Source organism: Mus musculus, chromosome 9 (genome assembly GCF_000001635.26).
Source record: "Mus musculus strain C57BL/6J chromosome 9, GRCm38.p6 C57BL/6J".
Taxonomy (NCBI): Eukaryota; Metazoa; Chordata; class Mammalia; order Rodentia; family Muridae; genus Mus; species Mus musculus.
The window spans coordinates 3,393,521-3,532,500 of NC_000075.6; the positions used below are offsets into that span (position 1 = coordinate 3,393,521).

General features: G+C 38.6%; 2 protein-coding genes, 1 non-coding gene and 1 pseudogene across 4 annotated transcripts in view; 3 read left to right on the forward strand and 1 right to left on the reverse strand.

The window, feature by feature from the left end:
• The first annotated feature begins 1,918 nt into the window (after positions 1–1,918).
• Positions 1,919–2,022, forward strand: Gm23275. Its single transcript, XR_003948433.1, has one exon. It is a non-coding gene; the product is annotated as a U6 spliceosomal RNA (small nuclear RNA).
• Positions 2,023–10,071: 8,049 nt separating this feature from the next.
• Cwf19l2 (CWF19-like 2, cell cycle control (S. pombe)) lies at positions 10,072–85,716 on the forward strand. 2 transcript variants are annotated; one of them, NM_027545.2, is made up of 18 exons: positions 10,565–10,670; positions 16,446–16,556; positions 17,809–17,931; positions 24,349–24,462; positions 25,136–25,255; positions 27,766–27,856; positions 35,148–35,263; positions 36,918–37,567; positions 47,535–47,625; positions 49,441–49,527; positions 53,717–53,833; positions 56,494–56,631; positions 61,020–61,232; positions 63,213–63,329; positions 65,214–65,369; positions 66,531–66,611; positions 81,963–82,064; positions 84,297–85,716. In NM_027545.2, the coding sequence occupies exons 1-18, from the start codon at positions 10,578–10,580 to the stop codon at positions 84,438–84,440; spliced, it is 2,664 nt and encodes an 887-aa protein (NP_081821.1). In that variant the 5' UTR covers positions 10,565–10,577; the 3' UTR covers positions 84,441–85,716. The 2 variants fall into 2 exon arrangements, with proteins under 2 accessions (XP_006509928.1, NP_081821.1); XM_006509865.2 differs by lacking the exons at positions 81,963–82,064; positions 84,297–85,716 and adding an exon at positions 72,356–73,606 and having other exon boundaries at positions 10,072–10,670.
• On the reverse strand, positions 100,859–103,951 carry Gm5362 (predicted gene 5362; annotated as a pseudogene).
• The window catches only part of Gucy1a2 (guanylate cyclase 1, soluble, alpha 2), a 373,443-nt gene continuing 373,291 nt past the window's right edge, over positions 138,829–138,980 (forward strand). Inside the window, exon 1 of the mRNA NM_001033322.2 lies at positions 138,829–138,980. This exon is cut by the window's right edge and continues 599 nt beyond it. The gene's annotated coding sequence lies outside the window, so the exon portion shown is untranslated.

The window sequence follows — 138,980 nt, forward strand, 5'->3', positions numbered from 1 at the left end:
CACTGACAAGTGGATGTTAGCCAAAAAGTACAGAATACTAGTGATACACCGCACAGGCCATAAGAAGTGAAACAAAAAGGAAGGCCAAAGTGAGGATGTTTGAATCTCACTTAGAAGGGGAAAAAAATAATGATGGGAGACAGGGAAAGAGGGAGGAACCTGGGTCGGAGAGGGAAGAGGGAGGGGAAAGGGAACAGGACCATGTATGGGGAGAGACAGAAGAGAAACCCAGGAGAATGAATGGAAATATGCAGCTCCTGGAGGTGAGTGGTGGTGGAGAATCTCTAGCAAGTTCCAGAGTCCTGGGATGTAAGAGACTTCTAGGACTCAATGTGGGTAACCTTAGCCCAAATGCCCAATAATGGAGAGATGGAACTTGACTAGTCCACCTCCAGTAGTTAGATAGGGCCTCCAGTGGACAGATGGGCAACCCACCCTCAAAATATTTGACCAAGAATTGTTCCTGTCTAAAAGAAATGCAGAGACAAAAAATGGACCAGAGACTGAAGGAATGGCTAACTAGTGACTGGCCCAACTTGGGATCCATCCCATAGGCAACAAACCCTGACACTATTTATTACTGAAACTGTTGTGCTTGCAGGAGCCTATAATGGTTTCTTCTGAAAGGCTCTACCAGCAGCTGACTGAGATACATGGAAATACTTAGAACCAACCATTGGACTGAGGCCCGGTACCCCTATGGAAGAGTTGGGGGAGTGATTGAAATAACTGAAGAGGATGATAGCCCCGTGGGAAGACCAACAGTGTCAACTAACATGAACTACTGAGAGCTTCTAGAGATTCTGAGGTAGTTCTGAAGGCTCCAACGCATACGTAGCAGAGAACTGACTGCCTTGTCTGGCTCCAGTGGGAGAGGATGTGCTTAATCCTGTAGAGACTTGGTGCTCCAGAGAAGGGGAATACCGGACCCTCCCAGAGATGGAGAGGGGGCATGGAGTGAAGGACTCTGGGAGGGGGAACCAGGAGGCAGGCAACATTTGGCATGTAAATAAATAATTGATTAAAAAAGGAACCAAGAAAAAAAATGAGTGTTTATTCTTCCTTTCAGTCTCCAGAAAGGAAATTGGATCTTTTTAGCAAATAAAACTGGACTTGGCACTACTCAGCTATTAAAAAGAATGAATTTATGAAATTCCTAGGCAAATGGATGGACCTGGAGGGTATCATCCTGAGTGAGGTAACCCAATCACAAAAGAACTCACATGATATGTACTCACTGATAAGTGGATATTAGTCCAGAAACTTAGAATACCCAAGTTACAATTTGCAAAACACATGAAATTCAAGAAGAACGAAGACCAAAGTGTGATCACTTTGCCCCTTCTTAGAATTGGAAACAAAACACCCGCAGAAGGCGTGACAGAGACAAAGTTTGGAGCTAAGACAAAAGGATGGACCATCTAGAGACTGCTGCACCCGGGGATACGTCCTATAATCAGCCTCCAAACGCAGACACCACCGCATATGCCAGCAAGATTTTGCTGAAAGGACCCTGATATAGCTGTCTCTTGTGAGGCTATGCCAGTGCCTGGCAAACACAGAAGTGGATGCTCACAGTCAGCTACTGGATGGAACACAGGGCCCCCAAAAGAGGAGCTAGAGAAAGTACCCAAGGAGCTAAAGGGGTCTGCAACCCTATAGGTGGAACAACAATATGAACTAACCAGTACCCCCAGAGCTCGTGTCTCTAGCTGCATATGTAGCAGAAGATGGCCTAGTCGGTCATCATTGGGAAGAGAGGCCCCTTGGTCTTGCAAACTTTATATGCCTCAGTACAGGGGAACACCAGGGCCAAGAAGTAGGAGTGGGTGGGTCCGGGGGTGGTGTAATGGGGAACTTTTGGGATATCATTTGAAATGTAAATGAAGAAAATACCTAATAAAAATATTTTTAAAAACTGAACTTGGTAGCACACATACTAAAAATGAAACAATACAGTGAAGATTAGTATAGCCCCTGCACAAGGATGATGCTTAAATTTATGAAGCATTCCATAAAACAAAAGAAAGCACGTAAAATACTCTAAAATGATAATGTGAGGGGAGAGAATTATGTTTGAGAAGGAAAGTTCTCTTCACCTGTGGTCCATAAATAAGTTATAGAGGGCTTGTGAATATGTAACACTTTTGAAGCAAACAAGTGTGTGAAATTTCCATTTATTAGCTTCCACAAAGTTAACATGTGACCTTCCTATGCTTATGTTTACAATATTACATGTAGCAACAATTAGCATCAGAAACACCAGTATCTTTGAATACTAGTTTATATTCTCTACATGATAATGGTGCCTGTAGAATATAATTAGATGAGAATATGCTAAATTTATACTTGATTTCTATGAAGCAGGATTCTAATCAAGATTAACTCAAATCACCAAAAGAGGAGACATAGCTCCTTGAGTTGAATCAGACCCAAGATGCTTTGAATGAAGTCAAGGCTGGGTTTTTTTTAGGAAGGAGTCGACTACTCTGTCTAAAACCTACCCTCTTAATCTTTGCCTCATATTCTGGAAAAGAACTATGACTTTCAAGCAGGGTAACTGGATTAGGGAAAGAAATATAATCAGACATTTGGGCATAACTAGTCATCTTAAAAAACTCAAAATGTCACCATCTCTAATTAGAGGTTTGAGAAGGGTAGATTATCAATGGAATTTAGCTCAGTTCCATCTTACAGTAGGTGTAGTGGATTCCTCAATCCATATTGTAGTTATGTCTTCAGTTCTAAGATACATAACTGGAATGGAAATTCTTAAAAGCTTGGACAGATTCTCTGATCTATGGAGTGTCCAGGATTGCTATTTAAGTAAGGACATCCGGAAGTCACTAATGGAAGTAGTAAGGCTTGAAAATTTTTGCAGAGATTACTGAGTTTTGTGCTGCAGCGGTGAGTTTTCTTAGAGATTGGAATGGTGGTTTTTTATTATGCCCCGTTTCAGTTCATCTTTTCATACAATATAGAAAAAAATGGATCTTGAAGAATTATTAAGAAATCCAGCCATAGTTGGGCATGGTGGCACACACCTTTAATCCCAGCACTGAGGAGGCAGAGGCAGGTGGATTTCTGAGTTCGAGGCCAGCCTGGTTTACAAAGTGAGTTCTAGGACAGCCAGGGGCTATACAGAGAAACTCTGTCTCGAAGAAAAGAAAAAGAAATGAAAAAGAAAATCATGACTTGTCAACCTACTTTGCCTATGGACAAAAATGTATACTAATTGGCAGATTCTACTGTAGGAACACAGAAATCTTCAGATCTTTGGGCTTCCCAAATTGTAAAATTGAATCTTATTTTTAAAACCTAAGTTTTTTTCATGTGGAAGCAAGTGGTTCTTTTCTAACCTAGGTATAGAATTCTGTCTTTCAGGTGGCTTTAGAATATTGCACTTTGCAACAAAATCTCAATCTAGCCTCAGGGGAAAAAAAGGTGTTAAATATCTCAAATAAATGAGTTCCTTCAAAGCCCATCTGAAGTGAGAAATGCTACAAGTGATGTTGGTGCTTACTGGATGAGAAATATAAAGATAGCACACTAGTTTCATCAGAGAAGGCAGAGCTTTGCATTAACACATCAGGTCAACCAATAGCTGGGGTTTTTTATTTGTGTGTGTGTGTGTGTGTTTTTTTTTTTTTAACAGAACAACAGATGTAACTTTGAAGAATTAACTTTCAGCATTAGAGAGAAAATGTTCTTGTCCACAAGAGCTATGATCTCTACTGGCCAAAAAGATAAGTTCCCTCTGTTTGTTTGTTTGTTTGTTTATTCATTCATTCATTCATTCATTTTTTAATTGGATATTTTCTTTATTTACATTTCAAATGTTATCCCTTTTCCTGGCCCCCCACCCACCCCCAAAAACCTCCTATCCCACCCTCCTTCCTGTTGATTCTATGACAGTGTTCCCCCACCTTACCACCCAATTGTGCTGCTCCGCCCTCGAATTCCCCTACAGTGGAACATCAAGCCTTCAACGGACCAAGGGCCTCTCCTCCCACTGATGCCCAACAAGGCCATCTTCTGCTACATATGTGACTGGAGCCATGGGTCTCTCTATGTGTACTCCTTGGTTGGTGATTTAGTCCCTGGGAGCTCTGGGGGGGGGGGGTCTGGTTGATTGATATTGTTGTTGTTCCTATGGGGTTGCAAACCTTTCTGCTCCTTCAGTCCTTTCTCTAGCTCCTCCATTGGGTACCCTGTCCTCAGTCCAATGGTTGGCTGCAAGCATCAACCTCTATGTTTATCAGGCTCTGGCAGAGCCTCTCAGAAGACAGCTATATCAGCTATTGCTCCTATCAGCAAGCATTTCTTGACATCCACAATAGGTTCTGGGTTTGGTGACTGTATATGGGATGGATCCCCAGGTGGGGCAGTTTTTGATTGGTCTATTCTTCAGTCTCTGCTCCACACTTTTTCTCCATACTTTCTCCCATGAGTATTTTGATTCCCCTTCTAAGCAGGACTGAAATTTCCACACTTTGTTCTTCCTTTTTCTTGAGCTTCATGCGGTGTGGGAATTGTGTCTTTGGTATTCGTATTCTGAACTTGTGGGCTAATATCCAGATAGTGAGTGAATACCATGTGTGTTCTTTTGTGATTGGTTACCTCACTCAGGATACTATTTTCTAGTTCCATTCATCTGCCTAAGAATTTCATGAATTCATAGTTTTTAATAGTTAAGTGGTACTCTATTGTGTTAATATACCACATTTTCTGTATCCATTCCTGTGTTGAAGGGCATCTGGGTTCTTTCCAGATCCTGGCTATTATAAATAAGGACAAAACAGCAACCAACATATTGAGAAAAGATCTTTACCAATCGTACATCCGATAGAGGGCTAATATCCAGTATATAAAAAGAACTCAAGAAGTTAGATTCCAGAGAATCAAATAACCCTATTAAAAATGGAATACAGGGATAAACAAAGAATTTTTAACTAAGGAATATTGAATGGCCGAGAATCACCTAAAGAAATGTTCAACATCCTTAGTCATCAGGGAAATGCAAATCAGAACAACCCTGAGATTGCACCTCACACCAGTCAGAATGGCTAAGATGAAAAACTCAGGTGACAGCAGATGCTGGCAAGGATGTGGAGAAAGAGGAACACTCCTCCATTCCTGGTGAGATTGCAAGCTGTTACAACTACTCTGGGAATCAGTCTGGTGGTTCCTCAGAAAATTGGACATAGTATTACCTGAGGACCCAACTATACCACTCCTGGGCATATACTCAGAAGATGCTCTAACTTGTAATAAGGGCACATGCTCCACTATGTTAGTAGGACCCTTATTTATAATACCTGCTAATTATTTTAATTCTTATGTTTAAATTACCATTTTGTTTGGATAAAATGGCTCTTTGGAGTTTTCCCTACAATTTCCATGTAGGGTGTCATCACCTAGAATGATGTTTCTCACAATGTGGTGGCTCAGTACCTGAATGTTCACCTGGCCCTTTCCAATTGAGGACCAATTTTTAGGTCTGTCTAGGTACAGGAGCTTCACTGTTTTGGGCTGGAATTCAGGTGTTTGCATTTGACAGCCATCTGAGGTGATTTTATGTACTCTAATGGAGAACTAGGATTTGGTTCTGTTCTCTTTTTAAACCCACACCAAACACCATTATAGGAGTAGTAAGAAAGTCCAAGCTTAGGAAACAAAAAACAAACAAACAAACAAACAACAAAAAAGTTAGTAACAGTGTGATGTTAGGGAAAGACACTTTCATACATTGTCTGATCCATCATTTTTTCAACTTGGTAATGACAAAGTCTTTTTTATACAGTGAATAAGAAAGTAAGAGATGAAGCCGGGCATAGTGGAGCATGCCTTTAATCCCAGCAATCGGGAGGCAGAGGTAGGTGGATTTCTGAGTTCGAGGCCAGTCTGGTCTACAAAGTGAGTTCCAAGACAGCCAGGGCTATACAGAGAGAAACCCTTTCTCAAAAAAACCCCCACAACAACAACAACAACAAAAAACAAAAACAAAAAAAAGAGATGAGATTTATAGAATACTTTAACTTTAAGTGAATACATAATTGTTGTGATGATTAGAAATTATGCATGTGAAACAAAGTGGTATAGGAATTATAAACTTTGGATTACATATTGGATATATGTGAACTCAGTGATGATCAGTGTTTACAAGAGTCAGAAGGGAAGAGAATATTTCCCATGATTTTACTCATAAATGATAATGAAAATGTTTACCATGGTGACATCTCTACCTTAACCTTTTATTTTTAAAATTCATCTGGACACTGATCTAATGGGGACCACAAATGGTGGTGGTTATTTGTAGGCAAAACAGCATCTGAATACAAACTACTTTGGTGCTCCACTAAAGAGAATTCATGATATGTTCTGTCTTAGTTAGGGTTTTACTGCTGTGAACAGACACCATGACCAAGGCAAGTCTTATAAAAAACATTTAATTGGGGCTGGCTTACAGGTTCAGAGGTTCAGTCCATTATCATCAAGGTGGGAGCATGGCAGCATCCAGGCTGTCATGTCTCAGGCAGAGCTGAGAGTTCTATGTCTTCATCCAAAAGCTGCTAGTGGAAGACTGACTTCCAGGCAACTGGGGTGAGAGTTTTAAGCCCACACCCACAGTGACACACCTATTCCAACCAGGTCACACCTATTCCATCAAGGCCACACCTCCAGATGGTGCCACTCCCTGGTCCAAGAATATACAAACCATCACGTGTTCTAATGCTTAAAAACCCACTGATAAATACTTTCCTTATTTCTTACATGATTTTTAACGAAAATGCAATGATTGTAGAAGGCTTTTATACCATAAAGATTGGAGAGAAAAGGAGTATTTTAGCATGGTGTTTTTCTTAGTCAGGGTTTCTATTCCTGGACAAAACATCATGACCAAGAAGCAAGTTGGGGAGGAAAGGGTTTATTCAGCTTACACTTCCATACTGCTCTTCATCACCAAGGAAGTCAGGACTGGAACTCAAGCAGGTCATGAAGCAGGAGCTGATGCAGAGGCCATGGAGGGATATTCTTTACTGGCTTGCTTCTCCTGGCTTGCTCAGCCTGCTTTCTTATAAATCCAAGACTACCAGCCCAGAGATGGCACCACCCAAAAGGGGCCCTCCCCACTTGATCACTAATTGAGAAAATGCCTTACAGTTGGATCTCATGGAGGTGTTTCCCCAACTGAAGCTCCTTTCTCTGTGATAACTCCAGCCTGTGTGTGTCAAGTTGATACACAAACCCAGCCAGTACAGTGTTCTATTTCCTTTCTAGTGCTGTGACAAAGACAATGGCCAAAAGCAACTAATAGGAGGAAAGGATTCATCTGCTTTACACTTTCAGGTCATAGTCCATCACTGAAGAAAGTAGGGCATGACCTTAAAGCAGAAAACATAGAGGGATGTTGCTTGTTTGCTTAATGGCTCACTTGCTCATACTTGTTATATAATGTGAGACCACCTGGATAAAGAATGGTGACACTCAAAGTGGACTGCTTTTTCCTACATCAAATAACAGCCAATGTAGCTCTCCCCAACTCATGCCCACAGGTCAAAGTGATCTGGACAATCTCTCAATCAAGGCCTAAGATGACTCTAGGCTATATTAATTTGACAAAGGTGAATAGGATATACAATTAAGTCATTGACTTGGAGATAATACCAGTGTCTCATAATTGTTGCCCTTGATTTACACTTAGCATATAGTTTCAAACCCCCACATGCTTTGGCTCATTGTATTCTCACAGAAGTTGGAACATACAGTGTTAACCACATTACAGTTAAAAAACCAAATGCAGCAGATAATTTAAAGTGGCATGACTAAATAAATGGCAGAGTTATTTAGTCTGGCAAATCTTGATTTTGAACCTGTGCACTTAATGCCTCACTAATATTTCTGAAATCATCACAGATTCAGGGGCTGGGAACAGAATTTCAAATCTCTGTTACTGGGTACAGCTTATTGTCAGAAAAGACTCTTGGTCTTTTTTGGTTCTTATCTTACCCTTAAAGGCAGCCAACTACATATTGAAGAGGAGTTGAAATAGGATTACTCTTAGAGTGGTTATGTGATTACTGATCTAAACTGTGACTCTTTCTGAAGCTAAATAAGGGACAGTCGATAATCACCAGGGAAACTGATATAAATATATAAAATGATTGTCTTATGTGAACTAGAACATATAGTTGGGATGACATAGGTCATCCTCATAGGGTATGTTTCAGTCTCAAAGAAAGACACTGTGTCTGTGTCTGTCTGTCTGTCTGCCTGACTCTTCTTTCTCTGGTGAAATAATTGCATGTTCTATATACATTGCATGTTGATTTATGCATTTTACCATGCATTATTGTTTTCACACACTATATGCCTTTATTTTATGGTCAGTTTTGTGGATAATCTTTATTGATCTTGACAGTTGCCTTATACATGATGATGAAATTTAACCTAATCTCTTCAAAATGTTTTTTCATGTGAATAATTATTTTCAAACAAGATGTCTAATTTGGTAAGGATTATGAATCTATTAAAAACGTTTTGATTAATTGATTTTTCTTTCATGTAGATGAGTGTTTTGTCTCTATGTAAGTACACCATATGCAAACAGTACCCACAGAGACCAGAAGAGTACATCTCACCCACTGGAACTGAAGTTACACATGACAGGGGCCTGTCATGTAGGTGCCAGAAACCCAAAGTGGGACCTCCACATGAGTAGTACTTTTACTGAGCCATCTCTTCATCCTCAGACAATTTTTAAAAGCACAGTGAAAGGCTAACTGATATGCATGACACATTCCTAGACTCACTAGAAGGCCAGATTTCAGCATGTCTGCACCTAGACTGTCCTCACAGAGGACATTTTAGTGTCTAGCAGGGCTTAGGCCTTACCTGTGGTTTTCTTTACACAGATGGAGCAGAGCAGGCCCTGTAGAATGAATGTGGATACAGTCTGCTCCTCACTATTAGCCAGGGTATGACTGTCTACTCTACCTTAGATATAACAATATCAGTCCGTCCTCTCATCACCATTGTATCTTTGGATGAGAAGATAAGAGAGAAAGAAACAAAATCTGGTTATTAGTTTCTTGATATTTTTATTTCTTTTGACTCTTTTTGGTACAAGGACTCATGAGTATTGCTTCTCAACAACAACAACAACAACAACAACAACAACAACAACAAAAGAAATTTCAAAGCTCTCCCTACGGAGAAGCAAGGTTTTCGAAAATCATCAGTGCGTTTAGCCTTCAATATTTCATGGCAAGTCTTTTTGAGTGCCTTTGGTAATGCGTGGGCAGGTATATTAGCCCTTCCTATCAACTCTGAATTGGCTGGTTATCCTTGCTTCAGATGCACAAACTGGAGTGCTGCCTCACAAACATAATGAATCAAATAAAGGGGTTGTAACCATTCAAGTTTGTCATCTTAAATTTGCTGAGTTGATATGGGCAAAAGGAGATAGAAATGGCTTATTTCAACTTTCCTGTTTCTATCCTAGTGGGCGAATCAAATGAAGCACAGATGGGGCTAGTCTTTTGATACAGAGACTTAATTATGCAAGATGCAATAAATACAACAGAGGTCACTGTTTTTTCTTTATGAGAGATAACCACACAACCAAGGCATCTTTCTTCTGGGTGATGAGGACTCTTCCTGCACCCAGGCTTGTGCAACACCAAGTCTTGACCTCCAAATAATTAAGAATTATTTATTTATTTATTTATTTATTTATTTAATGAGTGTTATGTCATCATGTAGTTGCAATGCCTGTGGAGGCCAGAAGAGGGAGATCTCCTGGAAATGGAGCTAGAGATGGTTTTGATGATCCCTGTGAGTTCCTGGATGTGGCCTTAGGTCCTTTGCAAGAACAGTTAGCACCTAAATCACTGACCCATCTCTCTACCCCAGTTTTAAATATATTTCAAGACACCCATCAAAGAAAAATACTGAACTTTTTTTTTTAATTACTTATTTTACTTATATGAGTACATTGTCACTGTTTTCAGACACACCAGAAGAGGGCGTTCAATCCCATTACAGAGGGTTGTGAGCCACCACGTGGTTCCTGGGAATTGAACTCAGGACATCTGGAAGAGCAGTCAGTGCTCTTAACCACTGAGTCATCTCTCCAGCCCCTATACTGATTCTTAAGAGCAATTTTTGTTTTTCCCTTTTCCCCCCACGTTCTGACTTTCTGATCAGGTTCCCTTCAGGTTGATGCACAGTCACAGGAAGTCAGGCAAGAAGGGGGAAGTAAGTAACTTCTAGCTTACTGGAGTGTTTTAAGAGTCCTATTGAGAAATGAGTTAATATATCGCAGGGCTCATAATAACGCATGTTTATATTAACTCAGCGCTTAGCGAACCTAGTACATCTGAAAGATCAACTCTCCAGCAGGCTACAAGTTTCCGCTGAACCTTTCACAGGCGAAACATTCGGAACTGCGCCTGCTCTGTTGGCATAGTAACGCCCCTTCCCTACTATTTTGAAATGCAGATTCGGTTTCTAAATTACGACAGTCGTAAACCGAGGTTTCCCGACGGCGTCCTTGCTTTTCGACGGCAACAACTATGGAGGCGTTTAGTGTAAGATTTGAAAGTGCTAGCAGTATCGAAGAGCGAAAAGAACAGACCCGTAATGCCAGGGCCGAGGTGTTACGCCAGGTATCCCGGCTTTGGAGAATTTTCTTTCTTCCTTTTTAAAACTGGGGTTGTACTAAGGGCTTCTGCATGCTAGGTAATCGCTTTCCGAGATTTAGTTCTTGAAATACTTTCGTTTTATAAATCTTACGGTTTCGGAATGTTATTTAAAAGTTGTAGGACTTGAGAATCCTGGGAGATAGTCCACTCACTTCTCTCGTTACTTCGGTATCTCACCTTGTCTGATTTTGGTCTTTTTCCAATGCAGTTGTCTTCTAAACGCTCGGACCGGCTCCATTTGCTATTTCTCTCCGCAAAAAGATTGATTGGTTTCCTTCCAGTTTCCTTAGTTTTTAAGCACTCTTGATATTTCAGCCGCCTGGATTGCTCAGTTTCTGTGTCCAGTGTCACATCCGAGGACTCTTCTTACCAGTTAATTCGAAGCATGAGTCATTGCCCCGGCTTATTGGAAGTAGGACACATTTGAATACGTTGGTGTTTCCTCCACGTTTTCCTTTCAACTCCAGGCTTAGGCCAGCCTTTACTGATTGAAACACTGTTTTAGCATAAGAGACTCAGAATATGTGCTCCCCGACCCCAGGTTTTGGAAACAGAATTCTCATTAACATTGAAATGTATGGAGTTTATAAAAACGGAAGAAGTAAATTATTGAACAGTTATTGACAGTTATTCCTGATTAATTGTGACAGTGAAAAAGATGAATTTGTAGTTGAACAACGGAATGTTCCGTGACTATGTTTTGGGTTTTTTGTTTTATGATAAAAGAATTTTAAATAAGTTTAAATGCATATAGAGAGTAGAAAATAAATAGGAAGAATGAGTAATGCCTTCCTTCAGTCACATTTTAAGGGGATGGGTGGGCAGTTAGTCTTGGTCAGATAAAGCATCATGAATATTGGCTGATTTCAAAATAGATATAATGAATAATCATAATGACTGTCTGTTTGATATTTCAAACAGTTTTTGGAAGAAACTCTTTGTCAGCTGTGAAGAATTTTAGACAAATCTACATACAGTTTGATAAGGACCAAAGTCAGCTTAGGAATTTTGACAGATGGATGAGAAAGCAGAAGAAACTTCTTGCATTGTATTACTATTGTTGACTGCTGACTAGAAATTAGCCATATGGTTCTTTCTTTTTAAGAGGATAACTTTTCTGAGTCAATTGTATTGGCACTGTCTATTTTGAAGGCATGGAAAAAGGTCAGATTTATAACTTTTGGGAAAGTCTAAAGAACTAGCCACAGTGACAATGAAGGTTAAAGTGATTCCAAATCCTATTTGAGACAGAGAGAAAAGAGGATATATGTTAGTCTTGTACTGAATACTGTGTGTGATTTGTACCCAAATTTAGTGAAGATTGGTAGTCCCAAAGGAAAGCTATTAATAACTTCCTTTTATTAATCATTTTGTTTATCTTTCAAATGTTATTCCCCTTCCCAGTCTCCTCTTCACAAATCCTTCCACCCTTCCTCCTCCCTTTTGCCTCTAAGAGGGTACTTCCCCTTCCACCACCCACTCCTGTCTCAGTCCTCTAGCATCCACTTTCTCTAGGGTATCAAGCCTCCACAGCACCAAGCACCTCCCCTCCCATTGATGCCAGATGAGGCAATAATCCTCTGCTACATATGTAGGGGGAGCCATGGACTCTTTGGTTGGTAGTTTAGTTCCTGGGAACTCTGGTTAAATTGATACTGTTATTCTTTCTATGGGGTTGCAATCCTCTTCAGCTCCTTTACCCCTAACTCTTCCATTAGGATCCCCAGGCTCAGTTCAATGGTTAGCTGTGAGTATCTGCATCTCTCTTAGTCAGGTGCTGGCAAAGCCCCTCAGAGCTATACCAGGCTCCTGTCTGCAAACACATCTTGGCTTCAGCAATAGTAAGGGGGGTGGGGAGTGTGTTGGTGTCTGTGGATGGAATGGATCCCACAGTGGGGAGGTCTCTGGATGGCCTTTTCTTCAGCCTCTGCTCCATTTTTGTCCTGGCATTTCCTTTAGATAGGGACAATTATGAGTTAAATTTTTTTAGATGGGGTAGGGGTTGGCCCCATCCCTCCCATGGGGGCCATGTCTATCTACTGGAGATGATCTCTTCAGGTTCTATCTTCCTACTGTTGGCTATTTTGGCAAATGTCATCCCCATTGGGTCCTGGGAGTCTCTCGAATTCCTGGTGTTGAGGACTTTCTAGTACTTCCCCAAGTTCCCCACCCCCACTGGTACTTATTTCTATTCCTTCTCCTGGGCCTATGGACTTCTCTCCTATCTCCTGTCTCTTCCAATACCTGGTACTGCCTCCGCTGGCCCCTCCTTTCCTTCCCCGCCCCTTTCCCACCCAGAACCCTCCTTTCCTCTGCCTCCCGTGATTATTTTGTTCCTCCTTCTAAGTGGGTTTGATGCATACACGCTATGCCCTTCCTTCTTGTTAAGCTTAATATGATCTGTGGGTTGTATCATGGGTATTCTGAGTATTTCAGTTAGTATCCACTTACCAATGAGTACATACCATGTATGTTCTTTTGGGTCTGGTTACCTCACTCAGGATTATATTTTCTAGTTCCATCCATTTGCCTACAAAGTTCGTAGTTGTCATTTTAATAGCTGGGCAGTATTCCATTGTGTTAATGTACCTTATTTTCTGTATCTATTCTTCCGTTGAGGGACATCTGGGTTGTTTCCAGCTTCTGGCTATTATAAATAAGGCTGCTGTGAACATAGTGGAACATATGTCCTTGTTATAGTGTTGGAGCATCTTTTGGGTATATGCCCAGGATTGGTGTAGCTGGGTCTTCAGGTAGAGCTATTTCCAATTTTCTGAGGAACCATCAGATTAATTTCTAAAGTGGTACTAGCTTGCAATCTCACCAGCAATGGAGGAGTGTTTGTTCCTCTTTCTCCACATCCTTGCCAGCATCTGCTGTCACCTTCATTTTTTATCTTGGCTATGCTGATTTGTGTCAGGTGGAATCTCAGGGTCATTTTGATTTTCATTTTCCTGATGACTAAGGAAGTTGAACATTCCTTTAGGTACTTCTCAGCCATTTCTTTAGTTGAAAAATCTATTTAGCTTTTTACCCCATTTTTAAAAATATTTTTATTAGGTTTTTTCCTCATTTACATTTCCAATGCTATCCCAAAAGTCCCCCATACCCTCCCCCCCAATCCCCTACCCACCCACTCCCACTTTTTGGCCCTGGCATTCCCCTGTACTAGGGCATATAAAGTTTGCAAGTCCAATGGGCCTCTCTTTCCAGTGATGGCTGACTACGCCATCTTTTGATACATATGCAGCTAGAGTCAAGAGCTCAGGGGTACTGGTTAGTTCATAATGTTGTTCCACCTATAGGGTTGCAGATCCCTTTAGCTCCTTGGGTATTTTCTCTAGCTCCTCCATTGGGGGCCCTGTGATCCATCCAATAGCTGACTGTGAGCATCCACTTCTGTGTTTGCTAGGCCCCGGCATAGTCTCACAAGAGAGAGCTCTATCTGAGTCCTTTCAGCAAAATCTCGCTAGTGTGTGCAATGGTGTCAGCGTTTGGAAGCTGATTATGGGATGGATCCCCAGATATGGCAGTCTCTAGATGGTCCATCCTTTCGTCACAGCTCCAAACTTTTTCTCTGTAACTCCTTTTTTTTTTTACCCCATTTTTAAATTGGGTTACTTGGTTTTCTGGAGTCTAACTTCTAGAGTTCTTTGGATATTAACCCCCTATCGAATGTTGGGTTGGTAAAGATCTTTTCCCAATCTGTAGATTGCCATTTTGTACTATTGACAGTATCCTTTTCCTTACAGAAGCTCTTCAGTTTCATGAGGTCCCATTTGTCAATTGTTGCTCTCAGAACCTGAGCCATTTGTGTTTTGGTTAGGAAAACTTCCCCTGTGTTGATGTGTTCAAGGCTCTTTACCACATTCTCTTCTATTAGACTCAGCATATCTGGTTTTATTTGGAGGTCCTTGATCCATTTGGAATTGAGCTTTGTACAAGGAGATAAAAATAGATCAATTTGCATTCTTGTACATGTACACTGACCAGCACCATTTGTTGAAGATGCTGTCCTTTTTTCACTTTTATGGCTTTGGCTTCTTTGTCAAAGATCAAGTGACCATAGGTGTGTGGGTTTATTTCTGGGTCTTCAATTCTATTCCATCAATCTACTTTGTCTCTATACCAATACCATGCATTTTTTTTTTTAATCAGTATTGCTCAGTAGTACAGCTTGAGGTTAGGGGTGGTGATTTCCTTAGAAGTTCTTTTACTGTTGAGTTCTTTTAATGTTTTCGCTATCTGGGGTTTTTTATTTTCCCATATGAAATTGAGAATTACTCTTTTCATATCTTTGAAGAATTGTGTTGGAATTTTGATAGGGAATGCATTAAATCTATAGATTGCTTTTGGTGAGATGCCCATTTTTACTATGTTAATTCTACTGATCCATGAGCATGGGAGATCTTTCTTCTGAGGTCTTTGATTTCTTTCTTTAGACACTTGAAGTTCTTGTCATACAGATCTTTCACTTGCTTGGTTTGAGTTACTAGAAGATAGTTTATATTATTTGTGACTATTGTGAAGGGTGTTGTTTCTTAATTTCTTTCTCAGCCCATTTATTCATTGTGTAGAGAAAGGCTACTGATTTGTTTGAGTTAATTTTATATCCGGCCACTTTGCTGAATTTGTTTATCAGGTTTATCTGTAGAATTTTTGGGGTCCCTTATGTGTATTATTGTATCATCTGCAAATAGTGAAACTTTGATTTCTTCCTTTCTGATTTGTATCCTTTTGACCTCCTTTTGTTATCTAATTGTTCTAGTTAGAACTTCAAGTACTATGTTGAATAAATAGGGAGAGAATGGGCAGCCATGCCTTGTCCCTAATTTTAATGGGATTACTTCAAATTTCTCTCCATTTAATTTGATATTGACTGTTAGTTTGTTATATATTGCTTTTGTTATGTTTAGGTATGTGTCTTGAATTCCTGTTCTTCCAAAGACTTTTAACATGAAGTGGTGCTTTATTTTGTCAGATGTTTTCTAAGTATCTAATGAGATGATCAAGTGATTTCTTATTTCCTTTGAGTTTGTTTCTATTAGTAGATTATGTTGATAGATTTTCTTATATTGAATCATCCCTGCATCTCTGGGATGAAGCCTACTTGATTGTGGTGAGTGATCATTTTGATGTGTTCTTGGATTTTGTTTGCAATAATTTTATTGAGTATTTTTGCCTCAATATTTATAAGCGAAATTGATCTGAAGTTCTCTTTGTTGGATTTTTGTGTGGCTTAGGTATCAGAGTAACTGTGGCTTCATAGAGTGAATCAGGTAGTAGTCTTTCTGTTTCTATTTTGTGGAAGACTTTGAGAAGTATTGGTATTAGGTCTTCTTGAAGGTTTGTTTAGATTGTTTATCTGGTCCTGACTTGACTTTGGTACTTGGTATCTGTCTAGAAAATCATCCATTTCATTTACATTTTCTAGTTTTGTTGAGAGTAGGCTTTTGTAGACTCTGATGATTTTATTTGAATTTCTTCAGTTTTAGTTGTTATGTCTCCCTTTTCATTTCTGATTTTGTTAATTTGGACACTGACTTTCTGCCCTTTAATTATTTTACTTTTTTTTTTTTTTTCAAGTTGTTTCTATAGTAGTAGAAGCAAACTTTTTGGTAACAATAGGCCATTTACTGACTTAGGAATCATACATGAAAGTGCTACCAGTTTTGTTTTTATAGTTGAAAAGCAGTTGTATCAATTGTCAGTTTGTCTTTTTGCATTTTATTGTTGTAGGCCAAACATAATTTTGAGAAAGAACAAAGGGGTGAAGAACGTAAGCGACTTCGGGATGAGGACACATGGATGCTTCCTGATGTGCATGAGCGAATTGAACAGTTCTCACAGGTGAATGTTAAAGGATGTGCCGAAATGTAAAGATAGGATTGATTTTGTTCATTTTGGTAGTTTGAGGAAGGGTATCTATGTAGCCCTAGCTGGTCTGGCACTTGTTATGTAGAGGAGACAGGCTGCAAACACACAAAGATCTGCCTGTCTCTCTACCTTCCAAGTGCTGGGATTAAAGGCATGGCTTATGTCTTGAAAAAAAAAAAAAAAAAAAAAACCAAAATACTATTCAAGTAATATTTGGAACAATTTTTTTCTTTAGTTTTCGTGTGTGTGTGTGTGTGTGTGTGTGTGTGTGTGTGTGTGAGAGAGAGAGAGAGTGTGTGTGATAATGCGCGCACATGCACGTCTGTCTGTCTATGTGACTGTATGCATGATGTTATATATGTTAAGGTCAGAGGACAAGTTGCCTAAGTTCTTTTCTACCTTATGCATTCTGGGGATTGAACTCAAATTGTCAGTAACATCTTTACTATAAGATCGTTGTCATTATTGAAGTTTATCTCTTCTATCAACAAAATGTGTATCTTGACCAGAGAGGTTCACCATAATATGAAAAGCTTTTGTTATTTGTGTTGCCTTGTAGATTTAGTTATAAATCTGTGGTCTATTTTTCGGACACTTCTAAATCTGAAAGGACAATGTTTTACAATTTATATCTTTTTTTCCCCATCAAGCCTTCTTTTCTATTTTTATAATTTTTGAGCAGCTTGCCTTCTGGCATGTGCCTCACACTGGTACAGTTTTTTTTTTTTTTAATTAACAAATGTTAATTTACATTTATAGAGTACACTATGTTTTGGTCTGTGTACACTTACAAAGATTTAGTTGAGGTTATGTGCCCATCATCTACTCACTATTTGTTGATATTAAATTGAGAATATTAAAACTCTGTTACTTAGGAATTTCTAAATGCTTAATATGTATTAATAACTGGTTTTATGTATATAACTGTATTTATTTGATAATATTGGACATATACAAATAATGTAATTAAAACTTTCCTCATATATTTTCCTTGTAAGAAATCTGAGCTACTTCATTAATTAGTAGTGCTTATTTTATAGAAAGTATATTAAGGTTTCTTGGAGAATTTTATATTTTTCTAAGTATATGTAGAGTCACAATTTTCATATTTTTCCATGGAAGATGTAAAGTCTCTTGGAACATAGATTTTTCTTCCTATTCAAAGTATCTTCCTGTTAAAATTAGGTAAGGTTAAATTCCCTTTACACTTGTTCAAAATTATTAGGAACATTCTGAGAAGAAAAAGAAGAAAAAGGACAAGCATTCAAAAAAAGTGAAGAAAGAGAAGAAGAAGAAGAGGAAGAAACAGAAATGTCAGAAACAGAGTGAGTCGACTGACAGCTCCGCAGTAAGTGGGCACCAGGATGGGACTCTGAGGCTGGGGACCATGACTTTAGGGGCAAGTGTGTAGGAATTGATGGGGCAAGAGACCTTAAAGTATTACTACTTATAGAAAGATGTCAACAAGACACACACTTGGAATTCCATGGGGAATACTGGCTATGTAGATAGTTGGTTCCAGAAAATTGGATATCATTTAGTCATCATTGTTGGTGGAGATGTGATGATTATAAAATTCTCAGGAGAACTGAAAGGTGAATGCCTGCACTGAAAAACTGCATGGGAAGGAGAAGAAACCATTTGTAATCAAGTGGCTGAACAATTATAAGGAACTGTATTAAAAAATAAGGGAAAAGAGTTTTAAAACACTGGGGTCTTTTTCTTTTGTATTTCTGTTTTCTTCGTAGAAATTAATATCTAAGTCTTCAAAGTAGAATTTGTTTATTTGTTTATCTTTTGGGCCAAAAAGAAGACAGTTTTGGGTACCAGTTCTAGTCTGTGGGGACTCAAAATAAATGAAAGCATGCCATATCTTTTATACTTATTTTCAAGAAGAAAGGGGCTATGTGTAGACAGCGGTAGCCTAGAAATGTTTAGGATTGATTACTTCTCCAAACAAAACTGGGTTCTTACAGCAGGAAGGAAGCAAGATTTTGAAGCCAAGCAAGATAGGTTTCTCTGTAGCACTCCAAATGTGTGGTGGATAGAGACTGGGAAAGGGAAAGGAGCAGGAAAGATGGGGCTCCTAGAGCATTACTTGGTTATTCAGTTGTGAAGGTCACAATTAGATCTGATTTAAGACTCCTGGAGGAGGAGGAGGAGAAAATAACAACAAAAACCATTCTTTTAGTTTTATTTATTTTGCTTTATTTGTTGTTTTCAAATTCTGTTTTTTTTTTTTTTTCATTAGAAATGTGGACACTGACAATGCCTCTTCAGTTCTCCTTAGTTTTACATCAGCCCCTTTGATTTGACTTGTAATTCCTGCAGAGTAACTTAATTTGAAATGAAATTTGGTCGATATGTGCCTCAGAATGAGTTTGTTATAGCTAGGACTGGAGCTGGGGGCTTGGGGTTCAGGTGGGCTCCCAGGGCGGTGATGTGGTGATTGCTACATCGTATATTTGACTAGTGTTTTGGAATTAAATATCAGCTTGACTGGATGAGTAAGATGATCCTCTGATTTCTGATTTGATGATGCCAGGTAACTCACTTTAGACATTCAGCAGAAGAAACAGGCTTTGTGGAAGATGATAGGATTATGTGTTCTTGAATTTAGCATAATATTCAAGATGGTGATTCAGTCACTGAAGCTTTAGTTGGACCAGGAAAAAAAACCTACTCAAAAGCATAACGATGAATATAATGGTCCCAAAGGAGGATGTAGCAAATATAACATGCAATAATGAGAAGAGTTTCCTCTGCATGAGTATTTTAAAATGGAGCAAAGATGGCAGAGTACATGAAGGAAATGTAGAATAAACATTGAGGGTTAGAATGGAGGATATTTTGAAAACGCTGAACATGAGTCATCAACAGAAGTGAGGTTCTGGAGACAAAAACTGGAATGCCTTCCTGAGGTTGATGAATTTTGAAGAGTTGTTGCTAGATTAGTGTGGATGATAATTAAAAGTTTAGATAAATGTTTGGGCTTTTACTTTTCTAGTAATTTTTGTCTTAGAAAAAGGAGTAGGAAGATGAATTGCTACTACAGGGATACATAAGGCCAGGAACTGTTGCCCGCCCCCCCGCCTCAAAAAAAAAAAAAAAGGTTTGGATATGAAATCCTTCAGCATATGAATCTCTAGGCCTCAAGGGCCCTTTCTTTGAAGCAAATCAGAAGGAGAGTGAGATCAGATGCTTGTAGAAGGACCTGCCTTCAGCAGGAGGAGTTGATAGGAGGTTAGACCAAGCACAACTATAAATAATTTTGCCAGGAAGTGTGTGTGTGGGGAATAAGTAGGAAGCCAAAGTTACCTTACATTTCCTAAGGTAAGAGAAGAGAGAATTTGTTTAGAGTATACGAAATGTTAACTCCTATGAAACTCCAGGAGGGTGCAAAGAGAAATAATGGGAGGTACAATTATGGTTTGTATATGCTCGCCACTATTAGAAGGTGTGACCCTGTTGGAATAGGTGTGTCACAGTGGGTGTGGGCTTTAAGACCCTCGTCCTAGCTGCCTGGAAATGAGTATTCTGCTAGCATCCTTCAGATGAAGATGTAGAACTCTCAGCTCCTCCTGTACCATGATTGCCTGGATACTACCATGTTCACACCTTGATGAGAATGGACTGAACCTCTGAACCTGTAAGCCAGCCCCAAATAAATGTAGTCCTTATAAAAGTTTGTCATGATGTCTGTTCACAGCAGTAAAACCCTAACTAATACAGAAATTGGTACTAGGGACTGGGGTATTCCTGTGATAGGCCTGACCATACTTTTGTTTGGAAGAATGTGCATTTTGGGACTATGGATTTGGAAAGCAGTGGAATTCTTTAAATGGGGCTTAATGGACTATATTAGTAGGAATATGGAAGACTTTGTTGTTCAGAGTAACTTGAACTGTGCAGACCTGGTTCAAGATGTTTCAGGGGAGAATTTCAGTATGTGGCATAGAGACTGTTTTTGTGATATTTTGGTGAAGAATGTGGCTGCTTTTTGCCCTTGTCTGAAGAGTCTACTTGAAGCTAAGGTAAAGAGATTTATATTAATTGCATTGACAAGGGAAGTCTCAAAAATACGAGCAGACTGTTCTCTGGTTGAGTCTCATGAAGAGAGCATTTTGAACAAGCATAGTAAGCTTAGGGAGGAAAAATATAAAATACATGGTTTCAGTATTAAATGGAGTTGAATCCTGTGTTCTAGGAGAAAGCAGATTAGGGGAATGGAACTTTGGAGCAAAATCCTACCCAGCTAAATTTAGATCCAGGCATGATGATACACACCTATAATCCCAGGAGACAGTTTTGCAGATCTCCCAGTTCAAGGTCACTCTACAGTCCAAGATCCAGGACAGCCAAGCTTAGGCCGTGAAGCAGTTGGAAAACAGGAAGCCAATGATAATATCATAGAACAAGGGGCCCATTTTCCAGCTCCTGCAAGCAGCAGAACATGGCAACTTCAGCCATGTTGCTCTGGCTTTAGAGTGAATAATAGACAGGACTACTGGGACAATTGATGCTGGTTACCTGGAGCTAAGAAATTAGCAGTGATTAAGAAGAGACCAGCAAGCCGGGCAGTGGTGGCACATGCCTTTAATCCCAGCACTTGGGAGGCAGAGGCAGGCGCATTTCTGAGATCAAGGCCAGCCTGGTCTACAGAGTTAGTTCTAGGACAGCCAGGCTACACAGAGAAACCCTGTCTCGAAAAACAACAACAACAACAAAGAAGAGACCAGCATCACTGAGTTGAAATCTGGGAAGTATTTTCTGAGAGCACAAAGAAACTGTGTTGCAGAGATAGCCGAGGTTGTACCTTGTGCTGTAGCTGTACTTGATAATCTGTAAGAGTTACCCAAGTGGTACAGGTTTTGAAGGCACGAAGGGGTCATGAAGAACAGCTGAGACTTGGTACTATGAGAGGCCATGGAAGACCATTGGTGAAGGTGCAGCCCCAGTTGTAGCTGGCAGCTAAGGAATGAAGGGGCCATGCAAAGGAATTGAGGCTTGGGACCTTGAAGAGAGCCTATGAGAAACTATTGGTGAAGCCTAGTTGCAGCAGAAGACCCCAGTGTATTGGAGATGCCAGTACTATGGAATGATCACCAAGAACAGCTGTGGTAGTGGAGTGGATCAACGTGAGCTTAAGAGTGCTACAGAGGGCAGAGCTGGAGAAGTGATGTCAGCCCTTTGGAGGAGCCCAGAAGATCATATGTGGATCCCAGACACTGGAACAAGAAGCTGTAACACTAAAGTTGACTTAGAGACCCCAAGATGTTCAAGATGCCAGAGCTGTAAGATACCTGCTGAGGAAAGCTGTTTACAGGGGCTGGAACCAACCTGGGAGAAATAAGTTTGTTGTAGTCAACAAAGATGTAAAAAGGAATTATAGATCTGAAGTCTTCTTTGACATTAGCCATAGAGATGCAGTGTTTGGTGTTTACCCAGTTGTTTTCTTGTCTTGCTTTGGAGATTACTGTTAAGTGATTGGATGAATGTTAGAAGAGACTTCGAACTTTGGGCTTTTAACATTGTTGAGACTGCTATAGACTATGGGGATTTTGGAAGTTGTACTAAATGCATTTTGCATTATGCTATGTTTCGGTATGGCTCCCATAGACTCATGTGTTTGAACAAGCCTATGGGGGTCGGGGGTATAATGTTATGGTTTGTATATGCGTGGCCCAAATGAATGGCACTCTTAGGTGTGGCCCTGTTAGAATAGGTGTGTCACAGTAGGTGTGAGCTTTAAGACCCTCATCCTAGCTGCCTAGAAGTGAGTATTCTGCTAGCAGCCTTCAGATGAAGATGTTGAACTCTCAGTTACTCCTGTACCATGCTTGCCTGGATGCTGTCATATTCATGCCTTGATGATAATGAACTGAATCTCTGAACTTGTAAGCCAGCACCAAATAAATGTTGCCCTTATAAGTATTGCCTTCGGGCCTGGAAAGGTGGCTCAGGCTCATTGGTTAAGAACACTGACTGTTCTTCCAGAGGTCCTGAGTTCAATTCCCAGCAACCACATGGTGGCTCATAACCATCTGTAATGGGATCTGATGCCCTCATCTGGTGTGTATGAAGAGAGCAATGTCTCATATACATAAAATAAATGAATAAATCTTTTAAAAAAAAAAAAAAGAAAAAAGAATTGCCTTGGTCATGATGTCTGTTCACCTCAGTAAAACCCTAACTAAGACAGGTACAAAGTAGGCAAAAGTGACTGTGGCTTCTACAGTAATTGAACTTACTACCTAAACCAACTAAGGATCAGTAATGTTAATTCTGGTTTCATTAGTGGCATGAAGTTGCCGGTGGTTTTTGCATTTGTCTGGGTTGGAATGTTAGTGATGGGGTGCCAAGTGGCTCAGACTAATGAGTTCAAGTGATTGGTCAGCATATGGTAAGACAGAAAAAAAAAAAAAACCACCAACAAAAAACCTCACTGTAGAACTGCTATGACAAGAACATCTAGAACTCCAACTTCTTTATTATTTTACTTTATTTTAGCAAATTGGTAATCTTCTAAAGAATGTACTAATAGTTTCAGTCTATAAATTCCCAGTTTAGTGCATGACATCAAGAATTTTGATAGAAGCACTAAATTGCCTTGACATTGTAAACTTGAGTTAAGCTAGAAATACATATATAATGATTATTTGTAAAAAAAAAGAAAAAAAAAAGAAAAAAAAAGGTATGTGAGTATAAATGAGTTTTGTTGTTTAAATCCAAATTATGAATGAATGAATCAGTAGCATCTATGTTGCCTTGGGAAACAGTTGACAGTTGATATGGCAGAACATACTTGTATCTTAAAGGAGTAAATAGGTAGCTCAGGAGTGACAAACATTCCCTGCTCTTTCAGAGGCCTGGGGCCCACTGGTTCTTAGCTCACAAATTGGATTGCTCACAGCAGCTAACCATAACTCCAGCTCCAGGAAATCTAAACAATGTATTCTACATACACACACACATACACACACACACACACACACAGCACACCATATACACCCCCCCCACATACACACACCTCCACACCACACATACACACACACACACACACACACACACACAAACATTATACAACACCATATACACCCACACACACACACCATATACACACCACACACACATCACACCACATCATATACACACCACACACACACACATCACACCACACCATATACACACCACACACACACATCACACCACACCATATACACACCATCCACACACATACATTATATACACACACACACAAACACAAGTAAATCTTAAAAAAATATTTAGAATATTTGAATAGTAGAACATACAACAAGCCTGAGAGCCTGAGTCTCTACCACTTGCACCTATGTAAACAGCTGGGCCTGGGTGCGCAAACCAATAACCCAAGAACAATGTGAAAGCAGAGGTTTTCTGCAGCTTGCTGGCTGTCAAGCCCAAGTTTAATTAGAGACTCTTACAAGGGAATAAAGTGAGGAATAGTAGAGCAGAGTGATTGAATGTCTTCTACTGGCCTCTAAATACATGATTATGGGCATGTGCATTCTCACACACATACACATTCACCATTCACAAGCACCACACACATAACATGCACATATACATGTGCAATATTTTTTTTCTCACTGGGTTTCGTTTTGTGTTTGCTCATATGATCTCATTAGCCTCCAAGTTTCCTAACTGTATACTAGAAAGTATTTTGTAGGTCTTTTGCATAAGTATGAGAATTTGTGAAGGTCACATATATGCTAAATGTTGTTAGAGCTCTGAAGATGAGTGGGTTGAGGCTGCTCCCTCCCAGATATCTGACAAAGAAAAGACCTGGAAAGTGAAAGACAAAAGGACAGAAGAAGAATGTGACAGCCACGATATTCAGGTGAGCACCAGCCTGATTTCAGAGACAAATGACAGCTTCTAAGAACAGATGGATGTTAAACTGATGATTGCAACTTCTTCAAGAGAAGAGTTACACTTTAGCAGTAGTTTATGAATCCTTTCCACAGATATGCTAATTGCTGATGTTCAGACTGGCCTCCTGCTACCGAAAATGGATCTCATTTTTGCTGCAGCCATTCAGAATTCTCCCAGCTATGGTTGTTGGCATTTTCCTGGTTTACCTAACACTATTCTGAACCTCCTATGTGTGCCTAGTTCAGTTCTTTTCTTTCTCTTCCCCTTATGTAATAATTTGCTTATCAGTGCTTGCAATTGAATAGTAAGTACATTTTGAGTTCTGGTTCATATACTTAAGAAAGAATATAATTTACCCACTTAGCCACAGATGAAGGGAGAGAGGTAAATGTTAGATTGTGTGCACTAGAATCTATGTTGGCTGCTTTTTATACTTTTTATTTTGTTTACTCCTTAAAACAAACTTGGAAGGTGAGTACTTTGTCACACTTTTGTAAGGGAGAGACTAAGGTGCAGCAAAAATGAGAAACTTGTTGTGAGTGGCTAGCCATGTAGTATTTACTCCTGACGGTATATGCAGTCTCTAATCTTATAAAACTCTTAAGTGATGATTGCAATGGCTTCTTTCTTTTAAACAGCGTGATGAGTGGATGACTATTGATTTTATGTCCATTAAAACTGTGTCCTCATCATCACTCAAAGCTGAAAAGGAAACTCTAAGACAAATAGAGCGGGAGAAAACCCAAGTGTTAGAGCAGGTAAGAAAATAGTTTCATTGTTTTACTTTTTGAATTTACCTTAAATAAACTAGTAAGTTGTTTTATGTATTTTATTTATGTAAATACATTATTTGTAATGCCAGTTTATTTGTAAAACAGTATTTTTAGTGGTGTTTGACAACAATCAGAACTAAGAATTGTGAAACAATTTTTTATTTATTTATTTTTTTAAGATTTATTTATTTATTATATGTAAGTACACTGTAGCTGACTTCAGACACACCAGGAGAGGGCATCAGATCTCATTACAGATGGTTGTGAGCCACCATGTGGTTGCTGGGATTTGAACTCAGGACCTCCAGAAGAGCAGTCAGTGCTCTTAACCTCTGAGCCCTCTCCAGTCCAAAACAAATTTTTAAAAATAAATTTCTTGTGGGAAACTGTTTAATAGAATACTAGGGGTTATAACGGAAATGTGGTACATTTACACAATGGAGTATTACTCAACTATTGAAAACAATGAATTTATGAAATTCTTAGGCATCTGGAGGATATCATTCTGAGTGAGGTAACCCAGTCACAAAAGAACACACATGATATGCACTCACTGATAAGTGGATATTAGCCCAAGAAACTTAAGAATACCAAGATATAATTTGCGAAACACACGAAATTCAAGAACAAGGAAGACCAAAACACACGAAACTCAAGAAGAAGGTAGACCAAAGTGGGGATACTTCGTTTCTTCTTAGAGTGAGGAACAAAATACCCATGGAGGGTGTTACAGAGACAAAGTTTAGAGCTGAGACAGAAGGAAGGACTATCCAGAGACTGCCCCATCCAGGGATCCATCCCATTAACAACCACCAAACCCAGACACTATTGCAGTTGCCAGCAAGATTTTGCTGACAGGACCCTGATATAACTATCTCTTGTGAGGCTATGCCAGTGCCTGGCAAATACAGAAGTGGATGCTCACAGTCATCTATTGGATGGAACACAGGGCTCCCAATGAAGGAGCTAGAGAAAGTACCCAAGGAGCTAAAGGGGTCTGCAACCCTATAGGCAGAACAACAATATGAACTAACCAGTACCTCCCAGAGCTTGTCTCTAGTTGCATATGTAGCAGAGCATGGCCTAGTTTGCCATTAATGGTAGAAGAGGCCCTTAGTCTTGCGAAGATTATATGCCCCAGTACAGGGGAATGCCAGGGCCAGGAAGCAGGAGTGGGTGGGTTGGGGAGCAGGGCAGAGAGTGGGTATAGGGGACTTATGGAGAGGAAACTAGGAAAGGGGATAGCATTTGAAATGTAAATGAAGAAAATATGTAATAAAAACAATTAACATAAAAAAAATAGTATACTAGGGGTTAAGAGACAGTTTAGCAGTCAAGAATACTGTTGTTCCCAGAGGACCCAAATTGAGCTTTCAGCACTAGGCAAGTGGCAGCTGGCTGCATCTATAACTTCAGTTCCAAGGGTTTTGATGTCTTCCTTTGGCCACTGTGGGAACTACATACATGTGGCACTCAGATAGGCATGCAGGCAGATGATACTTACAAAATATAAATAAAATAAAAATAAGTTTGTAATTTGTATAAAAGTATATTCAGATTCAGGCTATAGAGATGGCTCAGTGGTTCAGAGTACCCAGATTCAATTCAGTATGTGTGGTTTATGGCTACCTGTTACTCAACTTCAGGAAAGCCAATACTTCTGGTTTGGGCAGGCACCTGCACACATATTCACATATTCATACCTGGGCACAGGCATATAAAATACACTTTTCATAAGACGTATAATAGATGTGTAAATTTAGGTGAACGTAGTTGAACAATTGTGTGCTGTGTGACTGTCATGTATTGAACAATCAACTGAGCGTTCTGTGTGTTTTCAAAGTAGTTATCATAGGAGTGCTTTCAAGACACATAGAGCTCTATAGGAAATATGGAACAAGTGTGTTGATGTTATTGTTTCTCTTTAATGGCAAGAAAACAGTGTAAAATCCTTAAAAGACAAAAACAGGTTGGATTTAAATCAAAGATGTGAAAACGGGAACCCATAAAGTATAGAAGTATTATAGCTTGTGGCTTTTTAGATTGTCTTTATAATATACTTTCAAAGTAATATAGTTTAGCAAGTGGAAAATATGGCCAAGTGGTTTTGAGGATCATGTCATCAGTATTGTTCTTTATCTCTCTTTTTTCCCTCCCAATCTAATTGTAAATGTAAATATGGTAGTTATCTTGGTTTGTAATAAAGCTGCTGGCCATATAGAGCATCAGAGGACATGAGTTTGAGACTGTCTTGTCTAGGTTTTGTAAAATACTCTCCTGATTTAGACTTGAGAGTTGTGAGACATGGGAGGTATTTGATAAAAACACGTGAACATAAACTCGACATTATTACTGCAACTTATGTAACATGGCTTAAGAAAGAATTGTCACTGCTTTGTCTAAGCTTGTATATCTGACAGCCACTTCAAATTTAGTGATTATTTTTATGCTGGGTTGACTTCTACACTCTAACCTTTCAAAATGTTTTGTTATAGTCCAAACTGCTCGAAAGAGAATTGAATCCATACTGGAAGGACGGGGGGACAGGTCTCCCATCAAAAACCTGTATACTTCCAGTTACTAAAGGTATCTCTATATTTTTTTGTAGACTCATAGGCATTTCTGAATTTCTAGTAATGAACCGGATAAATAAGATTAAAATATGTTATATACATCACAGAAAATGTCATAATAAAACCCATTAATTTGTATAGTTAATATACAGTAATAAAATCATACAATTCTTGTATTTCAGAGTTTCTAATAGAATGACTTGAATTTATATATAGCAAGCTATTTATAAAACATATGCAATCTTTGAATTCTTTTTTTCTTTTTTTATTAGATATTTTCTTTATTTACATTTAAATGTTATCCCCTGTACTGGCTTGTTTTCTGTCAACTTGACACAGGCTGGAGTTATCACAGAGAAAGGAGCTTCAGTTGGGGAAATGCCTCCACGAGATCCAGCTGTAAGGCATTTTCTCAATTAGTAATCAAGTGGGGAGGTCTCCTTGTGGGTCCTGCCATCTCTGGACTGGTAGTCTTGGGTTTATAAGAGAGCAGGCTGAGCAAGCCAGGGGAAGCAAGCCAGTAAAGAACATCCCTCCATGGCCTCTGCATCAGCTACTGCTTTCTGACTTGCTTGAGTTCCAGTCCTGACTTCCTTTGGTGATGAACAGCAGTATGGAAGTGTAAGCTGAATAAACCCTTTCCTCCCCAACTGCTTCTTGGTCATGATGTTTGTGCTGGAATAGAAACCCTGACTAAGACATCCCCCTTTCTTCTTTCCCCTATGAAAACCCCCTATCCCATCCCTCCTCAACCTGCTCACCAACCCAGCCACTCCCACTTTTCTGTCCTAGTATTTCCCTACACTGGGGCGTCCAGCCTTCACAGGACCAAGGGCCGCTCCTCCCATTGACGTCCAACAAGTCCATCCTCTGCTACATATGCAGCTGGAGCCATGGATCCCTCCATGTTTTACTTTGATTGGTGATTTAGTCCCTGGGAGCTCTGGGAGTACTAGTTGGTTCATATTGTTGTTCCTCTATGGGGCTGCAAACACCTTCAACCCCTTCAGTCCTTTCTCTAGCTCCTCCATTCAGGGATGGGGACCTTGTGCTCAGTCTAATGGTTGGCTGAGAGCATCCATCTTTCTCTTTGTCAGGCACTGGCAGACCCTCTCAGGAGACACCTGTATCACTGTATCCTGCCAGCAAGCACTTGTTTGCATCCACAATAGGTTCTGGGTTTGGTAGCTGTATATGGGGTGGGTTCTAGGTGTGGCAGTCTCTAGATGGTCTTCCCTTCAGTCTCTGCTCCACACTTGGTTTCTGTATCTCCTGCCATGGGTATGTTGTTTCCTCTTCGAAGAAGGTGTGAAGTATCCACACTTTGGCCTTCCTTCTTAAGCTTCATGGGGTCTGTGAATTTTATCTTGAATATTCTGAGCTTCTAGGCTAATATCCACTTATCAGTGAGTGTATACCTTGAGGGTATACTTTTGTGATTGGGTTGCCTCAGGATGTATTTTCTAGTTATATCCATTTGCCTAAGAATTTCATGAATTCATTGTTTTAAATTGCTGAGTAGTACTCCATTGTGTAAATGTACTATATATTCTGTATCCATTCCTCTGTTGAATGACATATGGGTTCCTTCCAGCTTTTGGCTATTATTAATAAGGCTGCTATGAATATTGTGGAGCATGTATACTTGTTATACAGTGGACCATCTTTTGGGTATATGCCCAGGAGTGTTATAGCTGGGTCCTCAGGTAGTACTGTGTCCAATTTTCTGAGGAATCTCCAAACTGATTTCCAGAGTGGTTGTACTAGCTTGCAATCCCACCAGCAATGAAGGAGTGTTCCTCTTTCTCCACATCCTCGCCTGCATCTGCTGTCAGCCGAGTTTTTGGTCTTAGCCATTCTGGCTGGTGTGAGGTAGAGATGTTGGAGTTCTTCAAAAGACCCTTACTCCCAGAGAGGCCTCCATCGCTGTAAAATACATGAGTATTTTTATTATTCCAATGTGTTGGGGACTCCCCTCTCAGCACTCAGGCTAGAGGAGAGACTCAGAACAAAGAAAGAACATGCTTTCTGTATCTTTGTAAGGGGCAGATTTGAGCCACAGGGTTTTCATTGGTGTAGCAAGTAACCCTTTCAGGCATTGGTTGGTATGTATAGTGACTAAGTAACCCTTTGGCCTCGTTCCTCACTTTGCTTGCCCCCATGATGGGTTATTATGATTTGGTCAGCAAAGTAATAGTACAGTTTGAACTTATGGGTCAGCTATTAATGTCACAGCTATCAATATCAGGGGGATTCTCGAAACAAGGTCAGGGTGGTTTGTGGTCTTTGTCAGAATTCAGTGTTGGGTGGTGGGCAGGAGAATTGCTAATCTTGTTATGGTTATTTCTCTGAGAACAGCTAATATTGTTTTGGCAGCTCAGCCATTTTGACCGTTAAAACTTATGTTTTTACATTTGTTTAGTCAGCCAGCTTCCTTATCTGGCTCTCCACTTGGCCTGCTAGTACAGTTTGGAAAGTCCTTTTCAAAGGGGGAAGGTACTGGGTGGTCTTGAATTCATTTTTGGATATTACAGTTTCATTTTCATTACATTTGAAAACTTCTTAATTTCATTATTTTTTCCTTGACCAAGTTATCATTGAGTAGGGTGTTGTTCAGCTTCTATGTGTATGTGGGCTTCTGTTGTTTTTTGTTGTTATTGAAGTGCAGCCTTAGTCCATGGTGATCTGATAGAATGCATGGAATGCTTTCAGTCTTGTATATGTTGAGGCCTGTTTTGTGACCAGCTATATGGTCAATTTTGGAGACGGTACCATGAAGTGCTGAGAAGAATGTATATTCTTTTGCTTTAAAATGAAATGTTCTATAGATATCTGTTAGATCCATTTGTTTCATAACTTCTGTTTAGTTTGTTTCCATGATCTTTCCATTTGCTGAGAATGGGATGTTGATGTCTCCCACCATTCTGTGGGGTGAGATATGAGTAAAGTTTCTTTTATGAGTGTGGGTGCCCTTGCATTTGGACCATAGATATTCAGAATTGAGAGTTCATCTTGGTGGATTTTTCCTTTGACCAGTATGAAGTGTCCTTCCTTATGTTTTTTTGATAACTTTTGGTTGAATGTTCATTTTATTCGATATTAGAATGGCTACTCCAGCCCGTTTCTTGGGATCATTTGCTTGTAAAATTGTTTTCCAGCCTTTTACTCTGAAGTAGTGTCTATCTCTGTCACTGAGGTGTGTTTCCTGTATGCAGCAAAATGCTGGGTCCTGTTTATGTAGTCTCTTAGTGTATGTCTTTTTATTGGAGAATTGAGTCCATTAACATTAAGAGATATTATGGAAAAGTGATTGTTACGTCCTGTTATTTTTGTTGTTAGAGATGCAATTATGTTTGTTTGGCTATCTTCTTTTGGGTTTGTTGAGAGATTACTTTCTTGCTTTTTCTAGGGTGTAGTTTCCCTCTGTGTGTTGGTGTTTTCCAGCTATTATCCTTTGTAGGGCTGTGTTTTTGGAAAAATACTGTATAAATTTCGTTTTGTCATGGAATACCTTGGTTTCTCCGTTGGTAATTGAAAGTTTTGCTGGGTGTAGCCTGGGATGGCATTTCTGTTCTCTTTGGGTCTGTATGCCATCTGCCCAGGATTTTCTGGCTTTCATAATCTCTGGTGAGAAGTGTGGTGTAATTCTGATAGGCCTGCCTTTATATGTCACTTGACCTTTTTTCCTTATTGCTTTTAATATTCTTTCTTTGTTTAGTGCATTTGGTGTTTTGATTATTATGTGACGGGAGACATTTCTTTTTTGTTCCAGTCTATTTGGAGTTCTGTATGGTTCTTGTATGTTTATGGACATCTCTTTCTTTAGGTTAGGGAAGTTTTCTTCTATAATTTTTTGAAGATATTTACTGGCCCTTTAAGTTGGGAATCTTCTCTCTCTTATACCTATTATCCTTAGGTCTTCTCATTGTGTCCTGGATTTCCTGGATGTTTTGGGTTAGGAGCTTTTTGCATTTTCTTTGACTTTGCATTTGCATTCCTTTTGTCAATGTTTTCTATGGTATCTTCTGCACCTGAGGTTCTCTTTTCTGTCTCTTGTATTTTGTTGTTGATGCTTGCATCTATGACTCTTGATCTCTTTCCTAGGTTTTCTAATTCCAGGGCTGTCTTTCTTTGTGATTTCTTTATTGTTTCTATTTCAATTTTTAGATCCTGGGTAATTTTGTTTCTTTTTTTTCACCTGTTTAATTGTATTTTCCACTAATTCTTTATGTGATTTTTGTGTTTCCTCTTTAACAGCTTCTAGCTGTTTACCTGTGTTCTCCTGTATTTCTCTAAGGGAGTTATTTATGTCCTTCTTAAAGCCCTCTATCATCATCTTGAAAAGTGATTTTAGATTTGTATCTTGCTTTTCTGATGTGATGGTGTATTCAGGACTTTCTTTGGTCGGAGACTTGGGTTCTGGTGATGTCAAGTAACCTTGGTTTCTATTGTTTATGTTCTTGCTCTTGCCTCAGGCCATCTGGTTATCTCTAGTGCTACCTGCCCATGCTACATCTGACTGGAGCCTGCCCTTCCTGTGATCCTTGTCTTGTCAGAGCGCCTCAGAATCCAACTCTTTCTGTGATTCTGTGATCCTGTGATCCTACGATCCTGGGCATGTTAGAGTGCCTGGGAGTTGATCTTCCTATGGGTGTTATGGTGCGAGCTGTGGGGTTCTTGTCCAAACTCTGTTCAGAGAACCTGCTCAGACCTGAAGGAACCCTTGCCAGTGTGGGCGTAGTCCTGCTGGTCCCAGTTACTCCTGGTGTTGGGAGATATGTTGTGTCCTCCTTACCTCTGATTCTGGGTGTATTAGAACCCCGGGAGTGGAGCTTCCTCTGGGTGTTGTGGGACTGGATGTGAGTTTACGCCCAAGGTCTGCTCCCTGTTTTACAAGTTATTGTGAAGATTGAAAAAAGCTTCCAGGACTGTGTCTGGAATCTAGTAACACGTCCATATTGATAATGGCCAATATTTTACTCTGTGATGAAATATGACAGTTTTTGTTAACAATTAGTATAGCATATTTTTAGAAATGATTAATCTTAGCTTTCTTCTTAGAATACTAAATGCAAACTATTTTGTAGGCTATGCAATGTTCTTTTGTATTTTATTTGAAACCTGGTCTTCCCAGGCCAGTGTTCATTATTGTAGGTCCTTGAGAAGACTGCTTCATTTTTTTTTATTGTCTCCTTTTTCATTTTTTGTTTTTAGGCTTTTTCAGTGAACACTTGTTGATTCTTCTTCCTCCTCTTTCTTGCATTTTCAGTAAGATTCTTTGAATTTAAAGGACCTTTAAAGGTGCTGTTAATTAGCTGCATTATTTAACAGGAAGACACAACGGTTCAAATAAATGAATGACTTGCTTTTTGATGTTAAAACAATTTAGTAGTAGCAGGAGACTGAAGTCTAGGATTTCTGATGCGCGCTCTCTCTCTCTTGTTTTCTCTCTCTTTCTTTTTTTTTTTTTTTTCTTTTTTGGTATTTCTGTACTGATTTGTCTTCTGAAAGAAATAGGAGAAATTTCTGGGGTTCATTTGGTGGTTTTTTGTTTATTACAGCATAACTTGTTAGAACTAGGAAATTAAAATGTAATTTTAGACTTATTAAAAAAAAAGGTTTGGGATATAGTTATATATTAAGTGTGTTATACCACTGAGTTTATGGGTTAGAACCATGCTTATTCATGTTTTTTGATCATACTACATTTTACAGTTTTCGTGAATGATAAATATTCATTAAAAACATGTTAGTTGAATCTGAGGATGCTGCTGTAAATTGTTTTGTTTTCTTTACAGTATTAAATTTGATTCCTAAAGTTAGATTGAATTTGTTGGAATTCCTGTTAGGTTCCCTTCACACACACCACAGATTATTTTTGTTTTTCTGTATTTCTTTTGGGACTGGACCTTAGTGGCAGTTGAGGGCATTTTCATGAGGCTCAGTTGTTATTTTATTAATCTCATTCATGCTTCTCTGGATTCATTGATCTAATTATGTAGCTGTACATTAATGAAGACATTAATTGCTGGGACATCTTCACTTATCATCATGCTAACTGAAGATCTGGGCTAAGTTCCTTGAGTGCTTATTCTATATAATGTACATATATAATTAGAAAAAAATAAAAAAAGAACAGAAATGAAATAAACCTTTTGAATGAAAAGTAGCATCATTAGATCTGAGCTTGAATCACAAAGTGTTTAATATCTGTGAAGAAAGGCCACATTATATTAGAAGGGATTGCTTAGTAAAGGCTGAATGTGAATAAAACAGATCAATAAATTTGAATATAATTTAATAGTCTGTCTTGCTATTAGTTTTGTCTTTAAACTTTAAAAAAAATTTTTTTAAAGCTATATCACCAGCCCCTCCATTTGTTCCCTTTTTCTTTTTTAAAGATTTATTTATTTATTTATTTATTTATTTATTTTATGTGAGTACACTGTAGCTGTCTTCAGACACACACCAGAAGAGAGCATTAGACCCCATTACAGATGGTTGTGAGCCACCATGTAGTTGCTAGGAATTGAACTCAGAACCTCTGGAAGAGCAGACAGTGCTCCTAATCACTAAGCCATCTATCCAGCCCTCGATTAAATTTCTTTGTTTAGATTAAAAATATGAAACTAATACCTGAGAGAGTGTGTGTATGTTCATTAAAAGTATTCATATTTTCACAACTAAGGTTCATCTTAATGGCATTATCTTCTATAACTGATTTATACTTTGTGTTGCTTCTCAGATACATTTCTCTGTGCACATTGATTCTATATTTCTGGGAATGCCAATCCCACAAAATATTTTAAAATAAATCTGACTCATTGTCTTGAGCTCATTCTATGGAATTTTCCATGATCTTCCAGTTAAAAATAATAGTTCAATTGAGCATGGTAACACATCCTTTTAATACTCGGATGTAGAGGCAGGCATACCTCTGAGTGCAAGGACAACCTGGTACACATGAGTGCAGTGTGCAAGGTTGCATAGTAAGGTCCTATTTCACTAAATAAACAATCCTTCACTTCTTTGATTTCTCCATACCTTTCTTGTATTGTATAATTCTTTGCTTGTTCTTTTAAGTGGTATTTGCTTACAGTTAGTTTTGTTTCTCATTTCATCATGACAAGCCTTTATACCTTGTAAAAGTAGGCATATACATATATAGTGAATTTTGATTGTGGTTATAACTTCTAAATATTCAAGAAAAGTAATTTTTTACTTTAAAAATGATAAAAATTGTAAATATTTATTGTACAGTAACTACCCATTAAATATAACTAATACTTATTATTGGAATTTAGCTAAAGGAGTGGAGGATGGCGGATTAAGCTGGCTAAGAAAGTCTTGTCAAAGAATGAAGGAACAAGCTCAAAAAGAAAACAGAAATTTTGAAGATATTGTAGCTGAAAAATACGGGGTAAGTATTTATGTTTTAAGGATATATATATTGCTTTCATAGTTACTTAAAAGCTAAGTATCTTTGTTTGGAGTCTTGAAACATTTTAAACTGATATTCTTTTAATAACTTCCTGCTTGTGATTATGTAAGGATATTGCTTAGAAATGTTTTTACATTTATTTATTTATTTATTTAGTGTGTGTGTGTGTGTGTGTGTGTGTGTGTGTGTGTGTGTGTATAGAGAAATGTGCATATGCAAAAGGACCAAGTGGAATTTAAGGGGACAATACATGGGAGTCAGTTTTATTTTTCCCTCATGTTGTTGTCTTTTAACATTTGCATCCCAAGAATTGAACTCAAGTTATCAGGCTTGGTGACAAGTATGTTTAGCAATTTATCTACCTTGTCAGCCCAGCCTACAGTATCTTAAGATTAACATAATGAATTTAAAACCCAAATGTGTAAAATGTAAAATATGCATATGTTTAATATAAAAGCATTTTCCTCATTGGAAGGAAATATAAATAATACAGGGGAGTCTTTATAGTATACCTTTAGGGATAAGAATTGTTGACATCTTGGTAGACTGGACAGTTTCATATATTTTAGCATATTGGCAGTGTGACTGTGCTTCGACATATTTTTTTATTTTTTAAGCCATTTTAATGTCCTTTCACTTCAGATCATGTTATACCTGGATATCCTAGCTGTAAATACACTCCCAATTACATACTCCTTTCCCTATAGAGTTTTTGCAAATATTTTTTTGAGTCTAATTATGTATCTTTTTTTTTTTTTTTTTTTTTTTTTTTTTTGGTTTTTTGAGACAGGGTTTCTCTGTATAGCCCTGGCTGTCCTGGAGCTCACTTTGTAGACCAGACTGGCCTCGAACTCAGAAATCCACCTGCCTATGCCTCCCGAGTGCTGGGATTAAAGGCATGCGCCACCACGCCCGGTTTACTTATATATCTTAATCTGCAAGTCTTTCTTTTTCTACCCTACCTTAAAAGCTATTTAAGTGAGCCTTTTTGGGTAGAATACTTTTTTTTTTTTTCATGTTTTTTCCCCATCTTTATATCTAGAAGTACTAACATGTAGTTATGAGGTTCTCTAGAATTAAATGCCATGTATTTTTTTTTTGCCATGTATCTTTTTGTATCTTTTTTTTTAAAAAATAAAAACATGGATCTGTTTACTAAACTGTATAGAATTTCTTTGCCAATTTGATTTTTAAGAATTTATTTCATTCATTTTACTTGAACTCCTACCTCCATTTATTAGTCTTTCTTAGTTTAAACAGTTTTGTTCTATTGACAGGGATCTATAGTTTTAGCAGCTTAGTATAACCTCTTGGATCTGAAGTTAGCAGTATGAATTAATTATGACTTTTTAAAGGTTGTTTTTATTGTGTCTGTGTGACGCTCTTGAATAGAGCATTTGTTCTTAGTGCCTCTCTCTTTGAAATCTTTTTACTTGATTTAATTATTTTTTTATCTACTTATGATTTTTAAAGTATTGTGTTGGAAAGTAGTGTATTGTGATTTTTATGGTTCTGTAATTTGGTTGGGAATTTTTATTGTATCATTTAACAGTATATCATGACACAGTAGCATGAGGAAGACAAGAAACTGAACTTTTCTTAATTGTAGGTATATTATTATTCTCCCTTATAGTCAATGGAAATATTTCAGTCAAAATTAAAAGAAGCTGAAAAAATTGCATACAAAAAAGAAGACTGTGGATGGGAACGGTGGAGAAAGCCTACATATTCAGATAGAGCACAGTGTAGTCAAGCAAGTGGCACATCAGACTTAGTGAAATGTAAAAATCTCTCAGAGGACAGACACCTGGAAATGGAGCCAGCAAATAGCAGCAACTATAAGTTTAGTGGTCCTGACACAGGGAAGAGATCTGGGACTTTACAAACCTGTAGAAGGGAATCTGCCCTAAGAAAAAACCAAGATTCTTCTGGAAATTTGAGATCTAAATTCTTAAGACCCTCTGATGAAGATGAATTGTCATTTCACAAGAGGAAAAATTTTGAATCATCTAGTTCATATTCTCCATTAGTGGCTCAGGCTTCTTTGCATTGTGACTTTCGAAAACTCACAGAGAACAGTGAAGAAAGTTCAGCATCCTGCAGTCGATCTGATAGGCGACAAGAAAACAGGAAGCCTTCAGATAAAAAGCCATTGGAAACCTGGAGCTACAACGCCAACCAGCACTCTACAGGAGGTAGAAGAGAACAGTTACAGGCTGAGAGCATGAGTTGTGATCCACCAGGAAGAGGACTTCAGCAAGACATGACATTGACAATCGCTGGGTATTTTATGTATATGTGTTTTCACATAGATTCTTGAGTGGGATGGGATCAAACCTTGGTTTTGTCATTAGTGGTGGCCATGTTGGAGGTAGAAAACGTGTGTCCAAAAAGTAAGGACAAATGTCCCCTTAAATGAACATTAAAATAGGTTAAAGGTTTGGGGAGACAGCTCAGATAGCTGGCATAGTAGTTTGCATTTGTAACCCTAGTGCTCCAGCAGAAAGATGGGAAGTAGAAACAGGAAAATTCCTGCAGAAGCTCAGGGGCCAGATACTTTGGAAACTTAAGGGGAAATTTCGTTATGATGACTGAATAAGTGAGGCAGGGATTAGAAAAAGTCGTTATATAAAGTAGCAAAAATGAGAGATCCTGTTTGAAACAACCTGAAAGGCAGAACATTAAAGGTTGTCCTCTGACCTCTTGTCATATGCAACCAAAGGGGAAATTCTGTTAATAATTGATTGAAAAACCATGACAGGGATTAGAAGTCAAACTACCTGGGCTTTATTCTGGGTGCCTTAGGTGGTAGATCATTTCTAGTCCCTAGTTGCCAATGGGATGATGCCATTATTTATTGATATCATTAATATTGGCTTAGCATTTTGGCACAATGTGTTGGTCCTGTTTTCTGTGAATGTACATACACCTTGTGTGCATGCTTCCATACATTATTAGTATCCTGTCTCGTTGTTGAATTGCTTCTTTTCTGTTATGGCTTCTGAAATGTAGGTTTCTCGTAGTTATATGATACAGGAATATACTGGAACCCCTGTGATCTGATTTTTTTTTTCCAGATTAGATAATATGATGTTGGAAGTTTGAGGCTTTTAATGAACTCCCTGATTGTCTGAAGGGACAAAAAAAAAAAAAAATTAGAAATCATCTCCATATATTTGGAAGAAGACTATTTCTGAGTGACCAAGTAGTGGTAAGAGAGCAAGGTAGAGCTTTTAAGAGTACCAGAAAGAGTCAGTGAAGGAATACTGCTGGAGGCTATTTATTTGTGTAAACAGTATTATAAGATGTGTTAGATAGTTAAATGCCAGGATTCTTGGAAATTTGAAAACCAATGGACTTTAGAGCTATAAAAAATTATCAGAGCCAGGTGTGGTGGCGTATGCCTTTAATCCCAACACTCAGGAGACAGAAGCAGGTGGATTTCTGAGTTCGAGGCCAGCCTGGTCTACAAGTTGAGTTCCAGGACAGCCAGGGCTATACAGAGAAACCCTGTCTCAAAAAAACAAAAGAAAAAAAATTATCAGTCTGATTTTAGGACTATAAGAGATCATTGTCTGAGTTCTGCATTTTGCAGGTATGAAAACTGAGGAAATTGAGGTTGTAATTCTCATTATATCACTAGGGTTGCTTGATTTAGTAAATGAAAATATTGTAACTTCTTTGAAGCAATTGGACATATTTATGATTTAAACAAACAAATTTATAAAAACCTTGTTGCTAACAGGGATTTAACTGGATATAAGAATTTTACCTGGCAAGTCTATAGCCTGTTGAATCTTTACCAGATACTTACATTTTTTTTTCTTTTTTTTTGGGGGGGGGCCCTGGCGTTCCCCTGTACTGGGGCATATAGAGTTTGCAAGTCCAAAGGGCCTTTCTTTCCAGTGATGGCTGACTAGGCCATCTTTTGATACATATGCAGCTAGAGACAAGAGCTCCGGGGTACTGGTTAGTTCATATTGTTGTTCCACATAGAGGGTTGCAGTTCCCTTTAGCTTCTTGGGTACTTTCTCTAGCTCCTCCATTGGGGGCCGTGTGACCCATCCAATAGCTGACTGTGAGCATCCACTTCTGTGTTTGCTAGGCCCCAGCATAGTCTCACAAGAGACAGCTATATCTGGGTCCTTACAGCAAAATCTTGTTAGTGTATGCAATGGTGTCAGCGTTTGGAAGCTGATTATGGGATGGATCCCTGCATATGGCAATCACTAGATGGTCCATCTTTTCGTCACAGCTCCAAATTTTGTCTCTGTAACTCCTTCCATGGGTGTTTTGTTCCCATTTCTAGGAAGGGGCAAAGTGTCCACACTTTGGTCTTCGTTCTTCTTGAGTTTCATGCGTTTAGCACTGATAAGTGGATATAAGCCCAGAAACTTAGGATACACAAGATATAAGATACAATTTGCTAAATGCATGATACTTACATTTTTAAAAAACAAACCTTTCCATGGAATGTGGTTCTTTGAGGTAAGTGTAATTAGTAGTACTTTTGTGTAATTGCTTTTTCTTTCTCTTTACTTGCATCATTGGTAGCTTTTTTTTTTTTTTAAGATTTATTTATTATTATACATAAGTTCACTGTAGCTGACCAGACACACCAGAAGAGGGTGTCAGATCTCATTATGGGTGGTTGTGAGCCACCATGTGGTTGCTGGGATTTGAACTCAGGACCTTTGGAAGAGCAGTCAGTGCCCTTACCCGCTGAGCCATCTCACCAGCCCCATTGGTAGCTTTTCTTTTCCATCCATTGTTTCACTTTCTTTCATCTGATCATCTTTATCATTTCTACTTCATTCTTTTTTTCTTTAAGATTTATTTATTTTATGTATGTGAGTCCATGTACAGATGGTTGTGAGCCTTCATGTGGTTGTTGGGAATTGAATTTTTTAGGACCTCTGCTAGCTCCGGTCAGCCCTGCTCGCTCAGTCCCTGCTTGCTCTGGCCCAAATATTTATTTGTTATTATACATAAGTACACTATAGCTGACTTCAGGTGCACCAGAAGAGCACGTCAGATTTTATTATAGATGGTTGTGAGCCACCATGTGGTTGCTGGGATTTGAACTCAGGACCTTCAGAAGAGTAGTCAGTGCTCTTACCCGCTGAGCCATCTTGCCAGCCCTACTTCATTCTTTTTTAACTTGTGATTATCTTATAGGAAAATATCACTTAGTAGTGGCTTATATGAGTTAGAGCTTTAAGCTTATTATTTTTAGAGATAAAATTTATATATGTATAGTTTTCTTTTGTTAGACAAAATATATTAGCTAAGAAATTTTAGGAGCTTGAAAGCCAGAGCAGTATTTAAAATGAGTAGAGCATATTATTGTAAAAGTAACCTTTATTCGCCTGTTTTAATTTTCATCTTGGAGGCTTACTGCTGAATAAGCTCACCCTTTCTAGTTCTTTCTGAATTCTGACTGGCTGGTTCAACTCATCTGTTCTGGTTCAACCACCTCTCAAAGCTACTGATTTAATTTGGCTTCTCTCAGCTTCTCACTGAGTTGTTTTGCTTGGCCTCAAAATAACTCTGGCAATTTGTTCTGATTTTCTGGCTCCTCCTTATTGTCTAGCTTCAACTTCCTTTGCTGACCTGCACTGAACTCATGAACTCATGAACAAACTCAACTTTACTGCATTGGACTCAACTGAATGAACAGAACTCACTGACTCTTTCTCTCTGCACTACTGTTATATAGCTTTTCCTTCTTGTGCTGCTGTTCTCCTGAGAGTGGGACGTATCCTATCTCTGACTCATCCTGTCAAACCTTTCTCTGGTTCGTCACTTTGTCTGCCCTTCAATTAGAAATCACTTTAAACATGGGTGGTTCTTTCTGTAAACTAACCTTACCTGCATTGTTTGAGATTAAAGATATGTACTAAAAACATGACTGTATTGCAGCCATGTTGCTGGATTAAAATTCATCTACGTAGAGTTTATGAATTAAATCAAAAACTAATTTAATATACTATCAACCTCTGAGTGTCATCTTGGCATTTTGGTATTACAGCTCAGAAGGGTATGGAAAGGATGCCAGATCTTAACTAAGTAACATCCTTAGGCATGAGTGAAAATGGGAGAGTTTGTGGTGAGAAAAGAATAATTACAGATATTTGTGAACACTGCCAGCAGGAAAAGAAAAATTGAAATATATACTACAGTGTTAGTGGATTGGACCCTTTAATTATTTCTTTCTGAGAAGTTCAGTAGTGTGTGTGTGTGTGTGTGTGTGTGTGTGTGTGTGTGTGTGTGGAGAGAGAGAGAGAGAGAGAGAGAGAGCGAGAGCGCATACAATTTGATGGGAAAATGTGGGTTTTCTTTTTAGAAACTAATTATAATGAAGACTGCAGATATATGCATGTAATATAAGAAAATCAAACAAAATTATACTTCTTTCTTGTATATAGGACAGTAGGAGATATTATGTGTTTCTCTTAAAGTGTCTGCTCAGTGTTACAGATAGTTAGAGAGCCTGGAGAAAGAGATTGTTCTATATGTTGGAAATTCTAGGCTTCAGGTTAACTTCACTGTTTCTTTCGTACCTTCTCTTGATTGAATTTTTCAGCTAAGGTTTGAGACATGAGGGGAGAGGGGCATTTCTTAACAAAGTGATAGGGTGAAGAACTAAGATGCATCCCAGATGAGCATTAGCAGAGGCCTTCTGCAACTTTACCCATGATACATTTGTTATAACAGAGTAGCCATGTGCCAGGCTTTAATAGTCTAAAATATGGTTCTATATACAATGCCAGAGACAGAAGAGAGATGCAGGAGATAGAAGCAGAAGTACTACCATGGGGCTGAGGAGAGGGCTGTGTGTTTGTTTGGTCTCCTTGCTGAGAAAGCATGAGGACCTGAACTTGACTTTAGTTCTCAACATTTTTGTGTATGTGTGCAGTCCCAGATCTGGAAAAATGGGGATGGGGGATCCTTAGAACTGACCAGTTAGCTGATAATTCTCTTGCAAACTAAAGTTACTATAAAATTTCATTTTTGTTAATTAAGAATTTGAGTTTTGTTTTGTTTTTTAATGTGTCAATCAGAATTTATTAAGACTGCTTTAAAGCAGCAAGGACAGAGAGATTGGGGACCAGGTGGTTCCATTGCAAAAGAGACCCTGTCTCCTAAACCAAAATCACAATCTAGAAGTGCTAAGGATGTCCCAAGTTAAAAGTGTAGAAAAAGAATACACAAAAGTTTCAGAATACTGCATCACCCAAACTTCCTTCAGTTACCTCTGGGCATCAAGGATGGTGGTCCCTTACTGATGTTTCTGCCAGAGCAGCAGCTGTCCCACAGGTCTCAGCACTTGCCTCTGCAGCCTTCTTTTTTCATGGCCACCAAGTCCTCAGCCTTCAGTTCAGGGATATTTTGATTGTGTTTTGTTTCTGTTTGTTTTGTTTTTTGTTTTTGTTTGTTTATTTTTGGAGAGGAGATATTTTTTGCCTTACCTTTTTTTATTGCTCCTTTTATTTTGAAAATTTAAAAGCCTTATGAAGTGTAATTGGCATGATAAACAGCTGTACAAAACTTGTAAATTTTGGAATATGCTTATGTGTATCTTGTGAAACAGAGTCTCTGCAAGTTTTCTGGTGAATGTTTATAATATTCCCCTTGTGCCCCCATTTTCTACATCCCTAACTCCATTTCCATTTCCAGACTATTCTGCTTTCTTTCACCACAGACATTTTATGTAAGTGGGAAATGCATTGTGTATTTTTGCTGGGAGGCTGGCTTCTCTTACTGAGCATAATTGTTTTTAGCTTCATTCATGTTATTATGCATATTAATAGTTCATTTTTTATTGATGGGTAAAATATTATTGGTTTGTAAACCAGTCTGCTTTCTCATTTCCTGTAGGTGGACATTTAGATTGTTTCCTGTTTGGGACCATTACCAACAAAACTTTAATATGCACTCATGTACATATGCTTTCTTTTCTATTACTAAGAGATGAATTACTGGATCATACAGTGCTTCCACTCTAGACTATTTCCTAGAATGGGCATGCCATTTTATGTTACTACCAGTAGAATATGAAGCCATCATCTCCCCTATTTATGTTGAAACACTTGGCAGTGGGCAGGCTTTTTAACCTGGTGAATAGCGATAGGCCACAGCTACACTATCTCTTAATAACTACAGATCAGGTGCAGAGTATCTCCTCAAGTTGCTTGTGTGTATTTTTGGTTAATGCTTAGAATATCTAGTAATGATTTCACTTTTGTTTCCTTGTTGATAGTCCATATTTTTGTTTTCTTCATCTGCTTTATTGATTGCACTCAAAAAGCAACTTTGGTTTTATTGAAGTTTTCTATGATTTGATTTTTATTTCTGCTTTTTAATTTTTTCTTATATTCTGACTACTTTTGATTTGATTTTTTTTAACTTTTTTTGATTAAAGGTGTTACCTGATATCTGTTGTTTCCAAATAAGTAATGAATTCTCTGCTTTCTACAAAGACAAACCCTAGAAGATCCCTACAAGTTGAGATACATTGAGTTTACACTTTTATTCAGTTCAAAATTTTCTCTTCTCTCTTTGCTTGATGATGGCTGCAGAGGGTCCAGGTAGCTGAAAGCCATCTAACAGTGCTTGTTATTGAGCTCCTATTTAATATCAGAAAACCTTTTTCGGACAACCTGGTTTCTTAGACTTCCTATGAAAACCAATTTTATGGCTCACAGAGTATGGTCTATTTTGGCAAACAGTTATATATATATACACATATATATGTGTGTGTGTGTGTGTATTTGTTTGTTTTATTCTTCTTGAACTAATGGATGTTGAGTGGTGTGTTCTGTAAGTTGTCAGTAGCTCACTTAGTTGTTATTCATCTTCCATATTCTTGCTAATTTCCTGTTTACCTTCTATAGTGTTTAGAAATACTGAAATGCATAGTTTTATTGTGGAGTAGTCTGTTGAAATACTATCAGTTTTTGCTTTGTGAAGCTTCCTTATTAGGTACATGTATGTAGAGATTCTTGTGTTCTTTGATAGCTTAGTCCATTTTTCTTATAAAATAACCCTCTTTGTCCAGGGTACAACATCTTTTGTTATATAGTAATTTATCTCATATTAACATAGATACATCAACTTTCCTTTGACTAATATTGACACAGTGTATCTTTCATTCTTTTACATATATCACATTTATATATTTATAGAACTTCTTTGTTAATTGAAAATGTCCATAAGTAATACCTGCCTTTTACTACAGTTTTTTTAGTAATCCAATCTTTTAAAAATATTACTCAGTGTCAGTTTTTTTAATATCTGGGTTGTAGTTTTCCTGAGTAGAAGTACCTTTCGAGACAAGGTTTTGTATTGACAGAGGCCACCCTGTCCTTGAATACTCTATCCTCCTAGCCTCCTGTGTACAGATGTGAACCACCAAGCCTGACTATAAGACTAAAATATCTTTTTAATATCTTTGTTATTTCTTTATGAATATATGGGATGCATTTGTACTAATAACTAAATATGATTGTTTTTTTCTATCTGTCAGTTCTGATGGCTTTTGATTTTGATAAGGGTTTTCTCTTGATTATGAGTTTTCTCTTAATTACTTTTCTACTTACTTGCATATCTGATATTTGGGTGCTAGATGTTATGATATTTACTTGATGAGTGCTGCATTTTCTCCCCATTGTTTATTGATATGAATCATGGTATGAATTGATCAGTTTCATAAGAACATTTTGAGTCAAATGTGTCATGTATTTATTTTTGTTTTTTGTTCTGAAATGTTGAAAGTCATTTATTACTTAATTTTAACATTTCTGATTTGGGTTCTGAGCAGTATTTTACTGTATGGGGTATTATTTCCTAAGCATTTTACCCAATATTTTCTTACTTATGCAATTATGATTTATGGCTAATGGGACAATTTTTTTGTTTGTTTGTTTTGCGGGGGGGGGATTGTTTGTTTGTTTTTCGAGACAGGGTTTCTCTTTATAGCCCTGGCTGTCCTGGAACTCACTTTGTAGACCAGGCTGGCCTCGAACTCAGAAATCTGCCTGCCTCTGCCTCCCGAGTGCTGGGATTAAAGGCGTGCGCCACCACGCCCGGCTCGGGACAAATTATTGTGTAGACAATATTACCAGAATACCTCAGAACATTTCTTTAATTAACTGTAAATTTGTTTTTCTTTTTATAAGTATTGCCTTGACGAATATTCCAGGGCAGCCCTGAGGGACTCTCTCATCATATGCGTTCTTTTCTTTAGCACTCTGTACCAAGATCTTTGGATTTGTAGGACTGTTACTATTCTTTGCTTTAGACTCCTTCTGGCTCTTGCAAGGTCCCCCCCTCCCCTTGTGTTTTGTAGCTTTGACTCTTAAGTAGGTTATCTGTTGTTGGCTGAAATTTTTTCTTACATGAGGCTTTTTCTGAGATTTGCACATGATCTCAATTTTAAATTATGCCATAGACCAGCCCCAGTCGGCCTCTCTCAATCTGTGGAAAATTAGGGTTCCGGACAGGTGGGCATGGAGTTGGCGATGAAAAGAGTGACAAACAGACATGGACACAGAGAGAGTGTGTATCTGAATGTATTTTCTCAAAGCCAGCACCAGTCTTATAATACAGAAGACAAACAAGAAAGCTAGGCGAATACATTCATCAAGGTACACTGATTCTTAACACAAAACAAAGAAAATGCATACATAAAAAGATAGTGGGAGCCAGGCCTTGTTTACAACTGAGAATAGGAACAACCCTTAATTAAGATCAGCTAAACACAGGAGCCAGGTGAATGCTCTGATACAATGCTAGTCTATTGTTAAACCCACCACCAGAGGTCCTTTAGTAAATACCTGATTATGCTATTCCTCTGGGCCTAGTGAAAAACCTGATCCAGGGGAATTCAGTTCTACTAACCCTTTCATGGGTAATACTACAACCCACCTATTTCCTAGGCCATTGTGTTTTCTTGTGTATGGGAGTGACTCGCCTATTGTCCTAAGTAATTACTATGCAGACTAGCCCTGAGCTTTTCTAGCTCTGTTCTTTGTAATGCCTAATTAGTTTCACTGTCTCTACTAGAAGTAAATTTGAGTGTTACTGAGTAGATAACATTTTTCCTGAATTCCAAGCTCATGGCCGGCTTCAAGGACTTCCTAGGACATTGGAACACTGGCAAAGGCTTAGCTATATATCAAAATCAATCCCTAAAGGCACTTATAATAAAACAATACTGAAAGAGAGCACACGGATCTATACACCAGACTAACATGGGGACAGGTTTTGGGTGTACGTGCTATGGGAATGCCAGGGTTCAAGGAGGCTAAGTTTCCATGAAACACTGCCTCTGGACTGCTTCCAGGTTTCTAAACCTGTCACGCAGACTTCACTGGAGTGGATGTAGCAAAATTACTTTGGTTTTTAATTAATCGTGGGCCAGTTTTATAAGAGAATGCACAATTGTTGCTTTTACTTTTGGACTGCAACTAAATATTCTCAAGATTATAGCTCTAAGATGATCAATAACTTGTCATATGGAATACAGAATTTCTCAAGTTTAGAAAATTGTAGTGTGGTATTAGTGCTTTTGTTTCCTTTTTTTTTTTTTTTTTGTTTTTTTTGAGACAGAGTTTCTCTGTGTAGCCCTGGCTGTCCTGGAACTCAAACTCAGAAATCCACCTGCCTCTGCCTCCCAAATGCTAAGTTTAAAGGTGTGCACCACCACTGCCTGGCTGTTTTATTTCTTTCTTATAGTGTGTATAGATTCCGTTTGTTTATTTCTGCAACAGGGTCTCTAAATATGGCCCAGATTGGCCTCTTCACCATGTAGTTCAAACAGGCTTCTATCTCATGACAGCTGCTAAATTTGGTCTCCTGAGGTGTGTACTACTACACTGGTTGAATATTCAAAAATGCCATTTTTAAATACTAGTATATAATAATATTATTAATATAATATAAAACATTAACATATAATAGCAATATATATAATTTATATATTTATTTTAAAATTATCGGGACTCTTTTCAGTTATTATTGTAACAGTATTATATTGACCATTTTTTGAGTTCTTTTTTTTTTTTTTCATTTTTTGAGTTCTTAACAGAATGTTGAAGTGTAGTTCACCCTAGAATGCTGATTTTAAATTTTTTGTGTTAGAACTGTGACCTACTATTAGTGCTGAATGTTTTGCTGAAGTGAGTTAAGCTAATGCATGAGGTTGCTTTATGACTTATGCTTGTCCCCTGTCCTGTTTCTCCTTCAGTCCAGAGGCAGAGTCCACCTATATCTTAAATGTTGATGAAAAGAACAAGTTGGGGGCCAAGATTATCAAGGCAGAAATGATGGGGAATATGGTAAGACCCCATGTGTTTTCACTTGGAGAAGAGTGTAATGTTTAATTATCACAGATTATTTAGAACAATCAGTCATTTAGTCTGTGGCATGCTTTGAAGATAATTACTGTTTCTTAATTTCTTAAAGAAATTCTTGAGAATTTCTAGAAATACTACTCTTACAGTTCCTCTTACAGAGAAATATATGTGCTGTCTCCCCTTTATTAGATTTCTGAAATCTATGAAAAAAAATGGTATTTTAAAGCACTTTTCTATTTTGGGACATAGTTGTAGGAATTAAAGGTGTCTTTGTTTTATTTCCATTTTAACTTATTAGGAATGCTTATTTTCTTTTTGTAAAAATTTAATATTCTTTAAAAATTTTTATTAATGTCTGTATATGGGTCTGTGTATATTCATTTACATTGGGATGCCCATGGAGGCCAGAAAAATGTATTGGATCCCTAAGATATGTGGGGGTATAGGTAGTTGTGAGCCACCCGAAGTATGTGCTGGGAATTGAACTCTTGTCGTCTGTAAGAGCAGCAAATGCTTTTAATCACTGAGCTTTGTGCAGTCCAACAGTGCTTATTACTTTCTTAAAATGAAAACCTAAAATCCTGTCACCAAAGCTGATGACCTGAGGTTTATGTGACCCACATACTGAAAGGAAGAGAACTTATTACTGCAAGTTGTCCTCTCATCTCTATACACATGCTCTGATGCATCACACCAATAAATTACAAATGTTTTAAAAAGAGCCTAAATAATGATTATGAGTGGAAGACCAATTTGTCTCAAGTTAAAGAGAAACAGGAGTGATTTGTTAGGAACTACTCACTCAACCATGTATTTATGGTGATATGCCCATTATACTAATTTGTGTTAACTTAGATATGGCAGAGTAGCAAAGCTAGGAATCTTTCTATGTTCTAGTATAGTAAGCCCACTTCTAAGCATGGGTTTATTTTAAATTTAAATGTAAATGCTCTGTACATTTTTTATTCTTTTATACTATCAGAACAGTTTTCCTTAATAATTCAAGAGGCAGCTAAAGAAGATCAGGTTTTTATCTCAGTTTTTTTATAGACTGTGTCTATTCCCTGTCTTTCTTTGAATCAGTGAAATTTAGCTCAGCCTAAAAATTAGTAAGAGAGATGAGTTAACTATCAAATAATTATAGTAGGAAAAACCTGAAGTTTAATGTTTGAAAGCACAGAGGAATCAATGAAAACAGTGGAGTGGTCACATAGTAGTAGGTTAACTTATATTTAAAAAAGCAGTGTTCTATTTTTCATGGAAGCATTGCAGATTAGCATGTTCTTTTTTGTCACATAAATCTATTTAGTTTATCATTTCTTGTGTGTTTTACATAAATTTACAAAGTTCTTAGGATAGTGAAATATATTAAAATTTTTTATGTAAATTTCTTTTTTTTTTTTTTTTTGGTAGGGTAAATTTCTTATCAGAAATGAAGAAAATAAAAATTTTTTGTGATCTCTTCCTATGTCAAATAACTGAAGTTTTCCATATTAGAAATTTGTAATACCTAAGAAATTGCAAAAGTGTGATTCTTAATATATTTCTAGTGTATTTCTTCTATTTTTATGCCTCTCAAAATACAATTTCTTAAAACTATTCACCTCAAAACCATAAACAAATGATCTCATCTAGCAATTTGTATCTGAGGTATACACATTAAAATTTAGTGTGAATTGATAATTGAAGATAGCTGTTGACTATAGGGCTTTTTTGCTAAGCTGTTTTCTGTCTTATATCTTTGAAATAGTCTGTAATGAAAAATTTAACACCACAGCTTACGATCTTATTTTCAAGGAATTAGCTGAACAACTTAAAGCCCAACTTAAAGAGGCAAATAAATTTAAAGAAACACAGATGCCGGCAAAAAGATTGGGCGTAGAGGTAAGTAATAAAAGTTTATTTGATTATGTATATTATTACTTTGTTTAGTATTATTGCTATTGTAACACTAGATGTCTGTGTGTAAATTTCATGAGGATTCCTTCATGGAAACCTCATCCTAGGGCCAATGAAATCTGCTTTTATTCTAGATTCTGCAGGTTGGTGTCTTTAAATTCTTTTTGTACAGAAAATTAATAGACTTCAATTAGATATTAATTTTATACAAGGCAAATTATTTTATCAGTGGTTTGTTCATTTACTTAGGATTGCATGGAACAAATAAAAAGAACTTTCATTTGAGTAGGGATGAAGGGACAATCAAAAACTAAATGATGATGTCTATCAGAAGGTTATATGTCGTGCTCCAGGAAGAGTGAGACAGAGAGTTTTAAGTCACAACTAGATTTGGAGTTAAATCTACTACTTTTTTTTTTTCTGGCAAATACTGATCTTTCTTACTATAATATTGGTAATATATTTATGGGAGGATAGTATTTGCTTCCCCATAGCTACTTTACATACCAGTAGATAATGTTCAACCCTGGCTATATCACCAAGTTGACTTAATGAAAAGTATTTTGTTTTCTTCTTTCTTCCTTTAACTAAGAACTCACAAATTTTGTGAGCCATAAGGATGATTTATAGATCTGAATGGATAAGACACAGCACTTTGAGATTTATTTATAAGAATATCCACGCAAAATATTTATAATGAAACATTCCATTTCAGTGTTTCCAAAGCTGAAAGCTGTACAGATTGAACTGTGATTGTTGGGAATAATTTAAAACTCTGGCATTCTTAGGAAATGAAAAAAATTCTTAAATGCTTTTTGTTTGTAGTAGAAAGTGTGTTTAATTTCTTTGGAGAAAAAAATTAGTAACATGGATGATAATAATGATTTGCTTATTTTCCTTCTTAGTTTTTTTAAGATGAGGTCTCATTATTATATAGCTCAGGCTGTCCTGGAACAAACTATGGATATCAGGCTGACTTTGAACTCACACAGATCCACCTGCCTTTGCCTCCCACACACTGGGATTCAAAGCATGTGCCACCAAGCCAGGCTTTTTTCTTTGTAGAATGAACCTCTCTGTTGTAGGTGCATAAAGTGAATTAGTTAGCTTTGGGTGCTATTTACTAGCAACATTATGGAAAGAAAAGTAAACAAAGTGGTGATAAAGACACGAAAGGGGAGGAAGTGGGTTTTTTGTTTGTTTGTTTGTTATTTGTTTTTGAGAGCATATCAATCTATTTGAGGCCCTTATCTGTTAATTCTTTTATCAAGAATTTATTAAGGACTCTCTTATTTACCTTTGGCTTGGCCTGAAAAAGGTGGTTAAGACAGAATATCACAACTTTTTAAGTAACTTGTGATATAGAGTTGTATTCACTTAAGTTGCTTAAGTAGCTTTAAAATTCACTTAAAAGTTAAAGTTACTTGGTAACTAATTGCTGGCTGTAATTATATTCTTGGTTTCCTTATTGAATAAGAAGGTAACTTTTCTTGTGAACTGAAACTAAAATATATAGTAAATTTACCAGAATTATGAAGAACTAGAAAAGAAGTTCAGGGTCAGAAGTTGAAGGCCTTCCAGACGCTTGGCCTTTCTACTATTTACTATAGTACTCGTAGCCTTCCATGAAGGGTTAAGGTTGTTTATAGATATATAAAATGTGTGTGTGTGTGTGTGTGTGTGTGTGTGTTTCTTATGTTCATCTTGGACTGATAGTGTCATAAAATGTGACTCATATGGGATATTAAATAAAGAATATAGGAAATGGGGCTGGAAAGATGTCTCTGTGATATTACTATAGGTTTGGTTTCTATCATTCGCATGGTAATTCATAAACATTTGTAACTCTAGTTCCGTGGAATCTGACTCCCTTTTCTAGCCTCTTCTGGTAACAAGCACACATATGGTACACATGTATGCAGTCAAAATATTCATGTATGTGAAATAAAAATACAAGAATATAGAAAATGTTGCAATTTTTAATTTAGATGAATTAATACAAAATTGTTCTTTGCTGACTTCAAAGATCTATGAATGTGCAGTTTTTTGTTCTTTTATTGTATTAGTAACATATGCAATCAGTGATATCTGGTCATTTTGAGCATCACCCTGGTCTTTGATAATATACTCTCTAGATTAAGTAAAGACTAGCACAATTAGGTTTATGTTTAATAGTAGAGTGTGGGACAGTATTAGTGGCAGTGAGGTTGGATTTCTGGGAAATCAGTAAATCTTGGAATTACCAGCATATAATAGATATCTCTAAGCTGTAACAGAAAGTGAATCTAGCTTTCTGTGTATTAATAATTCCTATGGGAGTAATGCCTAAGTGAAGCTATAACCTTGAGGTCAGGGGCTTTATTTTGTAGAAGTCCGGATGCTGAAAATAGTTGCTGATTTAGTAACTAAGCTAAAGAAAGAAAGGCATAAACATTTTTAAGAACTTTGGAGATGGTTCAGTCAATAAAGTACTTGAGTTGGATCCCTAGAATCCGTGATAATCCTAGTCCTGGGACAGTGGAGACAAACAGATTGCTGGGGTTTATTACCTAGCCAGCCTAACCTACTTGGTAGATCCTGGGCCAGTAAGAAATCCAGTGTAAAAATAACAAACAAAGCAAAACAGGAGGTCAAAGAATCACATCCAAGGTCATCTTCTGGTCTCCATTTGCATGTGTACACATATATATCATTGTGCACACATCCACACAAAACTAAAAGGAATCGCAGGCTAGAGAATGTGATAAACATAGTAAAATACTTTCAAATCAAGGAATGTGATTATATAATTAATTTAAACATCTTTAGAATAGAGAGCAGCTTTCACAGTATAATAAAGTTAGAAGTCACAATATTATATTTTCCCATCTTTATATTTTCTAGCAAGGGGACAGGTAAAAAGATTTAAAGTAGAACATCTCAAAAATAAGCGTGAAAGGTAGTGACAGTCTTTAATCTTGATTAACCATTTGGAGAAAAATAGATTCCTTTAAGAACATTAATAAGAATGTATTGTATTTCTTCAACATCAGATCTATTAAATGTAAATGGAATTCATTTTTATTTTGAGTTCTGACACGAGGAGGAGATTAAGATGTGAATAATTTGATCAGCTTCTTTTCAATGATCTTTAATGAATCTATCACCTAATGCTCTTATTGATTATTACCAATGACATTTATGTTCATCATAGAAAACTTTCATGTTATGCCATTTTAAGTTTATGTTGTGTTATGTTACATTTCGCTACAATTTTTTAGGAAAGATAATGTCTTTAAACTATGTGAAATATAATAGCTTATGACAAGCCAGACACATGAAAGATATTTGAAAATTATTAAGACAAGGGAACATTAATATCATCACAATAGCTACTTTGAAAAGACTGCTTTGACAATTGGTTGCCTTGTTACAAGTTATACGTTTATGAAACACCCATTGCATATGATATCCACTCTATCAAAGATGGGTATTCTCATATAGGTCCAATACACTATTGGTACTTTATCATCATTTTTTTTTCTCCTACCATAATGTTTTTATTGATTATTTGGGAATTTCACATAATGCACCCTGATCACACTTTCCAGTCCTTTAAGGTCCACCCCTCTCCTCCCTTGTGCCTTCTCTGGAAAATAAAAAAAGAAGAAAAAGAAAAACAGTACACCAGTTCAAATTTATGTAGTCCACATACTCATTTGAACATGCTCAAACTCTCAGTGACTAGTGAGTCAGAAGTTTGTTAAAGAAAACTGAGTCTTTCTCTTACCCCATTTGTACCTGTTAGTTCAAGGCCACTCTGAACAATTGAGCAAGAATATATCTTAGAATCTTTTTTTTTTTAAACTAAATATGAGGGTTATTATATGTGAGGCTTTAGGTTCAACACCCAGTATGCACAATTAAAAACAATACAAGGTTGTTTCCATAGTTAAGTTACTAAAATACTAAAATGAACTTTTGGTCTCTCCCCTTCCTGTCTTTTGTTACTGTCATTTTAGAGTAGGTGATAAAAATCCAATAGATTTAAAAAACTTAAATCCAAAAGACTCAAAGTTACCCATAGTTTTGCGTGAAAACAGGAATCTTTTCTGTAATTTCTCATTGTTAAGTATAGAAATTTACCATTGTTTGAGTTTTTCAAACATTAACAAACTCATTCATTTTTCTATAGCATGAAGATGAACAAGAAGTAATCCTTATTCAAACAGATAAGTCTGGAAGAATGTGGCCTGTGAGCAGCCCTAGAGAAACCCTGGATATGAAAGCAGAACGAAGGAAGAGAAAGAGAGTATGTCCAGCATATACTTTTATGTATTGATTCACATTTTCTTTTTTTTTTCCTTTTTTTGTCTTTTATTTATTTATTTACACTCCAGATTTTATTCCCCACCCTTCCACCTTCCCACTGTTCCACATCCCACACTTCCTCCCCACAACCCTGTCTCCACGAGTATCCCCCCAACCCTCACCCAGCCAGACCTCTAGACTCCCTGGGGCCTTCAGTCTCTTGAGGGTTAGGTGCATCATCTCTGACTGAACCCAGACCTGGCAGCCCTCTGCTGTATATGTGTTGAGGACCTCATATAAGCTGGCATATGCTACCTGGTTGGTGGTTCAGTGACTGAGAGATCTCAGGGGTCAAGTTAATTGAGACTGCTGGTCCTTCTACAGGGTTGCCCTCCTTTTCCAGCCTTTCCCTAATTCAACCACAGGAGTCAGCAGCTTCTGACCATTGGTTGGGTGCAAATATCTGCATCATCTTTTAGCTGATTGTTGGGCATTCTGGAGTGGGGTCATACTAGGTCCCTTTTTGTGAGTGTTCCATAGCCTCAGTAATAGTGTCAAGCCTTGGGACCGCCCCTTGAGCTTTATTCCACTGTGGGCCTCTCCCTGGATCTTCTTTTCCTCAGGCTCCTCACCATTTCCATCCCTGCAGTTCTTTTAGACACGAACAAACATGGGTTAGAGTTTTGACTGTGGGATGGCAATACCCCCCTTACTTGAACCCTGTATTCCTGCTAGAGGTAGGCACTATAAGTTCCCTCTGGGATGTCTTAGGATATGGTGTCAACTGCTCTGAGTGCAGCAGATTGTCTAGCATGGCTCAGGATATGGTGTCTTCACAGGAGCAGACCAGCTAGCAGTCTGCCCCAGGAAAAAGGACAGCCAGCAGAAAGGATCAGGAGGGGCAGAAAGGAGTGGTGGTGGTGGTGGGGCTGGTGGGTGACGGGTCCTGCATCCACCAGGCTCCCAGTGGGCAGCTCTGGGACTGGGGGCGGGTGTTCTTACCAACTCCACTGGGTACATGAGATCCTCTAGGATGGGTCACGATATGGTGTCTTCTTGGGAGCAGACCAGCTAGGAGTCTGACCAAGGAGAAAGAACCAGGTGGAAGGTACTAATTCATATTTCTTTTTCTCTTTTAAGTTCCTTTTGTATTAGACTAGACATTTTTGAAATGAAAACTTTGGAAAATAAAAAATAATCACTTTTAGTCTTAGTTGTATCTTTTTACCTTTTACAAATACCTAACAATTCAGCTGTGTCTTGCCCAGTGACTGCACACAGAAGACTCACCACAATTTTAATTTTGATGTACATTTCTTTAATTTTTGTATTTAGTTTCTTTCTTATGTTTACCATATGTTACATAGAAAAGCTTGACCTCTAAGATCTGTTATCCTTGTAAACACTTAATCTGAGGCCTGGGAATAGGGTGTTCATAAACAATATTGTCTTAATTATGTAGGTGCTATGAACTTTTAAACACCTCATTTTCTTTTCTATCTTTCAGCTCTGGCAATTAGCTTTTAGCACTACCCTGAGCATTCTGAAAGGTTGTGAAAACAACACTTTTAATTCACTTTCTTTAAATTAAATTATGACAACACAATATACAAATGATTATATGTTGGGGCTTTTATGTCAAATATTGTTTGTTGAGTGCCTATCCTGCTATAGATACTAGTTAATTAAATCAATAAATAGAAATGACATTGACACTGCTGATGTAATGGGAGGACTTGGGAAGCTAGAGAGATGTGAAGAAAAATAAAAGATTGAATAAATAAAACAGCAGAACTGACTAGAAATCCATAAACACAGTCAGGTGCTATTTTGAGTTGCATGCTACTCAACAATCTTAATAAGTGACTAAAGTCAGAGGCACAGTCATTCAGGGCTGGAATTTACATTTTAGCATAGGCCAGATGTTTAGTATGTAGAGCTAGGGAAATCATAATAAATGGCATTCAGGATAGTGAAGAAATAAGAGCAGTGTTAGAGTAGACAATGATAACATTTTAACAGTATGCCTATCAGAACAACAAGTCAGATTGATTCCCTAGCCAACAGAAATATATTTTTATTTGAGGCTGGAAGTCCAAATGTAGGGTCAATATCTTGGTTTACAGTGATGGCTTTTTCATTTTATTATCATACAATAAAGAGCAGAGGCGGAACAGATGCTGTCATGTCTCTTATTCATGGTACCTGCACCCTTATGACCTGATTACCTCTCCAAAGTCTTGACTCTTGGAGCCATTATATTGAGACTGTGATACTGTGTGAGTTGAGGAAGGGATACAAACACTGGGTCCAGAGCAGTGAACCTTTGACTCTGTTTATTATATGCTTATTTCCTGTTTGAATACTGGCAGTCTTCCTTCCACAGTGGAAAGGAATTTTAAGTATAAGAAAAGCAGAAGACAGGGGAAAAGATAATTATAATCTTAAACAAAACTCGGCAGTCAGCTAGTGTGGTACTTTCTTCTGGGAAGGAAGGCAGGGAGGGGCAAGAAGTACTAAGTCTACTTCTTTACACTTGACAGACCTTCTTTCACATGGCACAATTGTGATATGTGGTGGGATTTTGTATTTTGTTATCAGATTTATGAATAATCCATTCAAAGCATCTGCAGAAACTTCATTATGTTCACTTTGCTATAGGTTTCAACCCATGAGGATAAAGAAAGGGTCCGATACTTTCCTGATGATGATCATTTGAGCCTCAAAGATTTAGTCAAGAATGAGAAAATAGGAACAGATATCAACCAAAACAGACTTTTCATGAAAATGGCATCTAAGGTAAGAGAGTCTCAGCAAACCTTTGCATTTTGAGAAACTGATTCATCAGTTGACAGTGATGTATATATTAAAGAGATCTGATAGTCTCTAATCTTAGTTTATTTCATTAAATTGAACTTTTTTACATGGTAAATTATTACATTGAAAATATTAGGGCAGATATTAAATGATGTTTTTTTCCAGTATTTTAAGTTCTTTCATAATAGATTCTGATAATAGTTATTCTCCTCCCTCATCTTCTCCCAAATCTTCCCCACTTACCCATCCACCTAGCCCATGTTCTCTGTCTTTCTCTCTAGAAAACAAACAAATTAAAAAAGAAACAATCAGGGGTTAAAAAAAAAAAAAGAAACAAACCAAAAAAAAAACAAAGAAGAAGCACAGGAAACATACACACATAATAGTACAAAATTATAACCCATAATATACAAGCAAAAGACCAGTAATGCTAAATAATACATTCATGAGCAATCTAAATAAATTGTGCCTAAAGCATTATGAGATTTTAAAAAACATCTACAAAAAATACCATTGAGCTTGTTTTCTGGTGGCCATCTGCTACTGGGCATAGACCCTCCTTTAACTGTAGTTTGTATACCCAGCGAGACTCCATTGGGGAAATCTAATTTTTCTGAGCTAGTGATATGGCTGTCTCCTGTGAGGCTCTGCCAGTGCCTGGCAAATAAAGAAGTGGATGCTCACAGTCATCCATTGGACGGAGCACAGGGTTCCCAATGAAGGAGCCAGAGAAATACCCAGGGAGCTGAAGGGGACTGAAGCCCCATGGGAGGAACATCAATATGAACTAACCAGTACCCCCAGAGCTCCTTGGAACTATACCACCAATCAAAGAAAACACATGGTGGAACTTGTGATTCTAGTCTATTATCAATGGGAGGAGAGGCCCTTAGTCCTGTGAAGGCTCTATGCCCCAGTGTAGAGGAATGCCAGGAGTGGGAATAGGAGTGGATGGATTGGAGAGCAGGGGCAGGGGAGTGGGGATAGGGGATTTTTGGAGAGGAAACTAGGAAAGGGGATAACATTTGAAATGTAAATAAAGAAAATATCTAATAAAAAAAAAGAAAACAAAACCACAAAACCCTTGAAGATAGCTTCTGGATTACCATTGGGGTCTTATGTCCACTTCACTTCTCAGTGCTGGAATCCCACATGCTTTGGATCTGTTTAGATGTGTGAATGCTAGCTGAGTGTGAGTTTGTAAGTGTGTCAAGCTTGTTGTATTTGGAAGTCACTTGGTGTCTTCCATCCCTGTAGTAGGAGGCCGGCGGCCTACATGAACTGGAAGGCAGGTTGGGGCTGAAAGAGAGAAAGAGACTAGACAACGAGAAAGAATGAAGCCAAGACAAATTTTTCTCTGATCAAGGCCTGCGAGTTTACTAAGAGACTGTGCTTAAAAGGGGGGAGGGGGAAGGCCCATTCCTCTGGCCAGTCCATCCTTGGTGCTTTGTCAACATGCTGTCAGCACTTGGTCACCAAGCTCTTCTTATTCATGAATGTCTCCAGAAGGCAGGTTCGTCCTCTCTGCAGGTAGCAGAATCTCAGGGCAGTTGACACTTCAAAAGAAGCCAGCCAAGTCAGAAAGCTGCACCACAGGTGGCCCCACCTCAGTGGTGACAAGGTCTACATCAGCCTGCTTCAGGCTGGGGGAGGCTACACATCCCCACTGTCTCTTAGAATCTCTTCTTACTCTGTCTTCTTCATAGCTTCTGGAGTCTTGAGAGAAAAAATTTGGTGAAGGCATCCTATTTTGGACTAAGTGGTCTAAGGTCTCTTTTACTCTCTGCACAGTGTCCAATTGTGGGTTTCTGTTAGTTCCCATCTATGATGAATGGGGGGAAAGACACTGATCTGATTCCCAGTTTTTCAGTGTAGATTCCGGTTAGCATGGTTTGGGGCTAGATAAAATTGTACTATGTTGCCCAGGTAAGCTTCAAATGTTTAACTTTCTTGCTCTAGTACCCCAAATGGCTGAGAATGTAGGTGTGCACCATCATCCTTGCCTTGGTATCAGAAATTAATGATTGGAAATGTATTATTTGTTAAGTTTTCAGTCTAGATTGTTATCGTTATTATATTTATTTATGAGAAAACTTCCTAGGATATACAGTGTTTCCATTTATCTCCCCCCCCTCCAAGTTTTTTTTCTTAATATGATTTGTGTATTTTCTAATAGTTTTAAGCAGAAATAAGACACTTCTGATGGGATTTATTAAAACCACACACCAGGCAAATTTTTATGCAGTTAAAACATTCAACATGGACTTTTTCTCAACATGTTGGTTGGCTTAAGTTTTATACTTGAATTTGTAGTAGTGCTTTCTGTTCGTATTTTGGCCCAAGTATTGTTTTGTTCTTGTTCCTTATGTTAATGGAGATGTTACTTTTTGTTGGACCAGCTAACAAAGAATGAAACGCTACCAACCCTTTTTCTTTGTAATCAGTTTTTACTTATGGGTGTGTTGGGTGAACACAAAAGGTAGGCAACTTCTCATAAAAATAAGGTTTTTTGTTTTTTTTTAAGTGGGCAAAGCAATGGTTCCAATTGTCAATAAAACTACTAGAGACAGGTGGCTATGAAACTGTTGATTTGGCATGGTCTTTCAGATCATTTTGCTTAATAAGTAGCCTCAGCATAGTGATAACTTGTTTTGTACTTTTAACAATTAAAATTAGATCTGGTAAAAATTTGATATAATAATAAATGTGTATAAAAGTAAAAAATGTTGGTATATATTATAACCATTTCTATAAATGCTACTCATAATCTCTTTACTATTCAAATTCTGTGAACAAAATAGCTGAATTATTATATTATTTAAAATAGTGTTATCTTAGTATTATTATATTACTACCAGTAGTACTAGATATTTTCAGGAAGAGACTACAAAGGACCAAACTTTAAAGGACCAGGTGGGAAAAATCCTTGGCTTTCTGTTTTATATTCAGCTTTCTTGGTATGGCACAGAGGCAACCATGTGCAACATGTGAATAAATGTGAGGCTGTACTTCAGTAATATAAATTTCAATAATTTGGGGGGAAGGGGCGATGTCTGGGCCTGTACAGTAGCTTGTGAGCCATAGTTTATTTTCCCCGGATGCTAGCTAATTAGATTATAGGTTTTTGAAATATTTCCCTTACTTACTAAGTTTCGTGAAAGTGGTGGTTTTTATTTATTTATTTTTATTTTTTTATTTTTTTTGAGACAAGGCCTCAATATGTAGCCCTTGCTGGTTTGAAATTCAGTAGTTTGATGTGGATAACCCTGAACTCAGAGAGTTCCACTAGCTTCTGCCTTCAGTGTGCTAGATTTAAAGCACGGTCATTCTTCATCCTTCATAATATTTGACTAGAAATATCCTTTTACTTAAGAAGAGAAGAGCTACTGTCTTTAAATTGTTTTAAAAGTCTGCTAAGATACAGGTGTCTTATATTTGCTTTCTATTTAATGATTTTTTTAAGTATCTGGGGATAGAAGATTGAGGGGAAGATAATGTAGTAAAAAGGGAGAAACAAGCCCATGAACACTGAACACAGTATAGTCTTTATGAGACTGATGGTAATGCTCTGGAGGGACACGCATAATTGAAGACATTTCTTCCTGGGGATCACAGCTAAATCTAAAGCTACAGTTGAAGAATGAGAAGAACAGTAGCATGGAAAGAATGGGTCAGAGATTATGTGCAAGCTGGTAGGGGACAGTGCCTTAGAACATTAACACTTGCTTTGTATAACATAGAGAATGAATATGTGTGGCCAGATGTGTTCAAGTCATTGATGGCAGATTATGAGAATGGTCACTTTTGATTATAAGTCTTTACCTTTATACCAACCGTTTGTATCTATCATTTTCTTTCTAAGCTGTAACAGATTTGTATTTGGCCTTGTATACATTATAGACATAAGGATTTTAAGTAGGGCCAAAAAATTGTGTTTGTCCATATGTTGGAAAGAGTGTCAGAGTTGTAGAGATCAAATGGAGCAATATTTACTTTTTTATATATTATATGTGCTGTATTTTTAAATGACTTATCCTCTGCGTTTTGGTTTCCTTTCAGCTTAAGTGAACATAATGATAATTAATGTATTATAGTACAAGAAAAATAATTGAATGACATGAATTTATACTTATTAAAGATTCAGGGACTTTTGCTGTGATGAAGTTGAGGGTGACCTCAGTTATGATAGATGGATTGGGTTTTGTTGTTGTTGTTTTGTTTGTTTGTTTTTTGAGCTCAAGCTTAATTTTAACTATTTAAAAATTATAGGTTACATCATAGTATTTACAGATAGGACTCTCGGATGCCACTATCAACAAAGTATTAACTACCACCTTTTATCTCCCACTATTATTATTTTGATTTTTCAGTTTATGGGAAAATCAGATGAAGACAATTATACTCTGGATGACATGTTTGTCTCCAAAGCAGCTGAGAAAGAGCATCTTGGTAAGAAGGAAGAGAGCCAGAGGAGAAGAGCGATTGCTGAGCACCAGAGTCTTGCTGCAAAAATGGCAAAGTGCCTTTACTGTTTTGACAGCTCTCAGTTCCCCAAGCACCTTATTGTTGCAATCGGTGTGAAGGTAAGAAATAAAATATGGTCTCTAAGTGACCATAGTTCTTAGGGTTTTAGGGTTTTTAGTAGACCAAGTATCAGTGTTTCAATGTCTTAACCCATGTTATATGTGATTCTGTTGTTAAGAATCCAATTCTAGCTCTACTGTTGTCAAACTTTATGACCGAATGATAGAATTGATTTCAGCACTAAATCTCCCTTTAGATCCTTAATCCAAAGCAGCTTCCATTTCTTTACTTAATTCTTCATAACATATATTTGATTTCTCATAGATTATGGCACACTTTGAACACTTTATTGAAGTTCCTTTGACTTGTTAGTTGGGTCATTTGCCAAGTCTTTTAGCTTCGTAAATTCAGAGATAACCTTTGCTAACCATGGTATTCCAAGGATCTTATCTTCATAGATTATCATTCATTTATTTAAATAAATATTTGTTGGTGACTATTTCTCACATTGTGTAAATTCATGGAAAAGTAAAGACTCAGGACGATTTTAAAATTCATTTTAAGGTCTTTTGGAGGGCACTCCTGGAATTTGAATTTGACATCTACTTAGGCAAGTGCTGTAGGCAGTTATACTTCTGAAGTTTGTCTTCTATTGAAATGTAATAGAAATAAGCAGATTTCACTCCAATTCAGAAGCATATTGTCATAAAGTGGGGGATAAATGATGGAGGGGTCATATTTTGAAAAGGTTTTCTCGAAGTCTTCTCTTAGGTACCATTGAATAAGAAGCCTTGGCACTGAAGAGAAAGAAGTAAGAAAGCTAGAGTGGCATTCCTTCCCCCTGGGGTACCAGCCATACAACAGATGTAATATGGAATAGAGTTTATTTAGGGTATGGAAATGAATTGGGAAGGGAAAGGGGAGTAGACAGCCAAGAATACATGCAGAGAGCTGGGCAGGAAGGGGAGAGAGGGAGAAGGGTCAGGGAGAGAAGCTGCAAAGAATAAGAGGATAAGAGATTGAGGAGGGGGTAAACAGCCCCTTTTATACTGAGCCTGGCATACCTAGCTGTTGCCAGGTAACTGTGGGGCAGAGCCTAGAAGGAATGCTAACATTTATTATTATATTTCTCAACATTCATATACTTATGAATACTTCCTTGTATATAATAGAAAAATAGCTTCAGGTTATAGGCGATCATATATGTAAATAAACTTTTTAGCCAGATTGATAAAGGTATCCTGGGCTTGTTTTTTTTCCCCTTAGTTGGTCTAACTCACTTTTGTCCTGTCTGGTAACACATAATTTATATTGTCAATAAAAGAAAATAGCTCTCCTTACAAAGGACTAAGAGATGGTTTAATAAAGAGCCCAATATGAATGAACACAGCCCAGGAACACTGATTTAGGTCATCCAAGTTTCATGTTCCATTGTGGTAACAACTTTCTAATATTCTTAGAGTAACAGAATAAGGAAAAAGGACAAAAAAAAAAAACTCACATCAAGGCCCTTTTTTTATATATTTGTGAAAAGGTAGGTCAGTTATAGAACAGCTGGGCAATTTCATCATTCTGAGGCCTCATAGCTTTTTGTGGGTGGAGTCAATCCTCTGTTGTACATCCTGAAAGATTTACCTACTGCTCACAGGGTTGTTGCAAACAGAGGAGGGTGATACTTGGCTATAAGGAGACTAAAGATTAGTTCAGGGTAGCTTGGAATTGGACCTGAATTGTTTTCAGTGTTTATATGTATGTAGTTCCCTCAGATAAAAATCAAGTGACATTTGTTCTTATTTTTTTTTTGAGACGTCTTAGTCTGTAATATCTCTCTGTGAAAACTGAGACATATATTCTAAATTCCCAGTTTTTTTGAAACCATTTCCATGATATTTTAAATGTAAAAAAGTATTTTTGAGAGTACTAAGATATAAATAGGTCTTACCATCCAGACTGCCCTAGTAAGTCCCATGATCTCACTACTGTGGTTTCATCTGTTACAAATGACCAAATAACACGTCACCATTGGAATTTGCTCCTAGGTTTATTTATGTTTACCCAGTTTCCAGTCTCTTACTGAAGGACACTGCTTCATAGTCCCTCTGCAACATCATCAAGCAGCCACTGTATTAGATGAAGATGTCTGGGAGGAGATCCAGGTCAGTACTGCAGGGCTCATTGTAAGGCTCGTTGAAGAGGTTTGCAAATCATTATGATAAATTAAGACAAATTTCATATCTTTACTTGACAAATTGTAGGTGTCTATACATTGTCATGTTTTCATCTGTCATTGTTTTTATTTTCCTCAAATACTCCTTTTTTGAAATCTTTTGTTAACTAAGTGAACTGACAACGTAAATACTTTTAAAAAAAGTCAATTGGGTTTCTAATTAGTGTTTTTTGCAGTTGGAGATAATCATTCTTATTAAACTGTATCCAAGAAGGAAGTTTCAGAGAATGAAAAGCTGTGGCGTGAGGTTCCCAGGCAGCAGTTACCGTTTGCCCTTTGGCCTTCGCTGCTATTGTGATTGTGCATTGTTCTAGCTTCTGTTTCTTCTCTATTCCCTTCATAGTGCGCTCTGGCTTTGAACTGTCTTTTATAATTTGATGGCTGATTCCTTAAGAGATTGAAAGGCACATCATGGGATAAATAGTTTCTGAATTATTTCAGGGCCTCACAAAGATTAATAAGGAAGGCACATTTTTATTTTCTTCAGTGCTCAGCAGGACCCAGGTTAGAAAATGTGGAATTTTAAGACTTCAAAAGAGGGGCTGGCGAGATGGGTCAGTGGTTAAGAGCACCCGACTGCTCTTCCGAAGGTCCGGAATTCAAATCCCAGCAACCACATGGTGGCTCACAACCATCTGTAACGGAGATCTGACTCTCTTTTCTGGTGTGTCTGAAGACAGCTACAGTGTACTTACATATAATAAACAAACAAACAAACAAACAAATAAATAAATAAATAAATAAAAGACTTCAAAAGAGATGGCAGTACATGCTGGATTTTGCAGAATGTGGATAAAGATGCCAAGAGAACATAGTCACCTGCATTTTATGAAATGCATTCTCTTTCAGTGCTATTTCAGTAAAGTTTGTACTCTCAGAGTTCATTATTTGAACTCTAGCAACAGATGAATTATTTTTGATATGAAAAAAATGTTTCTTAATAGAAAGTGAAAAGTATGGAAATTTGAACTTCAGGATTATTGCAGGACTTTTCTGAGATGCATTTAAACATTTTTGAAACACTGATTTAACAGAATTAAAAAAGCATTTAAAGAATCGTGTGTGTATGTTATACATTTCTGTGAGAAATTAAGATATGTGGTGAAACATTTCAAGGTGGATAAAACATTTACTCTGTCTACTAGATAGTGAGCCCATGAATGTAACATTTCAGGTAATAATGCAGTTTGCAGAATTCAGGAAGCCAGAGGTATTATGGAGAACTGAGGGTAGGGGGACCAAATTGTTGTATGCAAGTAGTGGCACTAAAGTTCTTGTGAAAGGAAGATAATAGACATTACACATGACTAAAGAGTGGAGTGCTGAGACATCTAGACAGGGGACTGAAGAAGCAGAGTTCTGATTTTACTTCCAAATGTGTGTGACACTCCCAATTAATTATACTCTGATGACTAGTCCTCTGTTTATACATCAGTGTATTACATATATTTTCAGAAGTGATTTGACTTAACACAAAATATTATTTGAAAATGCAGGATCTCCTTTTCAGTTATTTTTTTATGTAGTCTTACTGATAACACTGGATTTAACCTCGGTTCTTATAAGTTTGGTAGAAAGGGTAGAGACAGTTTCAGTGAAACATATTTGAACAACAACAAATTGGAAATAATAAAAGATCCAAATTGTATAGTGTTCTTTTTTTTTTTATATTGAGCTTGAAGAAAATTGAGCCTTTAATGCAGTTGATCATCTCAAATTATTCCATCTAACCAGAAGTTTTTAGGATAAAAACATTTGCTAATGTGAAGCAGTTCTGGAATATGTGCCTTTTGTCATTTTCTTCTTCCTCTAGATGTTTCGAAAATCATTGGTAAAAATGTTTGAAGATAAAGAATTGGATTGTATCTTTTTGGAGACTAATATGGGTTTGAAGAAACACTATCATATGGTTTATGAGTGTATCCCTCTCCCAAAGGAAGTGGGTGATATGGCTCCCATCTATTTTAAGGTAATTATTAGCAGGTTTTCCATACATTCTCTTTTTTTTCTTCTACATCTGTTTTTAGAGGATATACTTGTAATAATGTTTTTATATATATCAATAACAAATTTTATATTAAAAAGTGAGGTAAAGCATAAAATAGTTCAAGAATATTTCTATATAAAGAATTTTGAAACTTTTTAAAGTGGGTTTACTTAGAAGTATACATAAGCTATCAAATAGTTACTTACAGTTTCTTTTTTAATTATTTTTAATTAAGTCATTGTTTTACCATGAAACACGTTCAAGTCATAACTATATAAAAATAAACTCATGCACTCATAAATAGGGAATAACAGCCTATAGGGTGTATTTTATTTAAATTGAATTTAGTTGAATGTTAATTTCACCTTAAAATATGTTTCATTAATGGTAGCCAAAAGAAAATAAGATTATTTTAAAACTAGTACCTATCTATTTAACTTAGAAAGTTTTTTTTTGTTGTTTGTTTGTTTGTTTGTTTTCGAGACAGGGTTTCTCTATATAGCCCTGGCTGTTCTAGGACTCACTTTGTAGACCAGGCTGGCCTTGAACTCAGAAATCCTCCTGCCTCTGCCTTCCAAGTGCTGGGATTAAAGGTGTTCACCACCACTGCCTAGGAGAAAGTCTTAAAGTTCCATTTCCATGTATTTTTATCCTTACCTTTAAAAGTAGCCTTTAGTTTCAAGAGTAATTTTTCTTGACATGTTCACTCCCTTGTTGTAGGGTCTGAAATATTTTTTGGTAGCCACAAATCTTATACAGTCTTTTGATGTATGCAAGAAGAATAGTAAAATTAAATGAATTTATTTGAGTACATTTCTGTGAGTACAAAAAGATTGAAATGTTGTATTCATAGAGCATGTTCTATCTTAAATTGCTTAATTTTCTCAAGGACCGGACCACATTTTGTCACATGAAGTTGAGCTGATCCATAGAGTTAATAATGAGTAAAAGAATATTTTCTCTGATTAAAAGTCAGGCTTTTACAAGTTAAGTAGTTCTTGTTTTAGGTCTTCTAATCCATTCATAACACCAGTCTATCCTATGCACTATACCCAGCATTCACCTAAGAAACAAAACAAGAACCAGTTTCTTTGTATTTGCTGCTCTATGGAGTTTTTTCATTTTCAAATGGTTGTTTCTTAGAAAGCCATAATGGAATCTGATGAAGAATGGTCCATGAATAAGAAGTTGATTGATTTGTCTTCAAAAGATATTAGAAAGTCTGTGAGTATTAAGTTTTGCTAATATAAGAAATTACTATAGTTTTAAAATTTTTTGTGAATGCCCACCTCTTGTTTTACAATTAGGCTTTTTGACTGAGTAAGTAAAGGTAAAATGCACATTAAGAAGAAAGTATTCACTTTCTCTGGCTTATAAAATGCTTATTTATTTGTAGGGGCACTTTATTTGTATAAATATATATTCTGGTCCTCAGACCTTGCCCTATTAATCCCTAAATCAGATGTGGTGGGCCCTATTTTCTGCCTTGAGAGCATCTCAGGAGAAGAGCATTTTTGTCGTCAGTATTACAATGAAGGAAACAATTTTTATGTGAGCTTTATTTCAAGTTTGAGATTCCCCAGTTTTCTGTCCCTGCCCTCCCTTTCTTGCCCCCTTCATTAAGAAGAAAAGAGTGAGCGTGTGTGTGTGTGTGTGTGTGTGTGTGTGTGTGTGTGTGTGTGTGTGTGTGTGTGTGTGTGTGTGTGTAGATGTCCATGTGTTTGTGACTGGATATCTTATATGCTACTATATATAGTAGGCCAGGTAACACAAGCCTCCGGGGATTTTCTTGTCTCTGTATTCAGTCTTGCCACAAAAATTCTGAGATTATGGACTTGTAAGGTTACATCAAGTTGTATTCGGTTCTGGGGATCCTAACTCAGTTCTTTCCTCTTGTGTGGCAAGGATGCAATGAGCCATTTCCATTGCCCCAAATTTCTTTTTCTTTCCTTTTCTTTCCTTTTCCTTTTCCTTTTCCTTTTCCTTTTCCTTTTCCTTTTCCTTTTCCTTTTCCTTTTCTTTTCTTTTCTTTTCTTTTCTTTTTTAGGATGTTGCTAATACAACAAAGATTAATATCTTTTTAATATAAAACAGCTTATTTCCAGCATTTGAGTGGGGAATTCTTTTTTTTTCCAATTTTTTATTAGATAATTTCTTTATTTACATTTCAAATGCTATCCCAAAAGTTTCCTATACCTCCCCCCCACCCCCTACTGTCCTACCCACCCACTTTGGCTTCTTGGCCCTGGCGTTCCCCTGTATTGGGGCATATAAAGTTTGCAAGACCTAGGGGCCTCTCTTCCCAATGATGGCCAACTAGGCCATCTTCTGCTACATATGCAGCTAAAGACACGAGCTCTGGGGTACTGGTTAGTTCATATTGTTGTGTTATTAGACGCGTTCTCACGACCGGCCAGGAAGAACACCACAGACCAGAATCTTCTGCGGCAAAGCTTTATTCTTACATCTTCAGGAAAAGAGAGCAAGAAGCAAGAGAGCGAAAAAGCAAGAGAGAGAGAAAACGAAAACCCCGTCCCTCTTAAGGAGCATTCTCCTTCGCCTCGGACGTGTCACTCCTTGATTGGCTGCAGCCCATCGGCCGAGTTGACGTCACGGGGAAGGCAGAGCACAAGTAGTCATAAGATACCCTTGGCGCATGCGCAGATTATTTGTTTACCACTTAGAACACAGGATGTCAGCGCCATCTTGTAACGGCGAATGTGGGGGCGGCTCCCAACATCTCCCCCTTTTTCTTTTAATAAGAGCAAATAGGCCACCCATATTAATGAGAGTGGAGATAGAGGTCAAATCCCCAGTGTGTAGGTAAAGGAGCCATGTACAGGATTAGCTCTTAGGCTTACAGGCTTTTACCCAGAGCAACCCTGACCTGCTCCCGTGTCGTTTTGCCTGGGGGAAGGGAACTAGGACACTGAACCTTCATGAAAGATGACATGTCTCCCTAGAATAGGCTCATATATGCCGCAGAGCCTTTCCATTGCAGTGCTTAGCCTTGCAACTCTCTCGGGCTGCTGAAGCACACTCACTCTACCCCGTGCAATGAGTCTAGCCTCATGGGATATAAGAGCTGAGTGGCCAGCGACCTATTGCCTAAGCATAGATAACCATATATCAGGGGGAGCTCCATGTTCTAGTCCTGCAAGCGCCTGGGCAATAACCACCTTGTCTCTCCTAGTTTAGGCCTTAAGCTTACAGACCAATCAAAGAAGCAACACTAATCCACAGCAAAGTGTATCTCCAAATAATATTAATCCCACCCATTTTTTAAAGAAAGAAAATGCTGAGGAGATCCAATTGGGTAATCCTTTGGTCAGGGACAGGTCCAAGCGCGTGGAGTTGACCTGAATGATGGCAAGCCTCGAAGGGTCTGTTCAAATTCAGCCATCCAATTCTGTAACATATACTGAAAAAGACTTTTTGACAAATTAGCTGCCCTAGTAAATTTAACATACTGAATGGAAATAACACACAATCCCGGAAACTTTTGTTCACATCCCTGCTGAGTTATTTGTCATAATACATCTAGTTGTATCTGGACAAGATCTATGAGTTGATTAACCAGCATGAGACCTCTCTGTATCTTGACATTAGCTGAGGCCTGTTTATCTATGACTGTAGTCACTGAGGCTGACAAAGTGTTAATGGTGTCAGTCGTCTGGACCTGTCCAGACAGAGCCAAGGCTGTCTGAATTAAGGCCAAACCCAGTTCCCAGTTAGTGGTAAAAAAGGCAGGAGAATACTTGAGCATTATACATCACCGTCATTGGGAGTGGAAATGTCGACATTATCCCCCAACGCTGCTCTCTCTTTATTATTGACGCCCTGGACATCACCAAGACGAGGGACATTAGTATTCCCTTGGTCAGTCTGGATTTTTCGGGTGAGTCTTTCTGGTACCCAAAATGGGTTGTCTTCATTCTGTGGGAAAACACAGATAGCTCCCCTGGATCTTATCAAGATAGGATCCGGGCCATACCATTTATTATCAAGGACATTTTTCCATTTAACCATCTCATTGGGCCTATCTGGCTCTGAACAATGACGTTCAGCCGCAGTATGGCCATGAGCATCAATATTTAAAAAATTGAGTGTAAAGAGTGCCAAAGACACCGACACTCTTGGTGCTCGGGGTACAGTCTCCTCAAAAGTTCCCCTCTTCTGTTTTATAAGATAGGTTTTGAGGGTGCGATGCGCACGCTCAACAATACCCTGTCCTTGAGGGTTGTATGGAAGTCCAGTCAGGTGGGTCACGTCCATCTGACGGCAGAACTGTTGGAATTTTTGAGACGTATAAGCTGGTCCATTATCAGTCTTAAGGAGTCTGGGTTTCCCCCAAGCACTCCATGCCTCAAGGCAATGTTGAATCACATGTGAGGCTTTTTCTCCGGTTAACGGAGAGGCAAACATGATGCCAGAACATGTGTCAATGGACACATGGAGATATTGAAGTTTTCCAAAGGAAGAAACATGTGTAACATCCATTTGCCAGACCTGTAGAGGTCGAATACCGCGTGGGTTAATTCCCACATGAGGAACTGGCAAGAACTCACAGCAGCTTTGACATTGAGTAACAATGTCACGGGCTTCTTTTCTTGTCAAGGAGAAACGACTGCGTAATGTTTCAGCCGTCACATGAAAATTGTTATGAAAATTTCTTGCAGCCTCTACCGGGGATGATAGGGCAGCAGCCACCACTTTAGTGGCCTTATCTGCCAAATCATTTCCCAGAGCCATGGGGCCAGGTAGGCCTGAATGGGCTCTAACATGAGTAATATAAACAGGAGATCTTCTAGATAACAAAACTAATTGTATCTGCTGAAAAATATTGGCAACTCTACTGGAAGGCTTAATCACTCCAGCCACTTCTAAAAGATTTACTGCATTTACCACATAACAGGAATCTGACACAATATTAAGGGGTTCTAAAAAGGTTTTTAAAACTTCTAAGACCACTAAACATTCTACCACTTGAGGTGAATTTTCATTATATTGTTTGGATACCACTTTACCATTAGCCACATAGGCACCTATGCCAGTTTTTGATCCATCAGTATATACCACAATCCCATTTTTAAGTGGGTTTCTTACTGTTATTTGTGGAAACACAACAGATTGATTTTGGGCAAACTGTAAGATTGGATGTTTTGGATAATGGTTATCTATTTTTCCTGAAAAGGAGGTAACTAAAACTGCCCAATCATTAGATGCGGCTGCCAAGGTTTGAACCTGTGCAGCGGTATAAGGTACAATTAAAAGATATGGACTTTGCCCAAAGTGGGTGATTGCTGCTTTTAGGCCTTTAAGGGCAAGCTGTGCAATTGCATCAGGATACCAATCTATTATTTTAGCTGGGGATACGTTTGGATGGATCCACAACAATGGCCCATTCTGCCACAAAACTGCAGTTGGCAATTGTGCTGTCTTAAAGACACACAAACTGAAAGGCTGCGAATCCTCAATACGTTGTAATTGTGCATTCTGTAAGGCCTTTTCCACTTTTTGTAAGGCCTGGTTAGCAGCTAGAGTAAGAGTCCTAGGGGAGGAGATATGAGGATCTCCTTCTAAAATACTAAACAAAGGCCTCAACTCAGCGGAAGGAATCTTTAAAAAAGGTCTGAGCCAATTAATATCTCCCAACAGCTTTTGAAAATCATTTAAGGTATGGAGGTGATCTCTTCTTATCTCTACCTTTTGGGGCACAATCTTATCTGGGGACACCACAGAGCCCAAGAATTGTCCTGTATCAGAAATTTGGACCTTTTCTGTGGCTATCTGTAAACCCCACTGACTTAAAGTTTTAAGTAGAAAAGGATATGCCTTTTGTAGCATGGTAAGGTCTTTATGGCACAGGAGGATGTCATCCATGTAAAGGAGCAAAATTAAAGAGGGGAATTGTTCCCTCACTGGCAAAAGAGCTTTTTGTATATAAAGCTGGCACATTGTAGGACTATTGGACATCCCCTGTGGTAAGACCTTCCATTGATACCTCTTATCAGGTTTAGCAGAATAAGCTCTCTGACCCGTTAACAAGTCAAAAGTCCAATCTCTCTGCTCTGGAGTTAAAGCAGCAGCGTTTGCTCGGGCCTGCGCCTGTGCCGCCTCCTGCCACAGAGCTCGCCATTCCACATATTTGGCCATACTAGGGAGAGCGGCTTTTGCAATCATTTGCCAGTCGGCAGGAGTTAGTGCCATGCTGGCAAGCCTGTCTAACTGCACCAAGGTAAAATTAGCATTGATTCCATATTTAATCTGCACATATTCTACCGGAGCGTGGACACGCCCACCCTCGGCTCCTTCAAAGACTGGAAATGCCTGTTGTATTTTCCTTTGTTCCTCTCGGGGAATGAATGAGTCTGCGCACTGCCTTTCTGCGCACTGCCTCTCTGCGCATTGCTGACGCACTACGCAGGGCGGGGACTCCGCATAGGGCGGACCTTGAAGCCGACTGCCCTGAGGCCAATTAGCAAACTGGCCTTCGCCAGCCGCTTTTGGCTTTTTTCTTGACCGATTAGCTGGCTGGTAATGGGCTGCTTCTTCCTCCCAGTCTGTTTCCTCAGAGGAGGATTCTTCACTTGCTTCAGAACTACTAAGAGCTGGCTTCCTGAGCTCATCTAGTGACGAGTATCTCCTAGAGACCTCCGCTAATTGATCTTCTTTCTTCTCCCTTTTTCCTCTTTTTCTTCTAATCTCTCTCCAGGTATTCCTACCTAACCTTAACTTTTCCTCGGGTTCAAGACCCTTGGAAAGGCCTGTATACTTACCGTTTCTCCTTGTTCCTACTCTCTCTCTCCGCTTTACTTCTGATAGACTGTCCTGAATTTCCTCTAGAATTTTTAACCCTGCCTTAAGCACTATATAACATGTGAAAAGGAACAAAAGGGCTCCTAACACTAGAAAAAGTTCAAGGCCAAACATACCTGGTAAAGCCATTTCTCACTTCCGTTCCCCAGCTGATGAGTTCTGAATTCGGCAGTTGAATCCTTCTCAACAGTCTGCTTTACGGGAACCTTTATCACCGTCGTTCCCCAGCTGATGAGTTCTGAATTCGGCAGTTGAATCCTTCTCAACAGTCTGTGTTACGGGAACCTTATAACCTTGATTCGCAGTTCTGGTTCTGGAATGAAGTATCCCTCCTGCGCCAGTCCGGAGTTTTTTCTCGTCCCGGATTTTCTCGTCCCGGGTTTCGGCACCAATTGTTATTAGACGCGTTCTCACGACCGGCCAGGAAGAACACCACAGACCAGAATCTTCTGCGGCAAAGCTTTATTCTTACATCTTCAGGAAAAGAGAGCAAGAAGCAAGAGAGCGAAAAAGCAAGAGAGAGAGAAAACGAAAACCCCGTCCCTCTTAAGGAGCATTCTCCTTCGCCTCGGACGTGTCACTCCTTGATTGGCTGCAGCCCATCGGCCGAGTTGACGTCACGGGGAAGGCAGAGCACAAGTAGTCATAAGATACCCTTGGCGCATGCGCAGATTATTTGTTTACCACTTAGAACACAGGATGTCAGCGCCATCTTGTAACGGCGAATGTGGGGGCGGCTCCCAACATTGTTGTTCCACCTGTAGGGTTGCAGACCCCTTCAGCTCCTTGGGTACTTTCTCTAGCTCCTCCATTGGCGGCCCTGTGTTCCATCCAATAGATGACTGTGAGCATCCACTTCTGTATTGGCCAGGCACTGGCATAGCCTCACAAGAGACAACTATATCAGGGTCCTTTCAGCAAAATCTTGCTGGCATATGCAATAGTGTCTGGGTTTGGTGGCTGATTATGGGATGGACCCCTAGGTGGGGCAGTCTCTGGATGGTCCATAATTTCATCTTAGATCCAAATTTTGTCTCTGAAACTCCTTCTATGGGTATTTTGTTTCCTATTCTAAGGAGGAATGAAGTATCCAAACGTTGGTCTTCCTTCTTCTTGATTTTATTGTGTTTTGCAAATTGTATCTTGGGTATTCTAAGTTTCTGGGCTAATATTCACTTATCAGTGAGTGCATATCAAGTGACTTCTTTTGTGATTGGGTTACCTCACTAAGGATGATATCCTCCAGATACATCCATTTGCCCAAGAATTTCATAAATTCATTGTTTTTAATGCTGAGTAGTACTCCATTGTGTAAATGTACCACATTTTCTGTGTCCATTCCTCTGTTGAGGGACATCTGGGTTCTTTCCAGGTTCTGGCTATTATAAATAAGGCTGCGATGAACATAGTGGAGCATGTGTCCTTATTACCAATTGGAACATCTTCTGGGTATAGGCCCAGGAGTTTAATTGCTGGATCTTCCAGTAGTACTATGACCAATTTTCTGAAGAACTGCGAGACTGACTTCCAGAGTGGTTGTACAAGTTTGCAATCCCACCAGCAATGGAGGAGTGTTCATCTTTCTCCACATCCTCCCCAGCATCTGCTATCACATGAATTTTTGATCTTAGCCATTCTGACTGGTGTGAGTTGGAATCCCAAGGTCATTTTGATTTGCATTTCCCTGATGATTAAGGATAGTAAACATTTCTTCACCTGCTTCTCAGCCCTTCAGTGTTCCTCAGTTGAGAATTCTTTGTTTAGCTCTGTAACCCATTTTTAATGGGGTTATTTGAATTTCTGGAGTCCAGCTTCTTGAGCTCTTTATATTAGTCCCCTATCAGATTTAGGATTGGTAAAGATCCTTTCTCAATCTGTTGGTGGCCTTTTTGTCTTATTGACAGTTGTCTTTTGCCTTACAGAAGCTTTGCAATTTTATGAGGTCCCATTTGTCAATTCTTGATCTTACAGCACAAGCCATTGCTGTTCTTTTTAGGAATTTTTCCCCTGTGCCCATATCTTCAAGGCTTTCTCTCACTTTCTCATGTATAAATTTCAGAGTCTCTGGTTTTATGTGGAGTTCTTTGACCCACTTAGACTTGAGCTTTGTACAAGGAGATAAGAATGGATCAGTTCACATTCTTGTACATGATACCAGCCAGTCTTGCCAGCACCATTTGTTGAAAATGCTTTCATTTTTCCACTGGATGGTTTTAGCTCTTTTGTTAAAGATCAAGTGACCATAGGTGTGTGGATTCATTTCTGGGTCTTCAATTCTATTCCATTGATCTACCTGTCTGTTGCTGTACGGATACCATGCAGTTTTTATAACAATTGCTCTGTAGTACAGCTTTAGGTCAGGCATGGTGATTCCACCAGAGGTTCTTTTATTGTTGAGAATATTTTTTGCTATCCTAGGTTTTTTTATTATTCCAAATGAATTTGCAAATTGCCCTTTCTAACTCAGTGAAGAATTGAGATGGAATTTTGATGGGGATTGCATTGAGTCTGTAGATTGCTTTTGGCAGGATAGTCATTTTGACTATATTAATCTTGCTAGTCCATGAGCATGGGAGATCTTTCCATCTTCTGAGATCTTCTTTAATTTCTTTCTTCAGAAAGAAAGTCTGGTGTAATTCTAATAGGTCTGCCTTTATATGTTACTTGACCTTTTTTCCCTTACTGCTTTTAATATTCTGTCTTTATTTAGTGCATTTTTTGTTCTGATTATTATGTGTCAGGAGGAATTTCTTTTCTGGTCCAGTCTTTTTGGAATTCTGTAGGCTTCTTGTATGTTCATGGGCATCTCTTTCTTTAGGTTTGGGAAGTTTTCTTCTATAATTTTGTTGAATATATTTACTGGCCCTTTAAGTTGAAAGTCTTCATTCTCATCTACTCCTATTAGCCGTAGGTTTGGTCTTCTCATTGTGTCCTGGATTTCCTGGATGTTTTGAGTAAGGATCTTTTTGCATTTTGCATTTTCTTTGATTATTGTGCCCATAGTCTATATGGAATCATCTTCACCTGAGATTCTCTCTTCCATCTCTTGTATTCTGTTGCTGATGCTCGCATCTATGGTTCCTGATTTCTTTCTTAGGTTTTCTGTCTTTAGAGTTTTCTCACTTTGGGTTTATTATTATTATTATTGTTGTTGTTGTTGTTGTTTCTACTTCCCTTTTTATGTCCTAGATGGTTTTGTTCAATTCCTTCACCTGTTTGTTTGTATTTTCCTATAATTCTTTAGGGACTTCTACCTCTTTAGCAGTGTTCTCTTGTATTTCTTTAATTGACTTATTAATGCCCTTCTTAAAGTCTTCTACCGGCATCATGAGATATGATTTTAAATCCGAGTCTTGCTTTTCGGGTGTGTTGGGGTATCCAGGACTGGATGAGGTGGGAGTGCTGGGTTCTAATGATGGTGAGTGGTCTTGGTTTCTGTTAGTAAGATTCTTTTTTTTTTCTAGATATTTTCTTTACATACATTTCAAATGCTATCCCGAAAGTTTCCTATACCCTCCCTCTGCCCTGCTCCCCTGCCCATCCATTCCCCCTTCTTGGCCCTGGCATTCTCCCATATTGGGGCATAAAAAGTTTTCAATACCAAGGAGCCTCTCTTCCCAGTGATGGATTCTTATGTTTCCCTTTCTCCATATGGTAATCTCCGGCGTTAGTTGTTATAATTGTCTCTGGTTTGGAGCTTGTTCCTCCTGAGATTCTGTTAGCCTCTGTCAGTAGTCCTGGGCTTCCAGCTCTCTCCTGAGTCTTAGTGGTAAGAGTACTCCTTGCAGGCAAGCTCTCCTCTTGCAGGGAAGGTGCACAAAGGTCTGGCGTTCAGACCTGTCTCCTGGCTGAAGATGAAGGCCTGAAACGGCCTGTCCTAGAAGATGTGTTGCCTTTGCAATCTGAATGCTCACCTGCACAGACTGGTCTCCGAGGAACCTGGGACACAAGATGGCTCTTTTATTTGCTCTGGTGGTCAGAATCCTCTCAGGCGGCCACCTCTCCTCTGGTGGGGAAAGGTGCCCGGATGCCTGGAGCCCAAAATGGGGTCTGTCCCAGAAGGTGTGTCGCTTCTGCAACCCGCTCGCTCACCTTCTGCAGTCCACGAATCCGAGAGCTGACCTGTGCAGACTGGTCTCTGAGGGACCCAGGACACAAGATGTCTCCTTCACCTGCCCCGGCAGTCAGAGCCCTACCACGTAGACACCTCTCTCTTGGGGAAGGTGCCCAGATGTCTGGAGCTCGAAGCGGGGTCTGTCTCAGAATCTGTGTTGCTTCTGCCTGTCCCTCAAGCTGTGTTGCTTCTGTAGTCTGAACTCTCACCTGAGCAGACTGGTCTCTGAGGGACTGAGACACAAGATGGCTCCCTCACCTCCCAAATTTATCTTTCTATATGGAAGTTTCCTGGTATATTCTTAGAACATAGTAGTTGAATTAGATTATGAATTACTACTTCTTTGTGGAGATTTTCTCAAGGTCATATAATTAAGTTTTGACTTGCAGGTCCACTTTTTGATGCCATATAGTAAATACTGACTATTGTTTTGTATAAATAGAATTTTAACAGAATATATATATATATATATATATATATATATATATATATATATATATATTTTTTTTTTTTTTTTTTTTGAGACAGCCTTGGCTGTCCTGGAACTCACCCTGTAGACCAGACTGGACTCGAACTCAGAAATTTGTCTGCCTCTGCCTCTCAAGTGCTGGGTTAAATTTCGCCCAGCAAAAATTAAGAGGCATATAGATTTCTTTTGAATTTTCTTTTAAAATTAACTCATTCTATAAGTCTTTATTACATGCTTAATGTTTAGCAGCTCTTTTTCAGTATACACTGTGTGTAGTTGAGTGGGCTGGTGAGATGGCTTAGTGGTTACGAGCACTGACTGCTCCTCTGAAGGTCCTGAGTTCAAATCCCAGCAAACATATGGTGGCTTGCAACTATCCGTAATGAGATATGACTCCCTCTTCTAGAGTATCTGAAGACAGCTACAGTGTACTTATAGATAAATAAAATCTTTTTTTTTTTTTAAAAAGAAGTATTAAAAAATCCAATCTATGCTAGCCCTGGCAAGGCAACAGCTGGTCTTGTTCTCATCTTTGGTGAACTCTTTGACCAGGTGCTCTGAAATCACACCACCAGACTTGGTAATTTCCCACTGGCGGGTCACCACCATGCCAGCCCCACATTCCCACAGCCATTTAGGAATCACTTCTTCCAAACACATGCTTTGCTGCCATACCTTCTTTCTGGAACCCAGTTGAGCCACTGTGTGAAGGAAAACACCACACAAATATACTTTGGAATCAATGGTAACTCAATCACTGAGTGAAACATCTAACATACTAATTATAAGCCATTCTAAGTTAATTCTCCATTAGTGGATCCAAACAGATCCATCACCTGAAATGGGGTCTCCGCCTCCATGCTTCTGTCCTCCAGCCCACTATATTTTCCTCTTCCGGTGTTCTCTGTCCCACCGACTCGCCCAGTGATTGGTTCCTCTATTCATTAGAAGGGTCACTTGAAGTCCTGAATACATGATTCACTCCTTGTCCCAGGCAACTCCTCTTGGGGAAGGTGAGTTAGCCTCAAAATACAAATAGCACCAGGGCTGTCCAGAACAGAATACATCAGAATAGAGAAGATGGCTGTCTTCATGGATCTTACTATAACACAGGCTCTCAATTCAGGCTGCATGCTAGAACTGGTCTTCTAAATGGAGTGGTTTGACCACTTGTAACTTTTTATCTCGGTTGGAGCCTGGCAAGATTTCCTCCATCTATGTTTGTATGTCAGTTGGTCTTATCATTATGCTATTCTTGTTCAGGTAACCATATTGAGAGAATTGTTGGGTTTCTAGGTGACACTATATGGCAACAGGTTTCCTGAGCCTCTGGCTCTTAAAATTTTTTGCCCTCTCTCTAGTGACTTTCCTTGAGCCTTAGGTATAGGGATTGCATTGTAGATGTATCAGTTGGGCTTTAGATCCTTCCTTATTTTCTGCATTTTTGACCAGTTGTGGATTTCTGTAATAGTCCTTGTCTATTGCAAAAGAGAAACTTTATCTTTATCTTTCTGTACTCTTGAATATGTAGAACACAGATAGCATATTGGGTTAGGACAGTGACAGTAGTAGGTTCTGCCCTCAGGTCTGACTTCTCTATCCATGAGTAGTTGGCTAGGTTTGTAGAATCAGAATGAGTTTCCTACTATTGAGTTGGCCCATTAGACAGCTTAGCTTTCATTACTATCAAGATAGAAGTGTCACTCTTACACAATTGGGAACATCTTACCAATTTCATCATTGCTAGAGTTTATAAGCTTTCTAGCTTGATAGAAGTATGGACTGCTTCTCTACTTTGGCAGCTTGCATAATCCCTTCCTGTACTGTGAGAAACAGTCTTCAGCAAGGAGCTTTCCAGTTTCAAGTCTAGTTCAGTTCCTCCATGCCTGAATATTGCTTGTTCTCTTTTACTTGTCAGTCTTATTTCTGAAACTTTAGATTTGAGTGGATAACCTGAGGTATCTGAAGAAGCCAGTAAACTAGTAGGGACCAATGGAGGATGAGGTACGAAGGAACTCTGGAGAAGAGGATTGCAGGAGGCAGGTGCTATCAAAAGGGTAATGAGGAAAATGACTTTTAAATGATTATAAGTGAGGAAGCATAATACAGGGTGATTGGGAAGGAGAGATAAATAACATTAGGGACATTTGAAAAAGGTATAGGGGCAATAAACTGTTTTATAAGCCATGCTCTATCTAACAAAACCCCAGTACTTGGGAAACCTTCCTTCAAGTTGTTGGTTAGAGGAATACAAGCACCTCCTGAAACAATATAGTCTTTTGCCATTTTCCCTTGCTTACCTTCTGGAACTTGGAGGTCAGACTCTATTTCTGTGCATACTGTTAAAGTGTGATACTAGAGCTCCAGCAGTTTTCCTCATGATGGAAAAGGTGGGGAAAGGAGAGTGCTAACAATTACAAATATGCACACTATGATGTGTGTGCCATTGCCATATCTATCAGGCCACACTTGTAATGGCAGTAATACAGGCCCCACTTACTGGAGCATGAAAGAGGATATAAAGGAGAAGTCATGACAGCAGCTGTTATTTATATGAATGTTGTGACTCTATTTACCATCTTGGCAAGTACCCCAGTGGTATTGAGTGTTGCTATATGTACTAGTTTTCTCTATTGCAATGAGAATGGCTTAAAATGCTGTACAGTTATATCAAACTGTAGAGATGAGGTTTTTTGTTTTTGTTTTTTTGTTTTTGTTTTTTTAATGAACTGGTACTGAACCCGGGGCTCTGCATTTAAGACAATTCCCACTGAGCTATCTCCCCACCCTTAGTTTTTTTTTCCTTAAGTACATGTTTCACTATGCTTCCAAGCCAGGTTTGAGCTGTCTGTAGCCAAGTCCTTGAACTTGCAGCCTTCCTACTTTAGCCTCCAGAGTGACTGTGACTATAGGCCCCTGCCATCAGCACTTGAGATTAGTGAATGCCTTTATCTTCTCAATTGATGGAAGCTATCTGCATCTATGACTTGTGACCCTCCTCAGCTTTCAAAATGAAGAGTTACATACATGTCAGTGTTTATAACTCAGACCTCCTAAGATCTTATAAGTATCCTCATGATTGTGGTATGATTTTCCCTATCCAATCACTAAAATATTAGGGCAGCAGGAGGCCTGTGATTGGACAGGAATAAGGAAGGCAGAGCTACGAGTTACAGAGACAGAGAGCATCTGGGGGGAGAAGGAGAAGGCCAGGATGGAGGTGGACATGAACCAGTGTGGCTTTAACTAGCCACAGGTAGTTATGATATCATAAGTTTAGAGTATCCTTTTATCATTATCAGTTACTTCTGAAATTGTTTTATTGGCATCTTGAAAATTGAAAACTTTTTGCTACATCAATCTGATTGGTTAATTATAAGTTTCAAGAGTTTTGATTTACTTGGTTACTTGAATATGGGACCGTTGATTACAGGAGTTTATGGTGGAGAGGGAGCTAGCAGCTTCAGGGACAAGTAAGTCAGATGTTGTGGGGGCTAGCTGGAGAGAGTTGCTGGTGGCAGGAGCATAGCTTCTCTGGCTCTGCTGGGGAGTTATCAGGCTGAGAAAACCAAGAGCGCTGAGAGTTGGCGGGTTCTTTTTTAATATTTGCTGCAACACTTGGTTACATTTATCTCATGTGAATAACACAGCATCACAATTTCATTTCAAGGCACTTAGCTTGTTCACACCTTTAATGCCCCTTTTGCCATGGAAGATAGCATATTAAGGGCTTTGACATATTCAGGGTGTACTAGAAAGAAAAAGAAATAGTGCTATCACTGCATTCCTTCGAGTTTTTTTCTCAAAGTATTGCATGCTGCATGCTGATTACCTAATTTGGTGGTACAGCATACAATGAAACCTTCTTTCCTTTTGTCACCGGACCGCTTTGCACGAAGCAATTTTGTACCTATAAGTTAAAATTTTAGCTAAGGACTTGCATATAAGTCATTCTCTTGGATGTTTCTAGCAAACCTCAGAATGCTTTATGTTTCTGCTGAGACTCAAATGTTACAAATTATCTGACTTTTCATGCTCATAAAAATCAGAAATTTAGAACCTTGTCTGGGTGTTCTGTATTTTTACTTCTTTTTTCTTGATTGTTATGGTCATATACAATGATTCTCTTTTAAATACAGAACATAGAAAATATAAATGCATAAAGTAACATTTTTATGTTTATACTAACCTGGAGACTGATTTTATTTTTTTAGTTCATGCTTTCTTTCTATCGGCTCTAATTTTATTTGATTTATAATGATTCAAGATGATGTCTCTGTTCTTCCCATACAGTACTGCACACTCCAAAGTTGTTCTTTCCTAAGTACTCAAAATCAAATATGTATACTTAGGAATATGTGAGTCTGTGTTCAGATGACTCAATGGTGATCATGTGGTGGTGTTCGAGGGGAAACTTACTGTATAGTGACTAACCTGAATAATTTCTAATGATAGAATTGGGAACTTAGAAGAAAAACATACAAAGATACAAAATCTATTTAATAAAAATAAAGTAAAAAATATATCTTTTTCAGTCAGTATGGAGATTAAAACTCCCTTCCCTTCTGTATGTCTCTATGTGTGTATCTTTGTGTCTGTGAGTGGGTATGTTTTAGTGTGTGGGTGTTTACGTGTGTGTGTGTGTGTGTGTGTGTGTGTGTGTGTGTGTGTGTGTGTAGAAAGGGAGGGAGAAAAGGATACTAGATTATAAAATTAGCTTGGTAAGCTAAATATTGTTATATTTATTTTACCAGTTAGATAAATAATTTTATAATAAAGAAGGTAATTTTTATAATAGTGAATACTTTATGTATCTGTAAACACAGCCACATATATAATCAAGCTTCCTCTTCCTAAGTAAAATATGGAAAACCATATGTTTATTTCTGTAATCTTAGAAAATTTATCCCTTGGCTGTATAAAATATTTGAATGCCTTTCTCCTATTATCTCCAAGAAAAGGAAAGTATTAAGTTTGATTGTGAAGTAAGAGACTTGATGAAGGTCTGGCTGGATGGAAGGCTGTCAGAATGAATTATGTTCCTTGGAAGGTTAGGTCATTGGAATTTTGTCATGTACATTATTTCGACAGATGATTATTTTTCTCCTGTCAGAGTCAGAGCAGGAAGTTAAGCATAGCCCTCCCATTTCATGTGCGATCTGTGTTTACTTAGGTGCCCAGAGGTTTGCCTTACTTTGCTGTCGACTTTGGTCTTCAGGGAGGTTTTGCCCACATCATTGAAGATCAGTACAGATTCCCTCATTACTTTGGAAAGGTAAACTCACAGATTTGATAAAACCTTGGGGTATAGCGTTAATACTTCCTTGTGAAAGAAAATTAAAAGTTTGATATTAGAAATTGATAAGTTCTTCCCTATATAAGTTACAGGGGTGATATGAATTAGGAAGTACCAATAAAGATAAGCCAGAATACAGAATATTTATGATAGAGTCAGAGACATCATTGTGGAACCAAACATTTTTGGCAGTGTGCTCAGTAACTGTAATATTTTCCTTTGGATTCAGGCAGCTTTGTCCTGAAAAAGTGATGACAATTGTTAACACTTATTAAGGGCTTATAATATGCCTGTCTACTGTCCTAAGCAGTCATCTAGTCACAGTAACTCTGCTGTCTAGATTTTGTCATAAATACTTGTACAGATAGGAAAAACCTAAACTACAGAAACATTGTGTAACGTGCCTAGGGTTATGTGCTGAGTGAGAGAACCAGATACCACAAGTTATGGCTAGTGCAGAAAATCGTTTCAGTTCTTTGTTTATAGTTAAGCTACAATCTAGAAAAAAAAAATGACTAATTTCACATAGGTAGGTTCTGGATATATATGAAAGTCCCAGTCATTTTTATTGCCATTACTTTCTTTCAGGAAGGAAAAACAAAAAACAAACAAAAATGCCTTCCTAAGAGTATATTCCTTAAATTAGAGGACTTTTTACTAAGTATCTATAACTTCATGTCAAGTACTAGAATGAAATTAATTTACCATTTGAAATTGGCAAAATGAATTTGGGCCTAGTTCAGGCCTTCTCTCATACTCTGTTGTGCCTGTGCCTCTAGAGAGGAGCCTCAATAATCTTTGCTAAGAGTTCCCAATTACCTACCCTGCTTTCTCTTCTACTCCACTGTCATCTGCATGAGATCATCTTCTACAATAAATAGAATGTCCTGAGAGGAAGCACAGATCCAAGGGTTTCGATCCAGAACTTACTGTGCTGACATCTTTAATGAGTAACCAGATTCCAAAGTCATATGTATCTTTGAATTATTGCTTATAAATTCTAACATAACCCATTCTTATCTTGAACTTACCACATAGCTGAAGATGTTTTTGAGCTGCCTTCACATCCTGAGTGTTGAGTTTCCAGGCATGTACCTCTAAGCCTGTTCTCATGTGGTCTTGGATAGTCTACCATTCTATGAAGTAGCATCTCCAGCCCTTGGGTTTTGCTTTTTTTGTTTGTTTGTTTGTTTCTGCAGAGGTAACCAACCAGCCAAAACAAAAGCTTTTTTTTTTTTTCACTTCTGTGAAAAATCTTATTATTCACTAGAGATTTCTGAATGTTCTTGCTCTGGATTCACAGTTTTAAATTTTTGTTTCAGAGAAAAGGATATCACTAACCCATTGTTTTGTTTTTAAATTTTCGTTGGGAGAATTGCCTCCTCTTTAAATATTAATCATGTATTGTGGTTTATTTGATACATTTGATATTAAGATTGAATTGTTGGTTTCCCTATGTCTCAGAGCATGCTTTTTAGAAAATACTTGGATCCTTCTTTGACCTGCTGCCCAAGCAGTGGCTCAGACAAAAAGAGAAGAGTTAAGAAATGGACACTTTCAAAATAAGGGAATGAAAACCCATCTTGCATATGCAGTCAGTGGTCTAGAGATGGTTTCACACAGACACATAAACTACCCTTTCTCAGACTCTGCTGTTTAGATGGATTGATGCCAGGAACCACTAAATCTGAATTTGTCCAGTTTCTTCTGAGGACATTCTCAGAGTGCATTCTTAACAACAGGTGGTGCCCTTTTCTGACTTACCCAGTCATTTATTGTTTTTTGGTTGGTTGGTTGGTTTAAAGTGCCTTAAAAATCTGCTTTGCTAGTTCTCCTTTACCAGTGTACAGATGGCACTTTATTACTCTGGTTCTTACCACATTCTCTTATGAGCTTGCCATTGAAATACTAGATATTAGTTACCAAAAATTAAATTTCACTTTCTTCTTCCCTTTCGCTACAAATTTTATAGATATACTATTGAACAACCAAGTTGACCAATTGCTTCCCAGAGGACACTACAAAGACTCACAGAGTTTGCAGCTAAGATTGAAAATAAGGTTTATTTTGTTTGAAACTAATATGAAATATTTGTACATTGTCACAAAGAAGTACTTAATATTATATTTAATAGCATGATAAATAAGTAGGTCCACTTTTATTGCATTGTATATATATGTATATGTTCACATTTTTCTTTCTCTTTAAAAGGAAATCATTGGTGGTATGCTGGATCTAGAACCTAGACTATGGAGGAAGGGGATCCGAGAAAGCTTTGAGGACCAGAGGAAGAAATCATTGCAGTTTGCTCAGTGGTGGAAACCATATGATATCACCAAAAGTAAAAGCTCTTAAGTGTAGGTTATGTTTCATTTTCTATGCTGAACCCATTCAGTTTATGTCTATTATATTTACAAACAACTGTGCTTTGGGCTCTAGGGAAAGCAGCAGCAGCAGCAGCTGGCCACTCTAGTCACTGACAGCCATATTAGGTCAAGCTGTTTTCTTCCTCATGGTTCCTGGAAACATGGTTTGGGTGACTGTGGAGTAAGAACAACTGTATCAATATTATGGGCTCACATTTCATTCTGTGTCTACTAGATGTACCAAATTACTCAGTTACTCTAGAGATGGACTTGTTTCTAGAGGTCTAGCAAGGCTACAGGGGAAAGTGTGTCTGCTTCCAGGTAGAGTCTGCCATCTAGGTTCTTTTGTGCTTTTTAAACAAGACTGGATGTATTCAGTACTAATTGGAAGTTTATTTTCATAGTTTCATGGAAGAGTTTCTTTACTAATAGCATATAGTATCACTATGTACTATCTTGGTTTAAAGAAAAGGATTAAAGAATTAAATGATAAGGAAAATATTCATAAATACAAACTTGTTTGTTCTAGACCTTGAAATAGTCTGAATTTTGGTAATCATAAAAACAGTTGTTCTAAATAACACAATTTTCATTTGTTTGTAGTTCATGTAAATGTAGCCAAATTACTGTATTGGGATTGTAATGTCTCAAATGTTAAAGTAAATGTCCAGGAGATGTTCTGTTGTTCCAACTTGATTAAAGGTACTTAAGTTTTACTGTTCTCAACATTTGATCTTGAGAAAAGCTTGGTTTTATAAAATATGAATTGTATTCTTTTTAAACATGCTTTTAAAAAACCAAATGTTTTGTTAATGCCTAGATAAAGGATGCCACAGACTAACTCATTACATGTTTATTTTAATGTCAGGTTGTCAATGTTTCCATGTATGTTGTTTGTATGTTACAAAGGCAACTGTTCTTTTTTCAAATTTCACAAATGTATTGAAGCTTAATAGCTTTAACTTTCAATACTTATAAATTATATCTAAATGTGTATGTACATATAGTAAACAGGTGAGATGACTATTATAATCTTTTCAGCTATTGGATTTGCCACAGTCTTATATTCATTTTTATAATTAGTGAGTTAAAATATTTGTGATTACAGAGTGCTATGTTATGTTGATAGTTAAAAAATTATAAATACTCCTGCCTCAAAGTCTACTGAATCTGTAGCATTTCTGTCCCACCTCTGCTTTTGTCCTGGTTCCAGTTACTTGTTGATGCACACTCAATTTCTCAAAACTTCTATTATTTGTAATAGTAGCGATTATCTTGTATTTTATGGCTGGGGCTTTTTTTAAAAAGAAAATTAAATTTATTATTTTTAACTTACTTTATATCCTGCTCACTGCCCCCTCCTGATCACCCCCTCCCACAATCCTCCCCTCATCTTCCTCCTTTCTCCTCTGAGCATATGGTGTTCCACCTGGGCATACCTCCACCCCAATACTTCAAGTCTCTTTGAGGCTAGGCACTTCCTCTCGCACTGAGGCCAGACATGGCAGCCCAGCTAGAAGAACAGATCCCACATACAAACAACAGCTTTAGAGATTGACTGGGGCTTTTGATGATTTCACTTTATGACTTTACTTTCCTTGGCTAAAGTGGTTTAAATATCTGGAGAAGATTGAAGTTGTTTGTTGAGGACTTCTGTTCTTTATACTGCATTATTGGCTTTGGAATATTCTGTGTAAGTTTGTCACTTACATGTCCAGTGTCTAGGCTGAGGAACAGCTGGGGATCTTCTGGTATCATTACATGATAGCTTCAGGATAGTTGGATTTCCCCTCTTAAAACTCCCCCAGGGCAACTATTCCAAATGAAAGCTCTCTAAGAAGTGGGGTGAGCCAGTGGAACCCAGATGCTGATGCAATGTGACATTTCTACATTATGCCTATCAAACTTGACTTATAACCTACCTAAATTTAAGAAGAGTTATAGGGCTGATCATGGTACTAGAAGCCTTTAATCCCAGCAATTAGAAGGCAGGTAGGCAGGCAGTTTCCCTTGAATTCAAGGTTAGTCTGCTCTACATAATCAGTTCCAGGAGAGCCAGGACTGCATAGAGACCCAGCCTCAAAAAAAAAGTCATAATCTTGCTTTTGATAGGAGAAATGTGAAAAAACTGTGTGAACATTTTAAAATGATTGCAATTTATTTTCTGCAAATTTACACTTTTCTTACATATATAAAGTACATTAAAATTCTCCTAAGGAAGCCCCATTGTAGTGAGACTTTAGGCTTAGACTTATACAGTTCAGAGTCTCTTCTAAAATAAGATAAAGAGTCACTGTATTTTTCTGTTCAATCTGAAGTCCTGTATACTTAAGAAACAAAATATCTGCTCTCTTCCCAGTAGATACGCCATTAAACCTATAGTATTGAGAGAAGCATATGTTAGTAAAGTGGAAATAGTCATTGAAGAGGAATGAAGGTGGTCAGGAGAAATGTATAAGTACACACTCTCTAGTGAGTCTAAAATTAAGTTAGGCTTATGTTACTGTTTTATCTTCTAGAGCCTCAGTCTGTTCTTGAGAAGAGTCTAGTTCTTTCCTGTGTTATTCGTACTCTTAATTTAGCTGAGTTGGCTTCCTTTTGCATGAGAAATTGTTCAAGAAATATGCCTGCAGACAAAGGAGAGTGACTGTATTGCCCCTTTGCCTCAAACCACAAGCAGGTGACATATTTCCTGATTTCCAGATAAGGAGAGTCAGAATCATAGAACAAAGTTCAATAATGGCTGAAAAACAGCAAACAGGTGTACTGATATTTCTTAATTTTGAGTATGTCCATGCTGTGGTTCAAAGTGGGGAATACAGGGAAAGCCATTGCATTATTTGACTTGAAGAAAACCAGTTTTGAGTATAGAAAGATCTAGACCATAAGGTCTTTTCTAAAGGAGAGTTTGCTGAACATAGGTCTGCAGGGAGCCATCTTTTAGCATTTGTAAGAGGAGGCTCTCTTTGGCTAAAGATTAATCTATTTCAGAGAGTTAGCAGTAACATTTTTTAATTGTTAGAATGTAAAATGTCATAACTGACCAGGAATAGGGAGACGGGACATAGGGTAGAATAGCGTCCATAATTTAGAATTATTACTTCAGGTATAATCTAGTTTTTTAATCAAGTCTGATCTAATTTTGAGAAACAGATCCTAGAAGAGGCAAAAATATCAAACTGTTTCCAAGAACTTAATTGCAGTCTAAAGCAAAGCTCAAAATATAAAAATAACAAATATTTTCATTAGAGCATGTTGAAATGTTTGAAGTCCAATTTAAAAAAAAAAAAAAAAAAGCCATGCATGGCACCAAACTGGCAGTTGCTTGGATAGGTAACTGTTTTCTTTTTCTTAAAAGATACAGTACTGTTGTAGAAAAAAAAAAAGAGAGAGAAATTTATAGCATCCAAAAGTAAAATTACAAATAATAGTGAAGATATGTAAAGTAACAGAAGTGTGTACTGTTGTAGGATTGCTGTTCTATTCTTGAAGTGTTAGTAATTTAAATATAGACATCTATAATTTAAAAATACATAAATATAATTTGTAGAGAAGACCTTAAGATTGAGAAAAAAATATAGTTGAAAAAGCCAATAAAGAAGATGAAATAACTCATCTGCAAAACCTTCAACCTGCATTTTGTCCTGCCAGCGTGATGTGCTAAGGTGAAGGTTTCACAAAAATTATGGAAGTGGTCCATCTTGAGATCCATGCCATGTGAGGGAGCCTACTGCTATCACTACCTGGAGGACCAAGAACCATGGCTGGATGGCCCAAAGACCTAGGATAAAACAAAGCACGCCAGGTAATAATAATAATAATAGAAAATAAATAAAGAAAATATCCAATAAAATAATAAAAATAAAGAAATGATTACTAATGATATTCTGCTATGAATGCCAGACAGGAGACTGGCATAGTTAAAAAGGCTCCATCCAGCAACATATGGAAACAAATGCAGAGGCCCAGAGCCACCTATTAGGTGGAAGAAGGAGAAGACAGATTGTAGGTACTACAAGGGCCAAGTAGACACAGGAAAACCCATGGAATCAATAAACCTGGATTTCTAGGAGCTCACTGAGACTGTCCCAACAGTCAGGGAGCCTGTATAGATCTAACCTAGGTCCTCTGCATATGTATAATAGTTGTTTACCTTTGTATTTGTGGGACTCCTAACAGGGAATATGGCTGATTCTGATGCTTTTGCCTGCATTTGGGACCCTTGTTCTCCTAATTGGGTCATATAATAATCAAAACATCAAATTTACTAAACAAAGAATCGTAAAAGCAGTAAGAAAAAAAACATATAAAGGCAGACCTATCAGAGTTACCTCACTAGAGACACTATGAGCCAGAAGATGCTGGGCAGATGTCATACAGACACTAAAAGAACACAAATGCCAGCCCAGGCTACTATACCCAGCAAAACTCTCAATTACCGTAGATGGTGAAACCAAGATATTTCATGCCAAAACCAAATTTAAACAAATCCAGCTCTACAAAGGATAATCATGGAAAACTCCGACAGGACAGGAACTATACTCCAGAAAAAGGAAGAAGTTAATCTGTTCACAACAAAACCAAAAGAAGAGGATGATACAAATATAATTCCACCTCTAACAACAAATATAACAGGAAATAACAATCACTTTTTGTTAATATATCTTAATATCATTGGACTCAATTACCCAATAGAAAGATATAGACTCACAAACTAGATGCATACACAGACTCCAACATTTTGCTGTGTATAGGAAACACACCTCAGTGACAAGGGTAGGCACTACCTCTGTGTAAAAGGCAAGAAAACAATTTTCCAAGCAAATAGTTCTAAGAAACAAGTTGCAGTAGCCATTCCAGTATTGAATAAAATTTACTTTCAACCTAAAGTTATCAAAAAAGATAAGGGAGGATACTTCATTGTCATCAAAGGAAAAATCTAGCAAGAAGAACTCTCAAGTGTGAACATCTATGCTCCAAATTCAAGGGCACCCGCATTCATAAAACAAATCTTATGAAACCTCAAAGCACACACTGCACCTCACACAGTAGTGGTGGAAGATTGTAGCACCCCACTGTCATCAATGCACAGATTGTGGAAACAGAAACTAAACAGAGAAATGATGAAACTAACAGGAGTTATGAACCAAATGAATTTAAGAGATATTTATAGAACATTTCATCTTAAAAGAATATACCTTCTTCTCAGCAACTCATGGTACCTTCTCCAAAATTGACCATATAGTCGGTCACCAAACAGGCCTCAGCATATACAAGAAGATTGAAATAATCCCATTCATCCGATCAGATCACCACAGACTAATGATGGTCTTTTTTTTTTCCATTTTTTATTAGGTATTTAGCTCATTTACATTTCCAATGCTATACCAAAAGTCCCCCATACCCACCCACCCCTAATGATGGTCTTAACAACAAAAGCAATAGAAAGCCCACATACACATGGACGGTGAACAATGCTCTACTCAGTGATAACTTAGTCAAGGAAGAAATAAATTAAAGACCTTTTAGAATTCAATGAAAATGTAGCCAAAACATACCCAAACTTATGGGACACAACGAAAGCAGTGCTAAGAGGAAAACTCATAGCTCTGAGTGCCTTCAAAAAGAAATTGGAGATAGCTTTCACTAGCAGCTTGGCAGCATACCTGAAAGCTCTAGAACAAATAGAAGCAAATACACTTAAGAAAAATAAAAGGCAGAAAATGATCAAACTGAGGGCTGAAATCAACCAAGTATAAACAAAGAGAACTACACAAAGAATCAACAAAACCAGGAGTTGGCTCTTTGAGAAAATCAACAAGATAGATAAATCCTTATCCAGATGAACCAGATGGCACAGGGACAGTATCCAAATTAACAAAATCAGAAATGAAAGAGACATAACAGAAACCAAGGAAATCCTAAAACGTTAACATATCCTAATACAAAAGCCTATACTCAGCAAAACTGGAAAATCTGGATTAAATAGACAATTTTCTAGAGAGATACCAGGTACCAAAATTAAATTATTATCAAATAAACCATCTAAACAGTCCCATAACCCCTAAAGAAATAACAGCAGTCATAGTCTCCCAACTATAAGAAGCCCAGGACCAGATGGGTTTAGTGAAGAGTTCTATCAGACCTTCAAAGAAGACCTTATAATGTCAATAGTCTTCAAACTATTCCACAAAATAGAAACAGAAGGAACACTACCCAATTCATTCTATGAAGCCACAATTATGCTTATACCTAGACCACACAAAAACCCAACAAAGAAAGAGAACTTCAATTTCCCTTATGTATATCAGTGCAAAAATACTCAAAAAAATTCTTGCAAATTGAATCCAAGGACACATCAAAACAGTCATCCATCATGATCAAGCAGTCTTCATCCCAGGGATGCAGGCATGGTTCAATATACCCTCAATGAAATCCATCAACGTAATCCACTATATAAACAAACTTAAAGAAAAAAGCCACATGATCATTTTATTAGACACTGAGAAATCATATGAAAAAAATCCAACACCTCTTTATGATGAAAATCTTGGAAAGATCAGGAATTCAAGGCCCATACCTAAACAAAACAAAAGCATTATACAACAAACCAGTAGCCAACATCAAACTAAATGGGGAGAAACTTGAAGCAATCCCACTAAACTCTGGGACTAGACAAACTGCCCACACTCTCCCTACCTATTCAATATAGTACTCAAAGTCTCAGCCAGAGCAGTTAGAGAACAAAAGTAGTTCAAAGGAATGCAAATTGGAAAGGAAGAAGTAAAAATATCAGTATTTGCCAAAAATAGTATACTTAAGTGACCCCAAAAATTCCACTAGAGAACTCTTAAACCTGTTAAACAACATCAACAAAGTTATTGGATATTAAATTAACTCAAACAAATCAGTGGCCTTCCTCTACTCAAAGGATAAATAAACTGAGAAAGAAATTAGGGAAATGATATCCTTCCCAATAGGTTACAAACAATATAAAATATCTTGGTATGACTCTAACCAAGCAAGTGAAAAATCTGTTTGACAAGAACTCTCAAGTCTCTGCAGAAAAAAAATGAAGAACACCTCATATGATGGGAAGATCTCCCATGTTTGTGGATTAGCAGGATTAATAGAGTAAAAATGGCTATCTTGTCAAAAACAATCAGTGCAATCCCCATCAAAATTCCAACTCAGTTCTTCATAGAGTTATAAAGAGCAAATCTCATTCATTTGGAATATCAAAAAAACCAAGATAGCAAAAACTATTCTCGACGAGAGAAGAACTTCTGGGGGGAATCATCATCCCTGACCTCAAGCTATACTCAGAGCAATAGTGATAAAAACTTCATGGTATTGGTATAGTGACAGGCAGGATGAGAATTAGGGTTATACATCAATGGAATAGAATTGAAGACCCAGTAATGAACTCACATCCCTATTGTCACCTGATCTTTGACAAAGGAGCTAAAACCAATCATCCAATGGAAAACAGCATTTTCAACAAATGGTGCTGGTCCAACTGGTGGTCAACATGTAGAAGAATGCAAATTGATTCATTTTTATTTCCCTGTACAAAGCTCAGGTATAAGTGCATCAAGGACCACCACATAAAACCGGATACACTGAATCTCGTAGAAGAAAAAGTGGGGAAATTCTCATACACATGGGCACAGGGGTTAAGTTCCTGAAGAGAACACCAATGGCTTATGATCAAGAATTGACAAATGGGACCTCATAAAATTACAAAGCTTTTGTAAGGCAAAGGAAACTGTCAATTGGACAAAATGGCAACCGGCAGATTGGGAAAATATCTTTACCAATCCTATATCTGATAGAGGGGTCATATCCAATACATACAAAGAACTCAAGAAGTTAGACTCCAAAGAACCACATTAAAAATGGGGAACAGAGCTAAACAGAATTCTCAACTGAGGAAACTCAAATGGCTGAGAAGCACCTAAAGAACTGTTCAACATCCTTATTCACCAGGGAAACACAAATCTAAATAACCCTGAGCTTCCACCTCACACAATTCAGAATGGCTAAGATGAAAAACTCAGGTGACAGCAGATGCTGGCGAGGATATGGAAAAAGAGGAACATTCCTCCATTGCTCGTGGGGCTGCAAGCTGGTACAACCCCTCTCGAAATCAGTTTGGCGGTTCCGCACAAAATTGGACATAGTGCTACCCGAGGACCCAGCTCTACCACTCCTGGGCATATATCCAGAAGATGCTCCAGCATGTAATATGGACACATGCTCCACTGTGTTCCCAGCAACCTTATTTATAACACCCAGAAGTTGGAAAGAATCCAGATGTTTCTCAACAGAGAATGGATACAGTAAATATGGTATATTTACACAATGTAGTACTACTCAGCTATTAAAAATAATGAATTCATGAAATTCTTAGGCAAATGGATGGGACTAGGAAATATCATCCTGAGTGTGGTCACCCAATCTCCAAAAAAAACACACATGATATGCACTTACTGATAAGTACATATTAGCCCAAAAGCTCAGAATACCCAAGATATAATTCACAGACCACTTGAACCTCAAGAAGAAGGAAGACCAAAGTGTGGATACTTCAGTCCTTCTTAAAGGGGGAACAAAATACCCATGGGAGGAGATACAGAAAGAAAGTATGGAGCAGAGACTGAAGGAAAGGCCATTCAGATACTACCCTACCTGGGCATCCATCTCGTATATATATTTACGAAACCAAGACACTATTGTCAATGACAACAAGTGCTTGGTGACTTGAGCCTTATAAAGCTGTCTCCTGAGAGGCTCTGCCAGTGCCTGGCAAATACAGAGGTGGGTGCTTGCAGCCAATCATTGGACTGAGCACAAGGTCCCAATGGAGGAGCTAGAGAAAGTACTGAAGGAGTTGAAGGAGTTTGCAGTCCCATAGGAGGAACAACAATATGAACCCACCATTACCACCAGATCTCCCAGGGACTAAACTACCAACCAAGTAGTACACATGGAGCGACCAATGTCTCCAGCTGCAGATCTAGCAGAGGATGGCCTTGTGAGAGGAGAGGCCCTTGGTCCTGTGAAGGCTCTATGCCCCAGTGTAGGGGAATGCCAGTAGAGGGCCTTGGGAGTGGGTGGGTTGGTGAACAGGGGGAGGGTGAATGGGATAGAGGGTTTTTGGAGGGGAAACCAAGAAAGGAGATAACATTTGAAATATAAATAAAGAAAATATTTAAGAAAAATTTCAAAGAAATAAAAATAAAAGAAAGAAAAAGAAAAACCAGTTCTTTGTTGAGAGTATATGATTGCTAAATTGTCATTGTCAGAATTTCAGAGACAGTGTATTTGAAGGATGCAACTTTTCTGTTCTCAATCAATGGCTTTGCTTGGTCTGGTGAAGCAGAGGTGAGATATATGACCTCTCCCATATTCCTTTGTTTGGTTAATATGCTCACTACAAATATGCAGCTGACAAACTCAATTCCTATGTTGACAATTGGGGTTAAAGAGAGAAGAGTGGAGGTGGGAAGGGTCGTGTCCTCCATAAAGTACAACAGTGTGTTAGGCATATTCGCTGAGAGTCCAACCTGCTTCCATGGCAAGAATCAGTTTTCATAATGTCACTGACGCTTTAGGGCACAACTGAAATTATCAACCTTTGTCACAGTTGGGAGTGGATGTTTACCTCTTGGTTATTCTCCAAGGTCTGTCTTCATTCTTCTTTCCTACATCCAATTATAGTGGAGCATTCTCATGTACACCAGTGAAGTAAATGACACAGAGGCTTCTTACTATTTTTAAAGTTAGGCCTTTTGCTGGGCAGTATCAGAAGTACTCTAACCCAACTATTCCTGGCACTACATCCCACCACATGGCTAAGTCTACCTTTCTGCTTTGCTTTGATCCATCATTTCACTTCCTCATCTGCCGGCTGAATCACCCTTCCCTGATTCTTTTCCTAGAGTGAGTCTCTGTCTGAAAGTTCAGCCTTCCACTTCCTGCCCAGCTATTATCTGTCAGGTCTTTATCACACCAAATCAGATACAATTCTAGATTGCCTTAGGCAGGTGAGGAAAAATGGATTTTTACACAATATGAGGCTGGAAATGGGTCATAGAAATAACAATACTAAGATCCTGCCAGTATTTACTTGCCTGTCAGTACAACATTAGCAGTTGAATATACAGAGACATACCTTCACATAGTGTACCCCAATATCTAATATTACCTGTTTGGAAGTTGGTAGGTAGGAAACAAAGCAGAAGACAGAATAGCAGACACTGGTGGTTTCTACCTCTGATAATTTGCTTGGTTGATGAGAAAGGGATGACTTCGTTGGAGGCAAACAAAGAAAGGTGGACATATTTTAAATGAAAGTATGAATGCAAGTCAGGTTTCTAATATTGAGTCTATCTTCCTTTGAATATGTGAAGAACAAGACAGTAAGGCAACACAGATGCATATTCACAGTAAACATCCATTGTAGCAAGATCCAGACATTTCAGGACTCTCTTTTAACATTGTATATTTTTGTTTCATTAGGTTTTATTATACAGAAAGAGGATACACATTGATTTAAAGTTAAATCTCATCTACTTAAAAAGGCAGGAGTATAATGCCAGGAAACAAACAAAAAAAGACAAGAAAACACACTTACCTTTGAAATGGTTATTCTGCTTGCAAGCAGATGCATATTTAGATGAAGGATTTGTTCCCCCACTACACCCCCAATTAGTCTACAAATAAATAACTCAAAATTTCACATGTATGGATTATTTTGTTTCCAAATTACATAAATGATTATTGCTTCTCAGGCTTTCTAAGGACAACAGAGGATGATGGTAGTTCTGATCCTTTAAAATGGAAAACTGTTGCTTGTAGTAATAAAACATACACTTCCTGTTTGTCATTCCCCTGTCATTATTCTGGTATACACATAGGCCATTGATGTACCTACGCTGATGCTGACACTCAGAAAAATGGGAGGAATAAGTAAAGAGTGTCCTTCTTAGACCATATTTTACAAGTGCTTAATTCGTATCTAATAAAACTTTTGGCATGCTGACTTACTGTGGTTTGCATGTGTTTAATATGTGTTTTGAGAATTAGCAGCCACTGATATAGTGTTATATAGTTTTAAATGGTAAGGCCAGGGCTGGAAAGATAGTGCAGTGGTTAACAGCACTGGTTGCTCTTTCAGACGCCCTGAGTCCAGTTCTCAACACCCGTATCACAGTTCACAACCACTATAAGACCTAATGTCCCATGGGATCCCATGCTTTCTTTTGGTGTGCAGATGTACATGTAAAAACAGCACCCATATACATAAAATATATAAACAAGCAATTTCTAAAGAGCTGAAGCCTTTAAAACATAGATAAATCCTGAGGACATGTCTTTTGTGAGTAGAAAGTTCTAGTCTTTATGAATAAGGTTTCATGCAGTGGTGGTTCTCTCTACTATATAGCACTCTGCTCTATGAGTGTTACAGGATATTTGATCACACTTCCAACCACAAGATTGTGTTATTTACTGGGAAAACCTATTTTCAGTTGTGGTGTGGCTTAGACCTAGCGAACACTTTTAAACTAAGACCTTTCTGTTTATTTTAAACAGGATTAAACAAAGTCAACCATAAATCAAGGATTGAAAGATAAACAGGAAGTAGAAGGGTGGGATATTGAGTTTGAGGGGAAGGCTGGAGGTTGAATAGAGAGATGCACAGGAAGAAGAAGGGGGGGTTATTGAGTTAGGGATTTTAGACAAGGCATGGAGAAGGAGGCTTTGGGGGCTATCAACCATGAAGGAAGATTATCTGGGTGCTGCCTTTATGAGCTAGCAAGCTTTTTCCCCAGACTCCTCTGTCTTCGTTGGTAAAATAATGTAATTGATATTTCATTGAAAAACAATATATGGTGGTCCAACATGTGACACAAGCATGCCCTTTTCCTGGGCAGTAATTTGTCTTCAGATGAAATAGGCAATTTCTACCTCATGTCTACCTTGCCAAAATAAGCAACCTTGCCTAGAGGTAAAGATGCTAAATTCCAAACTACATGTTATACTTTGCCTCCTCTTTTTTGCCTCCTCTTTTTTTTATTTTATTTTATTTTATTTTTGTCTTGCAATGTTTAGAAGACTTACTAAAGTACAAAATAGTTGGAATTAAGCTGAATAGACAGACATGTTAAATATTTACAAAAGACATTGATAACAGCACTTAAGTAACAGAAAACAGCACAGAAGGTCTGGCATTCACAAGTTGGAATTATGGAGATCTGCAATGGATTGCATTTACTGCTTGATTGTGGAGATGTAACCATGAGCAGTCCTGCCTCCTCCCAGGGATCTCATGTTCAGAAGGCATCCCCGAGTAAAGTTATGTAACTGGCCTAACTTTCTTCACCTTGCTGCTTGTGCTAAGTCATAAAGACACAGTCAAGGTGACTTTCTCCAGCCACTGATGATGTTTGTAGTCTCCCCTCCCCCAGCCTGAAACCTGCTTGCTCAGGGGTGGAGCATCCCACTCATTTGCTCTGCCACGCCCACTGCTGGAACCTGAGGAGCCACATACGTGCACCTTTCTACTGGACCCGAGATTATTCGGCGGGAATCGGGTCCCCTCCCCCTTCCTTTATAACTAGTGTCGCAACAATAAAATTTGAGCTTTGATCAGAATGAATTTGTCTTAGCTCCGTTTCTTCTTTCGCCCCGTCTAGATTCCTCTCTTACAGCTCGAGTAGCCTTCTCAGTCGAACCGTTCATGTTGCGAGCTGCTGGCAGCCGCAACATTTTGGCGCCAGAACTGGGACCTGAAGAATGGCAGAGAGATGCTAAGAGGAACGCTGCTGTGGAGCTCCACAGGAAAGGATCTTCGTATCGGACATCGGAGCAACGGACAGGTACACATGCTAGCGCTAGCTTAAAATTTCAGTTTTGTAAAGTGTTGCTGAGGATGCGGTAGGATACGAATTAAGCTTGAATCAGTGCTAACCCAACGCTGGTTCTGCTTGGGTCAGCAGCGTGTTAATCGGAACTAGAAACGGAAACAGGCAGGTTAGCCGCAGCTTTTTAGGAAGCTGCTTAGGTGGAAGAAGAAAGGGTTTAAAGTCATGGATCAGGCGGTTGCCCATAGTTTTCAGGAGTTGTTTCAGGCCAGAGGAGTAAGGCTTGAAGTACAATTAGTAAAAAATTTTTTAGGTAAGATAGATAGCTGTTGCCCATGGTTCAAGGAAGAAGAAACACTAAATTGTGGAACCTGGGAGAAAGTTGGTGAGGCCTTAAAAATCACTCAGGCAGATAACTTTACCCTAGGCCTCTGGGCGCTCGTAAATGATGCAATAAAAGATGCCACTTCCCCAGGGCTAAGTTGCCCCCAGGCGGAGCTTGTGGTATCTCAGGAGGAGTGCCTGTCAGAGAGGGCCTCCTCAGAAAAAGATCTTCTTAACTCAAAAATTGATAAATGTGGAAACTCGGATGAAAAACTGATTTTTAACAAAAATCACTCAGATAGAGGAGCTGCCCATTACCTTAATGAAAATTGGTCCTCTTGTGAATCTCCCGCTCCACCTGTAGTCCCCACTTTGGGAGGTGCCACTCATAGGGACACACGACTAAGCGAGTTAGAGTTTGAGATTAAGCTTCAGAGGCTGACTAATGAGCTTCGGGAACTAAAAAAGATGTCAGAAGCGGAGAAGAGTAACTCTTCTGTAGTTCACCAGGTGCCACTAGAAAAGGTTGTGAGTCAGGCTCGTGGGAAAGGACAGAATATGTCTAATACGCTAGCCTTTCCTGTGGTCGAGGTAGTTGATCAGCAAGATACTAGGGCCAGACATTACCAGACCTTAGATTTCAAGTTGATAAAAGAGTTAAAGGCGGCTGTTGTGCAATATGGCCCTTCAGCCCCATTCACTCAAGCATTACTGGACACAGTTGTGGAGTCACACTTAACCCCTTTAGATTGGAAGACTCTTTCTAAGGCTACCCTGTCAGGAGGAGATTTTTTGCTTTGGGATTCTGAATGGCGAGACGCCAGTAAGAAAACTGCTGCTTCTAACGCTCAGGCTGGTAATTCAGACTGGGATAGCAACATGCTTTTAGGAGAGGGTCCATATGAGGGACAGACAAATCAGATTGATTTTCCCGTTGCAGTGTACGCGCAAATTGCGACGGCCGCACGCCGTGCTTGGGGAAGGTTGCCAGTCAAAGGAGAGATTGGTGGAAGTTTAGCTAGCATTCGGCAGAGTTCTGATGAACCATATCAAGATTTTGTGGACAGGCTATTGATTTCAGCTAGTAGAATCCTTGGAAGTCCGGACACGGGAAGTCCTTTCGTTATGCAATTGGCTTATGAGAATGCTAACGCAATTTGCCGAGCTGCAATTCAACCGCATAAGGAAACGACAGATTTGGCGGGATATGTCCGCCTTTGCGCAGACATCAGGCCTCCCACCTTGCCTTCACCTTATTTGTCCTAAATTTCTTGCACACCGATATCAAGGGCCAGTCTGCAGCGGATCGCCACTGGCATCCAGTTACTTCTAATTCTTATGCATTGGTAAAATGGAAGGACCCCCTGACTAATGAATGGAAGGGTCCAGATCCAGTTCTAATTTGGGGTAGGGGCTCAGTTTGTGTTTTTTCACGAGATGAAGATGGAGCTCGGTGGCTGCCAGAGAGATTAATTCGTCAGATGAACACAGATTCTGACTCTTCTGGTAAGTATCATTCTAAAGACTAAAATTCCTTTTGTGCTTAGAATTCAGCTGAGAGCGAAAGCTCCCAAAGCTGTTCTCCAGCTACTCTCTGAGCCAGCTCCCGACAGGAGGCCTGAGACTAGCCTCAGCTTTACAATTTGCATTTGAATAAAGTACCTAGACTTCCCCAAAAGAAGTTCTGCTTTCCTACCTTCTCACTGTCGAGATTTTGTCTTTCAAGCAGGTAAATCAACATTCTCGAAGCGGACCAGCGGATGTGCATCCCCGCCCCCCTAGAGCACACAGGAGGCTGCTGTTATCTCCTTTCCAAGGACATTTCCAGCACGTGGCTTTCAGTCTGAGTTAAAAATTAGGTTTACCAAGAGGGCTAGAAGAGTAGATATTTCTATATTAATAAAGATTGGTTTTTATTTTGATAGACAGGCTTAGCCCCTTAGCTGACCTCTGGCTTTTCACCCTTGCTGTTACTGCAAGGTGTCCTTAGCTCAATAAGGCTGTGGAAAAAACAGGGATGAGAAGGAACGACTTCCAGCTCCTATTTTAGCCACAAATCGTGGTGTTACTAACGACATAATTCTTGCTTAGGCTTTGCTAAATCTGAGGTTGATAATTCTCCTTTAGGAGCTGCACAGCACTCAGAACTGTGCATACTGGTTTGTGATCGTACAAATTCAGTATGGGCATTGCTTGGTGCAGAGTCACTGCAGGGGAAGGTCCAGCTTGACCATTTCTGAGTTTCCTGTGAGATAAACCCGGTTTGAAAGAGGTTGGTACCAAATTTTGGCTAAAAATGAAAAATATTTTTCGGCTCTGCCTCACCTCCTCAAAAGGTATCAAGAGCCACAGGTGTGGGTCTTATCAGTACCCATATAAGCGCTGCCTTATTTAACTTAATTAATAGGGGGGAGAGAGATTGGAGACGTACTATTGAAAGGGCAAGCCCTTCACTGCCTCCCACCCAAATAAAAAAGCCAATTGGCTTTGTACTACAGAGCCGGCCGAACCCCTTCTCCCTGTTTCCCACCTATCATCCAAAAATGCGGAGGTCAACTAGAAAGTTACCTACCAAGTACTAATTAGCATCTTAAGGTCAGAGCCTGCAGCTCCAGGCCTTTCAGTTAGTTGTTTACTAAGAAAGGACAGTCTTAAGCCAGATACAGTTTACCATAAGAAAAGTTAAAGAATCCCAGTGAAGCAGGTTTTTTCTTTAGCCCTAGATTCCAGGCAGAACTATTGAGCATAGATAATTTCCCCGCCCCCCCTCAGGCCAGCTTTTTCTTTTTTTTTTTTAAGTTTTGTTAATAAAAGGGAGGAAATGTAGTCTCCCCTCCCCCAGCCTGAAACCTGCCTGCTCAGGGTGGAGCTTCCCGCTCATTTGCTCTGCCACGCCCACTGCTGGAACCTGAGGAGCCACACACGTGCACCTTTCTACTGGACCCGAGATTATTCGGCGGGAATCGGGTCCCCTCCCCCTTCCTTTATAACTAGTGTCGCAACAATAAAATTTGAGCTTTGATCAGAATGAATTTGTCTTAGCTCCGTTTCTTCTTTCGCCCCGTCTAGATTCCTCTCTTACAGCTCGAGTAGCCTTCTCAGTCGAACCGTTCATGTTGCGAGCTGCTGGCGGCCGCAACAGATGTTCAAAAGGTATGAGCAATTTTTCATGGCTTAAACAAAAATTCAACACATCATAGGTTGAATCTGTACTAAGCCTGAGCTCAAAGAAGTCTTTTAGACTATCTAACATAGTGTCAAATTTCTTTAAGCAACTTACATGTTCAAAAATCACCATAGAGTTGCAAGTGAGACTAGTTGAAGACTTTGTGTAGTCTGACTTTCTCTGCCTCTGCCAATTTTTCTTCAGTCGTCTTTAATGAGAAACTTCACATTGTTATGTGTATGGTATTCCCTATAGTCTGTTATTAGAGCAGGTGTCTTCTTAGTGCCATTAAACATGGGTTCCAGAACCTGTTCTTTATATGTTTGGGTCTATGCTTGGATGGGAAGCTTTGAGATTTCTATGGTTGTAGAATTCAGAATAACTCCTTCTCCATTAATCACATATTGATTTGAAGCCAGTTCTTCAATAGTACCTTTGAAACTCTTATGACTTGGGAGCATGGGCAGAGGCTCTTCTCCACCCAAAAGCTGTCTGATATTATTTACAACTTCACGAACATCAAAGTTGGGAATCGTACAGGACCACCCAGTACCAATTCCCTCGGCACCATTTATCAGCACCATGGTGGCAAGAACTCAGCTAGTCCTAGGTACATATATACAATGCTCAGCTCTTTGGCTCGGGTGTTGTTTCCTCCAAAAGATTATCACATATTGTGGTTTCTATATGATGACAACCAAAGTGTTGAGCCTGAATGGTACATTCCTATTATATCCATGGTGCTGGTACCAAACTGACCAATGGGCTGTAAAAGGTTCAAATTTTTGCTGCCCATAAAATTCTGAGACAAATTGATAATGACATCAGTGACATCTCACCATTGTGATGAGAGGGCATTTCTGCCACTGACCCAGCTGGGCAGCCTTCACTTCTTGCTTGTCATTCCACTGAAACAAGTAAACAAAACCTTTCTCTGACCTGATTTTAAACCAGGTCTACCTCTACCATAGATGGGATAGATCTTTCATTATCAGAGTTTGAAAAGAGGATAAGTTCCTTGTTTATGAAGTCATTATAGATCAGGTACATACTGGTTTTTCTGTACAAATAATCCTCAGGAAGGCCAAGTAACTTCTGCTGTCTTCTGTCTTCCATGAAATTTGTTAAACATTCCTTTTGATCATTGTCTTGTTTTTTACTAAAGGCCAGATTGATCGCAGCATCATCTTCAGGGACAGAGTATTTGAATTGAATACGATGTCATTTCATATCTGCAAAATATTCCTTAGTTTCCTTTGATGTGCTGGTGCCCAAACCTTTGTAGTATTTGACTTTCCATTTTTTATGATTTGGAGTCGAACTTTTCCATTCTTCAAACTCGGGAAGTCTATAGAATGCCATTTCTTGCTTATTTTTGGACACCTTTATAATGACAGTGATAAATTCTTCTAGAAAATGATGTCACAGAAGAGTTGGCCAATTGTGATGGATAAAATTGATCAGCAAGCCTTTGATCTGGAAACCATCTTGGTCCTGATCTGTCATAATATAATCTTCCCATAACAAAGAATGTTCAATGAATCTTCATCTTTATAGTTTTTCTTGTACTGAAGCCCCACAATCTTGATTATATTGTTAATTTCAGCATTTTCCATGATCTGTTTATGAGAAGCTTCTCTCACATTGAGTATTTTCTCCTCTAAGAGGAAACAGCCAATATTTGTTCTTCCAACCACTCCAGGGCCTGAAACTGCCAGAGTTTTGGCTGAGTCTCCCTCATTGAGGATAAGTGTGCATCCTGAAGAGTTTTGGCTTCCTGCATCATTGGCATCATCAAGTTTGGGGATTCCCTTGATTCTCTTATGTTTTACAACTGAATGCTTCTTGTTTAATTGGATTTGAGCCTTAAACTTCACCCGGTTTAGTATGCTTTTGACAATACGGCAACCAACTGCAGCTTTGATTTTTTTTTTTTTTTAATTTATTGATATGTTGATCCAAAGCTCTTGCCTTGTAAAGTCATGCTTTCTTTTGTTTGAGTCTAAGGTTGGATTTTTAATTAAGGCATTTACAAAAATCCACATGTGATTTTTTACCCAATGAGCCTTCACTGTATCACCACCCTTATTCTTCTTTTCACCACATCAATGAGTTTACTCACAATCTGATCAGCTATGTAATCAACGTGTCTTCTACTCTTAGAAGTAGTAATGCTGTTGATGAAGCTAATCTGCTGAAAGCCTTTCTCACTCATTGTTAAGCATACTTCCCAATGGGGATTTACTTGTTCCTGTACCACCTTCAGTGAGTTCCCAGTTTCATCTACCTTATCCTTCAAATACATATCGACATAACTGCGGAACCCTTTTACTGGCAGCCTATTTCTATCTTTAGTGGAACCAGCAATATCATATGCTCTTCTGACCGTCAGTGTAATGGTATCTTTGTCCAGGCTTTGCATTTTAAACTTAGATAAATCAGGCTGGAAGATGATACATGTATAATCTCTAGTAAAGGGCTTGAGTTCCATGTCACCAGCTTTCCGTGTGTTATCCATACATGTCTGTTTGAACATTTTCTTGTATTCTCTACTGGCTGTTTCCACAGTAAATTTGGTGCTGAATATGTTACACAGTTTAGTTCCATAGCCATTTTGATCACCTGTCATTTTCTTTTGTTTGAGAGTCTAAGGTTGGGATGTCTCATTGTCATCATAGTTACTGGAGGTCAGGTCCAAATATTAAATCTGGGACATACATTTTTCTCAACTTTGTGTTCAACAACAGGGATTCCTTTCCCATTATTCCAGATACTAATTACATTATTTTCTAGATCAATTGTGACTCTAATACAAGGCATTTTTGGGTTCCTTTGTTTGTTATCAGCAGCATTAACTAGAATCTCATGGAAGATTTTATACAAACCAGGAACAGTAGTGACTTCCCTGTAATTAATGCCAACATTTCATCTTAAATCCACATTTGTTGGGTCACTAACTCCACAGAGCCAATGTAGGTTTCTGGAGGAACAGTATATGTTCCAGTTGTGGGTTTTTTTTTTTTTTCTTTCTTTCTTTTTCTGATAGATTCTTTCAATAAATAGTCTTTTCTCACCATCTTCATTCTTCTTTTTGTTCATTAGCATATTTTCATTTACAGACTGCAGCAGTGACATCTCCATGGTCCTGAAGGGGCTCGAGAATTTGGAAAGTGACAAAACCAGTGGGAAATGCTAGGCAACCTGAGACCTGGATGCTCTTTCACAGATGCTCATTGGTTAGAAGCTGCCTCCTCTATTATTTGCAATGATAACTAATTTAGACTCAGGATGCCTTTGGTTTGGTGGAGTATCTTTGTAGTCCTCAACTAAAAGTAAAAAGCTATATGTAAAAAAAGCATTTCTCATTAAGTTTAATGACTACCTTACTCACAGTGCTTTTCAATTACTCCCTACAGGGTATTTTCTAGATATTGCTATTTTTTCAGTGCATCTATATGATTGCATGCCTGTGGTATTATCTCCAAGAACACCACTCACTTCCTATGGATTAGGTCTCTGGCTGGTACAAAACTCATCAATTAGATCAGTTTGGCTGACTTTAGGAACTCTTCTTCCTGCTTCTTCCGTTCTGGCATTATAACTTGGTATCACAATGGAACAGCATTAAAAAAGAAGGCTTTTAAAATTTTTAATTGTGTTTAGGCAGTGGGTATGTGCAAGTGAGTACAGGTACCTGCAGAGGCCAGAGGCATAGCATTCACATGAAACTGGAATTACAATCATGTGTGAGTTGCTCAGTGTAGATTCTAATAGTCCTCTGAAGGATCAGTGAGTTCTCTTAACTGCTGACCCATTTCTCCCCAAAATTTGCCCATGGGATCTGGAGATTGAGTGCAGGTCTTCATGCTTGTATGGCAAGCACTTTATCCCCTGAGTCATTTTCACAGCCACAGATAAAACTTTGAATTCCATTCCTACTATTTAAATAGCTGAATGACACAGGTCATATTTCCTAGACTCACTGAACCTAAGATTCTTCATTTGTGTACTGGTGCTCACCAATATGCCAATGCATAGGATTATCTTGAGTATTAAACAAGATCATTCATGTAAAGCAGGGAGCACAATATTTATAATACTGCTGGTGACAAAACATCTCAAGTATTTGATTGTTATAGTCAGTTTTAATGTAACATGGGTAGTGACTAATTGCACTTTCAATTGTTTCTCTTAAAGAGCAGTTGTAACTAGAAAGCTTGAAAAGTTATTAATAGTCACATGTGCATAATTTATTTATTTATTAACTTAGAAATAAGAGCATTTATTTGTAGCAATTTATTAAGTATAAGTCCTTAAGAATTAACACTATTATGTGGAAACAAGTAGTAACTGAGAACACTAATAGCAAAGAAATTGACATGCACAATTTCCAAGAATACTAAAATATTATCTTAAACCATAGCTGTTTTGAATATACAAATAAGGAGATTATATACCTAATCTATCTTATATGTAGGACCTATAGACTGCCTGAGATGTAAATCTAGCATGGCATTGCTTTAAGATGTCTAGGCAATCCAGAACAATTTATTAAATGTCCAAAAACAGCCTTCTTAAAAGGACAGCATTTATTCTTATGAGTTGTATATGCATAAGCAATTGTAAATTTGAGAATTAATAGCATCTGAGGGACGAACAATCTTAGCACTTGTGAGCTCTGAGATATAATATTGACTATTAATATACAAATTAAGGTTTGATTGTTCAGCATTTTAAAACATCATCCACAGCACACAACTTAATTATCTGTGCTGAAGCAGGGGGAAGCTCAAAAGAATAAGCATGTGATCTAATTCACATCTACTTATTTCCCATAGAGGGGTTGTTTTTAAACACAACAAATGGGATGCATGCATGCATGCATGAATTTATAAAAGATACAGAAGCATGCATAAAACAATTTTTAACTTATCTTTGGGATATTGATTGTCAATCTTATTTAAAATGATTGTATGCAATAGATCAATTATTAATATTCTGTAATAACCAAATTAAATGCTGTTAGGAACAAGGGAAAGACACTTTTTCAAGTTCCTAAGACACAATTTTAGTGCTATTCCAGCTTAGACCGTACCACTTCTGGCAACTTTATGCCTGTTGCTCCTCCTGTTCCGGTACGAATTTTCTTTAATTATGTTCTTCTTTCATGGAGCTCCAAACCAGCAGTGTTCCTTCCAGATGTCCTCTGCCATTCCCAGGCCCTGCGTGGGACGCCAATTTGTTGGAGCCGGCCTGCGGCTATCATGTCTGGGTTCGAGCCTGGGATTCATCTTGGAACTGAAAGAAAAGAGGGAATCTAGGCGGGTTGAGAGAGAAATGGAACCAATACAATAATCTGATCAAGGTTCAACTTTAATGTTGGCGGACACGCTTTATAAAGAAGAGGGGAGGCCTATTCCCAGTCATGCAAAGTTCCTTTGAAGTTGTCAGATCAGTCTTTTAGTGGGAACTCACAAAGATAACAGTTACGCAGCTAACTCAGGAAGATCTTGGAGAACCAGTTCGGCCTCAGGCAGGTAGCAGGTAGTGGTATATCAAAGGAGAGGGATGAGAAGCAGCATAGCAGGTGGCTCCGCCTCAGTGGCAGATGGTCTGAGCCAGCTTAGCTAGGCTGGAAGGAGGTAACATTGGAATAATAATTGTCTCTGTTTCTTTCCATGCAAACATTGTTTTCTTTCTTTAGGTAGATTTACAGTCTATACATTTCAATTCCTTATTCTTTGGAGTTTTTAAACGTGGCTATACGGTATTTTGGATATTGTGAATTTTTTGTTGTTTTTAAAAGTTGTTTTGGGGGATTACCATAGGACCATTTTGACCAACAACTCAATTGAGTGCAACCCAAACCTGCCACTGGAAGCCTCACCTGGCACAAGAGATGACCAAAAGAGGACTCTGTATTCCCCATTTCTAGGAGTGCTCATTACAATCACCTCCATAGATTCCAGGAAGTTTCCACTGCTCTAGGTTTCCACACCTGCCTCCAAAGCCACACAATTAAAACTCTCTTTTCCTGTACTCTCTTCCTCTACACAATACTCCTGTATGATCTCCTCATTCCTGTCCTATGGGCCTTCAGCACAACTATTAAATTCATTTTATTTTCCTGTCTCAGGAAGATCCATCCTTTGCACCTCTTGATCCCAGACTTCTACTCTTTTCCTATCCTCACTGGGTTTATGTATTGTAGCCTTAGTCATCACTTAATTAATGGCTTATATCCACTTTTAAGTGTGTACACATCATATTTATCTTCCTGGGTTTAGGATATCTCACTCAGGATGATTTTTTTTTCTTGTTAAATCTACTTGCCTGCAAATTTCATGGTGTAATGTTTTTTTTTTTTTAAACATCCGAGTAATAGTACATCACTCTGTAAATGAGCCACTTGTTTTCTGTTGAGGGATATTCTGCTATTATGAATAAATTTACGATCACAAACTGACAGTGTGGTGCCATTGCCTAGAATAACATTGACAAAATTCATTGAACATGGAGAAGTCAAGTTGGCATCTACATGGAACCTTCACTCCTATGTAAAAGTTCTTTAAGGAGGCTTCCTGCTGAATAGGCTTACCTTTCCTAGTTTTTGAACACGCTGTTTTAACATAGCTGTTCTGGCTCAAACTTCTCTAAGCTTATTCAAACTGAATTGGTTCACTGAATTGTTCAGCTTTGCATTAAAATAACTCTGGCAATTTATTCTAATCTTCCAGCTCCTCCTTATTCTCTGGCTTTAGCTGCCTCTGCTGACCTGCACTGAGCCCACAAATGAATTAAACTCCCCTGCACTCACTGCACTGTCTCCCAATTGACTCACTTTCAAATATGGCTGCTCTTAAGAAGCCTTGGTTTCTCTGCTATTCTTGTGTGAGTTGGGCATATCCTATCTCTGACTCATTCTGTCAAATCTTTCTTTGATTCTTCACTTTACCCCTCAGATATCGTTTTCAAACATGTTCCTTTCCTTTTACAAATTAACTTTACCTTTCTTATTAGGGATTAAAAGTGTACACTAAAGACATATCTGTATTCCAGCCAGAGGGATTACAGGTGTATCATCCCAGCTGTATCACATGGACCTAGAAGTGCTTTGGATGTGATCCTATGCCACAGCAGCCATGTTACTGGATTAAAATGCCTCCACACTCCTATGTTCTCTTTGGAACTCTGAAGGCTCACAAAAGAGAAATGTGGGCTTTGCCTGAGCATCAGCGGGAGACATCTTGCTTCCAGGACTCTGCTGAAAGTAGTCTCCGCAGATGAGAGTGTGAACTACAGAAGCTAACAGCTTCTGGGACAGGCGGGAGCCATAGAGCTTCCGAGGCAGCCCCCTTTTCGGGCCCCAGACATCCGGGTACCTTCCCAGCCAGAGGATAGGTGTACGCCCGGCCCTGGGAGAGCTTTGGCTGAGCATCGGCAGAAGACATCTTGGTTCTGGGACTCCATCTAAAGTAGTCTGCACAGGCGAGAGTGTGGACTACAGAAGCTAACAGCTTCTGGGACAGGCTGAAGCAACACAGGTCCTTCTGAGACAGGTCCTGTTTGGGGGCTTCATCTTCAGACAGGAGGGAGGTACGAACGCCAGATATCTGTACACCTTCCCTGTAAAAGGAGAGCTAGCCTGCAGAGAGTGCTCTGACCACTGAAACTCAGAGGGCAGAGCTAGTCTCCCAGGTCTGCTGATAGAGGCTAACAGACTCACGAGAGGAACAATCTCTAACCAGAGACAACTAAAGCAACTAATTCCAGAGATTACCAGATGTCAAAAGGCAAAGATAAGAATCTTACTAACAGAAACCAAGACCACTCACCATCATCAGAACCCAGCACTCCCACCTCACCCAGTCCAGGGCACCCCAACACCCCCAAAAAGCTAGACCCAGATTTAAAAGCATATCTCATAATGATGGTAGAGGACATCAAGAAGGACTTTAATAACTCACTCAAAGAAATACAGGAGAACACTGCTAAACAGGTAGAAGTCCTTAACGAGGAAACATAAAAATCCCTTAAAGAATAGCAGGAAAAAACGACCAAACAGGTGATGGAATTGAATAAAACCATCCAAGACCTAAAAAGGGAAGTAGACACAATAAAGAAAACACAAAGTGAGGCAACGCTGGAGATAGAAACCCTAGGAAAGAAATCTGGAACCATAGATGTGAGCATCAGCAACAGAATACAAGAGATGGAAGAGAGAATCTCAGGTGCAGAAGATTCCATAGAGAACATCAGCACAACAATCAAAGAAAATGGAAAGTGCAAAAATATCCTAACTCAAAACATCCAGGAAATCCAGGACACAATGAGAAGACCAAACCTACAGATAATAGGAGTAGATGAGAATGAAGATTTTCAACTCAAAGGACCGGCAAATATCTTCAACAAAATTATAGAAGAAAACTTCCCAAACCTAAAGAAAGAGGTGCCCATGAACATACAAGAAGCCTACAGAACTATAAATGGACTGGACCAGAAAAGAAATTCCTCCCGACACATAATAATCAGAACAACAAATGCACTAAATAAAGATATAATATTAAAAGCAGTAAGGGAAAAAGGCCAAGTAACATATAAAGGCAAGCCTATCAGAATTACACCAGATTTTTCACCAGAGACTATGAAAACCAGAAGAGCCTGGACAGATGTTATACAGACACTTAGAGAACACAAATGCCAACACAGGCTACTATATCCAGTGAAACTTTCAATTACTTTAGATGGAGAAACCAAAATATTCCATGACAAAACTAAATTCACACATAATCTTTCCACGAATCCTGCCCTTCAAAGGATAATAACAGAAAAAAAACAATACAAGGACAGAAACCATGTCCTAGAAAAAGCAAGAAGGTAATCTCTCAACAAACCTAAAACAAGACAACTACAAGAACAGAATGCCAACTTTAACAACAAAAATAATAGGAAGCAACAATTACTTTTCCTTAATATTTCTTAATATCAATGGACTCAACTCCCCAATAAAAAGACATAGACTAACAGACTGGCTACACAAACAGGACCCAACATTTTGCTGCTTACAGGAAAACCATCTCAGGGAAAAAGATAGACACTACGTCAGAATGAAAGGTTGGAAAACAATTTTCCAAGCAAATGGTCTGAAGAAACAAGCTAGAGTAGCCATTCTAATATCTAATAAAATCGACTTCCAACCCAAAGTCATCAAAAAAGACAAGGAGGGGCACTTCATACTCATCAAAGGTAAAATCTTCCAAAAGGAACTCTCAATTCTGAATATCTATGCTCCAAATACAAGGGCAGCCACATTATTAAAGAAACTTTAGTAAAGCTCAAAGCACACATAGCACCTCACACAATAATAGTGGGAGACTTCAACACACCACTTTCACCAATGGACAGATCATGGAAACAGAAACTAAACAGGGACACAGTGAAACTTACAGAAGTTATGAAACAAATGTATCTAATAGATATCTACAGAACATTTTATCCTAAAACAAAATGATATACCTTCTTCTCAGCACCTCATGGGACCTTCTCCGAAATTGACCACACAATTGGTCATAAAACAAGCCTCAACATATACAAAAATATGAAATTGTCCCATGCATCCTATCAGATCACCATGGACTAAGGCTGATCTTCAATAACAAAATAAATAATAGAAAGCCAACATTCACGTGGAAACTGAACAACACTTTTCTCAATGATACCTTGGTCAAGAAAGGAATAAAGAAAGAACTTAAAGACTTTTTGGAGTTTAATGAAAATGAAGCCAGAACATACCCAAAATTATGGGACAGGATGAAAGCATTTGTAAGAGGAAAACTCATAGCTCTGAGTGCCTCCAAAAAGAAACTAGAGAGAGCACACATTAGCAGCTTGACAACACACCTAAAAGCTCTAGAACAAAGGGAAGCAAATTCACCCACAAGGAGTAGACAGCAGGAAATAATCAAACTCAGGGGAGAAATCAACCAAGTGGAAACAAGAAGAACTATTCAAAGAGTCATCCAAAGGAGGAGCTGGTTCTTTGAGAAAATCAACAAGAGAGATAAACCTTTAGCCAGACTCAGTAGAGGGCACAGGAAAAGCATCCCAATTAACAAAATCAGAAGTGAAAAGTCAGACATAACAACAGATCCTGAAGAAATCCAAAACACGATCAGATCTTTCTACAAATGGCTATACTCAACAAAACTGGAGAACCTGGATGAAATGGACAAGTTTCTAGACAGATACCAGGTACCAAAGTTAAATCAAGATCAGGTTAATGATCTTAACAGTCCTATATCCCCTAAAGACATAGAAGCAGTCATTAATAGTCTCCCAACGAAAAAAAGCCCAGGACCTGATGGGTTTAGTGCAGAGTTCTATCAGACCTTCAAAGAAGATCTAATCCCAGTTCTTCACAAACTATTCCACAAACTAGAAACAGAAGATACTCTATCTTCATAGAATCTTCATTCTATGAAGTCACAATTACTCTGATACCTAAACCACAAAAAGACTCAACAAAGATAGAGAACTTCAGACCAATTTCCTTTATGAATATCGATGCAAAAATACTCAATAAAGTTCTTGCTAACTGAATCCAAGAACACATCAAAACCATCATCCATCCTGACCAAGTAGCTTTCACCCCAGGAACGCAGGGATGGTTCAATATACGGAAATCCATCAATGTAATCCAGTATATAAACAAACTCAAAGACAAAAACCACATGATCATCTCGTTAGATGCTGAGAAAGCATTTGACAAAATCCAACACCCATTCATGATAAAAGTCTTGGAAAGATCAGGAATTCAAGGCCCCTACCTAAACATGATAAAAGCAATCTACAGCAAACCAGTAGCCAACACCAAAGTAAATGGTGAGAAGCTGGAAGCAATCCCACTAAAATCAGGGACTAGACAAGGCTGCCCACTTTCTCCCTACCTATTCCACATTGTACTTGAAGTCCTAGCCAGAGCAATTAATTAGACAATGAAAGGAGATCAAGGGGATACAATTTGGAAAGGAAGAAGTCAAAATATTACTTTTTGCAGATGATATGATAATATATATAAGTGACACTAAAAATTCCACCAGAAAACTCCTAAGCCTGATAAACAGCTTCAATGAAGTAGCTAGATATAAAAACTCAAACAAGTCATTGGCCTTTCTGTACACAAAGGATAAACAGGCTGAGAAAGAAATTAGGGAAACAACACCCTTCTCAATAGTCACGAATAATATAAAATACCTTGGCGTGACACTAAGGAAGTGAAAGATCTGTATGATAAAAACTTCAAGTCTCTGAAAAAAGAAATTAAAGAAGATCTCAGGAGAAGGAAAGATCTCTGATGCTCATGGATAGGCAGGATCGATATAGTAAAAATGTCTATCTTGCCAAAAGCAATCTACAGACTTAATGCAATCCCCATCAAAATTCTAACTCAATTCTTCAACAAATTAGAAAGAGCAATCTGCAAATTCATCTGGAATAACAAAAAACCGAGGATAGCAAAAACTCTTATGAAGGATAAATGAACCTCTGGTGGAATCACCATGCCTGACCTAAAGCTGTACTACAGAGCAACTGTGATAAAAACTGCATGGTACTGGTGTAGCAACAGACAAGTAGACCAATGGAATAGAATTGAAGCCCCAGAAATGAACCCACACACCTATGGTCACTTGATCTTTGACAAGGGAGCAAAAACCACCCAGTGGAAAAAAGACAGCATTTTCATCAAATGATGCTGGCACAACTGGTGGTTATCATGTAGAAGAATTCGAATTGATCCATTTCTATCTTCTTGTACCAAGGTTAAATCTAAGTGGGTTAAGGAACTCCACATAAAACCAGAGACACTGAATCTTATAGAGAATGAAGTAGGGAAAAGCCTTGAGATATGGGTACAGGGAAAAATTCCTGAATAGAACAGCAATGGCTTGTGCTGTACAATCGAGAATCGACAAATGGGACCTCATAAAATTGCAAAGCTTCTGCAAGGCAAAAGACACCGTCAATAAGAGAAAAAGGCCACCAACAGATTGGGAAAGAGTCTTTACGTATCCTAAATCTGATAGGGGACTAATATCCAATATATATAAAGAACTCAAGAAGGTGGACTCCAGAAAATCAAATAACCCCATTAAAAATGGGGCTCAGAGCTAAACAAAGAATTCTCACCTGAGGAATACGGAATGGCTGAGAAGCACCTGAAAAACTGTTCAACATCATTAATCATCAGAGAAATGCAAATCAAAACAACCCTGAGATTCCATCTCACACCAGTCAGAATGGCTAAGATAAAAAATTCAGGTGATAGCAGATGCTGGCAAGGATGTGGAGAAAGAGGAACACTCCTCCATTGTTGGTGGGATTGCAAGCTTGTACAACCACTCTGGAAATCAGTTTGGTGGTTCCTCAGAATATTGGTCATAGTACTACCAGAGGATCCAGCAATACCTCTCCTGGGCATATATACAGAAGATGTTCCAATCGCTAAGAAGGACACATGCTCCACTATGTTCATAGCAGCCTTATTTATAATAGCCAGAAGCTGGAAAGAACCCAGATGCCCCTCAACTGAGGAATGGATACAAAAAATGTGGTACATTTACAGGATGGAATACTACTCAGCTATTAAAAGGAATAAATTTATGAAATTCCTAGGCAAATGGATGGACCTGGAGGGCATCATCCTGAGTGATGTAACCCAACCACAAAAGAACTCACACAATATGTACTCACTGATAAGTGGATATTAGCCCAGAATCTTAGAATACCTAAGATATAAGATACAATTTGCTAAACGCATGCAACTCAAGAAGAACGAAGACCAAAGTGTGGACACTTTGCCCCTTCTTAAAATTGGGAACAAAACACCCACGGAAGTTGTTACAGATACAAAGTTTGGAGCTGAGACGAAAGGATGGACCATCTAGAGACTGCCATATCCGGGGATCCATCCCATGATCAGCTTCCAAATGCTGACACCATTGCATACACTAACAAGATTTTGCTGAAAGGATCCAGATATAGCTGTCACTTGTGAGACTATGCTGGGGCCTGGCAAACACATAAGTGGATGCTCACAGTCAGCTATTGGATGGATCACAGGGCCCCCAATGGAGGAGCTAGAAAAAGTACCCAAGGAGCTGAAGGGATCTGCAATCCTATAGGTGCAACAACAATATGAACTAAGCAATACTCTCCCCGGAGCTCATGTCTCCAGCTGCATATGTATCAGAAGATGGCCTAGTCGGCCATCAGTGGAATGAGAGGCCCATTGGTCGTGCAAACTTTATATGCCTCAGTACAGGGGAATACCACGGCCAAGAATTGGGAGTGGGTGGGTAGGGGAGTGGGTGGGGGAGCTTGTGGGGGGCTTTTGGGATAGAATTTGAAATGTAAATGAAATAAATACACAATTAAAAATAAAAAGAGAGAAATGTGTGAACCAAACCAGTCATACACCTTTGAATTTATATTCTGTCCTACCTGAAAAATATACTATATCTTAGTAACATAGAATTCTTTTATTGTATTGTATATTTTATTTATATACATTTCAAATGATGTTGGCTACTGGTTTGCTGTATATTGCTGTTATTATTTTTAGGTATGGGCGTTGAATTCCTGATCCTTCCAAGACTTTTATCATGTATGGGTGCTGGATTTTGTTAAATGATTTATCAGCATCTAAGGAGATGATCATGTGGTTTTTGTCTTTGAGTTTGTTTATATAGTGGATTATGTTGATCAATTTCCATATATTAAGCCATACCTACATCCTTGTGATGAAGCCTACTTGACCATGATGGATGATCGTTTTGATGTGTTCTTGGATTCGTTTTGTGAGTATTTTTGCATCGATGTTCATAAGGAAAATTGGTCTGAAGTTCTTTTTCTTTGTTGGGTCTTTGTGTGGTTTAGGTATCAGAGTAATTAGGGCTTCGTAGAATGAGTTGGGTATAGTACCTTCTGTTTCTATTTTGTGAAAAAGTTTCAATAGAATTGGAATTAGGTCTTCTTTGAAGGTCTGATAGAGCTCTGCACTAAACCCATCTGGTCCTGGGCTTTTTTTTTGGTTGAGAGACTATTAATGACTGCTTCTATTTATTTAGGGGATATGGGGCTTTTTAGATTGTTAATCTGATATGGATTTAACTTTGGTACCTGGTATCTGTCTATGAAATTGTTGTATACATCCAGGTTTTCCAGTTTTGTTGAGTATAGCCTTTTGTGGTAGGATCTGTTGATGCTTTGGATTTCCTCAGATTCTGTTGTTTTGTCTCCCTTTGCATTTCTGATTTTGTTAATTAGGATACTCTCCCTGTCCCCTCTAGTTAGTCTGGCTAAGGGTTTACCAATCTTCTTCATTTTCTCAAAAACCCAGCTCCTGGTTGGTTCTTTGTATAGTTCTTTTGTTTCTACTTGGTTGATTTAAACCCTGAGTTTGATTATTTCCTGTTTTCTACTCCTCTTGGTTGAATTTGCTTCCTTTCACTCTAGAGCTTTTAGGAGTGTTGTAAGGCTGCTAGTACATGTTCTCTCTAGTACCTATTTGGTAGCACTCAGAGCTATGACTTTTACTCTTAGGACTGCTTTTATTGTGTCCCATAAATTTGGGTATGTTTTGGCCTCATTTTCTTTAAACTCTAAAAAGTCTTTAATTTCTTTCTTTATTTCTTCCTTGACCAAGTTATCATTGAGTAGAGTATTGTTCAGCTTCCATGTGAATGTTGGCTTTCTATTATTTATGTTGTTATTGAAGATCTTAGTCCATGGTGATCTGATAGGATGTGTGGGATAATTTAAATATTTTTGTATCTGATGGGAACTGTTTTGTGACCAATTAGATGGTTGAATTTTTGAGAAGGTACCATGAGGTGCTGAGAGGAAGGTATATCCTTTTGTTTTAGAATAAAATGTTTTGTAGATATCTGTTAAATCTATTTGTTTCATTCACTGTGTCTTTGTTTAGTTTCTGTTTCCAGAATCGGTCCATTGATAAGAGTGGGGTGTTGAAGCCTCCCAGTATTTCTGTGTGCAGTGCAATGTGTGCTTTGAGTTTTACTAAAATTTCATTAATGAATGTGGATGCTCTTGCATTTGGAGCATAGATATTCAGAATTGAGAGTTCATCTTGGAAGATTTTTCCTTTGATGTTTATGAAGTGCCCCTCCTTGTCTTTCTTGATAACTTTGGGTTGGAAGTCGATTTTATTCGATATTAGAATAGCTACTCCAGCTTTTTTTCTTCAGACTGTTTGCTTGGAAAATTGTTTTCCAGCCTTTCACTCTTAGGTATTGTCTGCGTTTTTTTCTTAGGTGGGTTTCCTGTATGCAGCAATATGTTGGGTCCTGTTTATGTAGTCAGTCTGTTAAGTCTATGTATTTTTATTGGGGAATTGAGTCCATTGATATTAAGAGATATTAAGGAATAATATTTGTTACTTATTGTTATTTTTGTTAGAATTGGAATTCTGTTCTTGCAGCTATCTTCTTTTATGTTTTTGAAATATTACTTTCTTGCTTTTTCTAGGGCAGTTTTTCCTCTTTGTGTTGGAGTTTTCCATTTACATCCTTTGAAGGGCTGGATTCGTAGAAAGGTGTTGTATGAATTTGGTCTTGTTATGGAATACTTTGGATTTTCATCTATGGTAATTGAGAGTTTTGCTATGTATAGTAGCCTGGGCTGGTATTTTTGTTCTCTTAGGGTGTGTATAACGTCTATCCAGGATCTTCAGGCTTTCATGGTCTCTGGTGAGAAGTCTGGTATAATTCTATTGGGTCTGCCTTTATATGTTATTTGACCTTTATCCCTTACTGCTTTTCATATTCTATCCTTATTCAGTGCATTTGTTGTTCTGATTATTATGTGTCGGGAGCAATTACTTTTCTGCTTCAGTCTATTTGGAGTTCTGCAGGCTTCTTGTATGTTCATGGGCATCTCTTTCTTTAGGTTAGGGAAGTTTTCTTCTATAATTTTGTTGAAGATATTTACTGGTCCTTTAAGTCGAAAGTCTTCATTCTCATCTACACCTATTATCCTTATGTTTGTTTTTCTCATTGTGTCCTGGATTTCCTGCATGTATTGGGTTAGAAGCTTTTTGTCTTTTGCATTTTCTTTGACTGTTGTTTCAATGTTTTATACATTTAAGTTGCTCTCTTTTATCTCTTGTATTTTGTTGGTGATGCTTGGCTTGCGTCTATGATTACTGATCTTTTCCCTTGTTTTTCTATCTCCAGTGTTGTCTCCTTTTGTGATTTCTTTATTTCTTTCTAATTCTATTTTTAGATCTTGGATGGTTTTGCTCACTTCCTTTGCTGTTTGACTGTGTTTTCCTGTACTTCTTTAAGGAATTTTTGTGTTTCCTGTTTAAGGGCTTCTACCTTTTTATCTGTGTTCTCCTGTATTTCTTTAAGGGAGTTATATATTTCCTTCTTAAAGTCCTCTATCAGTGTCATGATATGTTATTTTAAATCTAAATCTTGCTTTTCCAGTTAGTTGTGGTAATCAGGATTTGCTGTGTTGTGAAACTAACAGAAGTTATGAAACAAATGGATCTGACAGATATCTACAGAACATTTTATCCTAAAACAAAAGAATATACCTTCTTCTCAGCACCTCACGGGACCTTCTCCAAAATTGATCAAATAATTGGTCACAAAACAGGCCTCAACAGATACAAAAATATTGAAATTGTCCCATGCATCCTATTAGACCACCATGGCCTAAGGCTGATCTTCAATAACAACATAAATAATGGAAAGCCAACATTCACGTGGAAACTGAACAACACTCTTCTCAATGATACCTTGGTCAAGGAAGGAATAAAGAAAGAAATTAAAGACTTTTTAGAGTTTAATGAAAATGAACCCACAACATTCCCAAACCTATGGGACACAATGAAAGCATTTCTAAGAGGGAAACTCATAGCTCTAAGTGCCTCCAAGAAGAAACTGGAGAGAGCACACACTAGCAGCTTGACAACACATCTAAAAGCTCTAGAAAAAAAGGAAGAAAATTCACTCAAGAGGAGTAGACGGCAGGAAATAATCAAACTCACGGGTGAAACCAACCAAGTGGAAACAAGAAGAACTATTCAAAGAATTAACGAAATGAGGAGTTGGTTCTTTGAGAAAATCAACAAGATAGATAAACCCTTAGCTAGACTCACTAGAGGGCACAGGGACAGCATCCTAATTAACAAAATCAGAAATGAAAAGGGAGACATAACAACAGATCCTGGAGAAATCCAAAACACGATCAGATCCTTCTACAAAAGGCTATACTCGACAAAACAGGAAAACCTGGATGAAATGGACAAATTTCTAGACAGATACCAGGTACCAAAGTTAAATCAGGATCAAGTTAACGATCTAAACAGTCCCATATCCCCTAAAGAAATAGAAGCAGTCATTAATAGTCTCTCAGCCAAAAAAAAAAAGCCCAGAACCAGATGGGTTTAGTGCAGAGTTCTATCAGACCTTCAAAGAAGATCTAATTCCAGTTCTGCACAAACTATTTCACAAAATAGAAGTAGAAGGTACTCTACCCAACTCATTTTATGAAGCCACAATTACTCTGATACCTAAACCACAGAAAGATCCAACAAGGATAGAGAACTTCAGACCAATTTCTCTTATGCATATCGATGCAAAAATACTCAATAAATTTCTCGCTAACCAAATCCAAGAACACATTAAAGCAATCATCCATCCTGACCAAGTAGGTTTTATTCCAGGGATGCAGGGATGGTTTACTATACAAAAATCCATCAATGTAATCCATTATATAAACAAACTCAAAGACAAAAACCACATGATCATCTCGTTAGATGCAGAAAAAGCATTTGACAAGATCTAACACCCATTCATGATAAAAGTCTTGGAAAGATCAGGAATTCAAGGCCCATTCCTAAACATGATAAAAGCAATCTACAGCAAACCAGTAGCCATAATCAAAATAAATGGTGAGAAACTGGAAGCAATCCTACTAAAATCAGGGACTAGACAAGGCTGCCCACTTTCTCCCTACCTCTTCAACATAGTACTTGAAGTATTAGGCAGAACAATTCGACAACAAAAGGAGACCAAGGGGATACAAATTAGAAAAGAGGAAGGCAAAATATCACTTTTTGCAGATGATATGATAGTATATATAAGTGACCCTAAAAATTCCACCAGAGAACTCCTAAACCTGATAAACAGCTTCGGGGAAGTAGCTGGATATAAAATTAACTCAAACAAGTCAATGGTCTTTCTCTACACAAAGAATAAACAGGCTGAGAAAGAAATTAGGGAAACAACACCCTTCTCAATAGTCACAAATAATATAAAATATGTTCGCGTGACTCTAACTAAGGAGGTGAAAGATCTGTATGATAAAAACTTCAAATCTCTGAAGAAAGAAATTAAAGAAGATCTCAGAAGATGGAAAGATCTCCCATGCTCATGGATTGGCAGGATAAACATTGTAAAAGTGGCTATCTTGCCAAAAGCAATCTACAGATTCAATGCAATCCCCATCAAAATTCCAACTCAATTCTTCAACGAATTAGAAGGAGGAATTTGCAAATTCATCTGGAATAACAAAAAACCTAGGATTGCAAAAAGTCTTCTCAAGGATAAAAGAACCTCTGGTGGAATCACCATGCCTGACCTAAAGCTGTACTACAGAGCAATTGTGATAAAAACTGCATGGTACCGGTGTAGCAACAGACAAGTAGACCAATGGAATAGAATTGAAGACCCAGAAATGAACCCACACACCTATGGTCACTTGATCTTCGACAAGGGAGCTAAAATCATCCAGTGGAAGAAAGACAGCATTTTCAACAAATGGTGCTGGCACAGCTGGTTGTTATCATGTAGAAGAATGTGAATTGATCCATTCCTATCTCCTTGTACTAAGGTCAAATCTAAGAGGATCAAGGAACTTCACATAAAACCAGAGACACTGAAACTTATAGAGGAGAAAGTGGAGAAAAGCCTTGAAGATATGGGCACAGGGGAAAAATTCCTCAATAAAACAGCAATGGCTTGTGCTGTACGATCGAGGATTGACAAATGGGACCTCATGAAACTGCAAAGCTTCTGCAAGGCAAAAGACACCGTCAATAAGACAAAAAGACCACCAACCGATTGGGAAAGGATCTTTACCTATCCTAAATCAGATAGGGGATTAATATCCAATATATATAAAGAACTCAAGAAGCTGGACTCCAGAAAACCAAATCACTTCATTAAAAAATGGGGCTCAGAACTGAACAAAGAATTCTCACCTGAGGAATACTGAATGGCAGAGAACCACCTGAAAAAATGTTCAATATACTTAATCATCAGGGAAATGCAAATCAAAACAACCCTGAGATTCCATCTCACACCAGTCAGAATGGCTAAGATCAAAATTTCAGGTGACAGCAGATGCTGGTGAGGATGTGGAGAAAGAGGAACACTCCTCCATTGTTGGTGGGATTGCAAGCTTGTACAACCAACCATCCTGGAAATCAGTCCGGCGGTTCCTCAGAAAATTGGACATATTACTACCGGAAGATCCAGCAATACCTCTCCTGTGCATATATCCAGAAGATGTCCCAACGGTAAGAAGGACACATGCTCCACTATGTTCATAGCAGCCTTATTTTTAATAGCCAGAACCTGGAAAGAACCCAGATGTCCCTCAACAGAGGAATGGATAAAAAAAAATGTGGTACATTTACACAATGGAGTACTACTCAGCTATTAAAAAGAACGAATTTATGAAATTCCTAGGCAAATGGTTGGACCTGGAGGGCATCATCCTTAGTGAGGTAACACAATCACAAAAGAACTCAAATAGTATGTACTCACTAATAAGTGGATATTAGCCCAGAGACTTAGTATAGTGAGATATAAGATACAATTTGCAAAACACATGAAACTGAAGAAGAACAAAGACCCAAGTGTGGACACTTTGCCCCTTCTTAGAATTGGAAACAATCACCCATGGAAGGAGTTACAGAGACAAAGTTTGGAGCTGAGACAAAAGGATGGACCATCAAGAGACTGCCATATCCAGGGATCCATCCCATAATTAGCCTCCAAACGATGACATCATTGTATATACTAGCAAGCGTCTGGTGCAAGGACCGTGATATAGCCGTTTCTTGTGAGACTAGGCCAGGGCCTAACAAACACAGAAGTGGATGCTCACAATCAACTATTGGATGGATCACAGGGCCCCCAATGGAGGAGCTAGAGAAAGTATCCAAGGAGCTAAAGAGATCTGCAACCCTGTAGGTGCAACATTTTGAAATAACCAATACCCTGGAGCTCTTGACTCTAGCTGCATATGTATCAAAAGATGGCCTAGTCGGCCATCACTGGAAAAAGAGGCCCACTGGACAGGCAAACTTTATATGCCCCAGTACAGGGGAATGCCAGGGTCAAAAAATGGGAATGGGTGGGTGGGGCGGGGGGTGTAGGAGGCTTTTGTGATAACATGGAAATATAATTGAGGAAAATACGTAATAAAAAAAAAATAAGAGGAAGTATTTGCTGTGTTGGGAGAACTGGGTTCTGATGATGCCAAGTAGCCTTGGCTTCTGTTGGTAAGGTTCTTGCACTTGCCTCTCACCATCTGGTTAACTCTGGTGTTACTTGTTCTTGCTGTCTATGGCTGGAGCTTGTCCCTCTTATGGGCCTGTAAGCCTGTGTCAGTACTCCTGGCAAGACCATTTCTCTCCATAATGAATTTGTATATGGAGAGCTCTGGCACAGTGTTATGTCTGGGGTGTAGATCAAACCAGAAGGATCCAGTTCTAGGCTGCTTCTAGGTTCCTGTGTCCTGGTGTGTTCTTGGCAGGCAGTTCCCCAGAGCAGACATGGTAGTCTTACCTGTACTCCCAGTCTTGTCAGCACTCCTGGAAGACCAGTTCTCTCCTGGTAGTATTTGGTTACGGAGCACTGTGGCACAAGAGCAGTTCCAGGTGCAGACAGAAACCAGAAGGATCCTTTCCCATGTTCCTTTTATATTTTAATATGCCTTAAACAGCACAATTTCTGGGCAACTGTCTAACCTCCATGTTGTTAGAATGTATCTCCTACCAATAATTCTACTTACTAATTTTTATGTTCCATATTGGCTGCTCATGATCCCATTGAACAGCCTTCTGGACTATGATCTCTCAGCCCCTTTCCATTGTGACTCTGCTTCTCTCTCCTGCACACTCCTCAGGCATGGCGAATCTTTTCTTCTTTCTTGCAGTCCTAAACCAAGAAATCCTAAATCCCACCTCTGACTCTCCTCTTCAGATATTGGCTGCTGGCATCTTTCTTTACCAATCAGAACCAACTTGGGTAGGTTCCCAGACCTACATGCAGACCCTCTCATGGTAAACTGTTTTGGGGAACCCAATTAGCATTAGAATACAAGCAGGTATAGAGAACCATGTTATAGTCCATAGCCCCAAATAAACTGGGTAAATAGGAGATCATAAGGGAGTGTGCATGAATCTCATTCAGAAGGGGAAGTTAATAGTCACTGGAGGTAGATGGAAAGAAGGAACTGTTTCAGAGAGGATGTAAAAGAGTGGAATTGGGAGAGCAATCAGGTATGGGGAGTGGAGGCATGAGAGGGATGTGAGTGAGAAGAGAATCTATGGGGGCTGTCTCGTGTGATTACCTGGAAGCCTAGGACCGGAGAGCATACTGGGAGTCTACGGAGTGACTTTAGCTGAGATTTGTACTATAAGGGGATGTAGAGACTGAAGAGACTACCTCCCATAGCAAGGCAGGACTTCCAGAGGAATGGAAGGGACACCATCCACCCACAAAACCTTCAACTCAAAATTGGTCTTGGGTATAAGTTGTTCAGGGATAAAGATGGAGTAGAGACTAAGAGAATAATCAACCAATGATTGTCCCAACTCAAGACACATTCCATGTGAGAGAGCCAAACTGACACTGTTAGTCATAATGTGCTATAATTTTAGACAGAAACCTAGCATAACTGTTTCCTGAGAGGCGTCATCCAGTAGTGGATGGAGGCCGATGCAGAGACCCACAGCCAATATCAGGAAGAACTTGAGCAGTCTTGTAGAAAAGAACAGCATAAAAGTGAGCAAACCAGAGGTCTCAAGGACACCATAAGAAGAATATAGAGTCAACTAACTGGGCACCAAGGGTACTCACAAAGCCTGGACTATCAACCATGCAGGATGTGGGCCTAGAGTGCCTCCACATTTATGGCAAATGTGCAACTAGGTCTTCATTATCTAACAAGTGTAGCAAGGGATGTCTATCTTTCTGTTCCCTGCTATTGGATCCCTTTTCCGCTAACTGGACTGCCTGGTTCAGTTGGAAAGGATTTTCCTAGTCCTGCTGGGACTAGTTGTCCCATGGTGGGGTACTACCCAATGTTAATTCTTCTTCTCAAAGGAAAAGGGAAGGGGGCAAGGGAGGAGGGTTAAAAAGGCAAAAATCCTTTTCTAATGAGTTTATTTAGGTTCAGATAGTTCTCAAACAGTGTTAACAGGATTAAATACACAAATGAAGAATTTATTTCATCATCCAATGAAAAGAGAGCATTGATTTGTAAATTATATGTATTGTGTATTTGTATGCAACTTATATTAATTGGAATATATCAGGGGTGGTAGTTGGCTTGGCATACCATACATAAAGTACTTGGTTTGAGTTGTAGCACTGTATAAATTTGGTGTTGTCACATAAACTGTAATCCCAGTGAAAGAGGAGTCAGGAGGATCAGATGTTCAAGGTCATTCTCAGCTTGAGGTCAGTCTGGCCTACATAAGACCTTGTCTACAAGAGAATACAATGATATAATTTTCCAGGGCGATCACAAGGCAAGTTGTACTTAAGTATGCTTATAATTTATATTTATGTTTCCTTCTTCAATTTGTGATTGCCTAGTATAAACTAAGAGTCAGGTATAAACATAAGTATTTTTGTAAATTACTGACACATCTAATGTAATAAAACTGTGCTATGTGATTGTCTAAGAAATTCTCATTTTGAGAAGTCTTTATGATTAATCATGATATTTAGAGCTATATAATATTATCTAAGTTATATAGAAATAAGTGCCTACTCTGGATTACATAGAACCATTTTCATTTGGAATTGAAAGATAAAGCTAAAGACCTTTCTAAAACATTTTCAAAATGCTTATGTTCAGGGCTAAAAAGATGGATTAGAGATTTAGATCACTGACTCCTATCTTCCAGAGGACAGGGTGTGAATTATTAGCACCCACTCAGTAATTTATAATCCTTTGTAACTCAGGTTTCAGGGAGTCTAACACCCTCTTCTGGAATTCCTGGGTACCAGGCATGCACATGGTATATAGACACATACACACACACTCACACACACACACACACACACCATCACACACATTACACATGTAAGAGACACACACACACACAGACAGAAATACACAATAAAAATTATAGTGCTTTTATGGGAAAGGCAGCTTAAAAAATCTCTTCACTTGTATAATTTTCAGTGCTAAAAAATGAAAACCATAGTAACAAATTCTAGGTTCATGATTTAGTTGTCAATGATCAGCATAGCTCCTTGATAAAACAACTTGCTTCATAGATTTATTTTTTTATTTTATTTCTAATAGCCAGTTTAATATTTATTTTATATCTTCATCAAAAAATATATAATATATATAATAAATCAAATGTATATAAAAATATATAATTGTTTCTGAGACAGTCTCTTTATGTAATCCAAAATGAGTTTATATTCTTCTGAGTGTTGGTATTATTATATGCATGCACCACCATACAATACATAGCCATATAATTTTCTTGATCAACTGTACACATCTGTGCACATATATCGTATACACAGAAAACTATATCAGTAATCAACATAGATAATGCTCTTAATAGTTAGAGCCTTAGAAGATCAAAGGAAATAAAACTGATTATGAAATTTCTATATATTATGTTGAATATATCATAGCAAAGTCAGTAAGTAATATATAATGTCAGAATAAAGTTCTGTAGAGGTTTCATAGATTTATAAACTGTTTTCTGCTTGGAAGTTCTCTTGCTGTGAAGTTGAAGAGTACAGCCCTGTTCTTTCTAATAGGCTTGAGTTTTCTGATCTAGGCCAAAGATAGCTTTTAGATGCAAGAAAATTTGGTTTGCCGAAGCAGAAGAGAAATGAAGCAAACAGAAACATTTTATTTAGCACTAGTCTTCTGAAAATAAATAAATAAATAAATAAATAAATAAATAAATAAATAAATAAATAAAAAACAGCTTATTTTCAGAAAATCTGTGTGAATAAAGAAGCCAAAGTACCTTACAAATTCCTCTCAATGTCTATGTGACGCAGATTAGAAAATAGAAACCATTCTCCCAGTGGCTTCACCTTTTTCCAAACCTAGCATCTTCTTTGCAAGTATAACTAGATATACATTCATTTATGCTGACAGTTTTGAGCACACAATAGGACAGTGAAAGCTTGTAATCACAATTTGGAGCTTACCACAAGATGGGGCTAAATTGTAAGCAGTTGACTACTTGTGTAGTGCATGAGAGCAGGGAGTGAACTAATTTTAATTTTGCAGTTACTGATATTGTAATGTGCAGAAACAAGTAAAACAATAATATGAAGCATTTGAAAGCAACCCTGGAAAAATTATTTCTTTTTCCCAGATGAGATCTACCTTTTCTTCTAAATAATATCTGAGTTTTTTTTTTAGTATATAAGTACCCTAAATTATTGTATAGATACTGTATACTTGCATGCATAACATAGAATTCTGTGTATATATATATATGAAAATACTGTATACCTTCATGCAAAACATATGTAGTACTCTATGTCATGCATATATATTCTGGCCTAGAATATCTGATAGCACTTTTGTGATGCAGAAAATATGAAGGACTGTAGTCTTGGAAAAGCTTAGCAATCAACTTTTCTGCATTCTGTTTGTTCAGTTTGGACAGCATACTGTCAGCAGTTGAAGCAAGTGCAGTTCTTCCCCTGTAGCTAGCTTGCAACATATGCGGCACACTCCATATGGAGGTTCTTCAATGCTCATCATTTTTTTCAAATATAATGGGGTTGCTGCCAAGAGCTGACATGTGTCACTGTAAAAAAAAAAAAAGTCTTTAAAATATCTTTAAATACCATGTTCTGTAGATTTCTTGAGTTTTCTTGAAGACAATTTATCTACAGTATATATAAATTGGCAAACATTTCTTGTTTCTAGCTATTACTATCTCTTTGACCTTGGAATTATATTTCTCCAATAAAATAGACTAGTATGTGTCTTGTTTTTGCTTCAAGTTTCTCTCCATTTAGTTTGATGTTGGCTATTGGTTTGCTGTATATTGCTTTGGTTATGTTTAGGTATGTTCCTTGAATTCCTGATATTTCCAAGTCTTTTAACCTGAATTTTGTCAAATGATTTTTCAGCATCTAATGAGATGATCATGTGGTTTTTCTTTTTCTTTGAGTTTGTTGATATACTTATGTTAATCTATTTCTGTATATTGAACCACCCCTGCTTCCCTGAAATGAAGACTACTTGATCATGGTGAATGATCACTTTGATGTGTTCTTGGATTCAGTTTGTGAGAATTTAATTGAGTAATTTTGCATTGACATTCATAAGGTAAATTTGTCTGAAGTTCTCTTTCTTTGTTGGGTCTTTGTTCAGTTTAGGTATCAGTGTAACTGTGACTTCAGATAGAATGAATGAGGTTGTGTTCCTTATGTTTCTATTTTGTGAAATAGTTTGAAGAGTGTTGATACTAGGTCTTCTTTGAAGGTCTGTAGAATTCCGCACTGATAGCTCAGACTCTAAGATCAACTACAGACAAATTGGATCAGAACATCCACAATACAACTCACAGATCATATGAAGCTCAAGAAGAAAAAAAGGCCAAAGTGTGGATGTTTCAGTCCTACTTAGAAGAGGGAATAAAACCATCACAGAGGGTAGAGAGAGGAATTAACCTGGGATGCAGGAAACCTGGGAGGGAGAGAGGAGGGGGAGAAAAAAAGGGGGCAGGATCAGGTGTGGGAAGAAATAAGGGACAAGTTTCTGTAAAGCAAAGGACACTGTGAATAGGACAATATGGCAACTTACAGATTAAGAAAAGATCTTTACCAGCCCTACATCTGATAGAGAGCTAATATCCAATAGTTACAAAGAGCTCAAGAAGTTAGACTCCAGAGATCCAAATAACCCTATTAAAAATGGGATACAGATCTAAACAAAGAATTCTCAACTGAAGAATCTCAAATGGCCGAGAAGCACCTAAAGAAATGCTCACCATCTTTAGTCATCAGGGAAATGTAAATCAAAACAACTGTGATCTTCTACCTCACACCAGTAAGAATGGCTAAGGTAAAAAACTCAGGTTACAGCAGATGTTGGTGAGGATGTGGAGAAAAAACAACACTCCTCTATTGCTGATGGATGTGCAAGCTAGTACAACAACTCTAGGAATCAGTCTGGTAGTTCCTCAGAAAACTGGACATAGCTGAGGAACAAGCTATACCACTCCTGGGCATATACTCAAAAGATGTTCCAACATATAACCAGGACACATGCTCCCCTATGTTCATAGCATCCATATTTATAATAGTTAGAAGCTGGAATCAGTCCAGGTTTCCCTTACCAGGGGAATGGATATAGATGTGCTACTTTTTACACAATGGAATACTACTCAGCTATTAAAAGCAATGACTTCATGAAATTCGCAGGCAGATGGATGGACTTAGGAAATATCCTGAATGGGTTAACCTAGTTGTTACCTCCCTCTAGCCTAGCTAGGCTGGCCTCAGACCATCTGCCACTTAGGCAGAGCCACCTGCTGTGCTGCTTCTCATCATTCTCCTTTGATGTGCTACTACCTGCCTGAGGCCAAATTGGAGTTAGCACCTAACTGTGATCTTCATGAGTTCCCACTAAAAGGCTGATCTGTCCACTTCAAAGGAACTTTGCATGGCTGGGAATGGGCCTCCCCTCTTCTTTATAAAGCATGTTTACCTACATTAAAGTTGAGCTTTGATCAGAATTTTGTCTTAGCTCCATCTTTCTTGCACCGCCTAGATTCCCTCTTTTCTTCCAGATTCCAAGATGCCTTCCAGGCCTCAACACCTAGTCACAAAAGAACACACATGGTTTCTTAGTCAGGGTTTCTATTCCTGTGCAAACGTCATGACCAAGAAGCAGTTGGGGAGGAAAGGGTTTATTGGGCTTACACTTCCACATTGCTGTTTATCACCAAGGACGTCAGGACTGGAACTCAAGCAGGTTCAAAGGCAGGAGCTGATACAGAGGCCATGGAAGGATGTTCCTTACTGGCTTGCTTCCCCTGGCTTGCTCAGTCTGCTCTCTTATAGAACCCAAGACTACCAGCCCAGAGATGGTCCCACCCACAAGAGGCCTTTCCCCTTAGATCACTAATTGAGAAAATGCCTTACAGCTGGACCTCATGGAGGCATTTTCCCAACTGAAACTCCTTTCTCTGATAACTCAAGCTTGTGTCAAGTTGACACACAAAACTAGCCAGTACACATGGTATAAGTGGTTATTAGCCTGAAAGCTTGGAATACCCATAATACAACTCAGAGATCATATGAAGCTCAAGAAGAAAGAAGATCAAAAATTTATCAAAGTATGGATGCTTCAGTCCTACTTAGAAGGAGGAACAAAATAATCACAGGACATAGAGGGAAGGAGGGACCCAGAAGGGACGGTACCTGGAAGGGAGAGAGGAGGGGGAGGAGAAAAGGGGGCAGGATTAGACATGGGAAGAGATGGGGGAGAAGTACAGAGGGTCAGAAAATTGAAGGGAGGTGTGTAACAGTTGGGGATGGGGAACTGGGGGTAGCCACTAGAAAGTCACAGATGCCAGGAAAGCAAGAACTCTCAGAACTGAACAAGGATGACATTAGCTTAAATCCCTAACAAAAGGGAGAGAGAAGCTGTAGAGACCATATCCAGAAGTTAGGCACAGCCCCTCATTGAGGGATTGTGCCACCCAACCATCTCAAAAATATTAAGGCAGAATTTCTGTTCAAAGGAAATGCAGGGACAAAAAGTGGAGCAAACTGAAGGAAAGGCTATCCAGAGACTGCCTCACCTAGGGATCCATCCCACCTCCAGAAACCAAACCCAAACACTATTGCTGATGCCAAGAAGTACTTGCTTACAGGAGCCTGGTATAGCTGTCCCCCGAGAGGCTTTGCCAGAGCCTGACCAATACAAATGAGGATATTTGTATCCAACCATTGAATTGAACATGAGAATCTGAAGGGAAGAATTAGGGGAAAGATTGAAAAAGCTGAAGGGGTTTGCAACCTCATAGGAAGAACAATATCAACCAATCAAACCCCTCACAGCTCCCAGAGACTAAACCCCCAACCAAAGAGTACACATGGAGGAACCCATGGCTCCAGTTGCACTTATAGGAGAGAATTGCCTTATCTAGCATCAATGGAAGGGGAAGCCCTTGGTCCTCTGGGGGCTTGGTGACCCAGTGGAGGAGAATGATAGTGTGGTGAGGCAGCAGTATGTGTGTGTGTGTGTGGGGGGGTGAGTGAGCACCCTTACAGAAGCACAGGGAGCGGGATGGGATGGGACATTATTAGAATAGAAAATGGGAAGGGGGATAATATTTGAAATGTAAATAAATAAAACAACCAGTAAAAATACTGGGTACAGACCCAAACAGAATTCTCAAGAATGGAATCTCCAATGTCAGAAAAGCACTTGTAGAAATCTTCAATGTCTTTAGCCATCAAACAAATACAAATAAAACCAACTCTGATATTTCATCTTATACCTGTTAGAATGTTTAAGATCAAAGACACAAGTGACAGGTCATGCTGGTCAGGATGTGGAGCAAGAGGATCATTCGTCCATTGCTGGGTGTGCAAATTTGTAGAGTCACGTTGGAAATCAATATGGACATTACTCAGAAAATTGGTGATTCACCTACCTCAAGACTCAGCTATATCATGCATGGGTAAATACCCAAAGATGTTCTACCATATCACAAGGACATATGCTCAACTATGTTCATAGCAGCTTTATTCATAATATCCAGATACTGGAGACAAGCCAGATGTCCCTGAACCAAAGAATGTGTAAAGAAAATGTGGTACACTTGAAAAATGGAGTATTATTCTAGTACTAAAAATAACATCTTGATATTTATAAGCAAATGGATGAAACTAGGAAATATCATTATGGGTGAGGTAACCCAGACTCAGAAAGAAAAACATGGTAATTACTCAGTTGTAAGTGAATATTAGCCATAATGTACAGGATACCCATGCTACAATACACAGACTCAAAGGGGGACCAAAAGAGTAACTTAACTGGTGGATCTCACTGTTAAGGTGAAACAAAATAGATATCTCAAGTGGATGGGGAGAGGGGACTAGATAGGAGTGGGAGGTGGAAACAGGAGGGATCAGGTGTAGGGAGGATTGAGGGAGAGAACACTGGCAGAGACAAATGGAATTGGAGGGGCAGGGCAATGGAAACTAGCAGGAATTGAGGAAGATGACACTAGCTAAGTCTCTTTGTAGTGGGGATACAGAACCATATCCTGAAACTAGGCAAAACTTCCAGTATGGGTATTGGGACAGCAACCCAGTCACACAACCTTTGACCTACGATTTCTCCTGCTTAGGAGATATACTAGTGTAAAGGTAGAACAGAAATTGTGGGAGTGGCTAACTGTGCCCTTCCCCCAGCCTTGAGCAGGCTAATTAGACCTTAATTATTTGCCACAGTCAGTCTTCCACTGACTTGGGTGGAGTCTTCTGACCTAGTTGGAAGTCTCCTGCCTTGCCCACCTGCTGCAGAAGCAGACTGCCAGCTGAGCTGCTGAGCTTGTTTTGCATCAGAATTCAGCTGAAAGAAAGCAAGAGAACTCAGTCAATTCAAAGGATGAGTCTTTAGGTTTCCCCTATATATATGCAGAGCTAAAAAATAAAGTTTAAGCCAAGATCAGAGATATTTGTCTTGGCTTCACTCTTCTCTCACCCATCCTTCCTATTTCATTCCCAGCCTCCCTTTCAGATATATTCAGTTCTCCTTGGCAGCTGGATGGCTACAGCTAATCAATGACTGGTCCAGCTTTAGATTCATGACATGAGAGGGAGACTACTCCTGACCCTGCCTGGAGGACCAGAAATCAGAGGCTGGATCGCTCAGAGACCCAGGATAGAATCAAACACAAATGGGGAAAAAGTCAATGGAATGATTCTGAATGATATTCTACTATACTTAGGTGAATAGCCCAATTGTCATCAGAGAGACTTCACCCAGCCACTCATGGAAACAGATGCAGGGACCCACAGCCAAACATTAAGCAGAGCTTGGGGAATTCCTCAGAAGAGGGGAAGGAATGATTGTAAGAGCCAGAGGGGTCAAGGACTTCACATGAAAACCCAAGGAATCAAACAACCAGTGCCCATAGGGACTCAAGGAGACTGAATAGCCAATGAGAAAGTCTGCATGGGATTCACCTAGCCCCTTTACATACATTATAGCTGTGTAGCTTAATCTTTTTATTGGACTCCTAACAGTCGGAGCAGGATCTGTCTTTTGTCTCTGACTCTGTTGCCTGAGTTTGGGACCCTTCCCCTTCACTGGATTGACTTACTAGCCTTAAAAGATGAGAAGATACATAGTCTTACTACAACTTGATATTGAAATGGCTGTTTGATATCCACTGAGACCTTCCCTTTTCTGAAAATAAACAGAGAAAGATGGGATAGAAAGTCAGAGAGGAGGTGGGAGAGGGACTGGGAACAGAAGAGGGAGAAAAAAGTGTGGTTGGGATGTAAAATAAATAAAATAAAAATATATACTAATCATATATAATATATAATTATGACTACTTTCATTTAACATATAACAATATATAAAATATTATGTTATTAGACATGTAAGAATAATAGATTAGACCACAAGATCAGGCACAATACTATATCAGTGCAGTCTATACTTAGTGCCCCAAAAGACATGAGCTAAAGTGAAGTGTGTGCAAAGCTAAGAATGCTGAGTACACACTTTAGAGTTAGAAAGATTGAATATTATTGTGGGAACTAAAATGGGCTGGGGAAAGAGGGGGTGGAAGTATAGCCCACATCTGGCCAGAGTTCCACCTATGCTCTGGGCAGGCAGACACCGGAGGGCTGCCAGACGCTTTCCATTAGGACCCACTCCACGGGAATGTGGGGGTGGACAAGGGGCAGCCCCAGAAACCAAGGGGCTCCAGGGTGACACCATGTGCCCCGGGATTATGGGAGAGAGAGCTGAGGGAGAGAGGTTCCCAGGCAGGCAAGAGTAAGCGCATATGAACAGAGACAATCTATGGTTTTAGAACTTTATTATAGAAAGGCAGGGGGAAAGAAAGAAGGTAAACGAGAGAGACTGGCCATGGCCAAAAGGGGAGAAGGGGGAAAGGAGAGAGAGAAAAGAAAGGCTAGAGAATAAGAGGGAGAGAGAGGAAGAGAGAGGAGAGAGGAGAGTAAGGGGAGTAAGAGGAGTAAGAGCAAGGGAGCAAGAGAGTGAGGAGGGGCCAAACAGCCCCTCTTAAAGTATGCTGCTATCTTTTCTGTTGCTAGGTAACTGGGGAGGAGTCTAGCCTTAAGGTCAGAAGCTTGGGACATTACCTATGTGACTACTAACCATGCTACTCTTGTGGGAACTGAGGGGACGGTAACTTCTATAGGAGCCAGGGTTCCAGGAGACATGAGGGAACTCCTTCCATCCTATGTAGGTGAATTATCACCTCTGGGTCCTGAGGTTCCACACCCCAGCTCGACTGGAAACTAGACTATCTTTACTTAGCCTAATGCCCCACATATTATAGCAGGCTACAGAGCTTACTTGAGATATTGAATGGAAGGGCTCCATCTCAAAAGGAAAGCTGGACATCCATTATACATGGTTCAGCACAAAGCCACTTAAGACAAGGAGTAGTCTACTAGAGGTGCCAAAATTCAATGTTTAGTTAACATCTTTCCTGATGTCTTTGAATTTTATTGGTAGCATCAAAACATCTATTCACTATTTATCATTCTGAAACTATTAGTATAATGTTAAATTTGGTGCTCTACTTGAATTCCAGCCCATTTTTACTTTATTTTATTTTTTGTGCTCCAACAATTAGTACCTTAACTCTAAAGGATGATTCGATGTTGTAATATAACCATGGAGTGATGGACTACATTATCTCTCATGTGACTATTTGCAGATGATATAATCAGGTTGTTCTCATTTTGACACTACTTTTAGTAGTTAATTTTGCTTCAAATTATGGAATAATGCATTTATCTTTTTTTATAGTTCAGACTTTCACTGGAATGGTACTCCTGGCCCCTGCTAGATTTGGGAGGAGTGAAACACTGTCTTCTAGACATGACATGGCGATGTACTCATAAACTTAGAGTCATTATGTGCATATGACTGGGCTCTTGCATATTTTGTCATAGAAAAGCATTCATTATGCCCCTCCCTAACATACTCCTGACAGGTGTAGCTGGAAGAAGTGATATCACTTTCTTTACTTATAACTCAAGTATGTCCATGTTATGGTAAATAATATCCTACTCATGATAAGACAGCAAAACTCCGCAAAGAAACTAGGAATAAAAGAAGCCTATCCTAATACAATAAAGGACTATGAGGACATAAGGTTATGCCATAATGAAACGGTATGCGTATGTGCATGCAGTTTTTTTCAGGCTAGAAATCCATAAAAGCTTGGTCGAGTTAAGAATTCATTGACTACTATATTTCACACAGAGCTTGCTATATACAACATATATGTTCCTTTGAGCTGCCAGACTTATGTACAAATTTAATGTAGAGAAAGTTTTCCTGAGTTTCCTGGTACTAGGGAAGAACACTCCATCAGGGAACATTTATTCAGATGTTGCTGGTTTTCTTGCTGGAGACATAGATGGATTTAAAAAATTAGGAAAGTTCTGAGCATTGAATGTAAAAAAAAAAAAAAAATCAGAGAATCAGGACTGATTGTGCTTCTTTTTTTTTTTTCCTAAAATCTAGAGGAATTTTAACACTATACTTTTTATTAATTTTTTTAAAAGGTTTCCAAATGGTTACTTTGTTCATAGAAATTTTCTTTGCATAACTCACACTTTTTTTTATTATTTTTTTTAATTAGGTATTTTCTTCATTTACATTTCCAATGCTACCCCGAAAGTCCCCCAAACCTTCCTCGCCAGCTCCCATTTCTTGGCCCTGGCGTTCCCCTGTACTGGGGCATATAAAGTTTGCAAGACCAATGGGCCTCTCTTTCCACTGATGGCCGACTAGGTCATCTTCTGATACATATGCAGCTAGAGACATGAGCTCCGGGGTACTGGTTAGTTCATATTGTTGTTCCACCTACAGGATTGCAAACCCCTTTAGCTCCTTGAGTACTTTCTCTAGCTCTTCCATTGGGGGCCCTGTGATCCATCCAATAGCTGATTGTGAGCATCCACTTCTGTGTTTGCTAGGACCCGGCATAGCCTCGCAAGAGACAGCTGTATCAGGGTCCTTTCAGAAAGCAAAATCTTGCTAGTGTGTTCAATGGTGTCAGCTTTTGGGGGCTGATTATGGGATTTATCCCCAGGTATGGCAGTCTCTAGATGGTCCATCCTTTCGTCTCAGCTCCAATCTTTGTCTCTGTAACTCCTTCCACGGGTGTTTTGTTCCCAATTCTAAGAAGGAGCAAAGTGTCCGCATTTTCGTCTTCGTTCTTATTGAGTTTCATGTAACATATAAAGGCAGGCCTATCAGAATTACATCAGACTTTTCACCAGAGACTATGAAAGCCAGAAGATCCTGATTGTGCTTCTTATACCAATACACCAAGTACAATTTTTCTTTGCTTCTAAGGGAAAGATGAAAATCAAATTAAATGAGTTTTTAAAATAGTTATATTTTATCTTGACTAAAATGGTATATCTGATTTCTAGTGCCTTTTCCCATAAAAATTTTCAATCTTAATGAGTTTCTAGGTACCCAAAATTTACAAATATGTGTAAATATATAATTTAAAAATTATATATATATATATATATATATATATATATATATATATATTTCTGTATTTTTCTTTTACAACAGGATAAAAGATTTAAAGTCTTTTTTAAAAACATTTTTTGGTTGATTGATTGATTGTGTATGTGCATGTGTCTCTGTGTGTTTATGGGTGCTTGAGTCCCATGGTATATATGTAAAGATTAGAGCACAGCTTGTGCATGATAGTTCTTTCTACCATATGGGTCCTAAGGATCAAAGTCATGTCATCAGGCTTGATATTGGATACTTTTACCTGCTACCTTTTAGGCTAATATTTAAAGGCCTTACTAAAGTATGATAGATCAGTGGAGCTAGGTTTGTGGGCATGAATTGTCCAGCTTTCTCCCTCCTGAAATAACATAGATTACTCAATTGCAATACGAGTTTGTTAATTTAAAATAGTGGCAGTGTGTTTACTACCTCTGGAGCAAATTTTCTAAATGGAAGGTAGGTTATAATTCTCTTTGAAAATGTTAATTCAAATATAGAACAAAGCTCTTCATATTGATGGGTTTTAAACTTTACACGTTAACAGGAATACAAAGAAACCTTTGAAATCAAAGCTAGTGGTATCTTGCTTATATTTAGACTTCCATTTGTTTATGGTTTAAAAGTCAGTGGGCAAACTATGATCAAGACAGGGCAATTTATATGTGAAACTGTGATACCACTTCATTCATCTGAATGACTTCTGGTAAGAGTCTTTGATTCAAATGGCACACACACACACACACACACACACACACACACACACACACACACAATGTCCTATAGATTCAGACTTTTTTTCTGGAAGTAAACTTCCACTGTGAATAGGAAGATGGGTGATCCTCCTTCAAGTGTTTCAAATACTCGTTGTTCACAGTTCCTAAATGATTAGGAAATGGTCTGATTTTTTTTTTCTTTTTTAATTCCCAGGGTTACAGAAGCCCAAACAGGGAGGATAGAGAAGAATAATGACATGCATGTATTTCCTAGTGACTTTGATTACATTATATGTTTTCAAAAGATTAAGACTAGTTTTAGAACTTTTTTTGGAAGAAGAGGTATAATTATAGTTAATTGAAGAAATAAGAAGGGCAAATGCTACTTAGAATATTTAATATTAACTGTAAAAATCTGTCATTTCAAGAACTTGACAATTACAATATCTTTACTAAAGAAAATAAATAATTGAATTGAGATGAACAGTATGATTATTAACCAAAATCTGGAAAAAAGCAATTTTCAAAAAATATCATCAATTGTAACAGAACTGAGGGCCTATGAAACTTTTAAGTAGAATTGATGGCTATACTTAAAAAAATAAGACTGTGACATGGTATAACTCTGTAGCCATGGCTGGTTTCAACCTTGTAATCTACTTAACTCAGTTCTGTGCGTTTGTGTGTGAGTGTGTGTGTGTGTGTGTGTGTGTGTGTGTGTGTGTGTGTGTGAGAGAGAGAGAGAGAGAGAGAGAGAGAGAGAGAGATCCCACTTGTGGCTGAGGATTCAACTGACACTTATTCTCCGCTCTTTAATCAGTTGTTAGTTTCTTTGCTACCTGCCATTGCCTGTACAAATAAATAGCCCTGGTGAGGGCTGAGAGCCAATGGGTGGTTGCAGAGGACAGGGAGTGCTGTGTTTTGAATGTGACAGATCCCCCATATTCATGAAGTCACAGAACCTATGGTTATCTTCAAAAGACCTGCACAAGATCAAACCCATTAACATTCCAACATAGAAGGACTCATAAATCCCTATGTGTAATTAAGGAGGTATGGAATATTGATGGCTTTGAGGGGAGGGAGAATTGGTTTTCTTTAAGAATACAATACAGACCCTGTTATGCCCACCATACTCCAGCGAATGGATCCACATCCATGAGTATATGGATAGTACAAAATGGATTTCGTGGGTTTGAGGGAGAGTAGCTTGAAGGAGCTTGAAAAAGGAAAAGAAGAGAGTGATATAATTCTATCTCAACTAAAACACTAAAATTAACCCATCAGAAACCCATAAAATATTAAAACGGGTACAGGAAGCTGGGACAGGTTGGGGAAATGGATATATGAGTGGTTGGAGCGAAGAACCTGTGTGTAGGGTTGAGCATGATCAAAAAATATAGTATAAAAACCTCAAAGAATTAATAATAATGAAACTATAAGAATTTTATAATTGCAAAAACATGTAGTTAATGTCTAATTTTTATGGCTAAGCCATATTTCCAGTCTAGTATCGAATTTTTAACACAAACATATAGGCTCACTTGATGCCATTGTGAACTTAACCATGAATATGCAACACAATCCAAATAATATTAATGATGATAATATTAATAATAAATTTAAAACACAGACTTGGATTTAATCTGGTAAAATATGAAATCATGCAGCTCAGATCTTTTTCTGTAGGATGTGAAGGAGTATGTACATATGTATGGAGTACATATATAACATACATAAGTACGTACTTAAATAAGTTAATAGTAGTGTACACAATCATTTTATATCTGTATTGTCTATTTAAGATCTGATTTTTCCAAAGTATAAAAGGAAACGCCAATACATTTATATGGGTTTTCCTAAGCAATGAAGAAGATTTAGTTAAAAGCAAACTGGGATAGAGAAACAATCATTATTGTGAGGTTTTCTTTTGTTTTTAAATGCACTCTGCCCAGTTAAACTGATCTGCTTTACCCAGATTAGCCCTTTGCAAGTATGCATAAAAGCACTATGGCTTTTGTGTCCTTCTAGTTAAAGCCCAAGCCCCTCTAAGATCAGGGGAAGGAGACGAAGGTGCACAGTTGCCTTCACTGGGAAACTAAGCTTGGGACTCCTTTTCTGGGATACTGCAATTTCCTCTTCCTCCTTACCATCGTCTATTAAAATTTCAGAATAATCTTTTCTGGAGCTATCTAAGGGCCTTTGGGCCACCATTGCGACTGGTAGCAATGAAGCAAACTGTAAAATGAAGCTGCTATTCTGAAACGCTCGGTGTATGATGTATGAACCCCTTTCTACCCTCTGCCCTTGGTTTTCACAAATGCATAACTTGAACAAGAAGCCTAGTGGTTGAGGAATGTAGGAACCTCCTGCAGGCTCTTTAAGGTCAGGTCTGCACAGGAATAGATCCTGCATTGTCACCACTCGACAAACTTGGTTCAGGTGGTAAGCGGAGCTGTGCAGCACTGGAGCTTGGACAGCTGGAGCTGGGAGCGGCTGCTCCAGCCTAGCTCCCACAAATAAAGCAACAGGGAGCAGACGTGAGCATCACTGCCCACGCTGCCTCGCTAGAGGTGGAGAATCATCCCCACAATCTGTCCCAGCTTTCGTCCCCTTGCCTGTGTCTCCCCTGGAGCAGTTAGGGTGACCAAAAATAAACTAGAATTGGAAGTGGTGTGTGTGTGTGTGTGTGTGTGTGTGTGTGTGTGTGTGTGTACGCGCTTGCGTGCAAGCGCGCCTGTGTTAGCGACCCCAATATTCCAGGTTGGGCGGTCAGTTTTCTTCTTAGGGAGATCAGTTCTATGGTCCTCACCCTAGCGTCTAATCCTGGGCGTGTTCACTGTCCATCTGTTTTTGTTTGTTTGTTTGTTTGTTTGATTGTTTTTGTTTTTTGTTTTGTTTTGTTTTGTTTTCAGGGGCCAAAGGACCCGACATTTGGTCTTTGGGGACCTTTAGCCCTATGAAAACTACTGTACGCACCCCCTGGTATCAGGGCACAATGGCAGGGAACAGAAAGAACAGTAGCAAAGTGTCCTAGTTGCTCCTGAAACGCGGCGACAGAAGAGGAAAAGACTTCCAATGAGTATGCTGGGGACACGTGACGCCCGCCGAGGCAGCGCTGGAGGGAGGGGTAAAAAAGAAGGAGGAGGGAGGGGCGCAGCTCCTGGAGTGGGCGGTGGACGCGGCCGCGGGCGATCTAGACGCAAGGCGGAGGAACCTTCCTGCACCCCAATCCCTGATTCCCTCAGCTCCGCAGCGAGAGCGGTGCGCACAGGCGGGCCCTGAGGCTGCGCCTGTAGAGCAGCAGCTGCAGAGGCGACAGTGGCGGGTCCCCAGCTCATCTCCAGCCCCACTGC

Coding starts and splice junctions, on each gene's coding strand:
- Cwf19l2 (NM_027545.2), top strand. CDS start 10,578: ATGGAGGCGTTTAGTGTAAGATTTGAAAGTGCTAGCAGTATCGAAGAG. Junction 37,568..47,534: donor ATGACATTGACAATCGCTGG/GTATTTTATGTA, acceptor TTTCTCCTTCAG/TCCAGAGGCAGAGTCCACCT. Junction 47,626..49,440: donor CAGAAATGATGGGGAATATG/GTAAGACCCCAT, acceptor CTTATTTTCAAG/GAATTAGCTGAACAACTTAA.